We start from the raw sequence: 143,353 nt of genomic DNA on the forward strand, positions 1-143,353 counted from the left end.
GAAAGTCACTGCGACATGTTGCTTCCCCTTCACTCAGTACTCATAGATGGCCTCCCTCCTCTCTTCTAGAGCGACCTTTTCAGTTGAGAAAACCACTACGACATGTTGCGTCCCTTTCACTCTGCATTTCTAGATGGCCCCCCTTCTCTCTTCTAGAGAGCTCTGTTTGTGGAGAAAGCCATCGCAACATGTTGCTTACCCTTCACTCAGTATTCATAGATGGCCTCCCTCCCCTCTTCTAGAGTGGCCTGTTCAGATGAGAAAGCCACGGTGACATGGTGCTTCTCCTTCACTCTGCATTTCTAGATGGTCTCCCTTCCCTTTTCTAGAGAGGCTTGTTCATTTGAGAAAGCCACTGCGACATGTTGAGTCCCCTTCCCTCTGCATTTCTAGATGGCCTCCCTCCCCTCTTCTAGAGCGACATGTTCAGTTGAGAAAACCACTGTGACATGTTTCTTCCCCTTCACTGTGCATATCTAGATGGCCTCCCTCACCTCTTCTAGAGTGACCTGTTGAGTTGAGAAAGCCACTGTGACATCTTGCATCCCCTTCACTCTGCATTTCTAGACGCCCCCCTTCCCTCTTCTAGAGAGCTCTCTTTGTAGAGAAAGCCATCGCAACATGTTGCTTCCCCTTCACTCTGCATTTCTAGATGGCCGCCCCCCTCTTCTAGAGAGGCCTGTTCAGTTGAGAAAGCCCCTGTGACATACTGCTTCGCCTTCACTCTGCATTTCTAGGTGGCCTCTCTCCTCTCCTCTAGAGCGACCTGTTCAGTTGAGAAACCACTGTGACATGTTGCTCCTCCTTCAATCTTCTTTTTTAGATGGCCTCCCTCCCCTCTTCTAGAGGGGCCTGTTCAGTTGAGAAAGCCACTGCGACATGTTGCGTCCCCTTCACTCTGCATTACTAGATGGCCTCCCTCCCGTCTTCTAGAGCGACCTTTTCAATTGAGAAAACCACTACGACATGTTGAGTCCCCTTCACTCTGCATTTCTAGATGGCCTCCCTCCCCACTTCTAGCGCGACCTGTTCCATTGAGAAAGCCACTCTGACATGTTTTTTCCCCTTCACTCTGCATTTCTAGATGGCGGCCCCCCCCTCTTCTAGAGATGCCTGTTCAGTTGAGAAAGCCCCTGTGACATACTGCTTCCCCTTCACTCTGCATTTCTAGGTGGCCTCTCTCCTCTCCTCTAGAGCGACCTGTTCAGTTGAGAAACCACTGTGACATGTTGCTCCTCCTTCACTCTTCATTTTTAGATTGCCTCCCTCCCCTCTTCTAGAGGGGCCTGTTCAGTTGAGAAAGCCACTGCGACATGTTGCGTCCCCTTCACTCTGCATTACTAGATGGCCTCCCTCCCGTCTTCTAGAGCGACCTGTTCCATTGAGAAAGCCACTCTGACATGTTTCTTCCCCTTCACTCTGCATTTCTAGACGGCCTCCCTCACCTCTTCTAGAGTGACCTGTTCAGTTGAAAATCCCACCGCGACATGTTGCTTCACCTTCACTCTGCATTTCTAGATGGCCTCAGATACCTGTTCATTTGAGAAAGCCACTGCGATATGTTGCTCTCCCTTCACTCTGCATTTCTAGATGGCCTCCCTCCCCACTTCTAGTGTGACCTGTTCCATTGAGAAAGCCACTCTGACATGTTTCTTCCCCTTCACTTTGCATTTCTAGATGGCCTCCCTCACCTCTTCTAGAGCGACCTGTTCAGTTGAGAAAGCCACTGCGACATGTTGCGTCCCCTTCACTCTGCATTTTAGATGGCCTCCCTCCCCTCTTTTAGAGTGATCTGTTCCATTGAGAAAGCCACTGTGACATGCTGCTTGCCTTTCACTCTTCATTTCTAGATGGCCTCCCTCAAACCTTCTTGAGCAACCTGTTCAGTTCAGAAAGCCACTGTGACATGTTTCTTCCCCTTCACTGTGCATATCTAGATGGCCTCCCTCACCTCTTCTAGAGTGACCTGTTGAGTTGAGAAAGCCACTGTGACATCTTGCATCCCCTTCACTCTGCATTTCTAGACGCCCCCCTTCCCTCTTCTAGAGAGCTCTCTTTGTAGAGAAAGCCATCGCAACATGTTGCTTCCCCTTCACTCTGCATTTCTAGATGGCCGCCCCCCTCTTCTAGAGAGGCCTGTTCAGTTGAGAAAGCCCCTGTGACATACTGCTTCGCCTTCACTCTGCATTTCTAGGTGGCCTCTCTCCTCTCCTCTAGAGCGACCTGTTCAGTTGAGAAACCACTGTGACATGTTGCTCCTCCTTCAATCTTCTTTTTTAGATGGCCTCCCTCCCCTCTTCTAGAGGGGCCTGTTCAGTTGAGAAAGCCACTGCGACATGTTGCGTCCCCTTCACTCTGCATTACTAGATGGCCTCCCTCCCGTCTTCTAGAGCGACCTTTTCAATTGAGAAAACCACTACGACATGTTGAGTCCCCTTCACTCTGCATTTCTAGATGGCCTCCCTCCCCACTTCTAGCGCGACCTGTTCCATTGAGAAAGCCACTCTGACATGTTTTTTCCCCTTCACTCTGCATTTCTAGATGGCCTCAGATACCTGTTCATTTGAGAAAGCCACTGCGATATGTTGCTCTCCCTTCACTCTGCATTTCTAGATGGCCTCCCTCCCCACTTCTAGCGTGACCTGTTCCATTGAGAAAGCCACTCTGACATGTTTCTTCCCCTTCACTTTGCATTTCTAGATGGCCTCCCTCACCTCTTCTAGAGCGACCTGTTCAGTTGAGAAAGCCACTGCGACATGTTACGTCCCCTTCACTCTGCATTTTAGATGGCCTCCCTCCCCTCTTTTAGAGTGATCTGTTCCATTGAGAAAGCCACTGTGACATGCTGCTTGCCTTTCACTCTTCATTTCTAGATGGCCTCCCTCAAACCTTCTTGAGCAACCTGTTCAGTTCAGAAAGCCACTGTGACAAGTTGCTACTCCTTTAATCTACATTTCTAGATGGCCTCCTTCCCCTCTTCTAGAGAGGCCTTTTCAGTTGAGAAAGCCACGGTGACATGTTGCTTCTCCTTTATTCTGCATTTCTAGATGGCCTCCCCCCCTCTTCTAGAGAGGCTTGTTCATTTGAGAAAGCCACTGCGACATGTTACGTCCCCTTCACTATGCATTTATATACGGCCTCCCTCCCCTCTTCTAGAGCGGCCTGTTTAGATGAGAAAGCCACTGCAATGTTGCATCCCCTACACTCTGCATTTCTAGACGCCCTCCCTTCCCTCTTCTAGAGAGCTCTGTTCATTTGAGAAAGCCACTGCGACATGTTGCGTCCAGTTCACTCTGCATGTCTAGATGGACCTCCCTCCACTCTCCTAGAGAGGTCTGTTCAGTTGAGAAAGCCACTGCGACATGTTGCGTCCCCTTCACTCTGCATTTCTAGATGGCCTCCCTCCCCTCTTCTAGAGCGAGTTGTTGAGTTGAGAAAGCCACTGCGACATCTTGCATCCCCTTCACTCTGCATTTCTAGATGCCCCCCTTCCCTCTTCTAGAGAGCTCTCTTTGTAGAGAAAGCCATCGCAACATGTTGCTTCCCCTTCACTCTGCATTTCTAGATGGCCGCCCCCCCCTCTTCTAGAGAGGCCTGTTCAGTTGAGAAAGCCACTGTGAAATTTCTCTTCTCCTTCACTCTGCATTTCTAGATGGCCTCCCTCACCTCTTCTAGAGTGACCTGTTGAGTTGAGAAAGCCACTGCGACATCTTGCTTCCCCTTCACTCTGCATTTCTAGACGCCCCCTCACCTCTTCTAGAGAGCTCTCTTTGTAGAGAAAGCCATCGCAACATGTTGCTTCCCCTTCACTCTGCATTTCTAGATGGCCGCCCCCCTCTTCTAGAGAGGCCTGTTCAGTTGAGAAAGCCCCTGTGACATACTGCTTCCCCTTCACTCTGCATTTCTAGGTGGCCTCTCTCCTCTCCTCTAGAGCGACCTGTTCAGTTGAGAAAGCCACTGTGACATGTTGTTCCTCCTTCACTCTTCATTTTTAGATTGCCTCCCTCCCCTCTTCTAGAGGGGCCTGTTCAGTTGAGAAAGCCACTGCGACATGTTGCGTCCCCTTCACTCTGCATTACTAGATGGCCTCCCTCGCCTGTCCTAGACAGCCTGTTCAGTTGGTAAAGTAACTGCGACATGTTGCTTCCCCTTCACTCAGCATTCATAGATGGCCTCCCTCCCGTCTTCTAGAGCGACCTTTTCAGTTGAGAAAACCACTACGACATGGTGCGTCCCCTTCACTCTGCATTTCTAGATGGCCTCGCTCCCCACTTCTAGCGCGACCTGTTCCATTGAGAAAGCCACTCTGACATGTTTCTTCCCCTTCACTCTGCATTTCTAGATGGCCTCCCTCACCTCTTCTAGAGTGACCTGTTCAGTTGAGAAAGCCACTGCAACATGTTGCACCCCCTTCACTCTGCATATCTAGACGGCCTCCCTCCCCTCTTCTAGAACGGCCTGTTCAGTTGAGAAAGCCACTCTGACATGTTGCTTCTCCTTCACTCTGCATTTCTAGATGGTCTCCCTCCCCTCTTCTAGAGGTCTGTTCAGTTGAGAAAGTCACTGGGACATGTTGCATCCCCTTCGCTCTGCATTTATAGATGGCCTCCCTCACCTCTTCTAGAGCAACCTGTTCAGTTGATAAAGCCACTGCGACATGTTGCGTCCCCTTCACTCTGCATTTTAGATGGCCTCCCTCCCCTCTTCTAGAGGTCCGTTCAGTTGAGAAAGCCACTGCGACAAGTTGCTACTCCTTTACTCTACATTTCTAGATGGCCTCCCTCCCCTCTTTTAGAGTGATCTGTTCCATTGAGAAAGCCACTGTGACATGCTGCTTGCCTTTCACTCTTCATTTCTAGATGGCCTCCCTCACACCTTCTTGAGCAACCTGTTCAGTTCAGAAAGCCACTGTGACAAGTTACTACTCCTTTAATCTGCATTTCTAGATGGCCTCCTTCCCCTCTTCTAGAGAAGCCTTTTCAGTTGAGAAAGCCACGGTGACATGTTGCTTCTCCTTTTCTCTGCATTTCTAGATGGCCTCCCTCACCTCTTCTAGAGTGACCTGTTGAGTTGAGAAAGCCACTGCGACATCTTGCATCCCCTTCACTCTGCATTTCTAGACGGCCCCCCTTCTCTCTTCTAGAGAGCTCTGTTTGTGGAGAAAGCCATCGCAACATGTTGCTTCCCCTTCACTCTGCATTTCTAGATGGCCTCTCTCCTCTCCTCTAGAGCAACCTGTTCAGTTGAGAAAGCCACTGTGACATGTTGCTCCTCCTTCACTCTTCATTTTTAGATTGCCTCCCTCCCCTCTTCTAGAGGGGCCTGTTCAGTTGAGAAAGCCACTGCGACATGTTGCGTCCCCTTCACTCTGCATTACTAGATGGCCTCCCTCGCCTGTCTTAGAGCAGCCTGTTCAGTTGGGAAAGTCACTGCGACATGTTGCTTCCCCTTCACTCAGTACTCATAGATGGCCTCCCTCCTCTCTTCTAGAGCGACCTTTTCAGTTGAGAAAACCACTACGACATGTTGCGTCCCTTTCACTCTGCATTTCTAGATGGCCCCCCTTCTCTCTTCTAGAGAGCTCTGTTTGTGGAGAAAGCCATCGCAACATGTTGCTTACCCTTCACTCAGTATTAATAGATGGCCTCCCTCCCCTCTTCTAGAGTGGCCTGTTCAGATGAGAAAGCCACGGTGACATGGTGCTTCTCCTTCACTCTGCATTTCTAGATGGTCTCCCTTCCCTTTTCTAGAGAGGCTTGTTCATTTGAGAAAGCCACTGCGACATGTTGAGTCCCCTTCCCTCTGCATTTCTAGATGGCCTCCCTCCCCTCTTCTAGAGCGACATGTTCAGTTGAGAAAACCACTGTGACATGTTTCTTCCCCTTCACTGTGCATATCTAGATGGCCTCCCTCACCTCTTCTAGAGTGACCTGTTGAGTTGAGAAAGCCACTGTGACATCTTGCATCCCCTTCACTCTGCATTTCTAGACGCCCCCTTCCCTCTTCTAGAGAGCTCTCTTTGTAGAGAAAGCCATCGCAACATGTTGCTTCCCCTTCACTCTGCATTTCTAGATGGCCGCCCCCCTCTTCTAGAGAGGCCTGTTCAGTTGAGAAAGCCCCTGTGACATACTGCTTCCCCTTCACTCTGCATTTCTAGGTGGCCTCTCTCCTCTCCTCTAGAGCGACCTGTTCAGTTGAGAAAGCCACTGTGACATGTTGCTCCTCCTTCACTCTTCTTCATTTTTAGATTGCCTCCCTCCTCTCTTCTAGAGGGGCCTGTTCAGTTGAGAAAGCCACTGCGACATGTTGCGTCCCCTTCACTCTGCATTACTAGATGGCCTCCCTCGCCTGTCCTAGACAGCCTGTTCAGTTGGTAAAGTAACTGCGACATGTTGCTTCCCCTTCACTCACCATTCATAGATGGCCTCCCTCCCCTCTTCTAGAGTGGCCTGTTCAGATGAGAAAGCCACGGTGACATGGTGCTTCTCCTTCACTCTGCATTTCTAGATGGTCTCCCTTCCCTTTTCTAGAGAGGCTTGTTCATTTGAGAAAGCCACTGCGACATGTTGCGTCCCCTTCACTCTGCATTTCTAGATGGCCTCCCTCCCTCTTCTAGAGCGACCTGTTCAGTTGAGAAAACCACTGTGACATGTTTCTTCCCCTTCACTCTGCATATCTAGATGGCCTCCCTCACCTCTTCTAGAGTGACCTGTTGAGTTGAGAAAGCCACTGCGACATCTTGCATCCCCTTCACTCTGCATTTCTAGACGCCCCCCTTCCCTCTTCTAGAGAGCTCTCTTTGTAGAGAAAGCCATCGCAATATGTTGCTTCCCCTTCACTCTGCATTTCTAGATGGCTGCCCCCCTCTTCTAGAGAGGCCTGTTCTGTTGAGAAAGCCCCTGTGACATACTGCTTCCCCTTCACTCTGCATTTCTAGGTGGCCTCTCTCCTCTCCTCTAGAGCGACCTGTTCAGTTGAGAAAGCCACTGTGACATGTTGCTCCTCCTTCACTCTTCATTTTTAGATTGCTTCCCTCCCCTCTTCTAGAGGGGCCTGTTCAGTTGAGAAAGCCACTGCGACATGTTGCGTCCCCTTCACTCTGCATTACTAGATGGCCTCCCTCCCGTCTTCTAGAGCGACCTTTTCAATTGAGAAAACCACTACGACATGTTGAGTCCCCTTCACTCTGCATTTCTAGATGGCCTCCCTCCCCACTTCTAGCGCGACCTGTTCCATTGAAAAGCCACTCTGACATGTTTTTTCCCCTTCACTCTGCATTTCTAGATGGCGGCCCCCCCCTCTTCTAGAGATGCCTGTTCAGTTGAGAAAGCCCCTGTGACATACTGCTTCCCCTTCACTCTGCATTTCTAGGTGGCCTCTCTCCTCTCCTCTAGAGCGACCTGTTCAGTTGAGAAACCACTGTGACATGTTGCTCCTCCTTCACTCTTCATTTTTAGATTGCCTCCCTCCCCTCTTCTATTCAGTTGAGAAAGCCACTGCGACATGTTGCGTCCCCTTCACTCTGCATTACTAGATGGCCTCCCTCCCGTCTTCTAGAGCGACCTGTTCCATTGAGAAAGCCACTCTGACATGTTTCTTCCCCTTCACTCTGCATTTCTAGATGGCCTCCCTCACCTCTTCTAGAGTGACCTGTTCAGTTGAAATTCCCACTGCGACATGTTGCTTCACCTTCACTCTGCATTTCTAGATGGCCTCCCTCCCCACTTCTAGCGTGACCTGTTCCATTGAGAAAGCCACTCTGACATATTTCTTCCCCTTCACTTTGCATTTCTAGATGGCCTCCCTCACCTCTTCTAGAGCGACCTGTTCAGTTGAGAAAGCCACTGCGACATGTTGCGTCCCCTTCACTCTGCATTTTAGATAGCCTCCCTCCCCTCTTTTAGAGTGATCTGTTCCATTGAGAAAGCCACTGTGACATGCTGCTTGCCTTTCACTCTTCATTTCTAGATGGCCTCCCTCAAACCTTCTTGAGCAACCTGTTCAGTTCAGAAAGCCACTGTGACAAGTTGCTACTCCTTTAATCTACATTTCTAGATGGCCTCCTTCCCCTCTTCTAGAGAGGCCTTTTCAGTTGAGAAAGCCACGGTGACATGTTGCTTCTCCTTTATTCTGCATTTCTAGATGGCCTCCCTCCCCTCTTCTAGAGAGGCTTGTTCATTTGAGAAAGCCACTGCGACATGTTGCGTCCCCTTCACTATGCATTTATATACGGCCTCCCTCCCCTCTTCTAGAGCGGCCTGTTTAGATGAGAAAGCCACTGCAATGTTGCATCCCCTACACTCTGCATTTCTAGACGCCCTCCCTTCCCTCTTCTAGAGAGCTCTGTTCATTTGAGAAAGCCACTGCGACATGTTGCGTCCAGTTCACTCTGCATGTCTAGATGGACCTCCCTCCACTCTCCTAGAGAGGTCTGTTCAGTTGAGAAAGCCACTGCGACATGTTGCGCCCCCTTCACTCTGCATTACTAGATGGCCTCCCTTCCCTCTTCTAGAGAGCTCTCTTTGTAGAGAAAGCCATCGCAATATGTTGCTTCCCCTTCACTCTGCATTTCTAGATGGCCGCCCCCCTCTTCTAGAGAGGCCTGTTCTGTTGAGAAAGCCACTGCGACATGTTGCGTCCCCTTCACTCTGCATTACTAGATGGCCTCCCTCGCCTGTCTTAGAGCAGCCTGTTCAGTTGGGAAAGTCACTGCGACATGTTGCTTCCCCTTCACTCAGTACTCATAGATGGCCTCCCTCCGCTCTTCTAGAGCGACCTTTTCAGTTGAGAAAACCACTACGACATGTTGCGTCCCTTTCACTCTGCATTTCTAGATGGCCCCCCTTCTCTCTTCTAGAGAGCTCTGTTTGTGGAGAAAGCCATCGCAACATGTTGCTTACCCTTCACTCAGTATTAATAGATGGCCTCCCTCCCCTCTTCTAGAGTGGCCTGTTCAGATGAGAAAGCCACGGTGACATGGTGCTTCTCCTTCCCTCTGCATTTCTAGATGGCCTCCCTCCCCTCTTCTAGAGCGACATGTTCAGTTGAGAAAACCACTGTGACATGTTTCTTCCCCTTCACTGTGCATATCTAGATGGCCTCCCTCACCTCTTCTAGAGTGACCTGTTGAGTTGAGAAAGCCACTGTGACATCTTGCATCCCCTTCACTCTGCATTTCTAGACGCCCCCCTTCCCTCTTCTAGAGAGCTCTCTTTGTAGAGAAAGCCATCGCAACATGTTGCTTCCCCTTCACTCTGCATTTCTAGATGGCCGCCCCCCTCTTCTAGAGAGGCCTGTTCAGTTGAGAAAGCCCCTGTGACATACTGCTTCCCCTTCACTCTGCATTTCTAGGTGGCCTCTCTCCTCTCCTCTAGAGCGACCTGTTCAGTTGAGAAAGCCACTGTGACATGTTGCTCCTCCTTCACTCTTCTTCATTTTTAGATTGCCTCCCTCCTCTCTTCTAGAGGGGCCTGTTCAGTTGAGAAAGCCACTGCGACATGTTGCGTCCCCTTCACTCTGCATTACTAGATGGCCTCCCTCGCCTGTCCTAGACAGCCTGTTCAGTTGGTAAAGTAACTGCGACATGTTGCTTCCCCTTCACTCACCATTCATAGATGGCCTCCCTCCCCTCTTCTAGAGTGGCCTGTTCAGATGAGAAAGCCACGGTGACATGGTGCTTCTCCTTCACTCTGCATTTCTAGATGGTCTCCCTTCCCTTTTCTAGAGAGGCTTGTTCATTTGAGAAAGCCACTGCGACATGTTGCGTCCCCTTCACTCTGCATTTCTAGATGGCCTCCCTCCCCTCTTCTAGAGCGACCTGTTCAGTTGAGAAAACCACTGTGACATGTTTCTTCCCCTTCACTCTGCATATCTAGATGGCCTCCCTCACCTCTTCTAGAGTGACCTGTTGAGTTGAGAAAGCCACTGCGACATCTTGCATCCCCTTCACTCTGCATTTCTAGACGCCCCCCTTCCCTCTTCTAGAGAGCTCTCTTTGTAGAGAAAGCCATCGCAATATGTTGCTTCCCCTTCACTCTGCATTTCTAGATGGCTGCCCCCCTCTTCTAGAGAGGCCTGTTCTGTTGAGAAAGCCCCTGTGACATACTGCTTCCCCTTCACTCTGCATTTCTAGGTGGCCTCTCTCCTCTCCTCTAGAGCGACCTGTTCAGTTGAGAAAGCCACTGTGACATGTTGCTCCTCCTTCACTCTTCATTTTTAGATTGCTTCCCTCCCCTCTTCTAGAGGGGCCTGTTCAGTTGAGAAAGCCACTGCGACATGTTGCGTCCCCTTCACTCTGCATTACTAGATGGCCTCCCTCCCGTCTTCTAGAGCGACCTTTTCAATTGAGAAAACCACTACGACATGTTGAGTCCCCTTCACTCTGCATTTCTAGATGGCCTCCCTCCCCACTTCTAGCGCAACCTGTTCCATTGAAAAGCCACTCTGACATGTTTTTCCCCTTCACTCTGCATTTCTAGATGGCGGCCCCCCCCTCTTCTAGAGATGCCTGTTCAGTTGAGAAAGCCCCTGTGACATACTGCTTCCCCTTCACTCTGCATTTCTAGGTGGCCTCTCTCCTCTCCTCTAGAGCGACCTGTTCAGTTGAGAAACCACTGTGACATGTTGCTCCTCCTTCACTCTTCATTTTTAGATTGCCTCCCTCCCCTCTTCTATTCAGTTGAGAAAGCCACTGCGACATGTTGCGTCCCCTTCACTCTGCATTACTAGATGGCCTCCCTCCCGTCTTCTAGAGCGACCTGTTCCATTGAGAAAGCCACTCTGACATGTTTCTTCCCCTTCACTCTGCATTTCTAGATGGCCTCCCTCACCTCTTCTAGAGTGACCTGTTCAGTTGAAATTCCCACTGCGACATGTTGCTTCACCTTCACTCTGCATTTATAGATGGCCTCAGATACCTGTTCATTTGAGAAAGCCACTGCGATATGTTGCTCTCCCTTCACTCTGCATTTCTAGATGGCCTCCCTCCCCACTTCTAGCGTGACCTGTTCCATTGAGAAAGCCACTCTGACATATTTCTTCCCCTTCACTTTGCATTTCTAGATGGCCTCCCTCACCTCTTCTAGAGCGACCTGTTCAGTTGAGAAAGCCACTGCGACATGTTGCGTCCCCTTCACTCTGCATTTTAGATAGCCTCCCTCCCCTCTTTTAGAGTGATCTGTTCCATTGAGAAAGCCACTGTGACATGCTGCTTGCCTTTCACTCTTCATTTCTAGATGGCCTCCCTCAAACCTTCTTGAGCAACCTGTTCAGTTCAGAAAGCCACTGTGACAAGTTGCTACTCCTTTAATCTACATTTCTAGATGGCCTCCTTCCCCTCTTCTAGAGAGGCCTTTTCAGTTGAGAAAGCCACGGTGACATGTTGCTTCTCCTTTATTCTGCATTTCTAGATGGCCTCCCTCCCCTCTTCTAGAGAGGCTTGTTCATTTGAGAAAGCCACTGCGACATGTTGCGTCCCCTTCACTATGCATTTATATACGGCCTCCCTCCCCTCTTCTAGAGCGGCCTGTTTAGATGAGAAAGCCACTGCAATGTTGCATCCCCTACACTCTGCATTTCTAGACGCCCTCCCTTCCCTCTTCTAGAGAGCTCTGTTCATTTGAGAAAGCCACTGCGACATGTTGCGTCCAGTTCACTCTGCATGTCTAGATGGACCTCCCTCCACTCTCCTAGAGAGGTCTGTTCAGTTGAGAAAGCCACTGCGACATGTTGCGCCCCCTTCACTCTGCATTACTAGATGGCCTCCCTTCCCTCTTCTAGAGAGCTCTCTTTGTAGAGAAAGCCATCGCAATATGTTGCTTCCCCTTCACTCTGCATTTCTAGATGGCCGCCCCCCTCTTCTAGAGAGGCCTGTTCTGTTGAGAAAGCCCCTGTGACATACTGCTTCCCCTTCACTCTGCATTTCTAGGTGGCCTCTCTCCTCTCCTCTAGAGCGACCTGTTCAGTTGAGAAAGCCACTGTGACATGTTGCTCCTCCTTCACTCTTCATTTTTAGATTGCTTCCCTCCCCTCTTCTAGAGGGGCCTGTTCAGTTGAGAAAGCCACTGCGACATGTTGCGTCCCCTTCACTCTGCATTACTAGATGGCCTCCCTCCCGTCTTCTAGAGCGACCTTTTCAATTGAGAAAACCACTACGACATGTTGAGTCCCCTTCATTCTGCATTTCTAGATGGCCTCCCTCCCCACTTCTAGCGCGACCTGTTCCATTGAAAAGCCACTCTGACATGTTTTTTCCCCTTCACTCTGCATTTCTAGATGGCGGCCCCCCCTCTTCTAGAGATGCCTGTTCAGTTGAGAAAGCCCCTGTGACATACTGCTTCCCCTTCACTCTGCATTTCTAGATGGCCTCCTTCCCCTCTTCTAGAGAGGCCTTTTCAGTTGAGAAAGCCACGGTGACATGTTGCTTCTCCTTTATTCTGCATTTCTAGATGGCCTCCCTCCCCTCTTCTAGAGAGGCTTGTTCATTTGAGAAAGCCACTGCGACATGTTGCGTCCCCTTCACTATGCATTTATATACGGCCTCCCTCCCCTCTTCTAGAGCGGCCTGTTTAGATGAGAAAGCCACTGCAATGTTGCATCCCCTACACTCTGCATTTCTAGACGCCCTCCCTTCCCTCTTCTAGAGAGCTCTGTTCATTTGAGAAAGCCACTGCGACATGTTGCGTCCAGTTCACTCTGCATGTCTAGATGGACCTCCCTCCACTCTCCTAGAGAGGTCTGTTCAGTTGAGAAAGCCACTGCGACATGTTGCGTCCCCTTCACTCTGCATTTCTAGATGGCCTCCCTCCCCTCTTCTAGAGCGACTTGTTGAGTTGAGAAAGCCACTGCGACATCTTGCATCCCCTTCACTCTGCATTTCTAGACGCCCCCCTTCCCTCTTCTAGAGAGCTCTCTTTGTAGAGAAAGCCATCGCAACATGTTGCTTCCCCTTCACTCTGCATTTCTAGATGGCCGCCCCCCCCCTCTTCTAGAGAGGCCTGTTCAGTTGAGAAAGCCACTGTGAAATTTCTCTTCTCCTTCACTCTGCATTTCTAGATGGCCTCCCTCACCTCTTCTAGAGTGACCTGTTCAGTTGAGAAAGCCCCTGTGACATACTGCTTCCCCTTCACTCTGCATTTCTAGGTGGCCTCTCTCCTCTCCTCTAGAGCGACCTGTTCAGTTGAGAAACCACTGTGACATGTTGCTCCTCCTTCACTCTTCATTTTTAGATTGCCTCCCTCCCCTCTTCTATTCAGTTGAGAAAGCCACTGCGACATGTTGCGTCCCCTTCACTCTGCATTACTAGATGGCCTCCCTCCCGTCTTCTAGAGCAACCTGTTCCATTGAGAAAGCCACTCTGACATGTTTCCTCCCCTTCACTCTGCATTTCTAGATGGCCTCCCTCACCTCTTCTAGAGTGACCTGTTCAGTTGAAATTCCCACTGCGACATGTTGCTTCACCTTCACTCTGCATTTCTAGATGGCCTCAGATACCTGTTAATTTGAGAAAGCCACTGCGATATGTTGCTCTCCCTTCACTCTGCATTTCTAGATGGCCTCCCTCCCCACTTCTAGCGTGACCTGTTCCATTGAGAAAGCCACTCTGACATGTTTCTTCCCCTTCACTTTGCATTTCTAGATGGCCTCCCTCACCTCTTCTAGAGCGACCTGTTCAGTTGAGAAAGCCACTGCGACATGTTGCGTCCCCTTCACTCTGCATTTTAGATGGCCTCCCTCCCCTCTTTTAGAGTGATCTGTTCCATTGAGAAAGCCACTGTGACATGCTGCTTGCCTTTCACTCTTCATTTCTAGATGGCCTCCCTCAAACCTTCTTGAGCAACCTGTTCAGTTCAGAAAGCCACTGTGACAAGTTGCTACTCCTTTAATCTACATTTCTAGATGGCCTCCTTCCCCTCTTCTAGAGAGGCCTTTTCAGTTGAGAAAGCCACGGTGACATGTTGCTTCTCCTTTATTCTGCATTTCTAGATGGCCTCCCTCCCCTCTTCTAGAGAGGCTTGTTCATTTGAGAAAGCCACTGCGACATGTTGCGTCCCCTTCACTATGCATTTATATACGGCCTCCCTCCCCTCTTCTAGAGCGGCCTGTTTAGCTGAGAAAGCCACTGCAATGTTGCATCCCCTACACTCTGCATTTCTAGACGCCCTCCCTACCCTCTTCCAGAGAGCTCTGTTCATTTGAGAAAGCCACTGCGACATGTTGCGTCCAGTTCACTCTGCATGTCTAGATGGACCTCCCTCCACTCTCCTAGAGAGGTCTGTTCAGTTGAGAAAGCCACTGCGACATGTTGCGTCCCCTTCACTCTGCATTTCTAGATGGCCTCCCTCCCCTCTTCTAGAGCGACTTGTTGAGTTGAGAAAGCCACTGCGACATCTTGCATCCCCTTCACTCTGCATTTCTAGACGCCCCCCTTCCCTCTTCTAGAGAGCTCTCTTTGTAGAGAAAGCCATCGCAACATGTTGCTTCCCCTTCACTCTGCATTTCTAGATGGCCGCCCCCCCTCTTCTAGAGAGGCCTGTTCAGTTGAGAAAGCCACTGTGAAATTTCTCTTCTCCTTCACTCTGCATTTCTAGATGGCCTCCCTCACCTCTTCTAGAGTGACCTGTTCAGTTGAGAAAGCCCCTGTGACATACTGCTTCCCCTTCACTCTGCATTTCTAGGTGGCCTCTCTCCTCTCCTCTAGAGCGACCTGTTCAGTTGAGAGACCACTGTGACATGTTGCTCCTCCTTCACTCTTCATTTTTAGATTGCCTCCCTCCCCTCTTCTATTCAGTTGAGAAAGCCACTGCGACATGTTGCGTCCCCTTCACTCTGCATTACTAGATGGCCTCCCTCCCGTCTTCTAGAGCAACCTGTTCCATTGAGAAAGCCACTCTGACATGTTTCCTCCCCTTCACTCTGCATTTCTAGATGGCCTCCCTCACCTCTTCTAGAGTGACCTGTTCAGTTGAAATTCCCACTGCGACATGTTGCTTCACCTTCACTCTGCATTTCTAGATGGCCTCAGATACCTGTTCATTTGAGAAAGCCACTGCGATATGTTGCTCTCCCTTCACTCTGCATTTCTAGATGGCCTCCCTCCCCACTTCTAGCGTGACCTGTTCCATTGAGAAAGCCACTCTGACATGTTTCTTCCGCTTCACTTTGCATTTCTAGATGGCCTCCCTCACCTCTTCTAGAGCGACCTGTTCAGTTGAGAAAGCCACTGCGACATGTTGCGTCCCCTTCACTCTGCATTTTAGATGGCCTCCCTCCCCTCTTTTAGAGTGATCTGTTCCATTGAGAAAGCCACTGTGACATGCTGCTTGCCTTTCACTCTTCATTTCTAGATGGCCTCCCTCAAACCTTCTTGAGCAACCTGTTCAGTTCAGAAAGCCACTGTGACAAGTTGCTACTCCTTTAATCTACATTTCTAGATGGCCTCCTTCCCCTCTTCTAGAGAGGCCTTTTCAGTTGAGAAAGCCACGGTGACATGTTGCTTCTCCTTTATTCTGCATTTCTAGATGGCCTCCCTCCCCTCTTCTAGAGAGGCTTGTTCATTTGAGAAAGCCACTGCGACATGTTGCGTCCCCTTCACTATGCATTTATATACGGCCTCCCTCCCCTCTTCTAGAGCGGCCTGTTTAGCTGAGAAAGCCACTGCAATGTTGCATCCCCTACACTCTGCATTTCTAGACGCCCTCCCTAACCTCTTCTAGAGAGCTCTGTTCATTTGAGAAAGCCACTGCGACATGTTGCGTCCAGTTCACTCTGCATGTCTAGATGGACCTCCCTCCACTCTCCTAGAGAGGTCTGTTCAGTTGAGAAAGCCACTGCGACATGTTGCGTCCCCTTCACTCTGCATTTCTAGATGGCCTCCCTCCCCTCTTCTAGAGCGACTTGTTGAGTTGAGAAAGCCACTGCGACATCTTGCATCCCCTTCACTCTGCATTTCTAGACGCCCCCCTTCCCTCTTCTAGAGAGCTCTCTTTGTAGAGAAAGCCATCGCAACATGTTGCTTCCCCTTCACTCTGCATTTCTAGATGGCCGCCCCCCCCTCTTCTAGAGAGGCCTGTTCAGTTGAGAAAGCCACTGTGAAATTTCTCTTCTCCTTCACTCTGCATTTCTAGATGGCCTCCCTCACCTCTTCTAGAGTGACCTGTTGAGTTGAGAAAGCCACTGCGACATCTTGCTTCCCCTTCACTCTGCATTTCTAGACGCCCCCTCACCTCTTCTAGAGAGCTCTCTTTGTAGAGAAAGCCATCGCAACATGTTGCTTCCCCTTCACTCTGCATTTCTAGATGGCCGCCCCCACTCTTCTAGAGAGGCCTGTTCAGTTGAGAAAGCCCCTGTGACATACTGCTTCCCCTTCACTCTGCATTTCTAGGTGGCCTCTCTCACCTCCTCTAGAGTGACCTGTTCAGTTGAGAAAGCCACTGTGACATGTTGCTCCTCCTTCACTCTTCATTTTTAGATTGCCTCCCTCCCCTCTTCTAGAGGGGCCTGTTCAGTTGAGAAAGCCACTGCGACATGTTGCGTCCCCTTCACTCTGCATTACTAGATGGCCTCCCTCCCGTCTTCTAGAGCGACCTGTTCCATTGAGAAAGCCACTCTGACATGTTTCTTCCCCTTCACTCTGCATTTCTAGATGGCCTCCCTCACCTCTTCTAGAGTGACCTGTTCAGTTGAAAATCCCACTGCGACATGTTGCTTCACCTTCACTCTGCATTTCTAGATGGCCTCAGATACCTGTTCATTTGAGAAAGCCACTGCGATATGTTGCTCTCCCTTCACTCTGCATTTCTAGATGGCCTCCCTCCCCACTTCTAGCGTGACCTGTTCCATTGAGAAAGCCACTCTGACATGTTTCTTCCCCTTCACTTTGCATTTCTAGATGGCCTCCCTCACCTCTTCTAGAGCGACCTGTTCAGTTGAGAAAGCCACTGCGACATGTTGCGTCCCCTTCACTCTGCATTTTAGATGGCCTCCCTCCCCTCTTTTAGAGTGATCTGTTCCATTGAGAAAGCCACTGTGACATGCTGCTTGCCTTTCACTCTTCATTTCTAGATGGCCTCCCTCAAACCTTCTTGAGCAACCTGTTCAGTTCAGAAAGCCACTGTGACAAGTTGCTACTCCTTTAATCTACATTTCTAGATGGCCTCCTTCCCCTCTTCTAGAGAGGCCTTTTCAGTTGAGAAAGCCACGGTGACATGTTGCTTCTCCTTTATTCTGCATTTCTAGATGGCCTCCCTCCCCTCTTCTAGAGAGGCTTGTTCATTTGAGAAAGCCACTGCGACATGTTGCGTCCCCTTCACTATGCATTTATATACGGCCTCCCTCCCCTCTTCTAGAGCGGCCTGTTTAGATGAGAAAGCCACTGCAATGTTGCATCCCCTACACTCTGCATTTCTAGACGCCCTCCCTTCCCTCTTCTAGAGAGCTCTGTTCATTTGAGAAAGCCACTGCGACATGGTGCGTCCAGTTCACTCTGCATGTCTAGATGGACCTCCCTCCACTCTCCTAGAGAGGTCTGTTCAGTTGCGAAAGCCACTGCGACATGTTGCGTCCCCTTCACTCTGCATTTCTAGATGGCCTCCCTCCCCTCTTCTAGAGCGACTTGTTGAGTTGAGAAAGCCACTGCGACATCTTGCATCCCCTTCACTCTGCATTTCTAGACGCCCCCCTTCCCTCTTCTAGAGAGCTCTCTTTGTAGAGAAAGCCATCGCAACATGTTGCTTCCCCTTCACTCTGCATTTCTAGATGGCCGCCCCCCCCTCTTCTAGAGAGGCCTGTTCAGTTGAGAAAGCCACTGTGAAATTTCTCTTCTCCTTCACTCTGCATTTCTAGATGGCCTCCCTCACCTCTTCTAGAGTGACCTGTTGAGTTGAGAAAGCCACTGCGACATCTTGCTTCCCCTTCACTCTGCATTTCTAGACGCCCCCTCACCTCTTCTAGAGAGCTCTCTTTGTAGAGAAAGCCATCGCAACATGTTGCTTCCCCTTCACTCTGCATTTCTAGATGGCCGCCCCCCCTCTTCTAGAGAGGCCTGTTCAGTTGAGAAAGCCCCTGTGACATACTGCTTCCCCTTCACTCTGCATTTCTAGGTGGCCTCTCTCCTCTCCTCTAGAGCGACCTGTTCAGTTGAGAAAGCCACTGTGACATGTTGCTCCTCCTTCACTCTTCATTTTTAGATTGCCTCCCTCCCCTCTTCTAGAGGGGCCTGTTCAGTTGAGAAAGCCACTGCGACATGTTGCGCCCCCTTCACTCTGCATTACTAGATGGCCTCCCTCGCCTGTCCTAGACAGCCTGTTCAGTTGGTAAAGTAACTGCGACATGTTGCTTCCCCTTCACTCAGCATTCATAGATGGCCTCCCTCCCGTCTTCTAGAGCGACCTTTTCAGTTGAGAAAACCACTACGACATGGTGCGTCCCCTTCACTCTGCATTTCTAGATGGCCTCGCTCCCCACTTCTAGCGCGACCTGTTCCATTGAGAAAGCCACTCTGACATGTTTCTTCCCCTTCACTCTGCATTTCTAGATGGCCTCCCTCACCTCTTCTAGAGTGACCTGTTCAGTTGAGAAAGCCACTGCAACATGTTGCACCCCCTTCACTCTGCATATCTAGACGGCCTCCCTCCCCTCTTCTAGAATGGCCTGTTCAGTTGAGAAAGCCACTCTGACATGTTGCTTCTCCTTCACTCTGCATTTCTAGATGGTCTCCCTCCCCTCTTCTAGAGGTCTGTTCAGTTGAGAAAGTCACTGGGACATGTTGCATCCCCTTCGCTCTGCATTTATAGATGGCCTCCCTCACCTCTTCTAGAGCGACCTGTTCAGTTGATAAAGCCACTGTGACATGTTGCGTCCCCTTCACTCTGCATTTTAGATGGCCTCCCTCCCCTCTTCTAGAGGTCCGTTCAGTTGAGAAAGCCACTGCGACAAGTTGTTACTCCTTTACTCTACATTTCTAGATGGCCTCCCTCCCCTCTTTTAGAGTGATCTGTTCCATTGAGAAAGCCACTGTGACATGCTGCTTGCCTTTCACTCTTCATTTCTAGATGGCCTCCCTCACACCTTCTTGAGCAACCTGTTCAGTTCAGAAAGCCACTGTGACAAGTTACTACTCCTTTAATCTGCATTTCTAGATGGCCTCCTTCCCCTCTTCTAGAGAGGCCTTTTCAGTTGAGAAAGCCACGGTGACATGTTGCTTCTCCTTTACTCTGCATTTCTAGATGGCCTCCCTCCCCTCTTCTAGAGAGGCTTGTTCATTTGAGAAAGCCACTTCAATGTGGCATCCCCTACACTCTGCATTTCTAGACGCCCTCCCTTCCCTCTTCTAGAGAGCTCTATTAATTTGAGAAAGCCACTGCGACATGTTGCGTCCAGTTCACTCTGCATGTCTAGATGGACCTCCCTCCCCTCTTCTAGAGCGACCTGTTCCGTTGAGAAAGCCACTGTGAAATTTCTCTTCTCCTTCACTCTGCATTTCTAAATGGCCTCCCTCACCTCTTCTAGAGTGACCTGTTGAGTTGAGAAAGCCACTGCGACATCTTGCATCCCCTTCACTCTGCATTTCTAGACGGCCCCCCTTCTCTCTTCTAGAGAGCTCTGTTTGTGGAGAAAGCCATCGCAACATGTTGCTTCCCCTTCACTCTGCATTTCTAGATGGCCTCTCTCCTCTCCTCTAGAGCAACCTGTTCAGTTGAGAAAGCCACTGTGACATGTTGCTCCTCCTTCACTCTTCATTTTTAGATTGCCTCCCTCCCCTCTTCTAGAGGGGCCTGTTCAGTTGAGAAAGCCACTGCGACATGTTGCGTCCCCTTCACTCTGCATTACTAGATGGCCTCCCTCGCCTGTCTTAGAGCAGCCTGTTCAGTTGGGAAAGTCACTGCGACATGTTGCTTCCCCTTCACTCAGTACTCATAGATGGCCTCCCTCCCCTCTTCTAGAGCGACCTTTTCAGTTGAGAAAACCACTACGACATGTTGCTTCCCTTTCACTCTGCATTTCTAGATGGCCCCCCTTCTCTCTTCTAGAGAGCTCTGTTTGTGGAGAAAGCCATCGCAACATGTTGCTTACCCTTCACTCAGTATTCATAGATGGCCTCCCTCCCCTCTTCTAGAGTGGCCTGTTCAGATGAGAAAGCCACGGTGACATGGTGCTTCTCCTTCACTCTGCATTTCTAGATGGTCTCCCTTCCCTTTTCTAGAGAGGCTTGTTCATTTGAGAAAGCCACTGCGACATGTTGAGTCCCCTTCCCTCTGCATTTCTAGATGGCCTCCCTCCCCTCTTCTAGAGCGACATGTTCAGTTGAGAAAACCACTGTGACATGTTTCTTCCCCTTCACTGTGCATATCTAGATGGCCTCCCTCACCTCTTCTAGAGTGACCTGTTGAGTTGAGAAAGCCACTGTGACATCTTGCATCCCCTTCACTCTGCATTTCTAGACGCCCCCCTTCCCTCTTCTAGAGAGCTCTCTTTGTAGAGAAAGCCATCGCAACATGTTGCTTCCCCTTCACTCTGCATTTCTAGATGGCCGCCCCCCTCTTCTAGAGAGGCCTGTTCAGTTGAGAAAGCCCCTGTGACATACTGCTTCCCCTTCACTCTGCATTTCTAGGTGGCCTCTCTCCTCTCCTCTAGAGCGACCTGTTCAGTTGAGAAAGCCACTGTGACATGTTGTTCCTCCTTCACTCTTCATTTTTAAATTGCCTCCCTCCTCTCTTCTAGAGGGGCCTGTTCAGTTGAGAAAGCCACTACGACATGTTGCGTCCCCTTCACTCTGCATTACTAGATGGCCTCCCTCGCCTGTCCTAGACAGCCTGTTCAGTTGGTAAAGTAACTGCGACATGTTGCTTCCCCTTCACTCACCATTCATAGATGGCCTCCCTCCCCTCTTCTAGAGTGGCCTGTTCAGATGAGAAAGCCACGGTGACATGGTGCTTCTCCTTCACTCTGCATTTCTAGATGGTCTCCCTTCCCTTTTCTAGAGAGGCTTGTTCATTTGAGAAAGCCACTGCGACATGTTGCGTCCCCTTCACTCTGCATTTCTAGATGGCCTCCCTCCCCTCTTCTAGAGCGACCTGTTCAGTTGAGAAAACCACTGTGACATGTTTCTTCCCCTTCACTCTGCATATCTAGATGGCCTCCCTCACCTCTTCTAGAGTGACCTGTTGAGTTGAGAAAGCCACTGCGACATCTTGCATCCCCTTCACTCTGCATTTCTAGACGCCCCCTTCCCTCTTCTAGAGAGCTCTCTTTGTAGAGAAAGCCATCGCAATATGTTGCTTCCCCTTCACTCTGCATTTCTAGATGGCCGCCCCCCTCTTCTAGAGAGGCCTGTTCTGTTGAGAAAGCCCCTGTGACATACTGCTTCCCCTTCACTCTGCATTTCTAGGTGGCCTCTCTCCTCTCCTCTAGAGCGACCTGTTCAGTTGAGAAAGCCACTGTGACATGTTGCTCCTCCTTCACTCTTCATTTTTAGATTGCTTCCCTCCCCTCTTCTAGAGGGGCCTGTTCAGTTGAGAAAGCCACTGCGACATGTTGCGTCCCCTTCACTCTGCATTACTAGATGGCCTCCCTCCCGTCTTCTAGAGCGACCTTTTCAATTGAGAAAACCACTACGACATGTTGAGTTCCCTTCACTCTGCATTTCTAGATGGCCTCCCTCCCCACTTCTAGCGCGACCTGTTCCATTGAAAAGCCACTCTGACATGTTTTTTCCCCTTCACTCTGCATTTCTAGATGGCGGCCCCCCCCTCTTCTAGAGATGCCTGTTCAGTTGAGAAAGCCCCTGTGACATACTGCTTCCCCTTCACTCTGCATTTCTAGGTGGCCTCTCTCCTCTCCTCTAGAGCGACCTTTTCAGTTGAGAAACCACTGTGACATGTTGCTCCTCCTTCACTCTTCATTTTTAGATTGCCTCCCTCCCCTCTTCTATTCAGTTGAGAAAGCCACTGCGACATGTTGCGTCCCCTTCACTCTGCATTACTAGATGGCCTCCCTCCCGTCTTCTAGAGCGACCTGTTCCATTGAGAAAGCCACTCTGACATGTTTCTTCCCCTTCACTCTGCATTTCTAGATGGCCTCCCTCACCTCTTCTAGAGTGACCTGTTCAGTTGAAATTCCCACTGCGACATGTTGCTTCACCTTCACTCTGCATTTCTAGATGGCCTCAGATACCTATTAATTTGAGAAAGCCACTGCGATATGTTGCTCTCCCTTCACTCTGCATTTCTAGATGGCCTCCCTCCCCACTTCTAGCGTGACCTGTTCCATTGAGAAAGCCAATCTGACATATTTGTTCCCCTTCACTTTGCATTTCTAGATGGCCTCCCTCACCTCTTCTAGAGCGACCTGTTCAGTTGAGAAAGCCACTGCGACATGTTGCGTCCCCTTCACTCTGCATTTTAGATGGCCTCCCTCCCCTCTTTTAGAGTGATCTGTTCCATTGAGAAAGCCACTGTGACATGCTGCTTGCCTTTCAATCTTCATTTCTAGATGGCCTCCCTCAAACCTTCTTGAGCAACCTGTTCAGTTCAGAAAGCCCCTGTGACAAGTTGCTACTCCTTTAATCTACATTTCTAGATGGCCTCCTTCCCCTCTTCTAGAGAGGCCTTTTCAGTTGAGAAAGCCACGGTGACATGTTGCTTCTCCTTTATTCTGCATTTCTAGATGGCCTCCCTCCCCTCTTCTAGAGAGGCTTGTTCATTTGAGAAAGCCACTGCGACATGTTGCGTCCCCTTCACTATGCATTTATATACGGCCTCCCTCCCCTCTTCTAGAGCGGCCTGTTTAGATGAGAAAGCCACTGCAATGTTGCATCCCCTACACTCTGCATTTCTAGACGCCCTCCCTTCCCTCTTCTAGAGAGCTCTGTTCATTTGAGAAAGCCACTGCGACATGTTGCGTCCCCTTCACTCTGAATTTCTAGATGGCCTCCCTCCCCTCTTCTAGAGCGACTTGTTGAGTTGAGAAAGCCACTGCGACATCTTGCATCCCCTTCACTCTGCATTTCTAGACGCCCCCATCCCTCTTCTAGAGAGCTCTCTTTGTAGAGAAAGCCATCGCAACATGTTGCTTCCCCTTCAATCTGCATTTCTAGATGGCCGCCCCCCCCCTCTTCTAGAGAGGCCTGTTCAGTTGAGAAAGCCACTGTGAAATTTCTCTTCTCCTTCACTCTGCATTTCTAGATGGCCTCCCTCACCTCTTCTAGAGTGACCTGTTCAGTTGAGAAAGCCCCTGTGACATACTGCTTCCCCTTCACTCTGCATTTCTAGGTGGCCTCTCTCCTCTCCTCTAGAGCGACCTGTTCAGTTGAGAAACCACTGTGACATGTTGCTCCTCCTTCACTCTTCATTTTTAGATTGCCTCCCTCCCCTCTTCTATTCAGTTGAGAAAGCCACTGCGACATGTTGCGTCCCCTTCACTCTGCATTACTAGATGGCCTCCCTCCCGTCTTCTAGAGCGACCTGTTCCATTGAGAAAGCCACTCTGACATGTTTCTTCCCCTTCACTCTGCATTTCTAGATGGCCTCCCTCACCTCTTCTAGAGTGACCTGTTCAGTTGAAATTCCCACTGCGACATGTTGCTTCACCTTCACTCTGCATTTCTAGATGGCCTCAGATACCTGTTCATTTGAGAAAGCCACTGCGATGTGTTGCTCTCCCTTAACTCTGAATTTCTAGATGGCCTCCCTCCCCACTTCTAGCGTGACCTGTTCCATTGAGAAAGCCACTCTGACATGTTTCTTCCCCTTCACTTTGCATTTCTAGATGGCCTCCCTCACCTCTTCTAGAGCGACCTGTTCAGTTGAGAAAGCCACTGCGACATGTTGCGTCCCCTTCACTCTGCATTTTAGATGGCCTCCCTCCCCTCTTTTAGAGTGATCTGTTCCATTGAGAAAGCCACTGTGACATGCTGCTTGCCTTTCACTCTTCATTTCTAGATGGCCTCCCTCAAACCTTCTTGAGCAACCTGTTCAGTTCAGAAAGCCACTGTGACAAGTTGCTACTCCTTTAATCTACATTTCTAGATGGCCTCCTTCCCCTCTTCTAGAGAGGCCTTTTCAGTTGAGAAAGCCACGGTGACATGTTGCTTCTCCTTTATTCTGCATTTCTAGATGGCCTCCCTCCCCTCTTCTAGAGAGGCTTGTTCATTTGAGAAAGCCACTGCGACATGTTGCGTCCCCTTCACTATGCATTTATATACGGCCTCCCTCCCCTCTTCTAGAGCGGCCTGTTTAGCTGAGAAAGCCACTGCAATGTTGCATCCCCTACACTCTGCATTTCTAGACGCCCTCCCTTCCCTCTTCTAGAGAGCTCTGTTCATTTGAGAAAGCCACTGCGACATGTTGCGTCCAGTTCACTCTGCATGTCTAGATGGACCTCCCTCCACTCTCCTAGAGAGGTCTGTTCAGTTGAGAAAGCCACTGCGACATGTTGCGTCCCCTTCACTCTGCATTTCTAGATGGCCTCCCTCCCCTCTTCTAGAGCGACTTGTTGAGTTGAGAAAGCCACTGCGACATCTTGCATCCCCTTCACTCTGCATTTCTAGACGCCCCCTTCCCTCTTCTAGAGAGCTCTCTTTGTAGAGAAAGCCATCGCAACATGTTGCTTCCCCTTCACTCTGCATTTCTAGATGGCCGCCCCCCCCCTCTTCTAGAGAGGCCTGTTCAGTTGAGAAAGCCACTGTGAAATTTCTCTTCTCCTTCACTCTGCATTTCTAGATGGCCTCCCTCACCTCTTCTAGAGTGACCTGTTGAGTTGAGAAAGCCACTGCGACATCTTGCTTCCCCTTCACTCTGCATTTCTAGACGCCCCCTCACCTCTTCTAGAGAGCTCTCTTTGTAGAGAAAGCCATCGCAACATGTTGCTTCCCCTTCACTCTGCATTTCTAGATGGCCGCCCCCCCTCTTCTAGAGAGGCCTGTTCAGTTGAGAAAGCCCCTGTGACATACTGCTTCCCCTTCAGTCTGCATTTCTAGGTGGCCTCTCTCCTCTCCTCTAGAGTGACCTGTTCAGTTGAGAAAGCCACTGTGACATGTTGCTCCTCCTTCACTCTTCATTTTTAGATTGCCTCCCTCCCCTCTTCTAGAGGGGCCTGTTCAGTTGAGAAAGCCACTGCGACATGTTGTGTCCCCTTCACTCTGCATTACTAGATGGCCTCCCTCGCCTGTCCTAGACAGCCTGTTCAGTTGGTAAAGTAACTGCGACATGTTGCTTCCCCTTCACTCAGCATTCATAGATGGCCTCCCTCCCGTCTTCTAAAGCGACCTTTTCAGTTGAGAAAACCACTACGACATGGTGCGTCCCCTTCACTCTGCATTTCTAGATGGCCTCGCTCCCCACTTCTAGCGCGACCTGTTCCATTGAGAAAGCCACTCTGACATGTTTCTTCCCCTTCACTCTGCATTTCTAGATGGCCTCCCTCACCTCTTCTAGAGTGACCTGTTCAGTTGAGAAAGCCACTGCAACATGTTGCACCCCCTTCACTCTGCATATCTAGACGGCTTCCCTCCCCTCTTCTAGAACGGCCTGTTCAGTTGAGAAAGCCACTCTGACATGTTGCTTCTCCTTCACTCTGCATTTCTAGATGGTCTCCCTCCCCTCTTCTAGAGGTCTGTTCAGTTGAGAAAGTCACTGGGACATGTTGCATCCCCTTCGCTCTGCATTTATAGATGGCCTCCCTCACCTCTTCTAGAGCGACCTGTTCAGTTGATAAAGCCACTGCGACATGTTGCGTCCCCTTCACTCTGCATTTTAGATGGCCTCCCTCCCCTCTTCTAGAGGTCCGTTCAGTTGAGAAAGCCACTGCGACAAGTTGCTACTCCTTTACTCTACATTTCTAGATGGCCTCCCTCCCCTCTTTTAGAGTGATCTGTTCCATTGAGAAAGCCACTGTGACATGCTGCTTGCCTTTCACTCTTCATTTCTAGATGGCCTCCCTCACACCTTCTTGAGCAACCTGTTCAGTTCAGAAAGCCACTGTGACAAGTTACTACTCCTTTAATCTGCATTTCTAGATGGCCTCCTTCCCCTCTTCTAGAGAGGCCTTTTCAGTTGAGAAAGCCACGGTGACATGTTGCTTCTCCTTTACTCTGCATTTCTAGATGGCCTCCCTCCCCTCTTCTAGAGAGGCTTGTTCATTTGAGAAAGCCACTGCAATGTTGCATCCCCTACACTCTGCATTTCTAAACGCCCTCCCTTCCCTCTTCTAGAGAGCTCTATTAATTTGAGAAAGCCACTGCGACATGTTGCGTCCAGTTCACTCTGCATGTCTAGATGGACCTCCCTCTCCTCTTCTAGAGCGACCTGTTCCGTTGAGAAAGCCACTGTGAAATTTCTCTTCTCCTTCACTCTGCATTTCTAGATGGCCTCCCTCACCTCTTCTAGAGTGACCTGTTGAGTTGAGAAAGCCACTGCGACATCTTGCATCCCCTTCACTCTGCATTTCTAGACGGCCCCCCTTCTCTCTTCTAGAGAGCTCTGTTTGTGGAGAAAGCCATCGCAACATGTTGCTTCCCCTTCACTCTGCATTTCTAGATGGCCTCTCTCCTCTCCTCTAGAGCAACCTGTTCAGTTGAGAAAGCCACTGTGACATGTTGCTCCTCCTTCACTCTTCATTTTTAGATTGCCTCCCTCCCCTCTTCTAGAGGGGACTGTTCAGTTGAGAAAGCCACTGCGACATGTTGTGTCCCCTTCACTCTGCATTACTAAATGGCCTCCCTCGCCTGTCTTAGAGCAGCCTGTTCAGTTGGGAAAGTCACTGCGACATGTTGCTTCCCCTTCACTCAGTACTCATAGATGGCCTCCCTCCCCTCTTCTAGAGCGACCTTTTCAGTTGAGAAAACCACTACGACATGTTGCGTCCCTTTCACTCTGCATTTCTAGATGGCCCCCCTTCTCTCTTCTAGAGAGCTCTGTTTGTGGAGAAAGCCATCGCAACATGTTGCTTACCCTTCACTCGGTATTCATAGATGGCCTCCCTCCCCTCTTCTAGAGTGGCCTGTTCAGATGAGAAAGCCACGGTGACATGGTGCTTCTCCTTCACTCTGCATTTCTAGATGGTCTCCCTTCCCTTTTCTGGAGAGGCTTGTTCATTTGAGAAAGCCACTGCGACATGTTGAGTCCCCTTCCCTCTGCAATTCTAGATGGCCTCCCTCCCCTCTTCTAGAGCGACATGTTCAGTTGAGAAACCCACTGTGACATGTTTCTTCCCCTTCACTGTGCATATCTAGATGGCCTCCCTCACCTCTTCTAGAGTGACCTGTTGAGTTGAGAAAGCCACTGTGACATCTTGCATCCCCTTCACTCTGCATTTCTAGACGCCCCCCTTCCCTCTTCTAGAGAGCTCTCTTTGTAGAGAAAGCCATCGCAACATGTTGCTTCCCCTTCACTCTGCATTTCTAGATGGCCGCCCCCCTCTTCTAGAGAGGCCTGTTCAGTTGAGAAAGCCCCTGTGACATACTGCTTCCCCTTCACTCTGCATTTCTAGGTGGCCTCTCTCCTCTCCTCTAGAGCGACCTGTTCAGTTGAGAAAGCCACTGTGACATGTTGCTCCTCCTTCACTCTTCATTTTTAGATTGCCTCCCTCCTCTCTTCTAGAGGGGCCTGTTCAGTTGAGAAAGCCACTGCGACATGTTGCGTCCCCTTCACTCTGCATTACTAGATGGCCTCCCTCGCCTGTCCTAGACAGCCTGTTCAGTTGGTAAAGTAACTGCGGCATGTTGCTTCCCCTTCACTCACCATTCATAGATGGCCTCCCTCCCCTCTTCTAGAGTGGCCTGTTCAGATGAGAAAGCCACGGTGACATGGTGCTTCTCCTTCACTCTGCATTTCTAGATGGTCTCCCTTCCCTTTCTAGAGAGGCTTGTTCATTTGAGAAAGCCACTGCGACATGTTGCGTCCCCTTCACTCTGCATTTCTAGATGGCCTCCCTCCCCTCTTCTAGAGCTACCTGTTCAGTTGAGAAAACCACTGTGACATGTTTCTTCCCCTTCACTCTGCATATCTAGATGGCCTCCCTCACCTCTTCTAGAGTGAACTGTTGAGTTGAGAAAGCCACTGCGACATCTTGCATCCCCTTCACTCTGCATTTCTAGATGCCCCCCTTCCCTCTTCTAGAGAGCTCTCTTTGTAGAGAAAGCCATCGCAACATGTTGCTTCCCCTTCACTCTGCATTTCTAGATGGCCGCCCCCCCTCTTCTAGAGAGGCCTGTTCTGTTGAGAAAGCCCCTGTGACATACTGATTCCCCTTCACTCTGCATTTCTAGGTGGCCTCTCTCCGCTCCTCTAGAGCGACCTGTTCAGTTGAGAAAGCCACTGTGACATGTTGCTCCTCCTTCACTCTTCATTTTTAGATTGCTTCCCTCCCCTCTTCTAGAGGGGCCTGTTCAGTTGAGAAAGCCACTGCGACATGTTGCGTCCCCTTCACTCTGCATTACTAGATGGCCTCCCTCGCCTGTCCTAGACAACCTGTTCAGTTGGTAAAGTAACTGCGACATGTTGCTTCCCCTTCACTCAGCATTCATAGATGGCCTCCCTCCCGTCTTCAAGAGCGACCTGTTCCATTGAGAAAGCCACTCTGACATGTTTCTTCCCCTTCACTCTGCATTTCTAGATGGCCTCCCTCACCTCTTCTAGAGTGACCTGTTCAGTTGAAAATCCCACTGCGACATGTTGCTTCCCCTTCACTCTGCATTTCTAGATGGCCTCAGAGGCCTGTTCATTTGAGAAAGCCACTGCGAAATGTTGCGTCCAGATCACTCTGCATGTCTAGATGGACCTCCCTCCACTCTCCTAGAGGTCTGTTCAGTTGAGAAAGCCACTGTGGCATACTGCTTCCCCTTCACTCTGCATTTCTAGGTAGCCTCTCTCCTCTCCTCTAGAGCGACCTGTTCAGTTGAGAAAGCCACTGTGACATGTTGCTCCTCCTTCACTCTTCATTTTTAGATTGCCTCCCTCCCCTCTTCTAAAGGGGCCTGTTCAGTTGAGAAAGCCACTGCGACATGTTGCGTCCCCTTCACTCTGCATTACTAGATGGCCTCCCTCCCGTCTTCTAGAGCGACCTTTTCAGTTGAGAAATCCACTACGACATGTTGAGTCCCCTTCACTCTGCATTTCTAGATGGCCTCCCTCCCCACTTCTAGCGCGACCTGTTCCATTGAGAAAGCCACTCTGACATGTTTCTTCCCCTTCACTCTGCATTTCTAGATGGCCTCCCTCACCTCTTCTAGAGTGACCTGTTCAGTTGAAAATCCCACTGCGACATGTTGCTTCCCCTTCACTCTGCATTTCTAGATGGCCTCAGAGGCCTGTTCATTTGAGAAAGCCACTGCGATATGTTGCTCTCCCTTCACTCTGCATTTCTAGATGGCCTCCCTCCCCACTTCTAGCGTGACCTGTTCCATTGAGAAAGCCACTCTGACATGTTTCTTCCCCTTCACTCTGCATTTCTAGATGGCCTCCCTCACCTCTTCTAGAGCAACCTGTTCAGTTGATAAAGCCACTGCGACATGTTGCGTCCCCTTCACTCTGCATTTTAGATGGCCTCCCTCCCCTCTTCTAGTGGTCCGTTCAGTTGAGAAAGCCACTGCGACAAGTTGCTACTCCTTTACTCTACATTTCAGGATGGCCTCCCTCCCCTCTTTTAGAGTGATCTGTTCCATTGAGAAAGCCACTGTGACATGCTGCTTGCCTTTCACTCTTCATTTCTAGATGGCCTCCCTCACACCTTCTTGAGCAACCTGGTCAGTTCAGAAAGCCACTGTGACAAGTTGCTACTCCTTTAATCTACATTTCTAGATGGCCTCCCTCCCCTCTTCTATAGCGGCCTGTCCAGATGAGAAAGCCAATGTGACATGTTGATTCTCCTTCACTCTGTATTTCTAGATGGCCTCCTTCCCCTCTTCTAGAGAGGCCTTTTCAGTTGAGAAAGCCACAGTGACATGTTGCTTCTCCTTCACTCTGCATTACTAGATGGCCTCCCTCGCCTGTCCTAGACAGCCTGTTCAGTTGGTAAAGTAACTGCGACATGTTGCTTCCCATTCACTCAGCATTCATAGATGGCCTCCCTCCCCTCTTCTAGAGGGGCCTGTTAAATTGAGAAAGCCATTGCGACATGTTGCATCCCCTTCACTCTGCATTTCTAGATGGGCTCCCTCCACTCTTCTAGAGCGACCTGTTCAGTTGAGAAAACCACTGTGACATGTTTCTTCCCCTTCACTCTGCATTTCTAGATGGCCTCCCTCACCTCTTCTAGAGTGACCTGTTGAGTTGAGAAAGCCACTGTGACATCTTGCATCCCCTTCACTCTGCATTTCTAGACGCCCCCCTTCCCTCTTCTAGAGAGCTCTCTTTGTAGAGAAAGCCATCGCAACATGTTGCTTCCCCTTCACTCTGCATTTCTAGATGTCCGCCCCCCCCTCTTCTAGAGAGGCCTGTTCAGTTGAGAAAGCCCCTGTGACATACTGCTTCCCCTTCACTCTGCATTTCTAGGTGGCCTCTCTCCTCTCCTCTAGAGCGACCTGTTCAGTTGAGAAAGCCACTGTGACATGTAGCTCCTCCTTCACTCTTCATTTTTAGATTGCCTCCCTCCCCTCTTCTAGAGGGGCCTGTTCAGTTGAGAAAGCCACAGCGACATGTTGCGTCCCCTTCACTCTGCATTACTAGATGGCCTCCCTCGCCTGTCCTAGACAGCCTGTTCAGTTGGTAAAGTAACTGCGACATGTTGCTTCCCCTTCACTCAGCATTCATAGAAGGCCTCCCTCCCGTCTTCTAGAGCGACCTTTTCAGTTGAGAAAACCACTACGACATGGTGCGTCCCCTTCACTCTGCGTTTCTAGATGGCCTCGCTCCCCACTTCTAGCGCGACCTGTTCCATTGAGAAAGCCACTCTGACATGTTTCTTCCCCTTCACTCTGCATTTCTAGATGGCCTCCCTCACCTCTTCTAGAGTGACCTGTTCAGTTGAAAATCCCACCGCGACATGTTGCTTCCCCTTCACTCTGCATTTCTAGATGGCCTCAGAGGCCTGTTCATTTAAGAAAGCCACTGCGATATGTTGCTCTCCCTTCACTCTGCATTTCTAGATGGCCTCCCTCCCCACTTCTAGCGTGACCTGTTCCATTGAGAAAGCCACTCTGACATGTTTCTTCCCCTTCACTCTGCATTTCTAGATGGCCTCCCTCACCTCTTCTAGAGCAACCTGTTCAGTTGATAAAGCCACTGCGACATGTTGCGTCCCCTTCACTCTGCATTTTAGATGGCCTCCCTCCCCTCTTCTAGTGGTCCGTTCAGTTGAGAAAGCCACTGCGACAAGTTGCTACTCCTTTACTCTACATTTCAGGATGGCCTCCCTCCCCTCTTTTAGAGTGATCTGTTCCATTGAGAAAGCCACTGTGACATGCTGCTTGCCTTTCACTCTTCATTTCTAGATGGCCTCCCTCACACCTTCTTGAGCAACCTGGTCAGTTCAGAAAGCCACTGTGACAAGTTGCTACTCCTTTAATCTACATTTCTAGATGGCCTCCCTCCCCTCTTCTATAGCGGCCTGTCCAGATGAGAAAGCCAATGTGACATGTTGATTCTCCTTCACTCTGTATTTCTAGATGGCCTCCTTCCCCTCTTCTAGAGAGGCCTTTTCAGTTGAGAAAGCCACAGTGACATGTTGCTTCTCCTTCACTCTGCATTACTAGATGGCCTCCCTCGCCTGTCCTAGACAGCCTGTTCAGTTGGTAAAGTAACTGCGACATGTTGCTTCCCATTCACTCAGCATTCATAGATGGCCTCCCTCCCCTCTTCTAGAGGGGCCTGTTAAATTGAGTAAGCCATTGCGACATGTTGCATCCCCTTCACTCTGCATTTCTAGATGGGCTCCCTCCACTCTTCTAGAGCGACCTGTTCAGTTGAGAAAACCACTGTGACATGTTTCTTCCCCTTCACTCTGCATTTCTAGATGGCCTCCCTCACCTCTTCTAGAGTGACCTGTTGAGTTGAGAAAGCCACTGTGACATCTTGCATCCCCTTCACTCTGCATTTCTAGACGCCCCCCTTCCCTCTTCTAGAGAGCTCTCTTTGTAGAGAAAGCCATCGCAACATGTTGCTTCCCCTTCACTCTGCATTTCTAGATGTCCGCCCCCCCCTCTTCTAGAGAGGCCTGTTCAGTTGAGAAAGCCCCTGTGACATACTGCTTCCCCTTCACTCTGCATTTCTAGGTGGCCTCTCTCCTCTCCTCTAGAGCGACCTGTTCAGTTGAGAAAGCCACTGTGACATGTAGCTCCTCCTTCACTCTTCATTTTTAGATTGCCTCCCTCCCCTCTTCTAGAGGGGCCTGTTCAGTTGAGAAAGCCACAGCGACATGTTGCGTCCCCTTCACTCTGCATTACTAGATGGCCTCCCTCGCCTGTCCTAGACAGCCTGTTCAGTTGGTAAAGTAACTGCGACATGTTGCTTCCCCTTCACTCAGCATTCATAGAAGGCCTCCCTCCCGTCTTCTAGAGCGACCTTTTCAGTTGAGAAAACCACTACGACATGGTGCGTCCCCTTCACTCTGCGTTTCTAGATGGCCTCGCTCCCCACTTCTAGCGCGACCTGTTCCATTGAGAAAGCCACTCTGACATGTTTCTTCCCCTTCACTCTGCATTTCTAGATGGGCTCCCTCACCTCTTCTAGAGTGACCTGTTCAGTTGAAAATCCCACCGCGACATGTTGCTTCCCCTTCACTCTGCATTTCTAGATGGCCTCAGAGGCCTGTTCATTTAAGAAAGCCACTGCGATATGTTGCTCTCCCTTCATTCTGCATTTCCAGATGGCCTCCCTCCCCTTTTCTGGAGCGACCTGTTCAGTTGAGAAAGCCACTGCAACATGTTGCACCCCCTTCACTCTGCATATCTAGACGGCCTCCCTCCCCTCTTCTAGAACGGCCTGTTCAGTTGAGAAAGCCACTCTGACATGTTGCTTCTCCTTCACTCTGCATTTCTAGATGGTCTCCCTCCCCTCTTCTAGAGGTCTGTTCAGTTGAGAAAGTCACTGGGACATGTTGCATCCCCTTCGCTCTGCATTTATAGATGGCCTCCTTCACCTCTTCTAGAGCGACCTGTTCAGTTGATAAAGCCACTGCGACATGGTGCGTCCCCTTCACTCTGCATTTTAGATGGCCTCCCTCCCCTCTTCTAGAGGTCCGTTCAGTTGAGAAAGCCACTGCGACAAGTTGCTACTCCTTTACTCTACATTTCTAGATGGCCTCCCTCCCCTCTTTTAGAGTGATCTGTTCCATTGAGAAAGCCACTGTGACATGCTGCTTGCCTTTCACTCTTCATTTCTAGATGGCCTCCCTCACACCTTCTTGAGCAACCTGTTCAGTTCAGAAAGCCACTGTGACAAGTTGCTACTCCTTTAATCTGCATTTCTAGATGGCCTCCTTCCCCTCTTCTAGAGAGGCCTTTTCAGTTGAGAAAGCCACGGTGACATGTTGCTTCTCCTTTACTCTGCATTTCTAGATGGCCTCCCTCCCCTCTTCTAGAGAGGCGTGTTCATTTGAGAAAGCCACTGCGACATGTTGCGTCCCCTTCACTATGCATTTATATACGGCCTCCCTCCCCTCTTCTAGAGCGGCCTGTTTAGATGAGAAAGCCACTGCAATGTTGCATCCCCTACACTCTGCATTTCTAGACGCCCTCCCTTCCCTCTTCTAGAGAGCTCTGTTAATTTGAGAAAGCCACTGCGACATGTTGCGTCCAGTTCACTCTGCATGTCTAGATGGACCTCCCTCCCCTCTTCTAGAGCGACCTGTTCCGTTGAGAAAGCCACTGTGAAATTTCTCTTCTCCTTCATTCTGCATTTCTAGATGGCCTCCCTCACCTCTTCTAGAGTGACCTGTTGAGTTGAGAAAGCCACTGCGACATCTTGCATCCCCTTCACTCTGCATTTCTAGACGGCCACCCTTCTCTCTTCTAGAGAGCTCTGTTTGTGGAGAAAGCCATCGCAACATGTTGCTTACCCTTCACTCAGTATTCATAGATGGCCTCCCTCCCCTCTTCTAGAGTGGCCTGTTCAGATGAGAAAGCCACAGTGACATGGTGCTTCTCCTTCACTCTGCATTTCTAGATTGTCTCCCTTCCCTTTTCTAGAGAGGCTTGTTCATTTGAGAAAGCCATTGCGACATGTTGCGTCCCCTTCCCTCTGCATTTCTAGATGGCCTCCCTCCCCTCTTCTAGAGCGACATGTTCAGTTGAGAAAACTACTGTGACATGTTTCTTCCCCTTCACTGTGCATATCTAGATGGCCTCCCTCACCTCTTCTAGAGTGACCTGTTGAGTTGAGGAAGCCACTGTGACATCTTGCATCCCCTTCACTCTGCATTTCTAGACGCCCCCCTTCCCTCTTCTAGAGAGCTCTCTTTGTAGAGAAAGCCATCGCAACATGTTGCTTCCCCTTCACTCTGCATTTCTAGATGGCCGCCCCCCCTCTTCTAGAGAGGCCTGTTCAGTTGAGAAAGCCCCTGTGACATACTGCTTCCCCTTCACTCTGCATTTCTAGGTGGCCTCTCTCCTCTCCTCTAGAGCGACCTGTTCAGTTTAGAAAGCCACTGTGATATGTTGCTCCTCCTTCACTCTTCATTTTTAGATTGCCTCCCTCCCCACTTCTAGAGGGGCCTGTTCAGTTGAGAAAGCCACTGCGACATGTTGCGTCCCCTTCACTCTGCATTACTAGATGGCCTCCCTCGCCTGTCCTAGACAGCCTGTTCAGTTGGTAAAGTAACTGCGACATGTTGCTTCCCCTTCACTCAGCATTCATAGATGGCCTCCCTCCCCTCTTCTAGAGTGGCCTGTTCAGATGAGAAAGCCACAGTGACATGGTGCTTCTCCTTCACTCTGCATTTCTAGATGGTCTCCCTTCCCTTTTCTAGAGAGGCTGGTTCATTTGAGAAAGCCACTGCGACATGTTTTGTCCCCTTCACTCTGCATTTCTAGATGGCCTCCCTCCCCTCTTCTAGAGCGGCCTGTTCAGTTGAGAAAACCACTGTGACATGTTTCTTCCCCTTCACTCTGCATATCTAGATGGCCTCCCTCACCTCTTCTAGAGTGACCTGTTGAGTTGAGAAAGCCACTGCGACATCTTGCATCCCCTTCACTCTGCATTTCTAGACGCCCCTTCCCTCTTCTAGAGAGCTCTCTTTGTAGAGAAAGCCATCGCAACATGTTGCTTCCCCTTCACTCTGCATTTCTAGATGGCCGCCCCCCCTCTTCTAGAGAGGCCTGTTCTGTTGAGAAAGCCCCTGTGACATACTGCTTCCCCTTCACTCTTCATTTTTAGATTGCCTCCCTCCCCTCTTCTAGAGGGGCCTGTTCAGTTGAGAAAGCCACTGCGACATGTTGCGTCCCCTTCACTCTGCATTACTAGATGGCCTCCCTCGCCTGTCCTAGACAACCTGTTCAGTTGGTAAAGTAACTGCGACATGTTGCTTCCCCTTCACTCAGCATTCATAGATGGCCTCCCTCCCGTCTTCAAGAGCGACCTGTTCCATTGAGAAAGCCACTCTGACATGTTTCTTCCCCTTCACTCTGCATTTCTAGATGGCCTCCCTCACCTCTTCTAGAGTGACCTGTTCAGTTGAAAATCCCACTGTGACATGTTGCTTCCCCTTCACTCTGCATTTCTAGATGGCCTCAGAGGCCTGTTCATTTGAGAAAGCCACTGCGAAATGTTGCGTCCAGATCACTCTGCATGTCTAGATGGACCTCCCTCCACTCTCCTAAAGGTCTGTTCAGTTGAGAAAGCCACTGTGACATACTGCTTCCCCTTCACTCTGCATTTCTAGGTGGCCTCTCTCCTCTCCTCTAGAGCGACCTGTTCAGTTGAGAAAGCCACTGTGACATGTTGCGTCCCCTTCACTATGCATTACTAAATGGCCTCCCTCCCGTCTTCTAGAGCGACCTTTTCAGTTGAGAAAACCACTACGACATGTTGAGTCCCCTTCACTCTGCATTTCTAGATGGCCTCCCTCCCCCCTTCTAGCGCGACCTGTTCCATTGAGAAAGCCACTCTGACATGTTTCTTCCCCTTCACTCTGCATTTCTAGATGGCCTCCCTCACCTCTTCTAGAGTGACCTGTTCAGTTGAAAATCCCACTGCGACATGTTGCTTCCCCTTCACTCTGCATTTCTAGATGGCCTCAGAGGCCTGTTCATTTGAGAAAGCCACTGCGATATGTTGCTCTCCCTTCACTCTGCATTTCTAGATGGCCTCCCTCCCCACTTCTAGCGTGACCTGTTCCATTGAGAAAGCCACTCTGACATGTTTCTTCCCCTTCACTCTGCATTTCTAGATGGCCTCCCTCACCTCTTCTAGAGCGACCTGTTCAGTTGATAAAGCCACTGCGACATGTTGCGTCCCCTTCACTCTGCATTTTAGATGGCCTCCCTCCGCTCTTCTAGAGGTCCGTTCAGTTGTGAAAGCCACTGCGACAAGTTGCTACTCCTTTACTCTACATTTATATATGGCCTCCCTCCCCTCTTCTAGAGTGATCTGTTCTGTTGAGAAAGCCACTGTGACATGCTGCTTGCCTTTCACTCTGCATTTCTAGATGGCCTCCCTCACACATTCTTGAGCAACCTGTTCAGTTCAGAAAGTCACTGTGACAAGTTGCTACTCCTTTAATCTATATTTCTAGATGGCCTGCCTCCCCTCTTTTAGAGTGATCTGTTCCATTGAGAAAGCCACTGTGACATGCTGCTTGCCTTTCACTCTTCATTTCTAGATGGCCTCCCTCACACCTTCTTGAGCAACCTGTTCAGTTCAGAAAGCCACTGTGACAAGTTGCTACTCCTTTAATCTACATTTCTAGATGGCCTCCCTCCCCTCTTCTATAGCGGCCTGTCCAGATGAGAAAGCCAATGTGACATGTTGATTCTCCTTCACTCTGTATTTCTAGATGGCCTCCTTCCCCTCTTCTAGAGAGGCCTTTTCAGTTGAGAAAGCCACAGTGACATGTTGCTTCTCCATTACTCTGCATTTCTAGATGGCCTCCCTCCCCTCTTCTAGAGAGGCTTGTTCATTTGAGAAAGCCACTGCGACATGTTGCGTCCAATTCACTATGCATTTATATACGGCCTCCCTCCCCTCTTCTAGAGCGGCCTGTTCAGATGAGAAAGCCACTGCAATGTTGCATCCCCTACACTCTGCATTTCTAGATGCCCTCCCTTCCCTCTTCTAGAGAGCTCTGTTCATTTGAGAAAGCCACTGCGACATGTTGCGTCCAGTTCACTCTGCATGTCTAGATGGACCTCCCTCCACTCTCCTAGAGAGGTCTGTTCAGTTGAGAAAGCCACTGTGACATGCTGCTTCCCCTTCACTATGCATTTCTAGATTGCCGCTCTCCCCTTGTCTAGAGCGACCTGTTAATTTGAGAAAGCCACTTCGACATGTTGCTTCTCCTTCACTATGCATTTCTAGATGGCCCCCCTCCCATCTTCTAGAGAGGTCTGTTCAGTTCAGAAAGACACTGCGACATGTTGCTTCCCCTTCACTCTGCATTTCTAGATGGCCTGCCACCCCTCTTCTAGAGTGGCCTGTTCAGATGAGAAAGCCACGGTGACATGGTGCTTCTCCTTCACTCTGCATTTCTAGATGGCCTCCCTCCCCTCTTCTACAGAGGCTTGTTCATTTGAGAAAGCCACTGTGACATGTTGCGTCCCCTTCACTCTGTATTTCTAGATGGCTTCCCTCCACTATTCTAGGGCAACCCGTTCCATTGAGAAAGCTACTGTGACATGTTGCTTCCCCTTCACTCTGCATTTCTAGATGGCCTCCAACCCCTCTTCTAGAGTGGCCTGTTCAGATGAGAAAGCCACGGTGACATGGTGCTTCTCCTTCACTCTACATTTCTAGATGGCCTCCCTCCCCTCTTCTAGAGTGATCTGTTCCATTGAGAAAGCCACTGTGACATGCTGCTTGCCCTTCACTCTGCATTTCTAGATGGCCTCAGAGGCCTGTTCATTTGAGAAAGCCACTGCGATATGTTGCTCTCCCTTCACTCTGCATTTCTAGATGGCCTCCCTCCCCACTTCTACCGTGACCTGTTCCATTGAGAAAGCCACTCTGACATGTTTCTTCCCCTTCACTCTGCATTTCTAGATGGCCTCCCTCACCTCTTCTAGAGCGACCTGTTCAGTTGATAAAGCCACCTCGACATGTTGCGTCCCCTTCACTCTGCATTTTAGATGGCCTCCCTCCCCTCTTCTAGACGTCCGTTCAGTTGAGAAAGCCACTGCGACAAGTTGCTACTCCTTTACTCTACATTTCTAGTTGGCCTCCCTCCCCTCTTTTAGAGTGATCTGTTCCATTGAGAAAGCCACTGTGACATGCTGCTTGCCTTTCACTCTTCATTTCTAGATGGCCTCCCTCACACCTTCTTGAGCAACCTGTTCAGTTCAGAAAGCCACTGTGACAAGTTGCTACTCCTTTAATCTGCATTTCTAGATGGCCTCCTTCCCCTCTTCTAGAGAGGCCTTTTCAGTTGAGAAAGCCACGGTGACATGTTGCTCCTCCTTCACTCTTCATTTTTAGATTGCCTCCCTCCCCTCATCTAGAGGGGCCTGTTCAGTTGAGAAAGCCACTGCGACATGTTGCGTCCCCTTCACTCTGCATTACTAGATGGCCTCCCTCGCCTGTCCTAGACAGCCTGTTCAGTTGGTAAAGTAACTGCGACATGTTGCTTCCCCTTCCCTCAGCATTCATAGATGGCCTCCCTCCCGTCTTCTAGAGCGACCTTTTCAGTTGAGAAAACCACTATGACATGTTGCGTCCCCTTCACTCTGCATTTCTAGATGGCCACCCTCCCCTCGTCTAGAGCGACCTGTTCCGATGAGAAAGCCACGGTGACATGGTGCTTCTCCTTCACTCTTCATTTTTAGATAGCCTCCCTCCCCTCTTCTAGAGGGGCCTGTTAAATTGAGTAAGCCATTGCGACATGTTGCATCCCCTTCACTCTGCATTTCTTGGTGGCCTCCCTCCACTCTTCTAGAGCGAACTGTTCAGTTGATAAAGCCACTGCGACATGTTGCGTCCCCTTCACTCTGCATTTTAGATGGCCTCCCTCCCCTCTTCTAGAGGTCCGTTCAGTTGAGAAAGCCACTGCGACAAGTTGCTACTCCTTTACTCTACATTTCTAGATGGCCTCCCTCCCCTCTTTTAGAGTGATCTGTTCCATTGAGAAAGCCACTGCGACATGCTGCTTGCCTTTCACTCTTCATTTCTAGATGGCCTCCCTCACACCTTCTTGAGCAACCTGTTCAGTTCAGAAAGCCACTGTGACAAGTTGCTACTCCTTTAATCTACATTTCTAGATGGCCTCCCTCCCCTCTTCTATAGCGGCCTGTCCAGATGAGAAAGCCAATGTGACATGTTGATTCTCCTTCACTCTGTATTTCTAGATGGCCTCCTTCCCCTCTTCTAGAGAGGCCTTTTCAGTTGAGAAAGCCACAGTGACATGTTGCTTCTCCTTTACTCTGCATTTCTAGATGGCCTCCCTCCCCTCTTCTAGAGAGGCTTGTTCATTTGAGAAAGCCACTGCGACATGTTGCGTCCAATTCACTATGCATTTATATACGGCCTCCCTCCCCTCTTCTAGAGCGGCCTGTTCAGATGAGAAAGCCACTGCAATGTTGCATCCCCTACACTCTGCATTTCTAGATGCCCTCCCTTCCCTCTTCTAGAGAGCTCTGTTCATTTGAGAAAGCCACTGCGACATGTTGCGTCCAGTTCACTCTGCATGTCTAGATGGACCACCCTCCACTCTCCTAGAGAGGTCTGTTCAGTTGAGAAAGCCACTGTGACATGCTGCTTCCCCTTCACTATGCATTTCTAGATTGCCGCTCTCCCCTTGTCTAGAGCGACCTGTTAATTTGAGAAAGCCACTTCGACATGTTGCTTCTCCTTCACTATGCATTTCTAGATGGCCCCCCTCCCATCTTCTAGAGAGGTCTGTTCAGTTCAGAAAGACACTGCGACATGTTGCTTCCCCTTCACTCTGCATTTCTAGATGGCCTCCCACCCCTCTTCTAGAGTGGCCTGTTCAGATGAGAAAGCCACGGTGACATGGTGCTTCTCCTTCACTCTGCATTTCTAGATGGCCTCCCTCCTCTCTTCTACAGAGGCTTGTTCATTTGAGAAAGCCACTGTGACATGTTGCGTCCCCTTCACTCTGTATTTCTAGATGGCCTCCCTCCGCTATTCTATGGCAACCCGTTCCATTGAGAAAGCTACTGTGACATGTTGCTTCCCCTTCACTCTGCATTTCTAGATGGCCTCCCTCACCTCTTCTAGAGCGACCTGTTCAGTTGATAAAGCCACCTCGACATGTTGCGTCCCCTTCACTCTGCATTTTAGATGGCCTCCCTCCCCTCTTCTAGACGTCCGTTCAGTTGAGAAAGCCACTGCGACAAGTTGCTACTCCTTTACTCTACATTTCTAGTTGGCCTCCCTCCCCTCTTTTAGAGTGATCTGTTCCATTGAGAAAGCCACTGTGACATGCTGCTTGCCTTTCACTCTTCATTTCTAGATGGCCTCCCTCACACCTTCTTGAGCAACCTGTTCAGTTCAGAAAGCCACTGTGACAAGTTGCTACTCCTTTAATCTGCATTTCTAGATGGCCTCCTTCCCCTCTTCTAGAGAGGCCTTTTCAGTTGAGAAAGCCACGGTGACATGTTGCTCCTCCTTCACTCTTCATTTTTAGATTGCCTCCCTCCCCTCATCTAGAGGGGCCTGTTCAGTTGAGAAAGCCACTGCGACATGTTGCGTCCCCTTCACTCTGCATTACTAGATGGCCTCCCTCGCCTGTCCTAGACAGCCTGTTCAGTTGGTAAAGTAACTGCGACATGTTGCTTCCCCTTCCCTCAGCATTCATAGATGGCCTCCCTCCCGTCTTCTAGAGCGACCTTTTCAGTTGAGAAAACCACTATGACATGTTGCGTCCCCTTCACTCTGCATTTCTAGATGGCCACCCTCCCCTCGTCTAGAGCGACCTGTTCAGATGAGAAAGCCACGGTGACATGGTGCTTCTCCTTCACTCTTCATTTTTAGATAGCCTCCCTCCCCTCTTCTAGAGGGGCCTGTTAAATTGAGTAAGCCATTGCGACATGTTGCATCCCCTTCACTCTGCATTTCTTGGTGGCCTCCCTCCACTCTTCTAGAGCGAACTGTTCAGTTGATAAAGCCACTGCGACATGTTGCGTCCCCTTCACTCTGCATTTTAGATGGCCTCCCTCCCCTCTTCTAGAGGTCCGTTCAGTTGAGAAAGCCACTGCGACAAGTTGCTACTCCTTTACTCTACATTTCTAGATGGCCTCCCTCCCCTCTTTTAGAGTGATCTGTTCCATTGAGAAAGCCACTGCGACATGCTGCTTGCCTTTCACTCTTCATTTCTAGATGGCCTCCCTCACACCTTCTTGAGCAACCTGTTCAGTTCAGAAAGCCACTGTGACAAGTTGCTACTCCTTTAATCTACATTTCTAGATGGCCTCCCTCCCCTCTTCTATAGCGGCCTGTCCAGATGAGAAAGCCAATGTGACATGTTGATTCTCCTTCACTCTGTATTTCTAGATGGCCTCCTTCCCCTCTTCTAGAGAGGCCTTTTCAGTTGAGAAAGCCACAGTGACATGTTGCTTCTCCTTTACTCTGCATTTCTAGATGGCCTCCCTCCCCTCTTCTAGAGAGGCTTGTTCATTTGAGAAAGCCACTGCGACATGTTGCGTCCAATTCACTATGCATTTATATACGGCCTCCCTCCCCTCTTCTAGAGCGGCCTGTTCAGATGAGAAAGCCACTGCAATGTTGCATCCCCTACACTCTGCATTTCTAGATGCCCTCCCTTCCCTCTTCTAGAGAGCTCTGTTCATTTGAGAAAGCCACTGCGACATGTTGCGTCCAGTTCACTCTGCATGTCTAGATGGACCACCCTCCACTCTCCTAGAGAGGTCTGTTCAGTTGAGAAAGCCACTGTGACATGCTGCTTCCCCTTCACTATGCATTTCTAGATTGCCGCTCTCCCCTTGTCTAGAGCGACCTGTTAATTTGAGAAAGCCACTTCGACATGTTGCTTCTCCTTCACTATGCATTTCTAGATGGCCCCCCTCCCATCTTCTAGAGAGGTCTGTTCAGTTCAGAAAGACACTGCGACATGTTGCTTCCCCTTCACTCTGCATTTCTAGATGGCCTCCCACCCCTCTTCTAGAGTGGCCTGTTCAGATGAGAAAGCCACGGTGACATGGTGCTTCTCCTTCACTCTGCATTTCTAGATGGCCTCCCTCCTCTCTTCTACAGAGGCTTGTTCATTTGAGAAAGCCACTGTGACATATTGCGTCCCCTTCACTCTGTATTTCTAGATGGCCTCCCTCCGCTATTCTATGGCAACCCGTTCCATTGAGAAAGCTACTGTGACATGTTGCTTCCCCTTCACTCTGCATTTCTAGATGGCCTCCAACCCCTCTTCTAGAGTGGCCTGTTCAGATGAGAAAGCCACGGTGACATGGTGCTTCTCCTTCACTCTACATTTCTAGATGGCCTCCCTCCCCTCTTCTAGAGTGATCTGTTCCATTGAGAAAGCCACTGTGACATGCTGCTTGCCCTTCACTCTGCATTTCTAGATGGCCTCAGAGGCCTGTTCATTTGAGAAAGCCACTGCGATATGTTGCTCTCCCTTCACTCTGCATTTCTAGATGGCCTCCCTCCCCACTTCTAGCGTGACCTGTTCCATTGAGAAAGCCACTCTGACATGTTTCTTCCCCTTCACTCTGCATTTCTAGATGGCCTCCCTCACCTCTTCTAGAGCGACCTGTTCAGTTGATAAAGCCACCTCGACATGTTGCGTCCCCTTCACTCTGCATTTTAGATGGCCTCCCTCCCCTCTTCTAGAGGTCCGTTCAGTTGAGAAAGCCACTGCGACAAGTTGCTACTCCTTTACTCTACATTTCTAGATGGCCTCCCTCCCCTCTTTTAGAGTGATCTGTTCCATTGAGAAAGCCACTGTGACATGCTGCTTGCCTTTCACTCTTCATTTCTAGATGGCCTCCCTCACACCTTCTTGAGCAACCTGTTCAGTTCAGAAAGCCACTGTGACAAGTTGCTACTCCTTTAATCTGCATTTCTAGATGGCCTCCTTCCCCTCTTCTAGAGAGGCCTTTTCAGTTGAGAAAGCCACGGTGACATGTTGCTCCTCCTTCACTCTTCATTTTTAGATTGCCTCCCTCCCCTCTTCTAGAGGGGCCTGTTCAGTTGAGAAAGCCACTGCGACATGTTGCGTCCCCTTCACTCTGCATTACTGGATGGCCTCCCTCGCCTGTCCTAGACAGCCTGTTCAGTGAGTAAAGTAACTGCGACATGTTGCTTCCCCTTCACTCAGCATTCATAGATGGCCTCCCTCCCGTCTTCTAGAGCGACCTTTTCATTTGAGAAAACCACTATGACATGTTGCGTCCCCTTCACTCTGCATTTCTAGATGGCCGCCCTCCCCTCGTCTAGAGCGACCTGTTCAGATGAGAAAGCCACGGTGACATGGTGCTTCTCCTTCACTCTTCATTTTTAGATAGCCTCCCTCCCCTCTTCTAGAGGGGCCTGTTAAATTGAGTAAGCCATTGCGACATGTTGCATCCCCTTCACTCTGCATTTCTAGATGGCCTCCCTCCCCTCTTCTATAGCGGCCTGTCCAGATGAGAAAGCCAATGTGACATGTTGATTCTCCTTCACTCTGTATTTCTAGATGGCCTCCTTCCCCTCTTCTAGAGAGGCCTTTTCAGTTGAGAAAGCCACAGTGACATGTTGCTTCTCCTTTACTCTGCATTTCTAGATGGCCTCCCTCCCCTCTTCTAGAGAGGCTTGTTCATTTGAGAAAGCCACTGCGACATGTTGCGTCCAATTCACTATGCATTTATATACGGCCTCCCTCCCCTCTTCTAGAGCGGCCTGTTCAGATGAGAAAGCCACTGCAATGTTGCATCCCCTACACTCTGCATTTCTAGATGCCCTCCCTTCCCTCTTCTAGAGAGCTCTGTTCATTTGAGAAAGCCACTGCGACATGTTGCGTCCAGTTCACTCTGCATGTCTAGATGGACCACCCTCCACTCTCCTAGAGAGGTCTGTTCAGTTGAGAAAGCCACTGTGACATGCTGCTTCCCCTTCACTATGCATTTCTAGATTGCCGCTCTCCCCTTTTCTAGAGCGACCTGTTAATTTGAGAAAGCCACTTCGACATGTTGCTTCTCCTTCACTATGCATTTCTAGATGGCCCCCCTCCCATCTTCTAGAGAGGTCTGTTCAGTTCAGAAAGACACTGCGACATGTTGCTTCCCCTTCACTCTGCATTTCTAGATGGCCTCCCACCACTCTTCTAGAGTGGCCTGTTCAGATGAGAAAGCCACGGTGACATGGTGCTTCTCCTTCACTCTGCATTTCTAGATGGCCTCCCTCCTCTCTTCTACAGAGGCTTGTTCATTTGAGAAAGCCACTGTGACATGTTGCGTCCCCTTCACTCTGTATTTCTAGATGGCCTCCCTCCGCTATTCTATGGCAACCCGTTCCATTGAGAAAGCTACTGTGACATGTTGCTTCCCCTTCACTCTGCATTTCTAGATGGCCTCCAACCCCTCTTCTAGAGTGGCCTGTTCAGATGAGAAAGCCACGGTGACATGGTGCTTCTCCTTCACTCTACATTTCTAGATGGCCTCCCTCCCCTCTTCTAGAGTGATCTGTTCCATTGAGAAAGCCACTGTGACATGCTGCTTGCCCTTCACTCTGCATTTCTAGATGGCCTCAGAGGCCTGTTCATTTGAGAAAGCCACTGCGATATGTTGCTCTCCCTTCACTCTGCATTTCTAGATGGCCTCCCTCCCCACTTCTAGCGTGACCTGTTCCATTGAGAAAGCCACTCTGACATGTTTCTTCCCCTTCACTCTGCATTTCTAGATGGCCTCCCTCACCTCTTCTAGAGCGACCTGTTCAGTTGATAAAGCCACCTCGACATGTTGCGTCCCCTTCACTCTGCATTTTAGATGGCCTCCCTCCCCTCTTCTAGAGGTCCGTTCAGTTGAGAAAGCCACTGCGACAAGTTGCTACTCATTTACTCTACATTTCTAGATGGCCTCCCTCCCCTCTTTTAGAGTGATCTGTTCCATTGAGAAAGCCACTGTGACATGCTGCTTGCCTTTCACTCTTCATTTCTAGATGGCCTCCCTCACACCTTCTTGAGCAACCTGTTCAGTTCAGAAAGCCACTGTGACAAGTTGCTACTCCTTTAATCTGCATTTCTAGATGGCCTCCTTCCCCTCTTCTAGAGAGGCCTTTTCAGTTGAGAAAGCCACGGTGACATGTTGCTCCTCCTTCACTCTTCATTTTTAGATTGCCTCCCTCCCCTCTTCTAGAGGGGCCTGTTCAGTTGAGAAAGCCACTGCGACATGTTGCGTCCCCTTCACTCTGCATTACTGGATGGCCTCCCTCGCCTGTCCTAGACAGCCTGTTCAGTGAGTAAAGTAACTGCGACATGTTGCTTCCCCTTCACTCAGCATTCATAGATGGCCTCCCTCCCGTCTTCTAGAGCGACCTTTTCAGTTGAGAAAACCACTATGACATGTTGCGTCCCCTTCACTCTGCATTTCTAGATGGCCGCCCTCCCCTCGTCTAGAGCGACCTGTTCAGATGAGAAAGCCACGGTGACATGGTGCTTCTCCTTCACTCTTCATTTTTAGATAGCCTCCCTCCCCTCTTCTAGAGGGGCCTGTTAAATTGAGTAAGCCATTGCGACATGTTGCATCCCCTTCACTCTGCATTTCTAGATGGCCTCCCTCCACTCTTCTAGAGCGACCTGTTCAGTTGAGAAAACCACTGTGACATGTTTCTTCCCCTTCACTCTGCATTTCTAGATGGCCTCCCTCACCTCTTCTAGAGTGACCTGTTGAGTTGAGAAAGACACTGCAACATCTTGCATCCCCTTCACTCTGCATTTCTAGATGGCCTCCCTTCCCTCTTCTAGAGATCTCTGTTCAGTAGAGAAAGTCACTGCAACATATTGCTTCCCCTTCACTCTGCATTTCTAGATGTCCTCCCTCCCCTCTTCTAGAGCGACCTGTTCCATTCAGAAAGCCACTGTGATATGTTTCTTCCCGTTCATTCTGTGTTTCTAGATGGCCTCCCTCACCTCTTCAAGAGTGACCTGTTCAGTTTAGAAAGCCACTGCGACATGTTGTATCCCCTTCACTCTGCATTTCTAGATGGCCTCCCTCCTCTCTTCTAGAGCGACCTGTTCAGTTGAGAAAACCACTGTGACATGTTTCTTCCCCTTCACTCTGCATTTCTAGATGGCCTCCTTCAGCTCTTCTAGAGTGGCCTGTTCATTTGAGAAAGCCACTGCGACATGTTGCATCCTGTTCCTTCTGCATTTCTAGTTGGCCTCCTTCCACTCTCGTAGAGAGGTCTGTTTAGTTGAGAAAGCCACTGTGACATGCTGCTTCACCTTCACTCTGCATTTCTAGATGACCTCCCTCCCCTCGTCTAGAGCGACCTGCTCAGTTGAGAAAGCCACTGTGACATGTTGCTTCTCCTTCACTCTACATTTCTAGATGGCCTCCCTCCCATCTTCTAGAGAGGTCTGTTCAGTTGAGAAAACCACTGTGACATGTTGCTTCCCCTTCACTCTGCATTTCTAGATCCCTCCCTCCCCTCTTCTAGAGCGGCCTGTTCAGATGAGAAAGCCAATGGAACATATTGCTACTCCTTCACTCTACATTTCTAGATGACCTCCTTCCACTCTTCTAGAGAGGCCTGTTCAGTTGAGAAAGCCATGATGACATGGTGCTTCTCCTTTAATCTGCATTTCTAGATGGCCTCCCTCCCCTCTTCTAGAGAGGCTTGTTCATTTGAGAAAGGCACTGCAACATGTTGCATCCCCTTCACTCGTCATTTCTAGACGGCGTCCCTTCCCTCTTCTAGAGAGCTCTGTTTGTAGAGAAAGCCAATGCAACATGTTGCTTCCCCTTCACTCTGCATTTCTAGATGGCCGCCCTCCCCTCTTCTAGAGAGGCCTGTTCATTTGAGAAATCCACTGCGATATGTTGGTTTCCCTTCACTCTGCATTTCTACACGGCCTCCCTCCCCTCTCCTAGAGAGTTCTGTTCAGTTGAGAAAGCCCCTGTGACATGCTGCTTCCCCTTCACTCTGCATTTCTAGATGGCCTCTCTCCTCTCCTGTAGAGCGACCTGTTCAGTTGAGAAAGCCACTGTGACATGTTGCTTCTCCTTCACTCTTCTTTTTTAGATTGCCTCTCTCCCCTCTTCTAGAGGGGCCTGTTCAGTTGAGAAAGCCACTGCGACATGTTGCATCCCCTTCACTCTGCATTACTAGATGGCCTCCCTCCCCTGTCCTAGAGCAGCCTGTTCAGTTGGGAAAGTCACTGCGACATGTTGCATCCCCTTCACTCAGCATTCATAGATGGCCTCCCTCCCCTCTTCTAGAGCGACCTGTTCAGTTGATAAAACCACTGCGACATGTTGCGTCCCCTTCACTCTGCATTTCTAGATGGCCTCCCTCCACACTTCTAGCGCAACCTGTTCCGTTGAGAAAGCCACTCTGACATGTTTCTTCCCCTTCACTCTGCATTTCTAGATAGCCTCCCTCACCTCTTCTAGGGTGATATGTTCAGTTGAAAATCCCACCGCGACATGTTGCTTCCACTTCACTCTGCAGTTCTAGATGGCCTCTGAGGCCTGTTCATTTGAGAAAGCCACTGCGATATGTTGCTTTCCCTTCATTCTGCATTTCTAGATGGCCTCCCTCCCCTTTTCTAGAGCGACCTGTTCAGTTGAGAAAGGCACTGTGACATGTTGCATCCCCTTCACTCCGCATATCTGGAAGGCCTCCCTTACCTCTTCTAGGGAGCTCTGTTCAGTAGAGAAAGCCACTGCGATATGTTGCTTTCCCTTCATTCTGCATTTCTAGATGGCCTCCCTCCCCTTTTCTAGAGCGACCTGTTCAGTCGAGAAAGGCACTGTGACATGTTGCATCCCCTTCACTCGGCATATCTGGAAGGCCTCCCTTACCTCTTCTAGGGAGCTCTGTTCAGTAGAGAAAGCCACTGTGATATGTTGCTTCTCCTTCACTCTGCATTTCTGGATGGTCTCCCTGCCCTCTTCTAGAGGTCTGTTCAGTTGAGAAAGTCACTGTGACATGTTGCGTCCCCTTCACTCTGTATTTCTAGATGGCCTCCCTCCCCTCTTCTAGAGCGTCCTGTTCAGTTGAGAAAGCCACTATGACATGTTGCATCCTGTTCACTCTGCATTTATAGATTGCCTCCCTCACCTCTTCTAGAGCGACCTGTTCAGTTGATAAAGCCACTGTGACATGTTGCGACCCCTTCACTTTGCATTTTAGATGGCCTCCCTCCCCTCTTCTAGAGGTCAGTTCATTTGAGAAAGCCACTGCGACAAGTTGCTGCTCCTTTACTTTACATTTCTAGATGGCCTCCCTCCCCTTTTCTAGAGTGATCTGTTCCATTGAGAAAGCCACTGTGACATGTTGCTTGCCTTTCACTATGCATTTCTAGATGGCCTCCCTCACACCTTCTTGAGCAACCTGTTCAGTTCAGAAAGCCACTGTGACAAGTTGCTACTCCTTTAAAATACATTTCTAGTTGGCCTCCCTCCCCTCTTCAATAGCGGCCTGTCCAGATGAGAAAGCCAATGTGACATGTTGATTCTCCTTCACTCTGTATTTCTAGATGGCGTCCTTCCCCTCTTTAGAGAGGCCTTTTCAGTTGGGAAAGCCACTGCGACATGTTGAATCCCCTTCACTCTGCATTTCTAGACGCCCTCCTTTCCTGCTTCTAGAGAGCTCTGTTCATTTGAGAAAGCCACTGCGACATGTTGCGTCCAGTTCACACTGCATGTCTAGATGGAACTCCCTCCACTCTCCTAGAGAGGTCTGTTCAGTTGAGAAAGCCACTGTGACATGCTGCTTCCCCTTCACTATGCATTTCTAGATTGCCGCCCTCCCCTCGTCTAGAGCGACCTGTTAATTTGAGAAAGCCACTTCGACATGTTGCTTCTCCTTCACTCTACATTTCTAGAATTACTCCCTCCCCTCTTCTAGAGTGACCTGTTCTGTTGAGAATGCCACTGTGACATGTTGCATCTCCGTCACTCTTCATTTTTAGATTGCCTCCCTTCCCTCTTCTAGAGGGGCCTGTTAAATTGAGAAAGCCACTGCGAGATGTTGCGTCCGCTTCACTCTGCATTTCTAGATGGCCTCCCTCCCCTGTCTTAGAGCAGCCTGTTCAGTTGGGAAAGTTACTGCGACATGTTGCTTCCCCTTCACTCAGCATTCATAGATGGCCTCCCTTCCCTCTTCTAGAGCGACCTGTTCAGTTGAGAAAACCACTGTGACATGATGTGTCTCCTTCACTCTGCATTTCTAGATGGCCTCCCTCTCCTTTCCTAGAGCAGCCTGTTCAATTGGGAAAGTCACTGCAACATGTTGCATCCCCTTTACTCTGCATTTCTAGATGGCCTTCCATCCCTCTTCTAGAGCGACCTCGTCCATTTAGAAAGCCACTGTGACATGTTTATTCCCCTTCACTCTGCATTTCTAGATGGCCTCCCTTACCTCTTCTAGAGTGACCTGTTGAGTTGAGAAAGCCACTGCGACATCTTGCATCCCCTTCACTCTGCATTTCTAGACGGCCTCCCTTCCCTCTTCTAGAGAGGCCTGTTCATTTGAGAAAGCCACTGAGATATGTTGCTTTCCCCTTCACCCTGCATTTCTAGATGACCTCCATCCTCTCTCCTAGAGAGGTCTGTTCATTTGAGAAAGCCCTTGCGACATGCTGCTTCCCCTTCACTCTGCATTTCTAGATGGCCTCCCTCCCCTTTTCTAGAGTGACATGTTCAGTTGAGAAAGCCACTGTGACATGTTGCGTCCCCTTCACACTGCATTTCTAGATGGCCTCCATCCCCTGTCTTAGAGCAGCCTGTTCAGTTGGGAAAGTCACTGCAACATGTTGCTTCCCCTTCACTCAGGATTCATAGAAAGCCTCCCTCCCCTCTCCTAGAGCGACCTGTTCAGTTGAGAAAACCATTGCGACATGTTGTGTCCCCTTCACTCTGCATTACTAGATGGCCTCCCTCCCGTCTTCTAGAGTGACCTTTTCAGTTGAGAAAACCACTACGACATGTTGAGTCCCCTTCACTCTGCATTTCTAGATGGCCTCCCTCCCCACTTCTAGCGCGACCTGTTCCATTGAGAAAGCCACTCTGACATGTTTCTTCCCCTTCACTCTGCATTTCTAGATGGCCTCCCTCACCTCTTCTAGAGTGACCTGTTCAGTTGAAAATCCCACTGCGACATGTTGCTTCCCCTTCACTCTGCATTTCTAGATGGCCTCAGAGGCCTGTTCATTTGAGAAAGCCACTGCGATATGTTGCTCTCCCTTCACTCTGCATTTCTAGATGGCCTCCCTCCCCACTTCTAGCGTGACCTGTTCCATTGAGAAAGCCACTCTGACATGTTTCTTCCCCTTCACTCTGCATTTCTAGATGGCCTCCCTCACCTCTTCTAGAGCGACCTGTTGAGTTGATAAAGCCACTGTGACATGTTGCGTCCCCTTCACTCTGCATTTTAGATGGCCTCCCTCCCCCCTTCTAGAGGTCTGTTCAGTTGAGAAAGCCACTGCGACAAGTTTCTACTCCTTTACTCTACATTTCTAGATGGCCTCCCTCCCCTCTTTTAGAGTGATCTGTTCCATTGAGAAAGCCACTGTGACATGCTGCTTGCCTTTCACTCTTCATTTCTAGATGGCCTCCCTCACACCTTCTTGAGCAACCTGTTCAGTTCAGAAACTCACTGTGACAAGTTACTACTCCTTTAATCTACATTTCTAGATGGCCTCCCTCCCCTCTTCTATAGCGGCCTGTCCAGATGAGAAAGCCAATGTGACATGTTGATTCTCCTTCACTCTGTATTTCTAGATGGCCTCCTTCACCTCTTCTAGAGAGGCCTTTTCAGTTGAGAAAGCCACGGTGACATGTTGCTTCTCCTTTACTCTGCATTTCTAGATGGCCTCCCTCCCCTCTTCTAGAGAGGCTTGTTCATTTGAGAAAGCCACTGCGACATGTTGCGTCCCCTTCACTATGCATTTATATACGGCCTCCCTCCCCTCTTCTAGAGCGGCCTGTTCAGATGAGAAAGCCACTTCAAAGTTGCATCCCCTACACTCTGCATTTCTAGATGTCCTCCCTTCCCTCTTCTAGAGAGCTCTGTTCATTTGAGAAAGCCACTGCGAGATGTTGCGTCCAGTTCACTCTGCATGTCTAGATGGACCTCCCTCCATTCTCCTAGAGAGGTCTGTTCAGTTGAGAAAGCCACTGTGACATGCTGCTTCCCCTTCACTATGCATTTCTAGATGGCCGCTCTCCCCTTGTCTAGAGCGACCTGTTAATTTGAGAAAGCCACTTTGACATGTTGCTTCTCCTTCACTATGCATTTCTAGATGGCCCCCCTCCCATCTTCTAGAGAGGTCTGTTCAGGTCAGAAAGACACTGCGACATGTTGCTTCCCCTTCACTCTGCATTTCTAGATGGCCTCCCACCACTCTTCTAGAGTGGCCTGTTCAGATGAGAAAGCCACGGTGACATGGTGCTTCTCCTTCACTCTGCATTTCTAGATGGCCTCCCTCCCCTCTTCTACAGAGGCTTGTTCATTTGAGAAAGCCACTGTGACATGTTGCGTCCCCTTCACTCTGTATTTCTAGATGGCCTCCCTCCGCTATTCTAGGGCAACCCGTTCCATTGAGAAAGCTACTGTGACATGTTTCTTCCGCTTCACTCTGCATTTCTAGATGGCCTCCCTCCCCTCTTCTAGAGCGACCTGTTCCGTTGAGAAAGCCACTGCGACATGTTGCTACTCCTTTACTCTACATTTCTAGATGGCCTCCCTCCCCTCTTCTAGAGTGATCTGTTCCATTGAGAAAGCCACTGTGACATGCTGCTTGCCCTTCACTCTGCATTTCTAGATGGCCTCAGAGGCCTGTTCATTTGAGAAAGCCACTGCGATATGTTGCTCTCCCTTCACTCTGCATTTCTAGATGGCCTCCCTCCCCACTTCTAGCGTGACCTGTTCCATTGAGAAAGCCACTCTGACATGTTTCTTCCCCTTCACTCTGCATTTCTAGATGGCCTCCCTCACCTCTTCTAGAGCGACCTGTTCATTTGATAAAGCCACCTCGACATGTTTCATCCCCTTCACTCTGCATTTTAGATGGCCTCCCTCCCCTCTTCTAGAGGTCCGTTCAGTTGAGAAAGCCACTGCGACAAGTTGCTACTCCTTTACTCTACATTTCTAGATGGCCTCCCTCCCCTCTTTTAGAGTGATCTGTTCCATTGAGAAAGCCACTGTGACATGCTGCTTGCCTTTCACTCTTCATTTCTAGATGGCCTCCCTCACACCTTCTTGAGCAACCTGTTCAGTTCAGAAAGCCACTGTGACATGTTGCTACTCCTTTAATCTGCATTTCTAGATGGCCTCCTTCCCCTCTTCTAGAGAGGCCTTTTCAGTTGAGAAAGCCACGGTGACATGTTGCTTCTCCTTTACTCTGCATTTCTAGATGGCCTCCCTCCCCTCTTCTAGAGAGGCTTGTTCATTTGAGAAAGCCACTGCGACATGTTGCGTCCCCTTCACTATGCATTTATATACGGCCTCCCTCCCCTCTTCTAGAGCGGCCTGTTTAGATGAGAAAGCCACTGCAATGTTGCATCCCCTACACTCTGCATTTCTAGATGCCCTCCCTTCCCTCTTCTAGAGAGCTCTGTTCATTTGAGAAAGCCACTGCGACACGTTGCGTCCAGTTCACTCTGCATGTCTAGATGGACCTCCCTCCACTCTCCTAGAGAGGTCTGTTCATTTGAGAAAGCCACTGCGAGATGTTGCGTCCAGTTCACTCTGCATGTCTAGATGGACCTCCCTCCATTCTCCTAGAAAGGTCTGTTCAGTTGAGAAAGCCACTGTGACATGCTGCTTCCCCTTCACTATGCATTTCTAGATGGCCGCTCTCCCCTTGTCTAGAGCGACCTGTTAATTTGAGAAAGCCACTTCGACATGTTGCTTCTCCTTCACTATGCATTTCTAGATGGCCCCCCTCCCATCTTCTAGAGAGGTCTGTTCAGGTCAGAAAGACACTGCGACATGTTGCTTCCCCTTCACTCTGCATTTCTAGATGGCCTCCCACCACTCTTCTAGAGTGGCCTGTTCAGATGAGAAAGCCACGGTGACATGGTGCTTCTCCTTCACTCTGCATTTCTAGATGGCCTCCCTCCCCTCTTCTACAGAGGCTTGTTCATTTGAGAAAGCCACTGTGACATGTTGCGTCCCCTTCACTCTGTATTTCTAGATGGCCTCCCTCCGCTATTCTAGGGCAACCCGTTCCATTGAGAAAGCTACTGTGACATGTTTCTTCCGCTTCACTCTGCATTTCTAGATGGCCTCCCTCCCCTCTTCTAGAGCGACCTGTTCCGTTGAGAAAGCCACTGCGACATGTTGCTACTCCTTTACTCTACATTTCTAGATGGCCTCCCTCCCCTCTTCTAGAGTGATCTGTTCCATTGAGAAAGCCACTGTGACATGCTGCTTGCCCTTCACTCTGCATTTCTAGATGGCCTCAGAGGCCTGTTCATTTGAGAAAGCCACTGCGATATGTTGCTCTCCCTTCACTCTGCATTTCTAGATGGCCTCCCTCCCCACTTCTAGCGTGACCTGTTCCATTGAGAAAGCCACTCTGACATGTTTCTTCCCCTTCACTCTGCATTTCTAGATGGCCTCCCTCACCTCTTCTAGAGCGACCTGTTCAGTTGATAAAGCCACCTCGACATGTTGCGTCCCCTTCACTCTGCATTTTAGATGGCCTCCCTCCCCTCTTCTAGAGGTCCGTTCAGTTGAGAAAGCCACTGCGACAAGTTGCTACTCCTTTACTCTACATTTCTAGATGGCCTCCCTCCCCTCTTTTAGAGTGATCTGTTCCATTGAGAAAGCCACTGTGACATGCTGCTTGCCTTTCACTCTTCATTTCTAGATGGCCTCCCTCACACCTTCTTGAGCAACCTGTTCAGTTCAGAAAGCCACTGTGACAAGTTGCTACTCCTTTAATCTGCATTTCTAGATGGCCTCCTTCCCCTCTTCTAGAGAGGCCTTTTCAGTTGAGAAAGCCACGTTGACATGTTGCTTCTCCTTTACTCTGCATTTCTAGATGGCCTCCCTCCCCTCTTCTAGAGAGGCTTGTTCATTTGAGAAAGCCACTGCGACATGTTGCGTCCCCTTCACTATGCATTTATATACGGCCTCCCTCCCCTCTTCTAGAGCGGCCTGTTTAGATGAGAAAGCCACTGCAATGTTGCATCCCCTACACTCTGCATTTCTAGATGCCCTCCCTTCCCTCTTCTAGAGAGCTCTGTTCATTTGAGAAAGCCACTGCGACACGTTGCGTCCAGTTCACTCTGCATGTCTAGATGGACCTCCCTCCACTCTCCTAGAGAGGTCTGTTCAGTTGAGAAAGCCACTGCGACATGTTGCGTCCCCTTCACTCTGCATTTCTAGATGGCCTCCCTCCCCTCTTCTAGAGCGACCTGTTCTGTTGAGAAAGCCACTGTGAAATTTCTCTTCCCCTTCACTCTGCATTTCTAGATGGCCTCCCTCACCTCTTCTAGAGTGACCTGTTGAGTTGAGAAAGCCACTGCGACATCTTGCATTCCCTTCACTCTGCATTTCTAGACGGCCCCCCTTCTCTCTTCTAGAGAGCTCTGTTTGTGGAGAAAGCCATCGCAACATGTTGCTTCCCCTTCACTCTGCATTTTTAGATGGCCTCTCTCCTCTCCTCTAGAGCAACCTGTTCAGTTGAGAAAGCCACTGTGACATGTTGCTCCTCCTTCACTCTTCATTTCTAGATTGCCTCCCTCCCCTCTTTTAGATGGGCCTGTTCAGTTGAGAAAGTCACTGCGACATGTTGCGTCCCCTTCACTCTGCATTACTAGATGGCCTCCCTCGCCTGTCCTAGAGCAGCCTGTTCAGTTGGGAAAGTCACTGCGACATGTTGCTTCCCCTTCACTCAGTATTCATAGATGGCCTCCCTCCCCTCTTCTAGAGCGACCTTTTCAGTTGAGAAAACCACTACGACATGTTGCATCCCCTTCACTCTGCATTTCTAGATGGCCTCCCTCCCCACTTCTAGCGCAACCTGTTCCGTTGAGAAAGCCACTCTGACATGTTTCTTCCCCTTCACTCTGCATTTCTAGATGATGGCCCTCCCCTCGCCTAGAGCGACCTGTTAATTTGAGAAAGCCACTTCGACATGTTGCTTCCCCTTCACTCTGCATTTCTAGATGGCCTCTCTCCTCTCCTCTAGAGCAACCTGTTCAGTTGAGAAAGCCACTGTGACATGTTGCTCCTCCTTCACTTTTCATTTTTAGATTGCCTCCCTCCCCTCTTCTAGAGGGGCCTGTTCAGTTGAGAAAGCCACTGCGACATGTTGCGTCCCCTTCACTCTGCATTACTAGATGGCCTCCCTCGCCTGTCCTAGACAGCCTGTTCAGTTGAGAAAGCCACTGCGACATGTTGCGTCCCCTTCACTCTGCATTTCTAGATGGCCTCCCTCCCCTCTTCTACAGCGACCTGTTCTGTTGAGAAAGCCACTGTGAAATTTCTCTTCCCCTTCACTCTGCATTTCTAGATGGCCTCCCTCACCTCTTCTAGAGTGACCTGTTGAGTGAGAAAGCCACTGCGACATCTTGCATCCCCTTCACTCTGCATTTCTAGACGGCCCCCCTTCTTTCTTCTAGAGAGCTCTGTTTGTGGAGAAAGCCATCGCAACATGTTGCTTCCCCTTCACTCTGCATTTTTAGATGGCCTCTCTCCTCTCCTCTAGAGCAACCTGTTCAGTTGAGAAAGCCACTGTGACATGTTGCTCCTCCTTCACTCTTCATTTCTAGATTGCCTCCCTCCCCTCTTTTAGATGGGCCTGTTCAGTTGAGAAAGTCACTGCGACATGTTGCGTCCCCTTCACTCTGCATTACTAGATGGCCTCCCTCGCCTGTCCTAGAGCAGCCTGTTCAGTTGGGAAAGTCACTGCGACATGTTGCTTCCCCTTCACTCAGTATTCATAGATGGCCTCCCTCCCCTCTTCTAGAGCGACCTTTTCAGTTGAGAAAACCACTACGACATGTTGCGTCCCCTTCACTCTGCATTTCTAGATGGCCTCCCTCCCCACTTCTAGCGCAACCTGTTCCGTTGAGAAAGCCACTCTGACATGTTTCTTCCCCTTCACTCTGCATTTCTAGATGGCCGCCCTCCCCTCGTCTAGAGGACCTGTTAATTTGAGAAAGCCACTTCGACATGTTGCTTCCCCTTCACTCTGCATTTCTAGATGGCCTCTCTCCTCTCCTCTAGAGCAACCTGTTCAGTTGAGAAAGCCACTGTGACATGTTGCTCCTCCTTCACTTTTCATTTTTAGATTGCCTCCCTCCCCTCTTCTAGAGGGGCCTGTTCAGTTGAGAAAGCCACTGCGACATGTTGCGTCCCCTTCACTCTGCATTACTAGATGGCCTCCCTCGCCTGTCCTAGACAGCCTGTTCAGTTGGTAAAGTAACTGCGACATGTTGCTTCCCCTTCACTCAGCATTCATAGATGGCCTCCCTCCCGTCTTCTAGAGCGACCTTTTCAGATGAGAAAGCCACGGTGACATGGTGCTTCTCCTTCACTCTTCATTTTTAGATAGCCTTCCTCCCCTCTTCTAGAGGGGCCTGTTAAATTGAGTAAGCCATTGCGACATGTTGCATCCCCTTCACTCTGCATTTCTAGATGGCCTCCCTCCACTCTTCTAGAGTGACCTGTTCAGTTGAGAAAACCACTGTGACATGTTTCTTCCCCTTCACTCTGCATTTCTAGATGGCCTCCCTCACCTCTTCTAGAGTGACCTGTTGAGTTGAGAAAGACACTGCAACATCTTGCATCCCCTTCACTCTGCATTTCTAGATGGCCTCCCTTCCCTCTTCTAGAGATCTCTGTTCAGTAGAGAAAGCCACTGCAACATGTTGCTTCCCCTTCACTCTGCATTTCTAGATGTCCTCCCTCCCCTCTTCTAGAGCGACCTGTTCCATTCAGAAAGCCACTGTGATATGTTTCTTCCCGTTCATTCTGTATTTCTAGATGGCCTCCCTCCCCTCTTCTAGAGAGACCTGTTCAGTTGAGAAAACCACTGTGACATGTTTCTTCCCCTTCACTCTGCATTTCTAGATGGCCTCCTTCCGCTCTTCTAGAGTGGCCTGTTCATTTGAGAAAGCCACTGCGACATGTTGCATCCTGTTCCTTCTGCATTTCTAGTTGGCCTCCTTCCACTCTCCTAGAGAGGTCTGTTCAGTTGAGAAAGCCACTGTGACATGCTGCTTCACCTTCACTCTGCAGTTCTAGATGACCTCCCTCCCCTCGTCTAGAGCGACCTGCTCAGTTGAGAAAGCCACTGTGACATGTTGCTTCTCCTTCACTCTACATTTCTAGATGGCCTCCCTCCCATCTTCTAGAGAGGTCTGTTCAGTTGAGAAAACCACTGTGACATGTTGCTTCCCCTTCACTCTGCATTTCTAGATCCCTCCCTCCCCTCTTCTAGAGCGACCTGTTCAGTTGAGAAAACCACTGTGACATGTTTCTTCCCCTTCACTCTGCATTTCTAGATGGCCTCCTTCCGCTCTTCTAGAGTGGCCTGTTCATTTGAGAAAGCCACTGCGACATGTTGCATCCTGTTCCTTCTGCATTTCTAGTTGGCCTCCTTCCACTCTCCTAGAGAGGTCTGTTCAGTTGAGAAAGCCACTGTGACATGCTGCTTCACCTTCACTCTGCAGTTCTAGATGACCTCCCTCCCCTCGTCTAGAGCGACCTGCTCAGTTGAGAAAGCCACTGTGACATGTTGCTTCTCCTTCACTCTACATTTCTAGATGCCCTCCCTCCCATCTTCTAGAGAGGTCTGTTCAGTTGAGAAAACCACTGTGACATGTTGCTTCCCCTTCACTCTGCATTTCTAGATCCCTCCCTCCCCTCTTCTAGAGCGGCCTGTTCAGATGAGAAAGCCAATGGAACATATTGCTACTCTTTCACTCTACATTTCTAGATGACCTCCTTCCACTCTTCTAGAGAGGCCTGTTCAGTTGAGAAAGCCATGGTGACATGGTGCTTCTCCTTTAATCTGCATTTCTAGATGGCCTCCCTCCCCTCTTCTAGAGAGGCTTGTTCATTTGAGAAAGGCACTGCAACATGTTGCATCCCCTTCACTCGTCATTTCTAGACGGCCTCCCTTCCCTCTTCTAGAGAGCTCTGTTTGTAGGGAAAGCCAATGCAACATGTTGCTTCCCCTTCACTCTGCATTTCTAGATGGCCGCCCTCCCCTCTTCTAGAGAGGCCTGTTCATTTGAGAAATCCACTGCGATATGTTGGTTTCCCTTCACTCTGCATTTCTACATGGCCTCCCTCCCCTCTCCTAGAGAGGTCTGTTCAGTTGAGAAAGCCCCTGTGACATGCTGCTTCCCCTTCACTCTGCATTTCTAGATGGCCTCTCTCCTCTCCTGTAGAGCGACCTGTTCAGTTGAGAAAGCCACTGTGACATGTTGCTTCTCCTTCACTCTTCTTTTTTAGATTGCCTCTCTCCCCTCTTCTAGAGCGGCCTGTTCAGTTGAGAAAGCCACTGCGACATGTTGCATCCCCTTCACTCTGCATTACTAGATGGCCTCCCTCCCCTGTCCTAGAGCAGCCTGTTCAGTTGGGAAAGTCACTGCGACATGTTGCTTCCCCTTCACTCAGCATTCATAGATGGCCTCCCTCCCCTCTTCTAGAGCGACCTGTTCAGTTGATAAAACCACTGCGACATGTTGCGTCCCCTTCACTCTGCATTTCTAGATGGCCTCCCTCCACACTTCTAGCGCAACCTGTTCCGTTGAGAAAGCCACTCTGACATGTTTCTTCCCCTTCACTCTGCATTTCTAGATGGCCTCCCTCACCTCTTCTAGGGTGATATGTTCAGTTGAAAATCCCACTGCGACATGTTGCTTCCACTTCACTCTGCATTTCTAGATGGCCTCTGAGGCCTGTTCATTTGAGAAAGCCACTGCGATATGTTGCTTTCCCTTCATTCTGCATTTCTAGATGGCCTCCCTCCCCTTTTCTAGAGCGACCTGTTCAGTTGAGAAAGGCACTGTGACATGTTGCATCCCCTTCACTCTGCATATCTGGAAGGCCTCCCTTACCTCTTCTAGGGAGCTCTGTTCAGTAGAGAAAGCCACTGTGATATGTTGCTTCTCCTTCACTCTGCATTTCTGGATGGTCTCCCTGCCCTCTTCTAGAGGTCTGTTCAGTTGAGAAAGTCACTGTGACATGTTGCGTCCCCTTCACTCTGTATTTCTAGATGGCCTCCCTCCCCTCTTCTAGAGCGGCCTGTTCAGTTGAGAAAACCACTGTGACATGTTTCTTCCCCTTCACTCTGCATATCTAGATGGCCTCCCTCACCTCTTCTAGAGTGACCTGTTGAGTTGAGAAAGCCACTGCGACATCTTGCATCCCCTTCACTCTGCATTTCTAGACGCCCCTTCCCTCTTCTAGAGAGCTCTCTTTGTAGAGAAAGCCATCGCAACATGTTGCTTCCCCTTCACTCTGCATTTCTAGATGGCCGCCCCCCCTCTTCTAGAGAGGCCTGTTCTGTTGAGAAAGCCCCTGTGACATACTGCTTCCCCTTCACTCTTCATTTTTAGATTGCCTCCCTCCCCTCTTCTAGAGGGGCCTGTTCAGTTGAGAAAGCCACTGCGACATGTTGCGTCCCCTTCACTCTGCATTACTAGATGGCCTCCCTCGCCTGTCCTAGACAACCTGTTCAGTTGGTAAAGTAACTGCGACATGTTGCTTCCCCTTCACTCAGCATTCATAGATGGCCTCCCTCCCGTCTTCAAGAGCGACCTGTTCCATTGAGAAAGCCACTCTGACATGTTTCTTCCCCTTCACTCTGCATTTCTAGATGGCCTCCCTCACCTCTTCTAGAGTGACCTGTTCAGTTGAAAATCCCACTGTGACATGTTGCTTCCCCTTCACTCTGCATTTCTAGATGGCCTCAGAGGCCTGTTCATTTGAGAAAGCCACTGCGAAATGTTGCGTCCAGATCACTCTGCATGTCTAGATGGACCTCCCTCCACTCTCCTAAAGGTCTGTTCAGTTGAGAAAGCCACTGTGACATACTGCTTCCCCTTCACTCTGCATTTCTAGGTGGCCTCTCTCCTCTCCTCTAGAGCGACCTGTTCAGTTGAGAAAGCCACTGTGACATGTTGCGTCCCCTTCACTATGCATTACTAAATGGCCTCCCTCCCGTCTTCTAGAGCGACCTTTTCAGTTGAGAAAACCACTACGACATGTTGAGTCCCCTTCACTCTGCATTTCTAGATGGCCTCCCTCCCCCCTTCTAGCGCGACCTGTTCCATTGAGAAAGCCACTCTGACATGTTTCTTCCCCTTCACTCTGCATTTCTAGATGGCCTCCCTCACCTCTTCTAGAGTGACCTGTTCAGTTGAAAATCCCACTGCGACATGTTGCTTCCCCTTCACTCTGCATTTCTAGATGGCCTCAGAGGCCTGTTCATTTGAGAAAGCCACTGCGATATGTTGCTCTCCCTTCACTCTGCATTTCTAGATGGCCTCCCTCCCCACTTCTAGCGTGACCTGTTCCATTGAGAAAGCCACTCTGACATGTTTCTTCCCCTTCACTCTGCATTTCTAGATGGCCTCCCTCACCTCTTCTAGAGCGACCTGTTCAGTTGATAAAGCCACTGCGACATGTTGCGTCCCCTTCACTCTGCATTTTAGATGGCCTCCCTCCGCTCTTCTAGAGGTCCGTTCAGTTGTGAAAGCCACTGCGACAAGTTGCTACTCCTTTACTCTACATTTATATATGGCCTCCCTCCCCTCTTCTAGAGTGATCTGTTCTGTTGAGAAAGCCACTGTGACATGCTGCTTGCCTTTCACTCTGCATTTCTAGATGGCCTCCCTCACACATTCTTGAGCAACCTGTTCAGTTCAGAAAGTCACTGTGACAAGTTGCTACTCCTTTAATCTATATTTCTAGATGGCCTGCCTCCCCTCTTTTAGAGTGATCTGTTCCATTGAGAAAGCCACTGTGACATGCTGCTTGCCTTTCACTCTTCATTTCTAGATGGCCTCCCTCACACCTTCTTGAGCAACCTGTTCAGTTCAGAAAGCCACTGTGACAAGTTGCTACTCCTTTAATCTACATTTCTAGATGGCCTCCCTCCCCTCTTCTATAGCGGCCTGTCCAGATGAGAAAGCCAATGTGACATGTTGATTCTCCTTCACTCTGTATTTCTAGATGGCCTCCTTCCCCTCTTCTAGAGAGGCCTTTTCAGTTGAGAAAGCCACAGTGACATGTTGCTTCTCCATTACTCTGCATTTCTAGATGGCCTCCCTCCCCTCTTCTAGAGAGGCTTGTTCATTTGAGAAAGCCACTGCGACATGTTGCGTCCAATTCACTATGCATTTATATACGGCCTCCCTCCCCTCTTCTAGAGCGGCCTGTTCAGATGAGAAAGCCACTGCAATGTTGCATCCCCTACACTCTGCATTTCTAGATGCCCTCCCTTCCCTCTTCTAGAGAGCTCTGTTCATTTGAGAAAGCCACTGCGACATGTTGCGTCCAGTTCACTCTGCATGTCTAGATGGACCTCCCTCCACTCTCCTAGAGAGGTCTGTTCAGTTGAGAAAGCCACTGTGACATGCTGCTTCCCCTTCACTATGCATTTCTAGATTGCCGCTCTCCCCTTGTCTAGAGCGACCTGTTAATTTGAGAAAGCCACTTCGACATGTTGCTTCTCCTTCACTATGCATTTCTAGATGGCCCCCCTCCCATCTTCTAGAGAGGTCTGTTCAGTTCAGAAAGACACTGCGACATGTTGCTTCCCCTTCACTCTGCATTTCTAGATGGCCTGCCACCCCTCTTCTAGAGTGGCCTGTTCAGATGAGAAAGCCACGGTGACATGGTGCTTCTCCTTCACTCTGCATTTCTAGATGGCCTCCCTCCCCTCTTCTACAGAGGCTTGTTCATTTGAGAAAGCCACTGTGACATGTTGCGTCCCCTTCACTCTGTATTTCTAGATGGCTTCCCTCCACTATTCTAGGGCAACCCGTTCCATTGAGAAAGCTACTGTGACATGTTGCTTCCCCTTCACTCTGCATTTCTAGATGGCCTCCAACCCCTCTTCTAGAGTGGCCTGTTCAGATGAGAAAGCCACGGTGACATGGTGCTTCTCCTTCACTCTACATTTCTAGATGGCCTCCCTCCCCTCTTCTAGAGTGATCTGTTCCATTGAGAAAGCCACTGTGACATGCTGCTTGCCCTTCACTCTGCATTTCTAGATGGCCTCAGAGGCCTGTTCATTTGAGAAAGCCACTGCGATATGTTGCTCTCCCTTCACTCTGCATTTCTAGATGGCCTCCCTCCCCACTTCTACCGTGACCTGTTCCATTGAGAAAGCCACTCTGACATGTTTCTTCCCCTTCACTCTGCATTTCTAGATGGCCTCCCTCACCTCTTCTAGAGCGACCTGTTCAGTTGATAAAGCCACCTCGACATGTTGCGTCCCCTTCACTCTGCATTTTAGATGGCCTCCCTCCCCTCTTCTAGACGTCCGTTCAGTTGAGAAAGCCACTGCGACAAGTTGCTACTCCTTTACTCTACATTTCTAGTTGGCCTCCCTCCCCTCTTTTAGAGTGATCTGTTCCATTGAGAAAGCCACTGTGACATGCTGCTTGCCTTTCACTCTTCATTTCTAGATGGCCTCCCTCACACCTTCTTGAGCAACCTGTTCAGTTCAGAAAGCCACTGTGACAAGTTGCTACTCCTTTAATCTGCATTTCTAGATGGCCTCCTTCCCATCTTCTAGAGAGGCCTTTTCAGTTGAGAAAGCCACGGTGACATGTTGCTCCTCCTTCACTCTTCATTTTTAGATTGCCTCCCTCACATCTTCTAGAGCGACCTGTTCAGTTGATAAAGCCACTGGGACATGTTGCGACCCCTTCACTTTGCATTTTAGATGGCCTCCCTCCCCTCTTCTAGAGGTCCGTTCATTTGAGAAAGCCACTGCGACAAGTTGCTACTCCTTTACTTTACATTTCTAGATGGCCTCCCTCCCCTTTTCTAGAGTGATCTGTTCCATTGAGAAAGCCACTGTGACATGTTGCTTGCCTTTCACTCTGCATTTCAGGATGGCCTCCCTCACATCTTCTTGAGCAACCTGTTCAGTTCAGAAAGCCACTGTGACAAGTTGCTACTCCTTTAAAATACATTTCTAGTTGGCCTCCCTCCCCTCTTCAATAGCGGCCTGTCCAGATGAGAAAGCCAATGTGACATGTTGATTCTCCTTCACTCTGTATTTCTAGATGGCGTCCTTCCCCTCTTCTAGAGAGGCCTTTTCAGTTGGGAAAGCCACTGCGACATGTTGAATCCCCTTCACTCTGCATTTCTAGACGCCCTCCTTTCCTGCTTCTAGAGAGCTCTGTTCATTTGAGAAAGCCACTGCGACATGTTGCATCCAGTTCACACTGCATGTCTAGATGGAACTCCCTCCACTCTCCTAGAGAGGTCTGTTCAGTTGAGAAAGCCACTGTGACATGCTGCTTCCCCTTCACTATGCATTTCTAGATTGCCGCCCTCCCCTCGTCTAGAGCGATCTGTTAATTTGAGAAAGCCACTTCGACATGTTGCTTCTCCTTCACTCTACATTTCTAGAATTACTCCCTCCCCTCTTCTAGAGCGACCTGTTCTGTTGAGAATGCCACTGTGACATGTTGCATCTCCGTCACTCTTCATTTTTAGATTGCCTCCCTTCCCTCTTCTAGAGGGGCCTGTTAAATTGAGAAAGCCACTGCGACATGTTGCTCCGCTTCACTCTGCATTTCTAGATGGCCTCCCTCCCCTGTCTTAGAGCAGCCTGTTCAGTTGGGAAAGTTACTGCGACATGTTGCTTCCCCTTCACTCAGCATTTATAGATGGCCTCCCTTCCCTCTTCTAGAGCGACCTGTTCAGTTGAGAAAACCACTGTGACATGTTGTGTCTCCTTCGCTCTGCATTTCTAGATGGCCTCCCTCTCCTGTCCTAGAGCAGCCTGTTCAATTGGGAAAGTCACTGCAACATGTTGCATCCCCTTTACTCTGCATTTCTAGATGGCCTTCCATCCCTCTTCTAGAACGACCTCGTCCATTTAGAAAGCCACTGTGACATGTTTATTCCCCTTCACTCTGCATTTCTAGATGGCCTCCCTCACCTCTTCTAGAGTGACCTGTTGAGTTGAGAAAGCCACTGCGACATCTTGCATCCCCTTCACTCTGCATTTCTAGACGGCCTCCCTTCCCTCTTCTAGAGAGGCCTGTTCATTTGAGAAAGCCACTGAGATATGTTGCTTTCCCCTTCACCCTGCATTTCTAGATGACCTCCATCCTCTCTCCTAGAGAGGTCTGTTCATTTGAGAAAGCCCTTGCGACATGCTGCTTCCCCTTCACTCTGCATTTCTAGATGGCCTCCCTCCCCTTTTCTAGAGTGACATGTTCAGTTGAGAAAGCCACTGTGACATGTTGCGTCCCCTTCAGACTGCATTTCTAGATGGCCTCCCTCCCCTGTCTTAGAGCAGCCTGTTCAGTTGGGAAAACCATTGCGACATGTTGCGTCCCCTTCACTCTGCATTACTAGATGGCCTCCCTCCCGTCTTCTAGAGCGACCTTTTCAGTTGAGAAAACCACTACGACATGTTGAGTCCCCTTCACTCTGCATTTCTAGATGGCCTCCCTCCCCACTTCTAGTGCGACCTGTTACATTGAGAAAGCCACTCTGACATGTTTCTTCCCCTTCACTCTGCATTTCTAGATGGCCTCCCTCACCTCTTCTAGAGTGACCTGTTCAGTTGAAAATCCCACTGCGACATGTTGCTTCCCCTTCACTCTGCATTTCTAGATGGCCTCAGAGGCCTGTTCATTTGAGAAAGCCACTGCGATATGTTGCTCTCCCTTCACTCTGCATTTCTAGATGGCCTCCCTCCCCACTTCTAGCGTGACCTGTTCCATTGAGAAAGCCACTCTGACATGTTTCTTCCCCTTCACTCTGCATTTCTAGATGGCCTCCCTCACCTCTTCTAGAGCGACCTGTTGAGTTGATAAAGCCACTGTGACATGTTGCGTCCCCTTCACCCTGCATTTTAGATGGCCTCCCTCCCCTCTTCTAGAGGTCTGTTCAGTTGAAAAAGCCACTGCGACAAGTTGCTACTCCTTTACTCTACATTTCTAGATGGCCTCCCTCCCCTCTTTTAGAGTGATCTGTTCCATTGAGAAAGCCACTGTGACATGCTGCTTGCCTTTCACTCTTCATTTCTAGATGGCCTCCCTCACACCTTCTTGTGCAACCTGCTCAGTTCAGAAAGCCACTGTGACAAGTTACTACTCCTTTAATCTACATTTCTAGATGGCCTCCCTCCCCTCTTCTATAGCGGCCTGTCCAGATGAGAAAGCCAATGTGACATGTTGATTCTCCTTCACTCTGTATTTCTAGATGGCCTCCTTCACCTCTTCTAGAGAGGCCTTTTCAGTTGAGAAAGCCACGGTGACATGTTGCTTCTCCTTTACTCTGCATTTCTAGATAGCCTCCCTCCCCTCTTCTAGAGAGGCTTGTTCATTTGAGAAAGCCACTGCGACATGTTGCGTCCCCTTCACTATGCATTTATATACGGCCTCCCTCCCCTCTTCTAGAGCGGCCTGTTCAGATGAGAAAGCCACTGCGATGTTGCATCCCCTACACTCTGCATTTCTAGATGTCCTCCCTTCCCTCTTCTAGAGAGCTCTGTTCATTTGAGAAAGCCACTGCGACATGTTGCGTCCAGTTCACTCTGCATGTCTAGATGGACCTCCCTCCATTCTCCTAGAGAGGTCTGTTCAGTTGAGAAAGCCACTGTGACATGCTGCTTCCCCTTCACTATGCATTTCTAGATGGCCGCTCTCCCCTTGACTAGAGCGACCTGTTAATTTGAGAAAGCCACTTCGACATGTTGCTTCTCCTTCACTATGCATTTCTAGATGGCCCCCCTCCCATCTTCTAGAGAGGTCTTTTCAGTTCAGAAAGTTCAGTTCAGAAAGACACTGCGACATGTTGCTTCCCCTTCACTCTGCATTTCTAGATGTCCTCCCACCCCTCTTCTAGAGTGGCCTGTTCAGATGAGAAAGCCACGGTGACATGGTGCTTATCCTTCACTCTGCATTTCTAGATGGCCTCCCTCCCCTCTTCTACAGAGGCTTGTTCATTTGAGAAAGCCACTGTGACATGTTGCGTCCCCTTCACTCTGTATTTCTAGATGGCCTCCCTCCGCTATTCTAGGGCAACCCGTTCCATTGAGAAAGCTACTGTGACATGTTTCTTCCGCTTCACTCTGCATTTCTAGATGGCCTCCCTCCCCTCTTCTAGAGCGACCTGTTCCATTGAGAAAGCCACTGCGACATGTTGCTACTCCTTTACTCTACATTTCTAGATGGCCTCCCTCCCCTCTTCTAGAGTGATCTGTTCCATTGAGAAAGCCACTGTGACATGCTGCTTGCCCTTCACTCTGCATTTCTAGATGGCCTCAGAGGCCTGTTCATTTGAGAAAGCCACTGCGATATGTTGCTCTCCCTTCACTCTGCATTTCTAGATGGCCTCCCTCCCCACTTCTAGCGTGACCTGTTCCATTGAGAAAGCGACTCTGACATGTTTCTTCCCCTTCACTCTGCATTTCTAGATGGCCTCCCTCACCTCTTCTAGAGCGACCTGTTCAGTTGATAAAGCCACCTCGACATGTTGTGTCCCCTTCACTCTGCATTTTAGATGGCCTCCCTCCCCTGTTCTAGAGGTCCGTTCAGTTGAGAAAGCCACTGCGACAAGTTGCTACTCCTTTACTCTACATTTCTAGATGGCCTCCCTCCCCTCTTTTAGAGTGATCTGTTCCATTGAGAAAGCCACTGTGACATGCTGCTTGCCTTTCACTCTTCATTTCTAGATGGCCTCCCTCACACCTTCTTGAGCAACCTGTTCAGTTCAGAAAGCCACTGTGACAAGTTGCTACTCCTTTAATCTGCATTTCTAGATGGCCTCCTTCCCCTCTTCTAGAGAGGCCTTTTCAGTTGAGAAAGCCACGGTGACATGTTGCTTCTCCTTTACTCTGCATTTCTAGATGGCCTCCCTCCCCTCTTCTAGAGAGGCTTGTTCATTTGAGAAAGCCACTGCGACATGTTTCGTCCCCTTAACTATGCATTTATATACGGCCTCCCTCCCCTCTTCTAGAGCGGCCTGTTTAGATGAGAAAGCCACTGCAATGTTGCATCCCCTACACTCTGCATTTCTAGATGCCCTCCCTTCCCTCTTCTAGAGAGCTCTGTTCATTTGAGAAATCCACTGCGACACGTTGCGTCCAGTTCACTCTGCATGTCTAGATGGACCTCCCTCCACTCTCCTAGAGAGGTCTGTTCAGTTGAGAAAGCCACTGCGACATGTTGCGTCCCCTTCACTCTGCATTTCTAGATGGCCTCCCTCCCCTCTTCTAGAGCGACCTGTTCCGTTGAGAAAGCCACTGTGAAATTTCTCTTCCCCTTCACTCTGCATTTCTAGATGGCCTCCCTCACCTCTTCTAGAGTGACCTGTTGAGTTGAGAAAGCCACTGCGACATCTTGCATCCCCTTCACTCTGCATTTCTAGACGGCCCCCCTTCTCTCTTCTAGAGAGCTCTGTTTGTGGAGAAAGCCATCGCAACATGTTGCTTCCCCTTCACTCTGCATTTCTAGATGGCCTCTCTCCTCTCCTCTAGAGCAACCTGTTCAGTTGAGAAAGCCACTGTGACATGTTGCTCCTCCTTCACTCTTCATTTTTAGATTGCCTCCCTCCCCTCTTTTAGATGGGCCTGTTCAGTTGAGAAAGTCACTGCGACATGTTGCGTCCCCTTCACTCTGCATTACTAGATGGCCTCCCTCCCCTGTCCTAGAGCAGCCTGTTCAGTTGGGAAAGTCACTGCGACATGTTGCTTCCCCTTCACTCAGTATTCATAGATGGCCTCCCTCCCCTCTTCTAGAGCGACCTTTTCAGTTGAGAAAACCACTACGACATGTTGCGTCCCCTTCACTCTGCATTTCTAGATGGCCTCCCTCCCCACTTCTAGCGCAACCTGTTCCGTTGAGAAAGCCACTCTGACATGTTTCTTCCCCTTCACTCTGCATTTCTAGATGGCCGCCCTCCCCTCGTCTAGAGCGACCTGTTAATTTGAGAAAGCCACTTCGACATATTGCTTCCCCTTCACTCTGCATTTCTAGATGGCCTCTCTCCTCTCCTCTAGAGCAACCTGTTCAGTTGAGAAAGCCACTGTGACATGTTGCTCCTCCTTCACTTTTCATTTTTAGATTGCCTCCGTCCCCTCTTCTAGAGGGGCCTGTTCAGTTGAGAAAGCAACTGGGACATGTTGCGTCCCCTCCACTCTGCATTACTAGATGGCCTCCCTCGCCTGTCCTAGACAGCCTGTTCAGTTGGTAAAGTAACTGCGACATGTTGCTTCCCCTTCACTCAGCATTCATAGATGGCCTCCCTCCCGTCTTCTAGAGCGACCTTTTCAGTTGAGAAAACCACTGACATGTTGCGTCCCCTTCACTCTGCATTTCTAGATGGCCGCCCTCCCCTCGTCTAGAGCGACCTGTTCAGATGAGAAAGCCACGGTGACATGGTGCTTCTCCTTCACTCTTCATTTTTAGATAGCCTCCCTCCCCTCTTCTAGAGGGGCCTGTTAAATTGAGTAAGCCATTGCGACATGTTGCATCCCCTTCACTCTGCATTTCTAGATGGCCTCCCTCCACTCTTCTAGAGTGACCTGTTCAGTTGAGAAAACCACTGTGACATGTTTCTTCCCCTTCACTCTGCATTTCTAGATGGCCTCCCTCACCTCTTCTAGAGTGACCTGTTGAGTTGAGAAAGACACTGCAACATCTTGCATCCCCTTCACTCTGCATTTCTAGATGGCCTGCCTTCCCTCTTCTAGAGATCTCTGTTCAGTAGAGAAAGCCACTGCAACATGCTGCTTCGACTTCACTCTGCATTTCTAGATGTCCTCCCTCCCCTCTTCTAGAGCGACCTGTTCCATTCAGAAAGCCACTGTGATATGTTTCTTCCCGTTCATTCTGTATTTCTAGATGGCCTCCCTCACCTCTTCAAGAGTGACCTGTTCAGTTTAGAAAGCCACTGCGACATGTTGTATCCCCTTCACTCTGCATTTCTAGATGGCCTCCCTCCCCTCTTCTAGAGCGACCTGTTCAGTTGAGAAAACCAATGTGACATGTTTCTTCCCCTTCACTCTGCATTTCTAGGTGGCCTCCTTCCGCTCTCCTAGAGAGGTCTGTTCAGTTGAGAAAGCCACTGTGACATGCTGCTTCACCTTCACTCTGCATTTCTAGATGACCTCCCTCCCCTCGTCTAGAACGACCTGCTCAGTTGAGAAAGCCACTGCGACATGTTGTATCCCCTTCACTCTGCATTTCTAGATGGCCTCCCTCCCCTCTTCTAGAGCGACCTGTTCAGTTGAGAAAGCCACTGCGACATGTTGCATCCTGTTCCTTCTGCATTTCTAGTTGGCCTCCTTCCACTCTCCTAGAGAGGTCTGTTCAGTTGAGAAAGCCACTGTGAAATGCTGCTTCACCTTCACTCTGCATTTCTAGATGACCTCCCTCCCCTCGTCTAGAACGACCTGCTCAGTTGAGAAAGCCACTGTGACATGTTGCTTCTCCTTCACTCTACATTTCTAGATGGCCTCCCTCCCATCTTCTAGAGAGGTCTGTTCAGTTGAGAAAACCACTGTGACATGTTGCTTCCCCTTCACTCTGAATTTCTAGATCCCTCCCTCCCCTCTTCTAGAGCGGCCTGTTCAGATGAGAAAGCCAATGGAACATATTGCTACTCCTTCACTCTACATTTCTAGATGACCTCCTTCCACTCTTCTAGAGAGGCCTGTTCAGTTGAGAAAGCCATGGTGACATGGTGCTTCTCCTTTAATCTGCATTTCTAGATGGCCTCCCTCCCCTCTTCTAGAGAGGCTTGTTCATTTGAGAAAGGCACTGCAACATGTTGCATCCCCTTCACTCGTCATTTCTAGACGGCCTCCCTTCCCTCTTCTAGAGAGCTCTGTTTGTAGAGAAAGCCAATGCAACATGTTGCTTCCCCTTCACTCTGCATTTCTAGATGGCCGCCCTCCCCTCTTCTAGAGAGGCCTGTTCATTTGAGAAATCCACTGCATTATGTTGGTTTCCCTTCACTCTGCATTTCTACATGGCCTCCCTCCCCTCTCCTAGAGAGGTCTATTCAGTTGAGAAAGCCCCTGTGACATGCTGCTTCCCCTTCACTCTGCATTTCTAGATGGCCTCTCTCCTCTCCTGTAGAGCGACCTGTTCAGTTGAGAAAGACACTGTGACATGTTGCTTCTCCTTCACTCTTCTTTTTTAGATTGCCTCTCTCCCCTCTTCTAGAGGGGCCTGTTCAGTTGAGAAAGCCACTGCGACATGTTGCATCCCCTTCACTCTGCATTACTAGATGGCCTCCCTCCCCTGTCCTAGAGCAGCCTGTTCAGTTGGGAAAGTCACTGCGACATGTTGCTTCCCCTTCACTCAGCATTCATAGATGGCCTCCCTCCCCTCTTCTAGAGCGACCTGTTCAGTTGATAAAGCCACCTCGACATGTTGCGTCCCCTTCACTCTGCATTTTAGATGGCCTCCCTCCCCTCTTCTAGAGGTCCGTTCAGTTGAGAAAGCCACTGCGACAAGTTGCTACTCCTTTACTCTACATTTCTAGATGGCCTCCCTCCCCTCTTTTAGAGTGATCTGTTCCATTGAGAAAGCCACTGTGACATGCTGCTTGCCTTTCACTCTTCATTTCTAGATGGCCTCCCTCACACCTTCTTGAGCAACCTGTTCAGTTCAGAAAGCCACTGTGACAAGTTGCTACTCCTTTAATCTGCATTTCTAGATGGCCTCCTTCCCCTCTTCTAGAGAGGCCTTTTCAGTTGAGAAAGCCACGGTGACATGTTGCTTCTCCTTTACTCTGCATTTCTAGATGGCCTCCCTCCCCTCTTCTAGAGAGGCTTGTTCATTTGAGAAAGCCACTGCGACATGTTGCGTCCCCTTCACTATGCATTTATATACGGCCTCCCTCCCCTCTTCTAGAGCGGCCTGTTTAGATGAGAAAGCCACTGCAATGTTGCATCCCCTACACTCTGCATTTCTAGATGCCCTCCCTTCCCTCTTCTAGAGAGCTCTGTTCATTTGAGAAAGCCACTGCGACACGTTGCGTCCAGTTCACTCTGCATGTCTAGATGGACCTCCCTCCACTCTCCTAGAGAGGTCTGTTCAGTTGAGAAAGCCACTGCGACATGTTGCGTCCCCTTCACTCTGCATTTCTAGATGGCCTCCCTCCCCTCTTCTAGAGCGACCTGTTCTGTTGAGAAAGCCACTGTGAAATTTCTCTTCCCCTTCACTCTGCATTTCTAGATGGCCTCCCTCACCTCTTCTAGAGTGACCTGTTGAGTTGAGAAAGCCACTGCGACATCTTGCATTCCCTTCACTCTGCATTTCTAGACGGCCCCCCTTCTCTCTTCTAGAGAGCTCTGTTTGTGGAGAAAGCCATCGCAACATGTTGCTTCCCCTTCACTCTGCATTTTTAGATGGCCTCTCTCCTCTCCTCTAGAGCAACCTGTTCAGTTGAGAAAGCCACTGTGACATGTTGCTCCTCCTTCACTCTTCATTTCTAGATTGCCTCCCTCCCCTCTTTTAGATGGGCCTGTTCAGTTGAGAAAGTCACTGCGACATGTTGCGTCCCCTTCACTCTGCATTACTAGATGGCCTCCCTCGCCTGTCCTAGAGCAGCCTGTTCAGTTGGGAAAGTCACTGCGACATGTTGCTTCCCCTTCACTCAGTATTCATAGATGGCCTCCCTCCCCTCTTCTAGAGCGACCTTTCAGTTGAGAAAACCACTACGACATGTTGCATCCCCTTCACTCTGCATTTCTAGATGGCCTCCCTCCCCACTTCTAGCGCAACCTGTTCCGTTGAGAAAGCCACTCTGACATGTTTCTTCCCCTTCACTCTGCATTTCTAGATGATGGCCCTCCCCTCGTCTAGAGCGACCTGTTAATTTGAGAAAGCCACTTCGACATGTTGCTTCCCCTTCACTCTGCATTTCTAGATGGCCTCTCTCCTCTCCTCTAGAGCAACCTGTTCAGTTGAGAAAGCCACTGTGACATGTTGCTCCTCCTTCACTTTTCATTTTTAGATTGCCTCCCTCCCCTCTTCTAGAGGGGCCTGTTCAGTTGAGAAAGCCACTGCGACATGTTGCGTCCCCTTCACTCTGCATTACTAGATGGCCTCCCTCGCCTGTCCTAGACAGCCTGTTCAGTTGAGAAAGCCACTGCGACATGTTGCGTCCCCTTCACTCTGCATTTCTAGATGGCCTCCCTCCCCTCTTCTAGAGTGACCTGTTCTGTTGAGAAAGCCACTGTGAAATTTCTCTTCCCCTTCACTCTGCATTTCTAGATGGCCTCCCTCACCTCTTCTAGAGTGACCTGTTGAGTGAGAAAGCCACTGCGACATCTTGCATCCCCTTCACTCTGCATTTCTAGACGGCCCCCCTTCTTTCTTCTAGAGAGCTCTGTTTGTGGAGAAAGCCATCGCAACATGTTGCTTCCCCTTCACTCTGCATTTTTAGATGGCCTCTCTCCTCTCCTCTAGAGCAACCTGTTCAGTTGAGAAAGCCACTGTGACATGTTGCTCCTCCTTCACTCTTCATTTCTAGATTGCCTCCCTCCCCTCTTTTAGATGGGCCTGTTCAGTTGAGAAAGTCACTGCGACATGTTGCGTCCCCTTCACTCTGCATTACTAGATGGCCTCCCTCGCCTGTCCTAGAGCAGCCTGTTCAGTTGGGAAAGTCACTGCGACATGTTGCTTCCCCTTCACTCAGTATTCATAGATGGCCTCCCTCCCCTCTTCTAGAGCGACCTTTTCAGTTGAGAAAACCACTACGACATGTTGCGTCCCCTTCACTCTGCATTTCTAGATGGCCTCCCTCCCCACTTCTAGCGCAACCTGTTCCGTTGAGAAAGCCACTCTGACATGTTTCTTCCCCTTCACTCTGCATTTCTAGATGGCCGCCCTCCCCTCGTCTAGAGGACCTGTTAATTTGAGAAAGCCACTTCGACATGTTGCTTCCCCTTCACTCTGCATTTCTAGATGGCCGCCCTCCCCTCTTCTAGAGAGGCCTGTTCATTTGAGAAATCCACTGCATTATGTTGGTTTCCCTTCACTCTGCATTTCTACATGGCCTCCCTCCCCTCTCCTAGAGAGGTCTATTCAGTTGAGAAAGCCCCTGTGACATGCTGCTTCCCCTTCACTCTGCATTTCTAGATGGCCTCTCTCCTCTCCTGTAGAGCGACCTGTTCAGTTGAGAAAGACACTGTGACATGTTGCTTCTCCTTCACTCTTCTTTTTTAGATTGCCTCTCTCCCCTCTTCTAGAGGGGCCTGTTCAGTTGAGAAAGCCACTGCGACATGTTGCATCCCCTTCACTCTGCATTACTAGATGGCCTCCCTCCCCTGTCCTAGAGCAGCCTGTTCAGTTGGGAAAGTCACTGCGACATGTTGCTTCCCCTTCACTCAGCATTCATAGATGGCCTCCCTCCCCTCTTCTAGAGCGACCTGTTCAGTTGATAAAACCACTGCGACATGTTGCGTCCCCTTCACTCTGCATTTCTAGATGGCCTCCCTCCACACTTCTAGCGCAACCTGTTCCATTGAGAAAGCCACTCTGACATGTTTCTTCCCCTTCACTCTGCATTTCTAGATAGCCTCCCTCACCTCTTCTAGGGTGATATGTTCAGTTGAAAATCCCACTGCGACATGTTGCTTCCACTTCACTCTGCATTTCTAGATGGCCTCTGAGGCCTGTTCATTTGAGAAAGCCACTGCGATATGTTGCTTTCCCTTCATTCTGCATTTCTAGATGGCCTCCCTCCCCTTTTCTAGAGCGACCTGTTCAGTTGAGAAAGGCACTGTGACATGTTGCATCCCCTTCACTCCGCATATCTGGAAGGCCTCCCTTACCTCTTCTAGGGAGCTCTGTTCAGTAGAGAAAGCCACTGTGATATGTTGCTTCTCCTTCACTCTGCATTTCTGGATGGTCTCCGTGCCCTCTTCTAGAGGTCTGTTCAGTTGAGAAAGTCACTGTGACATGTTGCGTCCCCTTCACTCTGTATTTCTAGATGGCCTCCCTCCCCTCTTCTAGAGCGGCCTGTTCAGTTGAGAAAGCCACTGTGACATGTTGCATCCCCTTCACTCTGCATTTATAGATTGCCTCCCTCACCTCTTCTAGAGCGACCTGTTCAGTTGATAAAGCCACTGTGACATGTTGCGACCCCTTCACTTTGCATTTTAGATGGCCTCCCTCCCCTCTTCTAGAGGTCCGTTCAGTTGAGAAAGCCACTGCGACAAGTTGCTACTCCTTTACTTTACATTTCTAGATGGCCTCCCTCCCCTTTTCTAGAGTGATCTGTTCCATTGAGAAAGCCACTGTGACATGTTGCTTGCCTTTCACTCTGCATTTCTAGATGGCTTCCCTCACACCTTCTTGAGCAACCTGTTCAGTTCAGAAAGCCACTGTTACAAGTTCCTACTCCTTTAAAATACATTTCTAGTTGGCCTCCCTCCCCTCTTCAATAGCGGCCTGTCCAGATGAGAAAGCCAATGTGACATGTTGATTCTCCTTCACTCTGTATTTCTAGATGGCGTCCTTCCCCTCTTCTAGAGAGGCCTTTTCAGTTGGGAAAGCCACTGCGACATGTTGAATCCCCTTCACTCTGCATTTCTAGACGCCCTCCTTTCCTGCTTCTAGAGAGCTCTGTTCATTTGAGAAAGCCACTGCGACATGTTGCATCCAGTTCACACTGCATGTCTAGATGGAACTCCCTCCACTCTCCTAGAGAGGTCTGTTCAGTTGAGAAAGCCACTGTGACATGCTGCTTCCCCTTCACTATGCATTTCTAGATTGCCGCCCTCCCCTCGTCTAGAGCGATCTGTTAATTTGAGAAAGCCACTTCGACATGTTGCTTCTCCTTCACTCTACATTTCTAGAATTACTCCCTCCCCTCTTCTAGAGCGACCTGTTCTGTTGAGAATGCCACTGTGACATGTTGCATCTCCGTCACTCTTCATTTTTAGATTGCCTCCCTTCCCTCTTCTAGAGGGGCCTGTTAAATTGAGAAAGCCACTGCGACATGTTGCTCCGCTTCACTCTGCATTTCTAGATGGCCTCCCTCCCCTGTCTTAGAGCAGCCTGTTCAGTTGGGAAAGTTACTGCGACATGTTGCTTCCCCTTCACTCAGCATTCATAGATGGCCTCCCTTCCCTCTTCTAGAGCGACCTGTTCAGTTGAGAAAACCACTGTGACATGTTGTGTCTCCTTCGCTCTGCATTTCTAGATGGCCTCCCTCTCCTGTCCTAGAGCAGCCTGTTCAATTGGGAAAGTCACTGCAACATGTTGCATCCCCTTTACTCTGCATTTCTAGATGGCCTTCCATCCCTCTTCTAGAACGACCTCGTCCATTTAGAAAGCCACTGTGACATGTTTATTCCCCTTCACTCTGCATTTCTAGATGGCCTCCCTCACCTCTTCTAGAGTGACCTGTTGAGTTGAGAAAGCCACTGCGACATCTTGCATCCCCTTCACTCTGCATTTCTAGACGGCCTCCCTTCCCTCTTCTAGAGAGGCCTGTTCATTTGAGAAAGCCACTGAGATATGTTGCTTTCCCCTTCACCCTGCATTTCTAGATGACCTCCATCCTCTCTCCTAGAGAGGTCTGTTCATTTGAGAAAGCCCTTGCGACATGCTGCTTCCCCTTCACTCTGCATTTCTAGATGGCCTCCCTCCCCTTTTCTAGAGTGACATGTTCAGTTGAGAAAGCCACTGTGACATGTTGCGTCCCCTTCAGACTGCATTTCTAGATGGCCTCCCTCCCCTGTCTTAGAGCAGCCTGTTCAGTTGGGAAAACCATTGCGACATGTTGCGTCCCCTTCACTCTGCATTACTAGATGGCCTCCCTCCCGTCTTCTAGAGCGACCTTTTCAGTTGAGAAAACCACTACGACATGTTGAGTCCCCTTCACTCTGCATTTCTAGATGGCCTCCCTCCCCACTTCTAGTGCGACCTGTTACATTGAGAAAGCCACTCTGACATGTTTCTTCCCCTTCACTCTGCATTTCTAGATGGCCTCCCTCACCTCTTCTAGAGTGACCTGTTCAGTTGAAAATCCCACTGCGACATGTTGCTTCCCCTTCACTCTGCATTTCTAGATGGCCTCAGAGGCCTGTTCATTTGAGAAAGCCACTGCGATATGTTGCTCTCCCTTCACTCTGCATTTCTAGATGGCCTCCCTCCCCACTTCTAGCGTGACCTGTTCCATTGAGAAAGCCACTCTGACATGTTTCTTCCCCTTCACTCTGCATTTCTAGATGGCCTCCCTCACCTCTTCTAGAGCGACCTGTTGAGTTGATAAAGCCACTGTGACATGTTGCGTCCCCTTCACCCTGCATTTTAGATGGCCTCCCTCCCCTCTTCTAGAGGTCTGTTCAGTTGAAAAAGCCACTGCGACAAGTTGCTACTCCTTTACTCTACATTTCTAGATGGCCACCCTCCCCTCTTTTAGAGTGATCTGTTCCATTGAGAAAGCCACTGTGACATGCTGCTTGCCTTTCACTCTTCATTTCTAGATGGCCTCCCTCACACCTTCTTGTGCAACCTGCTCAGTTCAGAAAGCCACTGTGACAAGTTACTACTCCTTTAATCTACATTTCTAGATGGCCTCCCTCCCCTCTTCTATAGCGGCCTGTCCAGATGAGAAAGCCAATGTGACATGTTGATTCTCCTTCACTCTGTATTTCTAGATGGCCTCCTTCACCTCTTCTAGAGAGGCCTTTTCAGTTGAGAAAGCCACGGTGACATGTTGCTTCTCCTTTACTCTGCATTTCTAGATAGCCTCCCTCCCCTCTTCTAGAGAGGCTTGTTCATTTGAGAAAGCCACTGCGACATGTTGCGTCCCCTTCACTATGCATTTATATACGGCCTCCCTCCCCTCTTCTAGAGCGGCCTGTTCAGATGAGAAAGCCACTGCGATGTTGCATCCCCTACACTCTGCATTTCTAGATGTCCTCCCTTCCCTCTTCTAGAGAGCTCTGTTCATTTGAGAAAGCCACTGCGACATGTTGCGTCCAGTTCACTCTGCATGTCTAGATGGACCTCCCTCCATTCTCCTAGAGAGGTCTGTTCAGTTGAGAAAGCCACTGTGACATGCTGCTTCCCCTTCACTATGCATTTCTAGATGGCCGCTCTCCCCTTGTCTAGAGCGACCTGTTAATTTGAGAAAGCCACTTCGACATGTTGCTTCTCCTTCACTATGCATTTCTAGATGGCCCCCCTCCCATCTTCTAGAGAGGTCTTTTCAGTTCAGAAAGTTCAGTTCAGAAAGACACTGCGAAATGTTGCTTCCCCTTCACTCTGCATTTCTAGATGTCCTCCCACCCCTCTTCTAGAGTGGCCTGTTCAGATGAGAAAGCCACGGTGACATGGTGCTTATCCTTCACTCTGCATTTCTAGATGGCCTCCCTCCCCTCTTCTACAGAGGCTTGTTCATTTGAGAAAGCCACTGTGACATGTTGCGTCCCCTTCACTCTGTATTTCTAGATGGCCTCCCTCCGCTATTCTAGGGCAACCCGTTCCATTGAGAAAGCTACTGTGACATGTTTCTTCCGCTTCACTCTGCATTTCTAGATGGCCTCCCTCCCCTCTTCTAGAGCGACCTGTTCCGTTGAGAAAGCCACTGCGACATGTTGCTACTCCTTTACTCTACATTTCTAGATGGCCTCCCTCCCCTCTTCTAGAGTGATCTGTTCCATTGAGAAAGCCACTGTGACATGCTGCTTGCCCTTCACTCTGCATTTCTAGATGGCCTCAGAGGCCTGTTCATTTGAGAAAGCCACTGCGATATGTTGCTCTCCCTTCACTCTGCATTTCTAGATGGCCTCCCTCCCCACTTCTAGCGTGACCTGTTCCATTGAGAAAGCCACTCTGACATGTTTCTTCCCCTTCACTCTGCATTTCTAGATGGCCTCCCTCACCTCTTCTAGAGCGACCTGTTCAGTTGATAAAGCCACCTCGACATGTTGTGTCCCCTTCACTCTGCATTTTAGATGGCCTCCCTCCCCTGTTCTAGAGGTCCGTTCAGTTGAGAAAGCCACTGCGACAAGTTGCTACTCCTTTACTCTACATTTCTAGATGGCCTCCCTCCCCTCTTTTAGAGTGATCTGTTCCATTGAGAAAGCCACTGTGACATGCTGCTTGCCTTTCACTCTTCATTTCTAGATGGCCTCCCTCACACCTTCTTGAGCAACCTGTTCAGTTCAGAAAGCCACTGTGACAAGTTGCTACTCCTTTAATCTGCATTTCTAGATGGCCTCCTTCCCCTCTTCTAGAGAGGCCTTTTCAGTTGAGAAAGCCACGGTGACATGTTGCTTCTCCTTTACTCTGCATTTCTAGATGGCCTCCCTCCCCTCTTCTAGAGAGGCTTGTTCATTTGAGAAAGCCACTGCGACATGTTTCGTCCCCTTCACTATGCATTTATATACGGCCTCCCTCCCCTCTTCTAGAGCGGCCTGTTTAGATGAGAAAGCCACTGCAATGTTGCATCCCCTACACTCTGCATTTCTAGATGCCCTCCCTTCCCTCTTCTAGAGAGCTCTGTTCATTTGAGAAATCCACTGCGACACGTTGCGTCCAGTTCACTCTGCATGTCTAGATGGACCTCCCTCCACTCTCCTAGAGAGGTCTGTTCAGTTGAGAAAGCCACTGCGACATGTTGCGTCCCCTTCACTCTGCATTTCTAGATGGCCTCCCTCCCCTCTTCTAGAGCGACCTGTTCCGTTGAGAAGCCACTGTGAAATTTCTCTTCCCCTTCACTCTGCATTTCTAGATGGCCTCCCTCACCTCTTCTAGAGTGACCTGTTGAGTTGAGAAAGCCACTGCGACATCTTGCATCCCCTTCACTCTGCATTTCTAGACGGCCCCCCTTCTCTCTTCTAGAGAGCTCTGTTTGTGGAGAAAGCCATCGCAACATGTTGCTTCCCCTTCACTCTGCATTTCTAGATGGCCTCTCTCCTCTCCTCTAGAGCAACCTGTTCAGTTGAGAAAGCCACTGTGACATGTTGCTCCTCCTTCACTCTTCATTTTTAGATTGCCTCCCTCCCCTCTTTTAGATGGGCCTGTTCAGTTGAGAAAGTCACTGCGACATGTTGCGTCCCCTTCACTCTGCATTACTAGATGGCCTCCCTCCCCTGTCCTAGAGCAGCCTGTTCAGTTGGGAAAGTCACTGCGACATGTTGCTTCCCCTTCACTCAGTATTCATAGATGGCCTCCCTCCCCTCTTCTAGAGCGACCTTTTCAGTTGAGAAAACCACTACGACATGTTGCGTCCCCTTCACTCTGCATTTCTAGATGGCCTCCCTCCCCACTTCTAGCACAACCTGTTCCGTTGAGAAAGCCACTCTGACATGTTTCTTCCCCTTCACTCTGCATTTCTAGATGGCCGCCCTCCCCTCGTCTAGAGCGACCTGTTAATTTGAGAAAGCCACTTCGACATATTGCTTCCCCTTCACTCTGCATTTCTAGATGGCCTCTCTCCTCTCCTCTAGAGCAACCTGTTCAGTTGAGAAAGCCACTGTGACATGTTGCTCCTCCTTCACTTTTCATTTTTAGATTGCCTCCCTCCCCTCTTCTAGAGGGGCCTGTCCAGATGAGAAAGCCAATGTGACATGTTGATTCTCCTTCACTCTGTATTTCTAGATGGCGTCCTTCCCCTCTTCTAGAGAGGCCTTTTCAGTTGAGAAAGCCACTGCGACATGTTGCGTCCCCTTCACTCTGCATTACTAGATGGCCTCCCTCGCCTGTCCTAGACAGCCTGTTCAGTTGAGAAAGCCACTGCGACATGTTGCGTCCCCTTCACTCTGCATTTCTAGATGGCCTCCCTCCCCTCTTCTAGAGTGACCTGTTCTGTTGAGAAAGCCACTGTGAAATTTCTCTTCCCCTTCACTCTGCATTTCTAGATGGCCTCCCTCACCTCTTCTAGAGTGACCTGTTGAGTGAGAAAGCCACTGCGACATCTTGCATCCCCTTCACTCTGCATTTCTAGACGGCCCCCCTTCTTTCTTCTAGAGAGCTCTGTTTGTGGAGAAAGCCATCGCAACATGTTGCTTCCCCTTCACTCTGCATTTTTAGATGGCCTCTCTCCTCTCCTCTAGAGCAACCTGTTCAGTTGAGAAAGCCACTGTGACATGTTGCTCCTCCTTCACTCTTCATTTCTAGATTGCCTCCCTCCCCTCTTTTAGATGGGCCTGTTCAGTTGAGAAAGTCACTGCGACATGTTGCGTCCCCTTCACTCTGCATTACTAGATGGCCTCCCTCGCCTGTCCTAGAGCAGCCTGTTCAGTTGGGAAAGTCACTGCGACATGTTGCTTCCCCTTCACTCAGTATTCATAGATGGCCTCCCTCCCCTCTTCTAGAGCGACCTTTTCAGTTGAGAAAACCACTACGACATGTTGCGTCCCCTTCACTCTGCATTTCTAGATGGCCTCCCTCCCCACTTCTAGCGCAACCTGTTCCGTTGAGAAAGCCACTCTGACATGTTTCTTCCCCTTCACTCTGCATTTCTAGATGGCCGCCCTCCCCTCGTCTAGAGGACCTGTTAATTTGAGAAAGCCACTTCGACATGTTGCTTCCCCTTCACTCTGCATTTCTAGATGGCCTCTCTCCTCTCCTCTAGAGCAACCTGTTCAGTTGAGAAAGCCACTGTGACATGTTGCTCCTCCTTCACTTTTCATTTTTAGATTGCCTCCCTCCCCTCTTCTAGAGGGGCCTGTTCAGTTGAGAAAGCCACTGCGACATGTTGCGTCCCCTTCACTCTGCATTACTAGATGGCCTCCCTCGCCTGTCCTAGACAGCCTGTTCAGTTGGTAAAGTAACTGCGACATGTTGCTTCCCCTTCACTCAGCATTCATAGATGGCCTCCCTCCCGTCTTCTAGAGCGACCTGTTCAGATGAGAAAGCCACGGTGACATGGTGCTTCTCCTTCACTCTTCATTTTTAGATAGCCTTCCTCCCCTCTTCTAGAGGGGCCTGTTAAATTGAGTAAGCCATTGCGACATGTTGCATCCCCTTCACTCTGCATTTCTAGATGGCCTCCCTCCACTCTTCTAGAGTGACCTGTTCAGTTGAGAAAACCACTGTGACATGTTTCTTCCCCTTCACTCTGCATTTCTAGATGGCCTCCCTCACCTCTTCTAGAGTGACCTGTTGAGTTGAGAAAGACACTGCAACATCTTGCATCCCCTTCACTCTGCATTTCTAGATGGCCTCCCTTCCCTCTTCTAGAGATCTCTGTTCAGTAGAGAAAGCCACTGCAACATGTTGCTTCCCCTTCACTCTGCATTTCTAGATGTCCTCCCTCCCCTCTTCTAGAGCGACCTGTTCCATTCAGAAAGCCACTGTGATATGTTTCTTCCCGTTCATTCTGTATTTCTAGATGGCCTCCCTCCCCTCTTCTAGAGAGACCTGTTCAGTTGAGAAAACCACTGTGACATGTTTCTTCCCCTTCACTCTGCATTTCTAGATGGCCTCCTTCCGCTCTTCTAGAGTGGCCTGTTCATTTGAGAAAGCCACTGCAACATGTTGCATCCTGTTCCTTCTGCATTTCTAGTTGGCCTCCTTCCACTCTCCTAGAGAGGTCTGTTCAGTTGAGAAAGCCACTGTGACATGCTGCTTCACCTTCACTCTGCAGTTCTAGATGACCTCCCTCCCCTCGTCTAGAGCGACCTGCTCAGTTGAGAAAGCCACTGTGACATGTTGCTTCTCCTTCACTCTACATTTCTAGATGGCCTCCCTCCCATCTTCTAGAGAGGTCTGTTCAGTTGAGAAAACCACTGTGACATGTTGCTTCCCCTTCACTCTGCATTTCTAGATCCCTCCCTCCCCTCTTCTAGAGCGACCTGTTCAGTTGAGAAAACCACTGTGACATGTTTCTTCCCCTTCACTCTGCATTTCTAGATGGCCTCCTTCCGCTCTTCTAGAGTGGCCTGTTCATTTGAGAAAGCCACTGCGACATGTTGCATCCTGTTCCTTCTGCATTTCTAGTTGGCCTCCTTCCACTCTCCTAGAGAGGTCTGTTCAGTTGAGAAAGCCACTGTGACATGCTGCTTCACCTTCACTCTGCAGTTCTAGATGACCTCCCTCCCCTCGTCTAGAGCGACCTGCTCAGTTGAGAAAGCCACTGTGACATGTTGCTTCTCCTTCACTCTACATTTCTAGATGCCCTCCCTCCCATCTTCTAGAGAGGTCTGTTCAGTTGAGAAAACCACTGTGACATGTTGCTTCCCCTTCACTCTGCATTTCTAGATCCCTCCCTCCCCTCTTCTAGAGCGGCCTGTTCAGATGAGAAAGCCAATGGAACATATTGCTACTCTTTCACTCTACATTTCTAGATGACCTCCTTCCACTCTTCTAGAGAGGCCTGTTCAGTTGAGAAAGCCATGGTGACATGGTGCTTCTCCTTTAATCTGCATTTCTAGATGGCCTCCCTCCCCTCTTCTAGAGAGGCTTGTTCATTTGAGAAAGGCACTGCAACATGTTGCATCCCCTTCACTCGTCATTTCTAGACGGCCTCCCTTCCCTCTTCTAGAGAGCTCTGTTTGTAGGGAAAGCCAATGCAACATGTTGCTTCCCCTTCACTCTGCATTTCTAGATGGCCGCCCTCCCCTCTTCTAGAGAGGCCTGTTCATTTGAGAAATCCACTGCGATATGTTGGTTTCCCTTCACTCTGCATTTCTACATGGCCTCCCTCCCCTCTCCTAGAGAGGTCTGTTCAGTTGAGAAAGCCCCTGTGACATGCTGCTTCCCCTTCACTCTGCATTTCTAGATGGCCTCTCTCCTCTCCTGTAGAGCGACCTGTTCAGTTGAGAAAGCCACTGTGACATGTTGCTTCTCCTTCACTCTTCTTTTTTAGATTGCCTCTCTCCCCTCTTCTAGAGCGGCCTGTTCAGTTGAGAAAGCCACTGCGACATGTTGCATCCCCTTCACTCTGCATTACTAGATGGCCTCCCTCCCCTGTCCTAGAGCAGCCTGTTCAGTTGGGAAAGTCACTGCGACATGTTGCTTCCCCTTCACTCAGCATTCATAGATGGCCTCCCTCCCCTCTTCTAGAGCGACCTGTTCAGTTGATAAAACCACTGCGACATGTTGCGTCCCCTTCACTCTGCATTTCTAGATGGCCTCCCTCCACACTTCTAGCGCAACCTGTTCCGTTGAGAAAGCCACTCTGACATGTTTCTTCCCCTTCACTCTGCATTTCTAGATGGCCTTCCTCACCTCTTCTAGGGTGATATGTTCAGTTGAAAATCCCACTGCGACATGTTGCTTCCACTTCACTCTGCATTTCTAGATGGCCTCTGAGGCCTGTTCATTTGAGAAAGCCACTGCGATATGTTGCTTTCCCTTCATTCTGCATTTCTAGATGGCCTCCCTCCCCTTTTCTAGAGCGACCTGTTCAGTTGAGAAAGGCACTGTGACATGTTGCATCCCCTTCACTCTGCATATCTGGAAGGCCTCCCTTACCTCTTCTAGGGAGCTCTGTTCAGTAGAGAAAGCCACTGTGATATGTTGCTTCTCCTTCACTCTGCATTTCTGGATGGTCTCCCTGCCCTCTTCTAGAGGTCTGTTCAGTTGAGAAAGTCACTGTGACATGTTGCGTCCCCTTCACTCTGTATTTCTAGATGGCCTCCCTCCCCTCTTCTAGAGCGGCCTGTTCAGTTGAGAAAGCCACTGTGACATGTTGCATCCCCTTCACTCTGCATTTATAGATTGCCTCCCTCACATCTTCTAGAGCGACCTGTTCAGTTGATAAAGCCACTGGGACATGTTGCGACCCCTTCACTTTGCATTTTAGATGGCCTCCCTCCCCTCTTCTAGAGGTCCGTTCATTTGAGAAAGCCACTGCGACAAGTTGCTACTCCTTTACTTTACATTTCTAGATGGCCTCCCTCCCCTTTTCTAGAGTGATCTGTTCCATTGAGAAAGCCACTGTGACATGTTGCTTGCCTTTCACTCTGCATTTCAGGATGGCCTCCCTCACATCTTCTTGAGCAACCTGTTCAGTTCAGAAAGCCACTGTGACAAGTTGCTACTCCTTTAAAATACATTTCTAGTTGGCCTCCCTCCCCTCTTCAATAGCGGCCTGTCCAGATGAGAAAGCCAATGTGACATGTTGATTCTCCTTCACTCTGTATTTCTAGATGGCGTCCTTCCCCTCTTCTAGAGAGGCCTTTTCAGTTGGGAAAGCCACTGCGACATGTTGAATCCCCTTCACTCTGCATTTCTAGACGCCCTCCTTTCCTGCTTCTAGAGAGCTCTGTTCATTTGAGAAAGCCACTGCGACATGTTGCATCCAGTTCACACTGCATGTCTAGATGGAACTCCCTCCACTCTCCTAGAGAGGTCTGTTCAGTTGAGAAAGCCACTGTGACATGCTGCTTCCCCTTCACTATGCATTTCTAGATTGCCGCCCTCCCCTCGTCTAGAGCGATCTGTTAATTTGAGAAAGCCACTTCGACATGTTGCTTCTCCTTCACTCTACATTTCTAGAATTACTCCCTCCCCTCTTCTAGAGCGACCTGTTCTGTTGAGAATGCCACTGTGACATGTTGCATCTCCGTCACTCTTCATTTTTAGATTGCCTCCCTTCCCTCTTCTAGAGGGGCCTGTTAAATTGAGAAAGCCACTGCGACATGTTGCTCCGCTTCACTCTGCATTTCTAGATGGCCTCCCTCCCCTGTCTTAGAGCAGCCTGTTCAGTTGGGAAAGTTACTGCGACATGTTGCTTCCCCTTCACTCAGCATTCATAGATGGCCTCCCTTCCCTCTTCTAGAGCGACCTGTTCAGTTGAGAAAACCACTGTGACATGTTGTGTCTCCTTCGCTCTGCATTTCTAGATGGCCTCCCTCTCCTGTCCTAGAGCAGCCTGTTCAATTGGGAAAGTCACTGCAACATGTTGCATCCCCTTTACTCTGCATTTCTAGATGGCCTTCCATCCCTCTTCTAGAACGACCTCGTCCATTTAGAAAGCCACTGTGACATGTTTATTCCCCTTCACTCTGCATTTCTAGATGGCCTCCCTCACCTCTTCTAGAGTGACCTGTTGAGTTGAGAAAGCCACTGCGACATCTTGCATCCCCTTCACTCTGCATTTCTAGACGGCCTCCCTTCCCTCTTCTAGAGAGGCCTGTTCATTTGAGAAAGCCACTGAGATATGTTGCTTTCCCCTTCACCCTGCATTTCTAGATGACCTCCATCCTCTCTCCTAGAGAGGTCTGTTCATTTGAGAAAGCCCTTGCGACATGCTGCTTCCCCTTCACTCTGCATTTCTAGATGGCCTCCCTCCCCTTTTCTAGAGTGACATGTTCAGTTGAGAAAGCCACTGTGACATGTTGCGTCCCCTTCAGACTGCATTTCTAGATGGCCTCCCTCCCCTGTCTTAGAGCAGCCTGTTCAGTTGGGAAAACCATTGCGACATGTTGCGTCCCCTTCACTCTGCATTACTAGATGGCCTCCCTCCCGTCTTCTAGAGCGACCTTTTCAGTTGAGAAAACCACTACGACATGTTGAGTCCCCTTCACTCTGCATTTCTAGATGGCCTCCCTCCCCACTTCTAGTGCGACCTGTTACATTGAGAAAGCCACTCTGACATGTTTCTTCCCCTTCACTCTGCATTTCTAGATGGCCTCCCTCACCTCTTCTAGAGTGACCTGTTCAGTTGAAAATCCCACTGCGACATGTTGCTTCCCCTTCACTCTGCATTTCTAGATGGCCTCAGAGGCCTGTTCATTTGAGAAAGCCACTGCGATATGTTGCTCTCCCTTCACTCTGCATTTCTAGATGGCCTCCCTCCCCACTTCTAGCGTGACCTGTTCCATTGAGAAAGCCACTCTGACATGTTTCTTCCCCTTCACTCTGCATTTCTAGATGGCCTCCCTCACCTCTTCTAGAGCGACCTGTTGAGTTGATAAAGCCACTGTGACATGTTGCGTCCCCTTCACCCTGCATTTTAGATGGCCTCCCTCCCCTCTTCTAGAGGTCTGTTCAGTTGAAAAAGCCACTGCGACAAGTTGCTACTCCTTTACTCTACATTTCTAGATGGCCACCCTCCCCTCTTTTAGAGTGATCTGTTCCATTGAGAAAGCCACTGTGACATGCTGCTTGCCTTTCACTCTTCATTTCTAGATGGCCTCCCTCACACCTTCTTGTGCAACCTGCTCAGTTCAGAAAGCCACTGTGACAAGTTACTACTCCTTTAATCTACATTTCTAGATGGCCTCCCTCCCCTCTTCTATAGCGGCCTGTCCAGATGAGAAAGCCAATGTGACATGTTGATTCTCCTTCACTCTGTATTTCTAGATGGCCTCCTTCACCTCTTCTAGAGAGGCCTTTTCAGTTGAGAAAGCCACGGTGACATGTTGCTTCTCCTTTACTCTGCATTTCTAGATAGCCTCCCTCCCCTCTTCTAGAGAGGCTTGTTCATTTGAGAAAGCCACTGCGACATGTTGCGTCCCCTTCACTATGCATTTATATACGGCCTCCCTCCCCTCTTCTAGAGCGGCCTGTTCAGATGAGAAAGCCACTGCGATGTTGCATCCCCTACACTCTGCATTTCTAGATGTCCTCCCTTCCCTCTTCTAGAGAGCTCTGTTCATTTGAGAAAGCCACTGCGACATGTTGCGTCCAGTTCACTCTGCATGTCTAGATGGACCTCCCTCCATTCTCCTAGAGAGGTCTGTTCAGTTGAGAAAGCCACTGTGACATGCTGCTTCCCCTTCACTATGCATTTCTAGATGGCCGCTCTCCCCTTGTCTAGAGCGACCTGTTAATTTGAGAAAGCCACTTCGACATGTTGCTTCTCCTTCACTATGCATTTCTAGATGGCCCCCCTCCCATCTTCTAGAGAGGTCTTTTCAGTTCAGAAAGTTCAGTTCAGAAAGACACTGCGACATGTTGCTTCCCCTTCACTCTGCATTTCTAGATGTCCTCCCACCCCTCTTCTAGAGTGGCCTGTTCAGATGAGAAAGCCACGGTGACATGGTGCTTATCCTTCACTCTGCATTTCTAGATGGCCTCCCTCCCCTCTTCTACAGAGGCTTGTTCATTTGAGAAAGCCACTGTGACATGTTGCGTCCCCTTCACTCTGTATTTCTAGATGGCCTCCCTCCGCTATTCTAGGGCAACCCGTTCCATTGAGAAAGCTACTGTGACATGTTTCTTCCGCTTCACTCTGCATTTCTAGATGGCCTCCCTCCCCTCTTCTAGAGCGACCTGTTCCGTTGAGAAAGCCACTGCGACATGTTGCTACTCCTTTACTCTACATTTCTAGATGGCCTCCCTCCCCTCTTCTAGAGTGATCTGTTCCATTGAGAAAGCCACTGTGACATGCTGCTTGCCCTTCACTCTGCATTTCTAGATGGCCTCAGAGGCCTGTTCATTTGAGAAAGCCACTGCGATATGTTGCTCTCCCTTCACTCTGCATTTCTAGATGGCCTCCCTCCCCACTTCTAGCGTGACCTGTTCCATTGAGAAAGCCACTCTGACATGTTTCTTCCCCTTCACTCTGCATTTCTAGATGGCCTCCCTCACCTCTTCTAGAGCGACCTGTTCAGTTGATAAAGCCACCTCGACATGTTGTGTCCCCTTCACTCTGCATTTTAGATGGCCTCCCTCCCCTGTTCTAGAGGTCCGTTCAGTTGAGAAAGCCACTGCGACAAGTTGCTACTCCTTTACTCTACATTTCTAGATGGCCTCCCTCCCCTCTTTTAGAGTGATCTGTTCCATTGAGAAAGCCACTGTGACATGCTGCTTGCCTTTCACTCTTCATTTCTAGATGGCCTCCCTCACACCTTCTTGAGCAACCTGTTCAGTTCAGAAAGCCACTGTGACAAGTTGCTACTCCTTTAATCTGCATTTCTAGATGGCCTCCTTCCCCTCTTCTAGAGAGGCCTTTTCAGTTGAGAAAGCCACGGTGACATGTTGCTTCTCCTTTACTCTGCATTTCTAGATGGCCTCCCTCCCCTCTTCTAGAGAGGCTTGTTCATTTGAGAAAGCCACTGCGACATGTTTCGTCCCCTTCACTATGCATTTATATACGGCCTCCCTCCCCTCTTCTAGAGCGGCCTGTTTAGATGAGAAAGCCACTGCAATGTTGCATCCCCTACACTCTGCATTTCTAGATGCCCTCCCTTCCCTCTTCTAGAGAGCTCTGTTCATTTGAGAAATCCACTGCGACACGTTGCGTCCAGTTCACTCTGCATGTCTAGATGGACCTCCCTCCACTCTCCTAGAGAGGTCTGTTCAGTTGAGAAAGCCACTGCGACATGTTGCGTCCCCTTCACTCTGCATTTCTAGATGGCCTCCCTCCCCTCTTCTAGAGCGACCTGTTCCGTTGAGAAGCCACTGTGAAATTTCTCTTCCCCTTCACTCTGCATTTCTAGATGGCCTCCCTCACCTCTTCTAGAGTGACCTGTTGAGTTGAGAAAGCCACTGCGACATCTTGCATCCCCTTCACTCTGCATTTCTAGACGGCCCCCCTTCTCTCTTCTAGAGAGCTCTGTTTGTGGAGAAAGCCATCGCAACATGTTGCTTCCCCTTCACTCTGCATTTCTAGATGGCCTCTCTCCTCTCCTCTAGAGCAACCTGTTCAGTTGAGAAAGCCACTGTGACATGTTGCTCCTCCTTCACTCTTCATTTTTAGATTGCCTCCCTCCCCTCTTTTAGATGGGCCTGTTCAGTTGAGAAAGTCACTGCGACATGTTGCGTCCCCTTCACTCTGCATTACTAGATGGCCTCCCTCCCCTGTCCTAGAGCAGCCTGTTCAGTTGGGAAAGTCACTGCGACATGTTGCTTCCCCTTCACTCAGTATTCATAGATGGCCTCCCTCCCCTCTTCTAGAGCGACCTTTTCAGTTGAGAAAACCACTACGACATGTTGCGTCCCCTTCACTCTGCATTTCTAGATGGCCTCCCTCCCCACTTCTAGCACAACCTGTTCCGTTGAGAAAGCCACTCTGACATGTTTCTTCCCCTTCACTCTGCATTTCTAGATGGCCGCCCTCCCCTCGTCTAGAGCGACCTGTTAATTTGAGAAAGCCACTTCGACATATTGCTTCCCCTTCACTCTGCATTTCTAGATGGCCTCTCTCCTCTCCTCTAGAGCAACCTGTTCAGTTGAGAAAGCCACTGTGACATGTTGCTCCTCCTTCACTTTTCATTTTTAGATTGCCTCCGTCCCCTCTTCTAGAGGGGCCTGTTCAGTTGAGAAAGCAACTGGGACATGTTGCGTCCCCTCCACTCTGCATTACTAGATGGCCTCCCTCGCCTGTCCTAGACAGCCTGTTCAGTTGGTAAAGTAACTGCGACATGTTGCTTCCCCTTCACTCAGCATTCATAGATGGCCTCCCTCCCGTCTTCTAGAGCGACCTTTTCAGTTGAGAAAACCACTGACATGTTGCGTCCCCTTCACTCTGCATTTCTAGATGGCCGCCCTCCCCTCGTCTAGAGCGACCTGTTCAGATGAGAAAGCCACGGTGACATGGTGCTTCTCCTTCACTCTTCATTTTTAGATAGCCTCCCTCCCCTCTTCTAGAGGGGCCTGTTAAATTGAGTAAGCCATTGCGACATGTTGCATCCCCTTCACTCTGCATTTCTAGATGGCCTCCCTCCACTCTTCTAGAGTGACCTGTTCAGTTGAGAAAACCACTGTGACATGTTTCTTCCCCTTCACTCTGCATTTCTAGATGGCCTCCCTCACCTCTTCTAGAGTGACCTGTTGAGTTGAGAAAGACACTGCAACATCTTGCATCCCCTTCACTCTGCATTTCTAGATGGCCTGCCTTCCCTCTTCTAGAGATCTCTGTTCAGTAGAGAAAGCCACTGCAACATGCTGCTTCGACTTCACTCTGCATTTCTAGATGTCCTCCCTCCCCTCTTCTAGAGCGACCTGTTCCATTCAGAAAGCCACTGTGATATGTTTCTTCCCGTTCATTCTGTATTTCTAGATGGCCTCCCTCACCTCTTCAAGAGTGACCTGTTCAGTTTAGAAAGCCACTGCGACATGTTGTATCCCCTTCACTCTGCATTTCTAGATGGCCTCCCTCCCCTCTTCTAGAGCGACCTGTTCAGTTGAGAAAACCACTGTGACATGTTTCTTCCCCTTCACTCTGCATTTCTAGATGGCCTCCTTCCGCTCTCCTAGAGAGGTCTGTTCAGTTGAGAAAGCCACTGTGACATGCTGCTTCACCTTCACTCTGCATTTCTAGATGACCTCCCTCCCCTCGTCTAGAACGACCTGCTCAGTTGAGAAAGCCACTGCGACATGTTGTATCCCCTTCACTCTGCATTTCTAGATGGCCTCCCTCCCCTCTTCTAGAGCGACCTGTTCAGTTGAGAAAGCCACTGCGACATGTTGCATCCTGTTCCTTCTGCATTTCTAGTTGGCCTCCTTCCACTCTCCTAGAGAGGTCTGTTCAGTTGAGAAAGCCACTGTGACATGCTGCTTCACCTTCACTCTGCATTTCTAGATGACCTCCCTCCCCTCGTCTAGAACGACCTGCTCAGTTGAGAAAGCCACTGTGACATGTTGCTTCTCCTTCACTCTACATTTCTAGATGGCCTCCCTCCCATCTTCTAGAGAGGTCTGTTCAGTTGAGAAAACCACTGTGACATGTTGCTTCCCCTTCACTCTGAATTTCTAGATCCCTCCCTCCCCTCTTCTAGAGCGGCCTGTTCAGATGAGAAAGCCAATGGAACATATTGCTACTCCTTCACTCTACATTTCTAGATGACCTCCTTCCACTCTTCTAGAGAGGCCTGTTCAGTTGAGAAAGCCATGGTGACATGGTGCTTCTCCTTTAATCTGCATTTCTAGATGGCCTCCCTCCCCTCTTCTAGAGAGGCTTGTTCATTTGAGAAAGGCACTGCAACATGTTGCATCCCCTTCACTCGTCATTTCTAGACGGCCTCCCTTCCCTCTTCTAGAGAGCTCTGTTTGTAGAGAAAGCCAATGCAACATGTTGCTTCCCCTTCACTCTGCATTTCTAGATGGCCGCCCTCCCCTCTTCTAGAGAGGCCTGTTCATTTGAGAAATCCACTGCATTATGTTGGTTTCCCTTCACTCTGCATTTCTACATGGCCTCCCTCCCCTCTCCTAGAGAGGTCTATTCAGTTGAGAAAGCCCCTGTGACATGCTGCTTCCCCTTCACTCTGCATTTCTAGATGGCCTCTCTCCTCTCCTGTAGAGCGACCTGTTCAGTTGAGAAAGACACTGTGACATGTTGCTTCTCCTTCACTCTTCTTTTTTAGATTGCCTCTCTCCCCTCTTCTAGAGGGGCCTGTTCAGTTGAGAAAGCCACTGCGACATGTTGCATCCCCTTCACTCTGCATTACTAGATGGCCTCCCTCCCCTGTCCTAGAGCAGCCTGTTCAGTTGGGAAAGTCACTGCGACATGTTGCTTCCCCTTCACTCAGCATTCATAGATGGCCTCCCTCCCCTCTTCTAGAGCGACCTGTTCAGTTGATAAAACCACTGCGACATGTTGCGTCCCCTTCACTCTGCATTTCTAGATGGCCTCCCTCCACACTTCTAGCGCAACCTGTTCCATTGAGAAAGCCACTCTGACATGTTTCTTCCCCTTCACTCTGCATTTCTAGATAGCCTCCCTCACCTCTTCTAGGGTGATATGTTCAGTTGAAAATCCCACTGCGACATGTTGCTTCCACTTCACTCTGCATTTCTAGATGGCCTCTGAGGCCTGTTCATTTGAGAAAGCCACTGCGATATGTTGCTTTCCCTTCATTCTGCATTTCTAGATGGCCTCCCTCCCCTTTTCTAGAGCGACCTGTTCAGTTGAGAAAGGCACTGTGACATGTTGCATCCCCTTCACTCCGCATATCTGGAAGGCCTCCCTTACCTCTTCTAGGGAGCTCTGTTCAGTAGAGAAAGCCACTGTGATATGTTGCTTCTCCTTCACTCTGCATTTCTGGATGGTCTCCGTGCCCTCTTCTAGAGGTCTGTTCAGTTGAGAAAGTCACTGTGACATGTTGCGTCCCCTTCACTCTGTATTTCTAGATGGCCTCCCTCCCCTCTTCTAGAGCGGCCTGTTCAGTTGAGAAAGCCACTGTGACATGTTGCATCCCCTTCACTCTGCATTTATAGATTGCCTCCCTCACCTCTTCTAGAGCGACCTGTTCAGTTGATAAAGCCACTGTGACATGTTGCGACCCCTTCACTTTGCATTTTAGATGGCCTCCCTCCCCTCTTCTAGAGGTCCGTTCAGTTGAGAAAGCCACTGCGACAAGTTGCTACTCCTTTACTTTACATTTCTAGATGGCCTCCCTCCCCTTTTCTAGAGTGATCTGTTCCATTGAGAAAGCCACTGTGACATGTTGCTTGCCTTTCACTCTGCATTTCTAGATGGCTTCCCTCACACCTTCTTGAGCAACCTGTTCAGTTCAGAAAGCCACTGTTACAAGTTCCTACTCCTTTAAAATACATTTCTAGTTGGCCTCCCTCCCCTCTTCAATAGCGGCCTGTCCAGATGAGAAAGCCAATGTGACATGTTGATTCTCCTTCACTCTGTATTTCTAGATGGCGTCCTTCCCCTCTTCTAGAGAGGCCTTTTCAGTTGGGAAAGCCACTGCGACATGTTGAATCCCCTTCACTCTGCATTTCTAGACGCCCTCTTTTCCTGCTTCTAGAGAGCTCTGTTCATTTGAGAAAGCCACTGCGACATGTTGCGTCCAGTTCACACTGCATGTCTAGATGGAACTCCCTCCACTCTCCTAGAGAGGTCTGTTCAGTTGAGAAAGCCACTGTGACATGCTGCTTCCCCTTCACTATGCATTTCTAGATGGCCGCCCTCCCCTCGTCTAGAGCGACCTGTTAATTTGAGAAAGCTACTTCGACATGTTGCTTCTCCTTCACTCTTCATTTTTAGATTGCCTCCCTTCCCTCTTCTAGAGGGGCCTGTTAAATTGAGAAAGCCACTGCGACATGTTGCGCCCGCTTCACTCTGCATTTCTAGATGGCCTCCCTCCCCTGTCTTAGAGCAGCCTGTTCAGTTGGGAAAGTTACTGCGACATGTTGCTTCCCCTTCACTCAGCATTCATAGATGGCCTCCCTTCCCTCTTCTAGAGCGACCTGTTCAGTTGAGAAAACCACTGTGACATGTTGTGTCTCCTTCACTCTGCATTTCTAGATGGCCTCCCTCACCTCTTCTAGAGTGACCTGTTGAGTTGAGAAAGCCACTGCGACATCTTGCATCCCCTTCACTCTGCATTTCTAGACGGCCTCCCTTCCCTCTTCTAGAGAGGCCTGTTCATTTGAGAAAGCCACTGAGATATGTTGCTTTCCCCTTCACCCTGCATTTCTAGATGACCTCCATCCTCTCTCCTAGAGAGGTCTGTTCATTTGAGAAAGCCCTTGCGACATGCTGCTTCCCCTTCACTCTGCATTTCTAGATGGCCTCCCTCCCCTTTTCTAGAGTGACATGTTCAGTTGAGAAAGCCACTGTGACATGTTGCGTCCCCTTCACACTGCATTTCTAGATGGCCTCCCTCCGCTGTCTTAGAGCAGCCTGTTCAGTTGGGAAAGTCACTGCGACATGTTGCTTCCCCTTCACTCAGGATTCATAGAAAGCCTCCCTCCCCTCTCCTAGAGCGACCTGTTCAGTTGAGAAAACCATTGCGACATGTTGCGTCCCCTTCACTCTGCATTTCTAGATGGCCTCCCTCCCCTGTCTTAGAGCAGCCTGTTCAGTTGGGAAAGTTACTGCGACATGTTGCTTCCCCTTCACTCAGCATTCATAGATGGCCTCCCTTCCCTCTTCTAGAGCGACCTGTTCAGTTGAGAAAACCACTGTGACATGTTACGTCTCCTTCACTCTGCATTTGTAGATGGCCTCCCTCTCCTGTCCTTGAGCAGCCTGTTCAATTGTGAAAGTCACTGTAACATGTTGCATCCCCTTCACTCTGCATTTCTAGATGGCCTCCCTCCCCTCTTTTAGTGCGACCTGGTCCGTTTAGAAAGCCACTGTGACATGTTTATTCCCCTTCACTGTGCATTCCTAGGCGGCCTCCCTTCCCTCTTCTAGAGAGCTCTGTTCAGTAGAGAAACGACCGGGAGATGTTGCTTCCCCTTCACTGTGCATTTCTAGATGGCCTCCCTCCCCTCTTCTAGAGAGGCCTGTTCATTTGAGAAAGCCACTGCAATATTTTACTTTCCTTCATTATGCATTTCTATATGGCCGCCCTCCCCTCTTTTAGTGTGACCTGGTCCGTTTAGAAAGCCACTGTGACATGTTTATTCCCCTTCACTCTGCATTTCTAGGCGGCCTCCCTTCCCTCTTCTAGAGAGCTCTGTTCAGTAGAGAAACGACCGGGAGATGTTGCTTCCCCTTCACTGTGCATTTCTAGATGGCCTCCCTCTCCTCTCCTAGAGAAGTCTGTTCAGTTGAGAAAGCCACTCTGGCATGCTGCTTCCCCTTCACTCTGTATTCATAGATGGCCTCCCTGACCTCTTCTAGAGTGACCTGTTGAATTTAGAAAGCCACTGTGACATTTTGCATCCCCTTCACTCTGCATTTCTATATGGCCTCCCTTCCCTCTTCTAGAGAGATCTGCTCAGTAGAGAAACCACTGCAAGATGTTGCTTCCCTTCACTGTGCATTTCTAGATGGCCTTCCTCCCCTCTTCTAGAGATGCCTGTTCATTTGAAAAAGCCACTGTGATATGTTGTTTTCCCTTCACTATGCATTTCTAGATGGCCTCCCTCTCCTCTCCTAGAGAAGCCTGTTCAGTTGAGATAGCCACTCTGACATGCTGCTTCCCCTTCACTCTGCATTCATAGATGGCCTCCCTTCCCTCTTCAAGAGCGGCCTGTTCAGTTGAGAAAACCACTGTGACATGTTGCGTCCCCTCACGCTGCATTTTTAAATGGCCTCCCTCCCCTCTTCTAGAGCGACCTGTTCAGTTGAGAAAGCCACTGTGACATGTTTCTTCCCCTTCACTCTGCATTTCTAGATGGCCCCCCTCACCTCTTCTAGAGTGACCTGTTGAGTTGAGAAAGCCACTGTGACATTTTGCATCCCCTTCACTCTGCATTTCTAGACGGCCTCCCTTCCCTCTTCTAGAGAGCTCTTTTCAGTAGAGAAAGCCACTGCGATATGTTGCTTTCCCTTCACTCTCCATTTCTAGATGGCTTCCCTCCCCTCTTCTAGAGCGGCCTGTTTAGTTGAGAATACCACTGTGACATGTTGCGTCCCCTTCACTCTGCATGTCTAGATGGCGTCCCTCTCTTGTCCTAGAGCAGCTTGTTCAATTGGGAAATCCACTGCGACATCTTGCATCCCCTTCACTCAGCATTCATAGATGGCCTCCCTCCCCTCTTCTAGAGCGGCCTGTTCAGTTGAGAAAACCACTGCGATGTTGCATCCCCTACACTCTGCATTTCTAGATGTCCTCCCTTCCCTCTTCTAGAGAGCTCTGTTCATTTGAGAAAGCCACTGCGACATGTTGCGTCCAGTTCACTCTGCATGTCTAGATGGACCTCCCTCCATTCTCCTAGAGAGGTCTGTTCAGTTGAGAAAGCCACTGTGACATGCTGCTTCCCCTTCACTATGCATTTCTAGATGGCCGCTCTCCCCTTGTCTAGAGCGACCTGTTAATTTGAGAAAGCCACTTCGACATGTTGCTTCTCCTTCACTATGCATTTCTAGATGGCCCCCCTCCCATCTTCTAGAGAGGTCTGTTCAGTTCAGAAAGTTCAGTTCAGAAAGACACTGCGACATGTTGCTTCCCCTTCACTCTGCATTTCTAGATGGCCTCCCACCCCTCTTCTAGAGTGGCCTGTTCAGATGAGAAAGCCACGGTGACATGGTGCTTCTCCTTCACTCTGCATTTCTAGATGGCCTCCCTCCCCTCTTCTACAGAGGCTTGTTCATTTGAGAAAGCCACTGTGACATGTTGCGTCCCCTTCACTCTGTATTTCTAGATGGCCTCCCTCCGCTATTCTAGGGCAACCCGTTCCATTGAGAAAGCTACTGTGACATGTTTCTTCCGCTTCACTCTGCATTTCTAGATGGCCTCCCTCCCCTCTTCTAGAGCGACCTGTTCCGTTGAGAAAGCCACTGCGACATGTTGCTACTCCTTTACTCTACATTTCTAGATGGCCTCCCTCCCCTCTTCTAGAGTGATCTGTTCCATTGAGAAAGCTACTGTGACATGCTGCTTGCCCTTCACTCTGCATTTCTAGATGGCCTCAGAGGCCTGTTCATTTGAGAAAGCCACTGCGATATTTTGCTCTCCCTTCACTCTGCATTTCTAGATGGCCTCCCTCCCCACTTCTAGCGTGACCTGTTCCATTGAGAAAACCACTCTGACATGTTTCTTCCCCTTCACTCTGCATTTCTACATGGCCTCCCTCCCCTCTTCTAGAGGTCCGTTCAGTTGAGAAAGCCACTGCGACAAGTTGCTACTCCTTTACTCTACATTTCTAGATGGCCTCCCTCCCCTCTTTTAGAGTGATCTCTTCCATTGAGAAAGCCACTGTGACATGCTGCTTGCCTTTCACTCTTCATTTCTAGATGGCCTCCCTCACACCTTCTTGAGCAACCTGTTCAGTTCAGAAAGCCACTGTGACAAGTTGCTACTCCTTTAATCTGCATTTCTAGATGGCCTCCTTCCCCTCTTGTAGAGAGGCCTTTTCAGTTGAGAAAGCCACGGTGACATGTTGCTTCTCCTTTACTCTGCATTTCTAGATGGCCTCCCTCCCCTCTTCTAGAGAGGCTTGTTCATTTGAGAAAGCCACTGCGACATGTTTCGTCCCCTTCACTATGCATTTATATACGGCCTCCCTCCCCTCTTCTAGAGCGGCCTGTTTAGATGAGAAAGCCACTGCAATGTTGCATCCCCTACACTCTGCATTTCTAGATGCCCTCCCTTCCCTCTTCTAGAGAGCTCTGTTCATTTGAGAAATCCACTGCGACACGTTGCGTCCAGTTCACTCTGCATGTCTAGATGGACCTCCCTCCACTCTCCTAGAGAGGTCTGTTCAGTTGAGAAAGCCACTGCGACATGTTGCGTCCCCTTCACTCTGCATTTCTAGATGGCTTCCCTCCCCTCTTCTAGAGCGACCTGTTCCGTTGAGAAAGCCACTGTGAAATGTCTCTTCCCCTTCACTCTGCATTTCTAGATGGCCTCCCTCACCTCTTCTAGAGTGACCTGTTGAGTTGAGAAAGCCACTGCGACATCTTGCATCCCCTTCACTCTGCATTTCTAGACGGCCCCCCTTCTCTCTTCTAGAGAGCTCTGTTTGTGGAGAAAGCCATCGCAACATGTTGCTTCCCCTTCACTCTGCATTTCTAGATGGCCTCTCTCCTCTCCTCTAGAGCAACCTGTTCAGTTGAGAAAGCCACTGTGACATGTTGCTCCTCCTTCACTCTTCATTTTTAGATTGCCTCCCTCCCCTCTTTTAGATGGGCCTGTTCAGTTGAGAAAGTCACTGCGACATGTTGCGTCCCCTTCACTCTGCATTACTAGATGGCCTCCCTCGCCTGTCCTAGAGCAGCCTGTTCAGTTGGGAAAGTCACTGCGACATGTTGCTTCCCCTTCACTCAGTATTCATAGATGGCCTCCCTCCCCTCTTCTAGAGCGACCTTTTCAGTTGAGAAAACCACTACGACATGTTGCGTCCCCTTCACTCTGCATTTCTAGATGGCCTCCCTCCCCACTTCTAGCGCAACCTGTTCCGTTGAGAAAGCCACTCTGACATGTTTCTTCCCCTTCACTCTGCATTTCTAGATGGCCGCCCTCCCCTCGTCTAGAGCGACCTGTTAATTTGAGAAAGCCACTTTGACATATTGCTTCCCCTTCACTCTGCATTTCTAGATGGCCTCTCTCCTCTCCTCTAGAGCAACCTGTTCAGTTGAGAAAGCCACTGTGACATGTTGCTCCTCCTTCACTTTTCATTTTTAGATTGCCTCCCTCCCCTCTTCTAGAGGGGCCTGTTCAGTTGAGAAAGCAACTGGGACATGTTGCGTCCCCTTCACTCTGCATTACTAGATGGCCTCCCTCGCCTGTCCTAGACAGCCTGTTCAGTTGGTAAAGTAACTGCGACATGTTGCTTCCCCTTCACTCAGCATTCATAGATGGCCTCCCTCCCGTCTTCTAGAGCGACCTTTTCAGTTGAGAAAACCACTGACATGTTGCGTCCCCTTCACTCTGCATTTCTAGATGGCCGCCCTCCCCTCGTCTAGAGCGACCTGTTCAGATGAGAAAGCCACGGTGACATGGTGCTTCTCCTTCACTCTTCATTTTTAGATAGCCTCCCTCCCCTCTTCTAGAGGGGCCTGTTAAATTGAGTAAGCCATTGCGACATGTTGCATCCCCTTCACTCTGCATTTCTAGATGGCCTCCCTCCACTCTTCTAGAGTGACCTGTTCAGTTGAGAAAACCACTGTGACATGTTTCTTCCCCTTCACTCTGCATTTCTAGATGGCCTCCCTCACCTCTTCTAGAGTGACCTGTTGAGTTGAGAAAGACACTGCAACATCTTGCATCCCCTTCACTCTGCATTTCTAGATGGCCTCCCTTCCCTCTTCTAGAGATCTCTGTTCAGTAGAGAAAGCCACTGCAACATGTTGCTTCGACTTCACTCTGCATTTCTAGATGTCCTCCCTACCCTCTTCTAGAGCGACCTGTTCCATTCAGAAAGCCACTGTGATATGTTTCTTCCCGTTCATTCTGTATTTCTAGATGGCCTCCCTCACCTCTTCAAGAGTGACCTGTTCAGTTTAGAAAGCCACTGCGACATGTTGTATCCCCTTCACTCTGCATTTCTAGATGGCCTCCCTCCCCTCTTCTAGAGCGACCTGTTCAGTTGAGAAAACCACTGTGACATGTTTCTTCCCCTTCACTCTGCATTTCTAGATGGCCTCCTTCCGCTCTTCTAGAGTGGCCTGTTCATTTGAGAAAGCCACTGCGACATGTTGCATCCTGTTCCTTCTGCATTTCTAGTTGGCCTCCTTCCACTCTCCTAGAGAGGTCTGTTCAGTTGAGAAAGCCACTGTGACATGCTGCTTCACCTTCACTCTGCATTTCTAGATGACCTCCCTCCCCTCGTCTAGAGCGACCTGCTCAGTTGAGAAAGCCACTGTGACATGTTGCTTCTCCTTCACTCTACATTTCTAGATGGCCTCCCTCCCATCTTCCAGAGAGGTCTGTTCAGTTGAGAAAACCACTGTGACATGTTGCTTCCCCTTCACTCTGCATTTCTAGATCCCTCCCTCCCCTCTTCTAGAGCGGCCTGTTCAGATGAGAAAGCCAATGGAACATATTGCTACTCCTTCACTCTACATTTCTAGATGACCTCCTTCCACTCTTCTAGAGATGCCTGTTCAGTTGAGAAAGCCATGGTGACATGGTGCTTCTCCTTTAATCTGCATTTCTAGATGGCCTCCCTCCCCTCTTCTAGAGAGGCTTGTTCATTTGAGAAAGGCACTGCAACATGTTGCATCCCCTTCACTCGTCATTTCTAGACGGCCTCCCTTCCCTCTTCTAGAGAGCTCTGTTTGTAGAGAAAGCCAATGCAACATGTTGCTTCCCCTTCACTCTGCATTTCTAGATGGCCGCCCTCCCCTCTTCTAGAGAGGCCTGTTCATTTGAGAAATCCACTGCGATATGTTGGTTTCCCTTCACTCTGCATTTCTACATGGCCTCCCTCGCCTCTCCTAGAGAGGTCTATTCAGTTGAGAAAGCCCCTGTGACATGCTGCTTCCCCTTCACTCTGCATTTCTAGATGGCCTCTCTCCTCTCATGTAGAGCGACCTGTTCAGTTGAGAAAGCCACTGTGACATGTTGCTTCTCCTTCACTCTTCTTTTTTAGATTGCCTCTCTCCCCTCTTCTAGAGGGGCCTGTTCAGTTGAGAAAGCCACTGCGACATGTTGCATCCCCTTCACTCTGCATTACTAGATGGCCTCCCTCCCCTGTCCTAGAGCAGCCTGTTCAGTTGGGAAAGTCACTGCGACATGTTGCTTCCCCTTCACTCAGCATTCATAGATGGCCTCCCTCCCCTCTTCTAGAGCGACCTGTTCAGTTGATAAAACCACTGCGACATGTTGCGTCCCCTTCACTCTGCATTTCTAGATGGCCTCCCTCCACACTTCTAGCGCAACCTGTTCCGTTGAGAAAGCCACTCTGACATGTTTCTTCCCCTTCACTCTGAATTTCTAGATAGCCTCCCTCACCTCTTCTAGGGTGATATGTTCAGTTGAAAATCCCACCGCGACATGTTGCTTCCACTTCACTCTGCAGTTCTAGATGGCCTCTGAGGCCTGTTCATTTGAGAAAGCCACTGCGATATGTTGCTTTCCCTTCATTCTGCATTTCTAGATGGCCTCCCTCCCCTTTTCTAGAGCGACCTGTTCAGTTGAGAAAGGCACTGTGACATGTTGCATCCCCTTCACTCCGCATATCTGGAAGGCCTCCCTTACCTCTTCTAGGGAGCTCTGTTCAGTAGAGAAAGCCACTGTGATATGTTGCTTCTCCTTCACTCTGCATTTCTGGATGGTCTCCGTGCCCTCTTCTAGAGGTCTGTTCAGTTGAGAAAGTCACTGTGACATGTTGCGTCCCCTTCACTCTGTATTTCTAGATGGCCTCCCTCCCCTCTTCTAGAGCGGCCTGTTCAGTTGAGAAAGCCACTGTGACATGTTGCATCCCCTTCACTCTGCATTTATAGATTGCCTCCCTCACCTCTTCTAGAGCGACCTGTTCAGTTGATAAAGCCACTGTGACATGTTGCGACCCCTTCACTTTGCATTTTAGATGGCCTCCCTCCCCTCTTCTAGAGGTCCGTTCAGTTGAGAAAGCCACTGCGACAAGTTGCTACTCCTTTACTTTACATTTCTAGATGGCCTCCCTCCCCTTTTCTAGAGTGATCTGTTCCATTGAGAAAGCCACTGTGACATGTTGCTTGCCTTTCACTCTGCATTTCTAGATGGCTTCCCTCACACCTTCTTGAGCAACCTGTTCAGTTCAGAAAGCCACTGTTACAAGTTGCTACTCCTTTAAAATACATTTCTAGTTGGCCTCCCTCCCCTCTTCAATAGCGGCCTGTCCAGATGAGAAAGCCAATGTGACATGTTGATTCTCCTTCACTCTGTATTTCTAGATGGCGTCCTTCCCCTCTTCTAGAGAGGCCTTTTCAGTTGGGAAAGCCACTGCGACATGTTGAATCCCCTTCACTCTGCATTTCTAGACGCCCTCCTTTCCTGCTTCTAGAGAGCTCTGTTCATTTGAGAAAGCCACTGCGACATGTTGCGTCCAGTTCACACTGCATGTCTAGATGGAACTCCCTCCACTCTCCTAGAGAGGTCTGTTCAGTTGAGAAAGCCACTGTGACATGCTGCTTCCCCTTCACTATGCATTTCTAGATGGCCGCCCTCCCCTCGTCTAGAGCGACCTGTTAATTTGAGAAAGCTACTTCGACATGTTGCTTCTCCTTCACTCTACATTTCTAGAATTACTCCCTCCCCTCTTCTAGAGCGACCTGTTCTGTTGAGAATGCCACTGTGACATGTTGCATCTCCGTCACTCTTCATTTTTAGATTGCCTCCCTTCCCTCTTCTAGAGGGGCCTGTTAAATTGAGAAAGCCACTGCGACATGTTGCGTCCTCTTCACTCTGCATTTGTAGATGGCCTCCCTCCCCTGTCTTAGAGCAGCCTGTTCAGTTGGGAAAGTTACTGCGACATGTTGCTTCCCCTTTACTCAGCATTCATAGATGGCCTCCCTTCCCTCTTCTAGAGCGACCTGTTCAGTTGAGAAAACCACTGTGACATGTTGTGTCTCCTTCACTCTGCATTTCTAGATGGCCTCCCTCACCTCTTCTAGAGTGACCTGTTGAGTTGAGAAAGCCACTGCGACATCTTGCATCCCCTTCACTCTGCATTTCTAGACGGCCTCCCTTCCCTCTTCTAGAGAGGCCTGTTCATTTGAGAAAGCCACTGAGATATGTTGCTTTCCCCTTCACCCTGCATTTCTAGATGACCTCCATCCTCTCTCCTAGAGAGGTCTGTTCATTTGAGAAAGCCATGGCGACATGCTGCTTCCCCTTCACTCTGCATTTCTAGATGGCCTCCCTCCCCTTTTCTAGAGTGACATGTTCAGTTGAGAAAGCCACTGTGACATGTTGCGTCCCCTTCACACTGCATTTCTAGATGGCCTCCCTCCCCTGTCTTAGAGCAGCCTGTTCAGTTGGGAAAGTCACTGCGACATGTTGCTTCCCCTTCACTCAGGATTCATAGAAAGCCTCCCTCCCCTCTCCTAGAGCGACCTGTTCAGTTGAGAAAACCATTGCGACATGTTGCGTCCCCTTCACTCTGCATTTCTAGATGGCCTCCCTCCCCTGTCTTAGAGCAGCCTGTTCAGTTGGGAAAGTTACTGCGACATGTTGCTTCCCCTTCACTCAGCATTCATAAATGGCCTTCCTTCCCTCTTCTAGAGCGACCTGTTCAGTTGAGAAAACCACTGTGACATGTTACGTCTCCTTCACTCTGCATTTGTAGATGGCCTCCCTCTCCTGTCCTTGAGCAGCCTGTTCAATTGTGAAAGTCACTGTACCATGTTGCATCCCCTTCACTATGCATTTCTAGATGGCCTCCCTCCCCTCTTTTAGTGCGACCTGGTCCGTTTAGAAAGCCACTGTGACATGTTTATTCCCCTTCACTGTGCATTTCTAGGCGGCCTCCCTTCCCTCTTCTAGAGAGCTCTGTTCAGTAGAGAAACGACCGGGAGATGTTGCTTCCCTTTCACTGTGCATTTCTAGATGGCCTCCCTCCCCTCTTCTAGAGAGGCCTGTTCATTTGAGAAAGCCACTGCAATATTTTACTTTCCTTCATTATGCATTTCTATATGGCCGCCCTCTCCTCTCCTAGAGAAGTCTGTTCAGTTGAGAAAGCCACTCTGGCATGCTGCTTCCCCTTCACTCTGTATTCATAGATGTCCTCCCTGACCTCTTCTAGAGTGACCTGTTGAATTTAGAAAGCCACTGTGACATTTTGCATCCCCTTCACTCTGCATTTCTATATGGCCTCCCTTCCCTCTTCTAGAGAGATCTGTTCAGTAGAGAAACCACTGCAAGATGTTGCTTCCCTTCACTGTGCATTTCTAGATGGCCTTCCTCCCCTCTTCTAGAGATGCCTGTTCATTTGAAAAAGCCACTGTGATATGTTGTTTTCCCTTCACTATGCATTTCTAGATGGCCTCCCTCTCCTCTCCTAGAGAAGCCTGTTCAGTTGAGATAGCCACTCTGACATGCTGCTTCCCCTTCACTCTGCATTCATAGATGGCCTCCCTTCCCTCTTCAAGAGCGCCCTGTTCAGTTGAGAAAACCACTGTGACATGTTGCGTCCCCTCACGCTGCATTTTTAAATGGCCTCCCTCCCCTCTTCTAGAGCGACCTGTTGAGTTGAGAAAGCCACTGTGACATTTTGCATCCCCTTCACTCTGCATTTCTAGACGGCCTCCCTTCCCTCTTCTAGAGAGCTCTGTTCATTAGAGAAAGCCACTGCGACATGTTGCTTCCCCTTCACTCCGCATTTCTAGATGGCCTCCCTCCCCTCTTCTAGAGAAGTCTGTTCATTTGAGAAAGCCACTGCGATATGTTGCTTTCCCTTCACTCTCCATTTCTAGATGGCTTCCCTCCCCTCTTCTAGAGCGGCCTGTTTAGTTGAGAATACCACTGTGACATGTTGCGTCCCCTTCACTCTGCATGTCTAGATTGCGTCCCTCTCTTGTCCTAGAGCAGCTTGTTCAATTGGGAAATCCACTGCGACATCTTGCATCCCCTTCACTCAGCATTCATAGATGGCCTCCCTCCCCTCTTATAGAGCGGCCTGTTCAGTTGAGAAAACCACTGCAACATGTTGTGTCCCTTCACTCTGCATTTCTAGATGGCCTCCCTCCCCTCTTCTAGTGCGACCTGGTCCGTTTAGAAAGCCACTGTGACATGTTTATTCCCCTTCACTCTGCATTTCTAGACGGCCTCCCTTCCCTCTCTTCTAGAGAGCTCTGTTCATTAGAGAAACCACCGGGAGATGTTGCTTCCTCTTCACTGTGCATTTCTAGATGGCCTCCCTCCCCTCTTCTAGAGAGGCCTGTTCATTTGAGAAAGCCACTGCAATATTTTGCTTTCCCTTTACTATGCATTTCTAGATGGTCTACCTCTCCTCTCCTAGAGGAATCTGTTCAGTTGAGAAAGTCACTCTGACATGCTGCTTCCCCTTCACTCTGCATTCATAGATGGCCTCCCTGACCTCTTCTAGCGTGACCTGTTGAGTTTAGAAAGCCACTGCGACATCTTGCATCCCCTTCACTCTTCATTTCTATATGGCCTCCCTTCCCTCTTCTAGAGAGCTCTGTTCAGTAGAGAAACCACTGCGAGATGTTGCTTCCCTTCACTTTGCATTTCTAGATGGCCTCCCTTCCCTCTTCTTGAGAGGCCTGTTCATTTGAGAAAGCCGCTGCAATATGTTGCATTCCCTTCACTATCCATTTCTAGATGGCCTCTCTCTCCTCTCCTAGACAAGCCTGTTCAGTTGAGAAACCCACTCTGACATGCTGCTTCCCCTTCACTCTGCATTCATAGATGACCTCCCTCCCCTCTTCTATAGCGGCCTGTTCAGTTGAGAAAACCACTGTGACATGTTGCGTCCCCTTCACTCTGCATTTCTAGATGGCCTCCCACCCCTGTCCTAGAGCTGCCTGTTCAGTTGGGAAAGTCACTGCGACATGTTGTGTCCCCTCACTCTGCATTTTTAGATGGCCTCCCTCCCCTCTTCTAGAGTGACCTGTTCAGTTGAGAAAGCCACTGTGACATGTTTCTTCCCCTTCACTCTGAATTTCTAGATGGCCTCCCTGACCTCTTCTAGAGTGATCTGTTGAGTTGAGAAAGCTACTGTGACATTTTGCATCCCCTTCACTCTGCATTTCTAGACGGCCTCCCTTCCCCCTTCTAGAGTGCTCTGTTCAGTAGAGAAAGCCACTACGACATGTTGCTTGCCCTTCACTCCGCATTTCTAGATGGCCTCCCTCCCCTCTTCTAGAGAGGTCTGTTCATTTGAGAAAGCCACTGCGATATGTTTCTTTCCCTTCACTCTGCATTTCTAGATGGCTTCCCTCCCCTCTTCTAGAGCGGCCTGTTCAGTTGAGAAAACCACTGTGACATGTTGCGTCCCCTTCACTCTGCATGTCTAGATTGCGTCCCTCTCTTGTCCTAGAGCAGCCTGTTCAATTGGGAAAACCACTACGACATCTTGCATCCCCTTCACTCAGCATTCATAGATGGCCTCCCTCCCCTCTTCTAGAGCGGCCTGTTCAGTTGAGAAAACCACTGTGACATGTTGCGTCCCCTTCACTCTGCATGTCTAGATGGCGTCCCTCTCCTGTCCTAGAGCAGCCTGTTCAATTGGGAAAGCCACTGCGACATCTTGCATCCCCTTCACTCTGAATTTCTAGACGGCCTCCCTTCCCTCTTCTAGAGAGGCCTGTTCATTTGAGAAAGCCACTACGATATGTTGCTTTCCCTTCACCCTGCATTTCTAGATGACCTCCCTCCCCTCTCCTAGAGAGGTCTGTTCATTTGAGAAAGCCCCAGCGACATGCTGCTTCCCCTTCACTCTGCATTTCTAGATGGCCTCCCTCCCCTTTCCTAGAGCGACCTGTTCAGTTGAGAAAGCCACTGTGACATGTTGCGTCCCCTTCACACAGCATTTCTAGATGGCCTCCCTCCCCTGTCTTAGAGCAGCCTGTTCAGTTGGGAAAGTCACTGCGACATGATGCTTCCCCTTCACTCAGCATTCATAGATGGCCTCCCTCCCCTCTTCTAGAGCAACCTGTTCAGTTGAAAAAACCACTATCACATGCTTCTTCCCCTTCACTCTGCATTTCTAGATGGCCTCCCTCTCCTGTCCTAGAGCAGCCTGTTCAATTGGGAAAGTCACTGCAACATGTTGCGTCCCCTTCACTCTGCATTTCTAGATGGCCTCCCTCCCCTCTTTTAGTGTGACCTGGTCCGTTTAGAAAGCCACTGTGACATGTTTATTCCCCTTCACTCTGCATTTCTAGAGGGCCTCCCTTCCCTCTCTTCTAGAGAGCTCTGTTCAGTAGAGAAACCACCGGGAGATGTCGCTTCCTCTTCACTGTGCATTTCTAGATGGCCTCCCTCCTCTCTTCTAGAGAGGCCTGTTCAGTTGAGAAAACCACTGTGACATGTTGCGTCCCCTTCACTCTGCATTTCTAGACGGCCTCCCTTCCCTCTTCTAGAGAGGCCTGTTCATTTGAGAAAGCCACTGCCATATGTTGCTTTCCCTTCACCCTGCATTTCTAGATGACATCCCTCCCCTCTCCTAGAGAGGTCTGTTCATTTGAGAAAGCCCCAGCGACATGCTGCTTCCCCTTCACTCTTCATTTCTAGATGGCCTCCCTCCCCTTTTCTAGAGCGACCTGTTCAGTTGAGAAAGCCACTGTGACATGTTGCGTCCCCTTCACTCTGCATATCTAGATGGCCTCCCTCCCCTGTCTTAGAGCAGCCTGTTCAGTTGGGAAAGTCACTGCGACATGTTGCTTCCCCTTCACTCAGCATTCATAGATGGCCTCCCTTCCCTCTTCTAGTGCGACCTGGTCCGTTTAGAAAGCCACTGTGACATGTTTATTCCCCATCACTCTGCATTTCTAGACAGCCTCCCTTCCCTCTCTTCTAGAGAGCTCTGTTCAGTAGATAAACCACCGGGAGATGTTGCTTCCTCTTCACTGTGCATTTCTAGATGGCCTCCCTCCCCTCTTCTAGAGAGGCCTGTTCATTTGAGAAAGCGACTGCAATATTTTGCTTTCCCTTCACTATGCATTTCTAGATGGTCTACCTCTCCTCTCCTAGAGAAGTCTGTTCAGTTGAGAAAGCCACTCTGACATGCTGCTTCCCCTTCACTCTGCATTCATAGATGGCCTCCCTGACCTCTTCTAGAGTGACCTGTGGAGTTTAGAAAGCCACTGCGACATCTTGTATCCCCTTCACTCTGCATTTCTATATGGCCTCCCTTCCCTCTTCTAGAGAGCTCTGTTCAGTAGAGAAACCACTGCAAGATGTTGCTTCCCTTCACTTTGCATTTCTAGATGGCATCCCTTCCCTCTTCTCGAGAGGCCTGTTCATTTGAGAAAGCCACTGCGATATGTTGCTTTCCCTTCACTATGCATTTCTAGATGGCCTCCCTCTCCTCTCCTGGAGAAGCCTGTTCAGTTGAGAAAGCCACTCTGACATGCTGCTTCCCCTTCACTCTGCATTCATAGATGGCCTCCCTCCCCTCTTCTATAGCGGCCTGTTCAGTTGAGAAAACCACTGTGACATGTTGTGTCCCCTTCACTCTGCATTTCTAGATGGCCTCCCACCCCTGTCGTAGAGCTGCCTGTTCAGTTGGGAAAGTCACTGCGACATGTTGCGTCCCCTCACTCTGCATTTTCAAATGGCCTCCCTCCCCTCTTCTAGAGCGACCTGTTCAGTTGAGAAAGCCACTGTGACATGTTTCTTCCCTTCACTCTGCATTTCTAGATGGCCTCCCTCACCTCTTCTAGAGTGACCTGTTGAGTTAAGAAAGCCACTGTGACATTTTGCATCCCCTTCACTCTGAATTTCTAGACGGCCTCCCTTCCCTCTTCTAGAGAGCTCTGTTCAGTAGAGAAAGCCACTGCGACATGTTGCTTCCCCTTCACTCCGCATTTCTAGATGGCCTCCCTCCCCTCTTCTAGAGAGGTCTGTTCATTTGAGAAAGCCACTGCGATATGTTGCTTTCCCTTCACTCTGCATTTCTAGATGGCTTCCCTCCCCTCTTCTAGAGCGGCCTGTTCAGTTGAGAAAACCACTGTGACATGTTGCGTCCCCTTCACTCTGCATGTCTAGATGGCGTCCCTCTCTTGTCCTAGAGCAGCCTGTTCAATTGCGAAAGCCACTGCGACATCTTGCATCCACTTCACTCAGCATTCATAGATGGCCTCCCTCCCCTGTTCTAGAGCGGCCTGTTCAGTTGAGAAAACCACTGCGACATGTTGTGTCCCCTTCACTCTGCATTTCTAGATGCGCTCCCTCTCCTGTCCTAGAGCAGCCTGTTCAATTGGGAAAGTCACTGCAGCATGTTGCGTCCCCTTCACTCTGCATTTCTAGATGGCCTCCCTCCCCTCTTCTAGTGCGTCCTGGTCCGTTTAGAAAGCCACTGTGACATGTTTATTCCCCTTCACTCTGCATTTCTAGACGGCCTCCCTTCCCTCTCTTCTAGAGAGCTCTGTTCAGTAGAGAAACCACCGGGAGATGTTGCTTCCTCTTCACTGTGCATTTCTAGATGGCCTCCCTCCCCTCTTCTAGAGAGGTCTGTTCATTTGAGAAAGCCACTGCAATATTTTGCTTTCCCTTCACTATGCATTTCTAGATGGTCTACCTCTCCTCTCCTAGAGAAATCTGTTCAGTTGAGAAAGTCACTCTGACATGCTGCTTCCCCTTCACTCTGCCTTCATAGATTGCCTCCCTGACCTCTTCTAGCGTGACCTGTTGAGTTTAGAAATCCACTGCAACATCTTGCATCCCCTTCACTCTTCATTTCTATATGGCCTCCCTTCCCTCTCTTCTAGAGAGCTCTGTTCAGTACAGAAACCACTGCGAGATGTTGCTTCCCTTCACTTTGCATTTCTAGATTGGCTCCCTTCCCTCTTCTTAAGATGCCTGTTCATTTGAGAAAGCCACTCTGCAGAGTGGAGTTGGCTGCAGAGTTGCAGTCAGTGGCAGTCTACTCCATTCTGCTTCACTGAGACCTGAGTCTCTCTACAGTCTCTACAGTCTCCAGCTTCATGTTTTTGTGGGTGGACCCATAAAAGCTCATTCCAGTCGCAGAGCGGCCGCAGAGTTGGCTGCAGAGTTGCAGTCTGTGGCAGTCTGTGCATGGCTGCAATGGCGTCAATGCCACAGAATACACTTTCTTCGGAGCCTGAGCATGATCTCTTGGAAGCAGAGGAGGGCCGCCTGCTCAGAAGTGCGTGCCCTCGCTTCACTGCAAAACCCTCCAACAATGTGGCACCCAAACCCTATACCTGTCAGGTCTGCCGCACAAACAACTAAAGACTCCAGCAGCTTCAACAGCTATCGCCCCGCCAAAAACGGGCAGACATCAATGCAAAAGCATCAAACATCTCGAGGCGGAAAAGCCTCACAGAAGAGGAGGATACACGGCAAAACGTACCAGCTCCAGCGCTTCCAGCGCCCGAGCCAGAGCCTCCTTGTCTGTCACCAGCGCTTCTGCGATCGCGGCCTCCAACCCCACAGTTCCGGGACTCGGAAGCCTCCGGAGGGAGGACCGAGGCCCATGAGTGGGGGGGGGGAGCCCGCGCCCGTGAGGACCGAGGCGCAGCCATCGCGGGCCTCTTTGGGGGTGGAGCCAAGTCTCGTACTCCCCGCCTTTGGCCGAGGCCGTCCCGCGTATGGAGCAGAATGAGGCACCGCAGCCGCGGGTCATTCTGGGGGAGGAGCCTGGATCAACCCCTCCTCTCTCGGCAGTCACTGACACACGCACGGAGGTGCCAGTCATCCTTAAGGCCACGCCTGCCTACGAGGAAGCTACACATCGGCCGTCTCCACAGACAAACGTGGGCCAAGAGCCCTCCAGGAACGAGAGGGGGGCTCCAGCCGAAATCAACACACAAAACCCCACGGCCATCACTGGAAATAAGCACATGATTCTAACAGCAGCTCAAGTTCACTTTAATACGCTCCCCTCAGCACTTCCGAACTTAGAGGGGTCTCCTCGACCAGCTGATGACCGCAGGGGCCTGGCTACTCAGGGAGTTGAGGTCCTGGTCCCCTGCCTGGCAAAGTTACCAACCACCTCGCTTGTCCCCCTGGCGGGAGCACAAAACAACAAAAAACGAAGTAGGAAGGAGGCGGAATCTCCCAACACTAGAAACTCCAGAACCTCCAGAAAGAAAGTGCCCCTAAAAACGCTCAATAAAAAACAAAAACGCACAAACAGTTTGCAAGCTTCTAAAATCAAAATAAGTGGCCAAATAGCCAAGAAACCATGAATCCCAGAATCAATAAAGCCATCGGTCGCCAGCCTTGTAACTGACTTTTTCCACGCCTTTGCTCCAGACCCTCAATCTAGGCAAGTCGACCTAACTGACGAGGAAATCTTGGAAGCGATTAAAATTTGTCAACCTCCAGAAAAAGCAAGAAAGATAGGCTTGCCAGCAGATCAGAGTGCCCCTTCCGAAAACTCTACTAAAAACAAACAAGCCTCACCTTTGCCAGAACGTCCTTTGCAGGAGAAAGCAACAAAGCTATCTGATCCGGCTACCTATCCAGGTCCGGCGTACCCGACTGCTCTAGAAAAGGAGAACTCACTAAACCGAACAGACCCGGCCCCCCAATCTGGTCGGGGGACTCCAACTGCATCAGAAAAGGGCCCTGATACTCTAGCAACCCCCAAGTCAAACTGTGAGACGGCAAAAGCGGCACCTGCGAAAACCCCCGCACTTGTTAAACCAAAAGCTACGCAAATCCACATTGAAGGTCCTCCGATCTCTACCGTAACGCCAATCAAAGATCTCTCTACAACCTCAGGTCAGGCGGGGGTTCAGACCTCTCAGGCACCAGCCCTCGGAACTCAGAAGGGAGCTGTGCCGCCAAAAGGCCAGAAGCCCGAAACTTCAACCCATGACTCAGGCCCACCCCGGATAAACAAGGGTCAGCCAGTCGGCCCTCAGCTGGAAGGCGTGCAAATCGACCACTGCCTCAAATCACTGCCCCTGGGCCGGGCCAGCCTCGGCTCAGTAGACCTTCCATCCACGCCCGTCGTGAGATGGCTCCTGAATGAGAGCTATCCACCGTCTCCTGCACCTAACAGCACCCTCCTCCACAGGGTTCTCCAATGGACCCTTCAGCGCAACACAAGAGAGATCTCATCAATAATGTCAGCAGTTACAATCGCCATGAATCCATTCACCAAACTTTACGAAGACATCAATGAAAACCTGAAAGATCACACCTCGATACAAGCATCAATGCTTTCAAAACTGACTTTCCTTGAAGGATACATCACAGCCTTAGATGACAAATTCAAAGCCTTAAGGCTGGAAGTGGAACAAGGGCGCAAAGATGTCGCGTACACCCCCTCAACTCCTTCAACAGTGGTTAAATCAGGAGGTTTAAACCCGTCAGTGCAAACTCAAGCTTCTCCTTCCAGCAACGCCGTCCAATTACCACCGCGCACTGGTCTGGGAATCCAGAAATCCATGAGGTCATCGACATTACAGACGACATCCCGAAAGCCTCTTCAACCCTGAAACCATCAGCGAGGGTGGAAGATAGCTCCTACCCCCTGTTCTCAGGTCAGAGACCTGAAAAGCCAGTTCAAGGGGGCGAATCCAAAACTCAGAATCCTAAACTAGTTAAGCCACTAACCACTTGTTCATCCAAAAGAAAAGAGAAAGCGGGAAACTCAGCTGTACCCCCAGTCCACCACCTACCTAAGCAAAAGGGAACAATCGCTTCTCCCCGAACATCAGAAGATCTTCTGGTAGATGAGGTTTTGATGAACATTTCTCAACATCTTGATGACACCCAAGACTCATCGCCGATCAAGGGTGGAAAAGAGCAACAGGTATCAAATTCACAGGTCCCTCGAACTCATCGAGCCGACAAAGAACCCGCCGACGACTCGTCTGAAGAGGTCCCAGGATACAATTTCATTACTCTGGAAGAGCGTAGGAATTCCCTCCATTGTCGGCAACCCAGCATCACTCGCAGCCCTCCCAGTTCTCGAGTGGTGTCGTTTGCATCTCCAAGTGCCCGCGAACTGCCAACCCATAAAAGGTCGTCCCCCAACGCTCAACACACCCGCCAAGAGTCGGAGAGGCGAAAGCAGGATCGCTCCTCAAAATTCCGAGGAGGTCCAACCCCAGAGTCAAAGCCAACAGATAAAAGGGGGTCGTATTTACCGCCCCATCTTACTTCAAGAACAGAGCAATACCGTAAAGGGAAATACCCCAAAAGTAAGTCACCCATCAAGCTGGAACAGCATCCAGACAACGAAGACGACATAATTCTGAATAGAAAAGGCATACTCATGCTATTCAGTTTGATTCCAGCCTTACGAGATATAAAGTCCTCGGATTTAAAGATAGTGGACCCATATCACTCAAATGACAGAGCCAAAGCATATATTCATGCAGCCTCAACGAGCACCAAAAAGGCAATCGCTCGAGCGACTACAGACCTGTCTGCGCTAGGATACATCGTCCAAAACCAAACCTACAAACCCCATCGACAGGAGTCGGGCCATTCGGAGAAAAACTCGGGCCGTAAGGACAAAATTCCCGAAAAGGAGAAGGGGGTCGAACCCAGAAGAACCTCCGAACTTTCCCGAACCACGGATTTCTCAAATTCGAAGTCACAAGTGACCCCAAGTTCCAAACCACAGGAAAAATCCAGGTGGCCCAAGTTGACAAAAACCTTCAAATGTAACTCCCCAAAGCCCCTGAGCTCACACCCGGAGTCGCCCAACTTGGGCACGACTATGCTTAGTCTGCAGAGTACCAGGGAAACCACTTGAGAAATCAAAGAGAGTGCTCGCTCGTCTACAAAACCAGCTGACAAACTACAGGGCTTGTGGGCATGGCTCCCTAAGGCTCTGTCTCAATCGAAAAAATAGCAACCCGCAGGTTGGCTTGCCGGGTCCATGGACCGCCGAAAGGTCGACCACTCTTCATCTTTGCTACACTTCTGTTCATGGAACACTAGAGGCCATTTACATCTCATGATGATGGGTGATGCAAACCTAGCTTCCTTCGATATTATTTGCCTTCAAGAGACTTGGCTGCGACAAACTCCGGCCATGGACGGCTATGACATCATCTTGGCCCCAGCCAACAAAGGGGTACTGGGCCGTCCGACATCGGGTCTCCTCTTGGCATGTCGACAGGGAATCTGTTTGACACTAAAGTCCACTCTCCAATCAAACCTTTCTATCCTGGCAGTACTACTTGACTGGGCCGAACAACCCTACTCTAGACCATCGCAAATAGCGCTAATCAACACCTACTGGAACCCAGCTGCCATTAACCATCAGACCTATTTATCCATGATGGAAAACATGGTGGACGAAATTCAAGCAACGCACCAGGTTTTCTCAATCATAATTTGTGGAGACTTGAATGCCAAATGCTCCAACGAACCTCTAAAGTCGGATGCAACCTCAACCGTGACACCAGCCGGGAAAAGAGGGCGTCTTTGGTCCTCCTTAATGTCCTCAAGAAAACTGGAAAACCTGAACACCGTCTTCCCAAACGACCAGCGACTGCCTACTTGGGAACAAGGATCACTACATGCGACCATAGATTACATCTACGCATCCCGCCCCCTTCTGGGAAAGGTAAAAGACTTTGAAGTCCGTAAAACCACAGCCAGCGATCACAACCAGCTCACGATGTCACTGACAAATCACTTTGAAGAGCCGGCACCGTATGCCATGGAAGTAAACTCCAACTCTTGTGGAAACCGCCTAAATATGACAACCCGAGCGGTCACAGCTCTGCTGGCAAAATACAATGACAACGGGAGTGCTGAGGGAAACAATCCCTTGGACTACGTACCTCTACTGGTCAAACAAATGGTGAAACCAAAACAATCGGCTTCCACTTTCATTCCTCCTAAGCACACCTACGACTCCGCCCTGGTGACTAAAAGACGTGAATTCCGCAGACTTAAGAGACAGCTGGGAAACCGGCCGCAAAACAAAGAAAAATTAAAGTCAGCTATTTCAACCTACAAAAATTGGGTGAAAGATCATCGATACCGACTTTACCAACAAGACGCGGAAATCATGTTGAAAGCAATCTGCGGAAACAAAGTTAAAGAGTTCTGGTCCCTGTTGAAATCCTCAGCGCCTTCTCATAACAACTCGACAATCAACGCTATGCCGGAGCATAAATGGAAAACCCATTTTTCCTCTGTCTTTCAAGCCCCTGCCTCAAAAGTGCCACGGGCAACGCCATCACAGAAGGTAGACTGGTTAAAAACTGGACGACCAACAAGAAATAAGTGATCACATCAAAAAGTTAAAGATCTCCAGAGCAGCGGGCCCGGATGGGATCTCTAATATAGGGCCTCATTACACGGACGGCGGTAAGGTTTAACGGTCACCGTTAATGGTAACGGTGACCGTTAACCCTTACCGCCGTACTACGAGGTCCCTTCGGGTTGGGGAATTTAACGCCTGCTTTTTGCAGGTGTTAAAACCCAACCCGCAAAGGGACCTTGGTGCTAATTACGGCACCGCAAATTTGCGGTACTGTAATTAGCACCTTCCCCATTCCCATTATGCCCTATGGGGCAAAAATGGGAATGGGGAAGGGCAATGGTGGAAGGGGGAATTACCGCCCCACCAACCTTGGGGTAGGGCGTTAATTCCCCTTTCCGCCAAGGCGGTGCAGGTAATTTACCGGCATGGACCAAGGTGCTAATAGCACCTTGGTCCACCGCCTACCGTGTAATGAGGCCCATAGACTTGAAAGCAGACCAACCAGAATGGGCTTCACTGATGGCGTCTATTTTCAAGAAATTCTCAGAGCAGAAATCTTTGCCGCCCTCATGGACAAAATCCATCATTTTCCCTATCTACAAAAAGGGGGACATCACCGACCCTTTAAACTATCGCCCCATAGCCCTCTTGGACTGCATTGGTAAACTCTTCGGGAGTCTGCTTCTGAATCGTTTCCAATCCTGGGCAGAGTCGGCCCCATGTAATGACAAGTTTCAATCGGGCTTCAAAAAAAACATGGGCACGGCGGCAAATATTTTAACCATCAGCACCCTGAAAAGCAAGGTCTGGGAGGGAAAATCTCGGATTTTCATCGCCTTCATCGACCTCTCCCAGGTCTTCGACCTAGTTGACAGGTCCCATTTGTGGCAAAAACTAGAGGGGTGGCATTGCCCACAGGAGATTCTGCAACCAATCATAGCCTTACATTCGGACACCTCTCTTAGGGTCCGTCTATCTCAAAGAGGCACTCTATCAGAAGAAATCCAGACCGGGCGGGGGGTAAAACAGGGATGCCCTCTAGCACCAGCGTTGTTCCTTGCATACATCGGGGATTACGGGGCCTCAGAAGACCTAGAGCGCACTTTTCCACCGTCAGTCGCATCTGTGAAAATAAGCCACCTGCTATACGCTGATGACCTAATCTTATTGGATCAGACCCAGATCGGCCTACAGAGACAGCTATCCAATCTACTGACCTACACTGCAGAAAACAACTTAAAAATAAACAAAGAGAAAACCAAGATCATGATATTGGAAGCCGGCCAGAAGAAGAACAAAAGTACAGAAAAATTCAAATGGTACCTTGAGAAAAACGTGATCGAGAGGGTTTCAGACTACAAATACTTGGGCGTTCTGATAGACTCCTCGAAAAATGAGTCCTCCATGCAGATTGCACTTCAAACCAAAATTAAGAAACTAGCCTCCCAAGGAAAGGCAATTGACCTAAAATTTGGAAAATGTTCATGTATCCCTGTAATTGAATTTTACAGAAAAAAAGTCGTCCCCTCCATCACCTACGGAGCAGAGGCCATGCCAACGATTCCAGCTAAAACCTGGCAAAAACTAGAAAGCACGTTTTGCAAGTCGTTCTTTGTCTCCCGAAATCCACATCTATAGCTGCAATTCGTCGGGAGCAAAGTTTAGTGTCATTAACGGCAACTGTTAACATCAACGCCCTCAGGCTATTCCGAAAATGCATCACGGACGACAGTGACCAAATTTATGGTCTGCTAAATAAAGAACTCCAATCCACCAAGGTGAAAATGTTAACAACCTGGAAGGAAATAAATATGGCCTTACTCGAGTCAGTTATGTGCTCGGAAGTTGACCTCAGCACAAATCCGTCGAGAGTCTACAAAAAGATAAAAGACTTAGACTGGATTAAAACACAAGACTTAGCAAACGACAACAAACTTCTTCACCTGCCACCATCGGTCTGTAAACTAAACGAGCCGATGAAGTACCTCCAAAAATTTCCAAGCAGGGTGGCGCGAAACCTCATGCTAAGGATCAGGCTGAACTTGCTCGAAACAAATGAAATCCGCAACATTAGAGGCTCATCAGACTCCAGCACATGCCGTCTGTGCAAAGGTAAGACGGAAACAATCCGACACCTACTGTTGTCATGTCTGAAAACTTTCGACCTGAGATTGGCTTACCTAAAGCACCTAATCTCAGACGAATACGGGTGGGACGAAGAAACTTGGTGGTCAAGACTGATCGGAGGAGACCGAACCACTTGGCTCCTAGCAACCACCAAAATACTTCAACACACCATGACGAGGATAACAGGATGAGGGGCCCACCCTTGCATAGCCACTGCGCTTTTTGATGTTCAACTTCTTTGTTAAGTTCTTTTGAACATACACAAAAAAAAAACCACTCTGACATGCTGCTTCCCCTTCACTCTGCATTCATAGATGGCCTCCCTCCCCTCTTCTAGAGAGCTCTGTTCATTTAAGAAAGCCACTACGATATGTTGCTTTCCCTTCACCCTGCATTTCTAGATGGCCTCCCTTCCATCTTCTTGAGAGGCCTGTTTGTAGAGAAATCCCCAGCGACATGCTGCTTCCCCTTCACTCTGCATTACTAGATGGCCTCCCTCCCCTTTTCTAGAGTGACCTGTTCAGTTGAGAAAGCCACTGTGACATGTTGTGTCCCCTTCACACTGCATTTCTAGATGGCCTCCCTCTCCTGTCTTAGAGCAGCCTGTTCAGTTGGGAAAGTCACTGCGACATGTTACTTCCCCTTCACTCAGGATTCATAGAAGGCCTCCCTCCTCTCTTCTAGAGTGACCTGTTCAGTTGAGAAAACCACTGCAACTTGTTGCATCCCCTTCAGTCTGCATTTCTAGATGGCCTCCCTCCCCTGTCTTAGAGCAGCCTGTTCAGTTGGGAAAGTCACTGTGAGATGTTGCTTCCCCTTCACTCAGCATTCATAGATGGCCTCCCTCCCCTCTTCTAGAGCGACCTGTTCAGTTGAAAAAACCACTACGACATGTTGCGTCCCCTTCACTCTGCATTTCTAGATGGCCTCCCTCTCCTGTCCTTGAGCAGCCTGTTCAATTGGGAAAGTCACTGCAATATGTTGTGTCCCCTTCACTCTGCATTTCTAGATGACCTCCCTCCCCTCTTCTAGTGCGACCTGGTCCGTTTAGAAAGCCACTGTGACATGTTTATTCCACTTCACTCTACATTTCTAGACGGCCTCCCTTCCCTCTCTTCTAGAGAGCTCTGTTCAGTAGAGAAACCACCAGGAGATGTTGCTTCCTCTTCACCCTGCATTTCTAGATGGCCTCCCTCCCCTCTTCTAGAGATGCCTGTTCATTTGAGAAAGCCACTGCGATATTTTGCTTTCCCTTCACTATGCATTTCTAGATGGTCTACCTCTCCTCTCCTAGAGAAGTCTGTTCAGTTGAGAAAGCCACTCTGACATGCTACTTCCCCTTCACTCTGCATTCATAGATGGCTTCCCTGACCTCTTCTAGAGTGACCTGTTGAGTTTAGAAAGCCACTGCGACATCTTGCATCCACTTCACTCTGCATTTCTATTTGGCCTCCCTTCCCGCTTCTAGAGAGCTCTGTTCAGTAGAGAAACCCCTGCGAGATGTTGCTTCCCTTCACTTTGCATTTCTAGATGGCCTCCCTCCCCTCTTCTAGAGAGGCCTGTCCATTTGAGAAAGCCACTGTGATATGTTGCTTTCCCTTCACTATGCATTTCTAGATGGCCTTCCTCTCCTAGAGAAGCCTGTTCAGTTGAGAACGCCACTCTGACATGCTGCTTCCCCTTCAATCTGCATTCATAGATGGCCTCCCTCCCCTCTTCTATAGCGGCCTGTTCAGTTGAGAAAACCACTGTGACATGTTGCGTCCCCTTCACTCTGCATTTCTAGATAGCCTCCCTCCCCTCTTCTAGTGCGACCTGGTCTGTTTAGAAAGCCACTGTGACATGTTTATTCCCCTTCACTCTGCATTTCTAGACGGCCTCCCTTCCCTCTTCTAGAGAGCTCTTTTCAGTAGAGAAACCACTGGGAGATGTTGCTTCCCCTTCACTCTGCATTCATAGATGGCCTCCCTGACCTCTTCGAGAGTGACCTGTTGAGGTTAGAAAGCCACTGCGACTTCTTGCAAACCAGGTGTGTATCCTTTGTTCACTGTCCTTTGGTGGGCATCTGCACAGAAGCCCTCCTTAGGCGCCTGAATGTCTGAGGGGGATAGGATGTGAGGGAGGGGTTTGAAGACCCATGTTGCACTCTGGTATGATTGGCTATGGTGACTGGGCCGCCCTGCTGTGTGATTGACAGCCAGTCTGAGTGAATGGGGGAAAACTGCATAAAAAGCAGGTCTCTGGGACTGAGAAAGCAGAGTCGCCACTGGATCGAGAGAACCGAAGAGAAGCTGACAGAAAAGGACCTCTACCACGACTGAACCTCTCGGTGAAGCTCTGCAGCGGGTCCGAATCTCCAAACTTCGACGACAGGGAAGATCTGCAAGGAATCTTCTCCCTTTGAGCTGGTGGGACCAACCAGTTTGCCAAACTGCAAGCCAGGCCTCCATCCTCTGGGCAAATTTGCTGTGCACAGCTACAGTGAACCAGATAGCCAGGAGAATCAGACCCTGCTTGGGTTTTAAGGAGTGCACCTTTTATTTGTCGTTTTGCTCAGATGCTGGTTCTTCCCTGAGCAGTGCAGGACGCTCTAGTCTTCCTTCTTCTTGTCTGTCCGACAGTCGCTACAGGAACCGTGAGCCTGCGGGATCTGCCAGGAACGTCTGCCTCAGCTACAGCAATCTTCTCCTCTAAAGGTACTGTGCTAACCCGGTTGTTTGTTTCGTCCAACCGCAGTGAAAGTGTTTTAAATCTTTCGCCAATCCGAGGGCTTGTCCTTCTCTACTCTTTTAAATAACTTTTCTTCCGACCAACTTCGTCTCAAACTCTTGGCAAAGCCTTAACCGCAAACTACTCTGAACTGTGTGATCCTCTGCAAAGACTCTGGTCCATTGACTTTGGCGCCAGCCCCCCTTGATTTGATTGCCTCACCGTAGTTGCCTTTTCTAGATTGCCCTGCTTACTTACTTGTTGGTGCTGCTTAATTTTTGTCTAACCTTGTCTTTCCCTCCCTTTTAAATTACTGGAGTGCCATTTTGCTCACACTTCATTTTGAGCTCAACTTGTTGTCCAGAATCTATTGGTTGGTTTGTCAGAATAGAAAGTATATCGTGCCTCCTATTGTAATAAATATATTAATATTGGCCTACGCCAAGCTGCTCGAAAGTCGCTTGCGAAAGAAATCTGTGTTGCAAGGTCCTGACCTTAAATCTATCTAAGCCTCCATTTTAGGTCAAACTGCCATTTTAGGATTCGTTGCACAAAAGTCACCCTGTGAGCTAAAATGGTGGACGATGTCATTGCAGAATACAACATGGCCGTCTTAACCTCTGTACATAGCTAATGTGTAATTTGCCTGCAGGCCACTTGTTGAGGTCATGAACCGAGGCCTTGTCCTTCGTTGACCTATGTGTAAAGGGATTACTTGTGCAATGAAACTAATCCACGAGCATATGATGAGACAATGAATTTACATACTGAACAAAGAACGTCTGTCTTACTACATTGTATTAATGTTTAAGAAGGCCTGCATGGAAAACTTTAGAATACACAGTTAATGCATATGCTTGTTGTTACATGTATTAAAAACAAACCAGTTATATGCGGTTATTTGAGACTCGGCACAAACCCTAGAATTGGTGATGTATAAAGTAGAACATTAACCCGAAGTGGGGCTGAACATAGTGCCCACAATGTGTATAAAAAGCAAATGCATTCTAATGTACAGCGTCTCTCACTGAACACACTGAACCACACTGGAGTACGTTGTGTTGTACTGAGCGCTGATAGCTATCTGATTAAGCTCTGCTTTTGTAACTGGATTCAGTATAAAATAAAGTACTTTGTATGTTCCTTTGTAACCCGTGTTCAGTGTATTACCTTTTGGGGTTCTCAGCCTCGATATTTTATTTCTGTTTTCACAGTTGGTGCCCGAATAGGGACCCTCAAGATTGATGCCAGATTGGTGAAGGTTGACACACGCTATCGGACCGGGATTGGATGGTGTGAAGAAAAAAAGAACGGGGCCCCTGGATGAGACGCGACACCTCAGCAGCGCTGCACGACCCGATCCCTGGACAATTAGCTTGTTGTCCGAGATGGCATCTTGACGAGGGTCCACTTATCGAGGTGGGCAGATTTGCCGAAATCACCATACACAAGGTAAAATTAGTTAGGTAAGGTTCTTAGAAGTACCGATCGGTCCTCCTTAGGTTTGGTCAGGTGAGTCGTGACCCGATTCTTAATTTAACCCTGACAATTTGAATTTTGGCGCATTGTATCTGCAGACACAATTATTGACCAGGTAACACCAAGAATTTGAGATATGCCTGGGAAATTGTCTAGCTGCTTTAGGGCATTATTCCGCAGTGATAGACAATGTTTGGAATTTGGCCATCCGGCACCACAGGAGGGGTCGCCGTCATGTACTATGTACTGTAAGCATGGCATTGGAAGTATAGTATTTAATGATATTTGGCACAGACAAACCAGACATGCCTCCGAACTTCAGTGGCCAATCAATGGTAGTTTCGAGATCCCTCGTATTGAATATTTGGAGTCAGTCTTGTTAAAGTAAAAGGCTAGACCTGCAGCATTTGATGTTTTGCAGAATTGGAAAAAAGAAGCGTTACAACAGCTTACGAGTAGAGAGAAACATGCGCGCCGTTATAAAACGAATGCTGAAAAAGCATTGTTATGCGACCAGGATAAACAGTCTGAGTCAGTTAGAAATATGGATAGGGCTTTCTCACTTGGTATTCAGAAAATCTATCCTTCCAAAGATCGTCATGTTTCTGATGAGTTTATTGATAAATTGCTAAATGAACAAAGGCCTGGTGCCTCTGCCCCACCTCTGTATGTTCCTCTTCCCGCTGCTGTACCTCTTACTGCTGTTATTCCTGTTCTTCCTGCTCAACCTGTTGCTCCAGTATTTGTCCCGCCACCTGCTCCTCTGCCTCTTTTTATTGCACCAGTTATAGTACCTCCATCGAATTTGCCTGCTCCCTCTCTTCCAAGTGGTCCTGAGCCGCTTGTAATTGATCGAGGTGCAGGGTCAAAGGTTGTCACTCGCAGTACTGTACCACCGGAGAAGAAACGTGAGTTGATTGCATGGGCTAAGCATTGTATGGAGAAGGATGATCAAGCTAGTGTTTTTTCCACACTTTTTAATACGGTTAATTTTCCTGAGAAAAATGTTTTTATTGAAGGTTTAGGGATTCAGTTATGTATAATGTGGGGAAGATTAAATAATGCGGATGTTCCGCAAGGGTTAAGGGATCTAAATACTCTAGCGCCTTCTAGAGACACTGTGGAGAAGGTAAATGAGCATGTCGAGAGGTTATTTGGGTATAGAAAGGAGTTAGAAAAGTTACAGAATGAGGATGATGAAGAGGAAAATATGTATGTACAGAAACGGTTCCTTCCGTGTTGCAAACCGATATCGGAGGAAATGCAAATTTGTAAGAAAGACGCGATTAGATGGATTTCTGACATATCGATAACTCCAGTTGAGGTATATGACACATACAGTCAATTTACGTTAGAAATGCAGAGGAAAGTGATACAGGTGATGGTAGAGTACCTGCAGGATGAATGTGTAAAGAGAAACATTACTTGTCCCACAGAGTTACTGGATATTTATAAGAGGGCTTTTTCACTTGACACTTCTTCGACTGCTTTAGCGCTCGATTTAACTCTGTTGCTTAGTAAGCATTCAGAGTTGCCTACTTCTCAGTTGCCTATGAGAGAGGTACCTCTGACATTTGTCCCGAAGGTTGAGATTCCCGCTAATGTTGCAGCAGGTACACCTGCTGTAGACATTCCCGCACATTACATATCGCAGTTTGTTCACGTCCCGTTTTCACGACAGGAAGTGAACACCATTAGACAGTTTATTCCTGATATTAGAAAAAATCCAACAGGGTTCTATAAAGAAATAGAGTCCGTCTTGCAGTCCTCAGTATTCACCCTAGGCGATATTGATTTATTATTTCCTGTACTCCTGCCCGTAGATTTATGGAAACAAGTTAGAACTATAGTCGACGTACCCGGGTTGGGGGATACATGGGCAAATATAATTAGACTTGATGGGGAAAGGTCAGCTGGCAAAAGACCGCCTCAGGTGACATTAACTTTGCATGATAGAATTGTTGCTAAATTAAAAACCATAATTCCCGAAAAAATAATTATTTGGGACAAGCTTACGGCCTGTGTCCAAGGAAAGTCTGAGGGTGCTACCAAGTTCTTTAATCGGTTCGAGCAGGTATTCTCGGATTTCAGTGGACAGGATTTAGGCACAGAGTCTGGAAAAAGATTATTTGTGGACAAATTTGTGCGTGGATTGCTGCCTGACATCTAGTCACAAATTATGTCTTCCGAGAGCGCTTGGCAGTCGAAATCGCAATCAGAAGTACTGCATATGGCTCAGTACTACGAGAACCGTGTCAATAATGAACAAGAGTTGAGAAGAGAAAAGCTGATTTAAAGACTAAAGTATTGTTACAACAAATTGTTAGAGGCCCCAGAGGGGGTAGTTCTCAGGTTAGAGGACAGTATGTCCCACAGGGGAATGTGCCCTTGGGTCCTGTGAACATTAACCAGTGTGCTTATTGTCGCCAGGAGGGTCATTGCCATGCACAATGCCCCGCCCTTCGACAGAGGTCGAATAATACATTTGGTAATATGGGTAGGCGATCCAGAGATCACCCGGGCGTAGGGGGCCCTGGAAGAAGTCAGTTTACACAGGACCCTCAGCAACCTTTTTCGCAGGACAATCAGACTTCGAGTGTGGACACTAGGAACATATTTGATCATCCTTCCGCTGCATATTTATCTGAGGAGCTTCCTTTTGATGATATTTTGTTTCGTTAAGATTGCCCGAAGCAGGGTTTGGAACCTACACCTATTCTCGTTAATCAGAAAGGTCCCTACTTTGAACTGGTAGTGGGAAATAGGAAACATCCGTTTCTGATAGACACTGGAGCACAGAAGTGTTCCATTGATCATTCTAGGGTTCCAAACATTCCACTGTCAGGGCAAAACAATGTTTCCGTAGGGTTTTCTGGCACACCAGTTGTTTGTTCGGTTTCTTCGCCAGTACCTATCTCTTTGGGTCCCTTTACGGACCACGGTCCATTTCTTTTGACTTTGAATTGTGGAGAGAATGTGTTGGGGTTGAATCTGTTGAAGGAATTAAATGCGGTAATTCATTGTTCTTCTGATGGAGTACGTTTGACGATTTCACCACAGCAATTTTCTGTCTCTCAATTCTTGACTAGACCTTTGCCGCCAGAATTCATTGATGTACCAGAGTGTTTATGGGCAATTGACGATAATGATGTCAGTGTTCTACAGATTGAGCCTGTTAAAATAGTCTTGAAACATGGAATTAAGCTGCCACGCTTTCCACAATATAAGATCTCAGTTGAGGGCGAGCGAGCTTTGAAATGCATTGTTTCCGATTTTGTGCATCGCGGGTGATTGAGGAAATTGCAGGTAGTGTGTGCAATAGTCCAATTTTACCTGTGTACAAGGAAGGCGATAATGCAATTCCATTCCGTTTCATAATTGATTTACGTGCCATTAATAAAGTTGTGGCACCGCAATTTCCCATTGTGCCTGATGTAACGGCAATATTGACTATGATTCCAGCTACAGTTACTTACTTTAGTGTTGTGAGTATTCCTATACACAAGGATAGTAGATATTTTTTTGCGTTCACCTTAGGGGGACGCTCATTCACGTTCACCCGTGCACCTCAAGGTTACACCGAGAGTCCTAGCATTTATAGTAGGGCTCTGACAGAACAGCTTGATACTCTTGAATTACCCTCTACTTGTACGCTGCTCCAGTACGTTGACGGCTTGCTTTTAGCTGCAGACTCTGAGAGCTCTTGTAAAGAGGGCACTGTATTGTTGCTTATCCATCTAGCTAAGAATGGATGTGCTTTGGCTGTATTAACGCAGGAACATGGAGGGAAGAATAGGCCGTGCGGTTACTATTCTTCCACCCTCGATCCTGTAGCATGCGCTTTGCCAAGATGTTTGCGCGCTGTCGCTGCTGCTGCTGCGTCTGTTAAACAGAGTGAGGGAATGGTCCTAGGCGATGATCTAACCCTGATGGTGCCTCACTCTGTAGATGTTCTATTGAACCGAACTCAAACGCAACACCTCACTTCCGCACGGTTGACGAGATATGAATTGATCTTGTTTGCCCCTCACATTCAAATCAAGAGGTGTTGTGTTCTTAATCCGGCTGAACTCCTACCTTTCCTGCAAAATACTGTTTGCAGTGACGAAGGGTCACATGACTGTTTGTATGCTACCGAACAAGAAACAAAAGGTAGAATTGATCTAAAGGACACTCCTTTGGTTAATGCACAAGGGGAGCTGTTTTTTGATGGCTCCTGTTTCAAACTTCCGGATGGTACATCCACAGCTGCTTATGCAATCACCACATTGAGCACGATTGTGGAAACCAAGAGAATCACGCATAACTCTGCACAGGCCGCAGAGATTATAGCATTGACCCGAGCTTGTGAACTTTCCAAAGGGCTTACAGTAAATATATATACTGATAGTCAGTATGCCTTTGGGTTGGCTCAAAACTTTGGGAGACTTTGGTCAGAAAGAGGGTTTTTAACCTCGCATGGCACCAAGATTCAACATGGCTCCCTGATAGTACACCAACTCTCAGCACTTGCTCTCCCTACTCAGTTAGCAGTTGTAAAATGTGCAGCACATCGAAAGATTGTAGATAATATTGGAAAAGGGAATGCTTTCGCTAATCAAATAGCTAGACAAACTGCAACTGATCTCTTTACAGAGATATATTTTTCGAGGGAGACTGTAGATGCCTATGTAATGGATGAGGGTGTTGGGTCTGTACGGGATATCCAAGCCGATGCCACATTAGAAGAATCCAAGAGGTGGGCTGAGGGCTTGGGGAAACTCGATGACAATGGGTGTTGGGTGGACACGGTTGATGGAAAATGGCTACTTCCTGATGCTTATGTGATGATGATGGTTATCATGGCACACGGTCCTACGCATGTGTGTGCCCAGCAGATAACGAAAATGTTAGAGAAAATTTGGATAAACGACAACATTTTGAAAATTGCTCAGCATTACGTCCAGAACTGTATGATTTGCCTACAACATAATGTGGGAAAGGGGACAGCAACTCCAAGGGGAGGTTTTGGGCCACCCTCTGTCCCATTCGAAGTAATCCACTTTGATTTTATTGAAATGGAACGATGCAAAAATCTAAAATATGTGCTTGTGGTCATTTGTGCTTTTAGTAAGTGGGTCGAGGCTTTCCCTGTCAAAGATGATACGGCCATGACCACTGCAAAAACCATGTTAAAGGAATTCTTTCCACGGTTCGGTTTGCCGAGAGTTATCTGGCCGGATAATGGTCCACATTTTATCGCTGCTGTAATCCTACAGATACGGACGGTATTGCAAATTGACAAACGATTCCATTCGGCCAGACATGCTCAGAGCGCCGGACTAGTGGAAAGACACAATGGTATTATCAAGAACAAGCTCGCTAAGACGTGTGGCGGCACTAAACTAAAATGTCCGGACGCCTTACAGATCGTGTTACTAGCCATGCGTACGAACCCTCAAACTAAGACTGGGCTCACTCCCTTTGAGGTGGTAATGGGGAGACCTGCTAATATCTGGAACCTTCCAAAATGTCGAAGTTTAAAAAACATTGAAAATGTATTACTTTCAGACTATTGTAGTCAGTTGACTAAAAACCTATATTGGATTTATCACCAGGTACGAGAGGCTTTACCTGTACGATACGAGGGCCCAGGTCACAGCATACGGCCTGGGGAGTGGGTACTCATGAAGTCCTTCGAGCGCTCCACTTGCCTTGCACCTCGGTGGCGGGGCCCATTCCAGGTCCTGCTGGTCACCCAGACAGCGGTGCGCGTCGCAGGCCGGAAGCATTGGATCCACGCATCGCATGCCAAGAAACTTCCTCTCCCAGTGCCACACGTTACAGAAGAAACAGAACCCCTCGCTAATGCTGCAACCAATGATCCCAAAGCAGCGAGTAGCACTGAGAGTGTGTCAGAGAATATCTCTGAGCCCGTGAGGCTTGGGGAAGCTGCCATTTTGTCTCCGCACTCTCCAAAAAGTTTGCTCCCGGAAATTGCTGTTCCAACTTCACTTACCTCTGATACGTTGCTTCCAACGGGAAGTGATGACACATTGTTTCCGGATCAATCAGTACCAGGAACAGCCAGGTACCGTTTGCGTTCGAGAAAATAGACATACGGCACGGTTCTGCTGTGCATCTGATAGACATACGTCACGGTTCTGCTGTGCATCTGATAGACATACGGCACGGTTCGGCTGTGCATTCAAGGAAGGAAAGGATCATCGAGAGCTTGCTTTTGCCCGAATTTGAGGAGGGGGATTCTGTTGGCTGGGGTTGTGGAAGGACTAAAGAAGTTGCGCGACCGGGGGGTCGCCAGCAACTAACATTGGGGTTTCCATCCAAAGACTGCAATGCCTGCTACCGCCACCGCTTGTTTTGGTCTTGTAAATGATCGGGTGACCAGCCAGGACAATGGACAGAAAATCTGCGCCTCGAAAACGTATTGCTGTGTTTTTATGATAATATTTGTTTTTATAATAGTCACTTTTTTAGGCCTTTGGTATTTTGAAGAAACTCATCCTTTAGAGTTTTTGCTACCGACTGAAAATGTACCCACTGTCCCCACACCTTTTGTACATTCGCATACTTTGTCTCCTAGAGATTTCCAGCATAAGAAGAGATATCATAATAATACCTTGCTACTTATCATGAATGCTACACATGCCATTTTTAATAAATCCAACTGCTGGGTCTGTTCACATTTACCGCAGCACGGGGATAAAGGGCTAGGTTGGTATATTCATCCTTTATCATTGACAACTGCCTGCTATGCTTCTCTTAGAGCACTGTTCTTTGGCCGATGGAATGATAGCGTCTCAGGGAACTTTGATGGCACCAATGTGAATAGTTTTGAGAAACGTGTTTTGACTCCCCTGGGATGCTCGCTTTTTGCAAATAGGAGTAAACCGAATGTTGCTTCTATTAGGCCTTCTGATAAACTGTCTCGTCCTTTCCAATCTTTGATTTCCTTTAAAATGGCTCCGATAGGCAATAAGGATGCCATGCCTCCTTCCTACACTGTTAACCATAGCCCTGATTCAGTTTCTTTCTGCATACAGAGGAATGGCACTTGGTTAATGGAAGATTTTAAAGGTTGTGCCAACGTTGCAAATTTGACTGGGGAAGACAGACCTTTGTATGTAGGCGAACCTGTCTATTTCGTTTGCGGTAATGTAGCATTTCCATGGTTGCCCAGAGATTGGCAGGGAACTTGTTATTTAGGGATCCTGTTACCCGGGGTGTTCATAGCAAGTACTATAGCAATTTCAAAGGCTCGTCCACGGAGGGACGAGAATGGTGACACCCCAGCACAAGTCTTGGGAGATATAGCAAAATCAGTCGTGCCATTTTGGGGGCAGATAGTGAATTCAGAAGATATCAGGAGACTAGCGAGAGTACTGGAGAGAACCATCAACCGGACCACGGATATACTCTACACCATGACATTAGAGCAGAAAGCAATAAGATTAGTAGCACTCCAGAACCAGATGGCATTAGATGTCATTCTGGCTGAACGTAGTGGAGTATGTAAATTAGTGGGGTCCGCTTGCAGCGTTTTCCTACCAGATTCCTCCCCAACTATCTTCAAGGCAATACAGAATCTGCACGTCCTTAGTTTCAAAGTGCATGTTCCCGAGGGAAATTGGGATCTTAGCGATTGGTTCTGGGACTTCTTGCGATCTTGGGGTTGGAAGGTACTTTCGGTCTTATTAATTATTTTGGGAATACTGTTGTTTCTTTGTTGCTGTATTCAGTGTCTGCCTGGTATGTGTTCGATGCTAGGGGGATGTTGCGCACAAGCGATAGATTCGATAGGACATAAAGTGTATGCCCCAGATAAGACTTCCAAAGAATATGTGTTAAAGGATATTTTAACAAAAGACCTAATGGCAATAGTTATTTCGGATAGTGATTCAGGGTGCATGGATAGTGATGCATGGAGTTATTTGCAAGGAGACCCAAAGTAGTTTTTAGCACTTGGCATAGGCCAAAAGGAGGGTTTGTCAGAATAGAAAGTATATTGTGACTCCTATTGTAATAAATATATTAATATTGGTTTACGCCAATCTGCTCGAAAGTCGCTTGCAAAAGAAATCTGTGTTGCAAGGTCCTGACCTTAAATCTATGTAAGCTGCCATTTTAGGTCAAACTACCATTTTAGGATTCGTTGGACAAAAGTCACCCTGTGAGCTAAAATGGTGGACGATGTTATTGCAGAATACAAAATGGCTGTCTTGACCTCTATACATAGCTAATGTGTAATTTGCCTGCAGGCCACTTGTTGAGGTCATGAACTGGGACCTTGTCCTTCGTTGACCTATGTGTAAAGGGATTACTCGTGCAATGAAACTAATGCACGAGCATATGATGAGACAATGAATTTACATACTGAACAAAGAACGTCTGTCTTACTACATTGTATTAATGTTTAAGAAGGCCTGCATGGAAAACTTTAGAATACACAGTTAATGCATACGCTTGTTGTTACATGTATTAAAAACAAACCAGTTATATGCAGATATTTGAGACTCGGCACGAACCCTAGAATTGGTGATGTATAAAGTAGAACATTAACCCGAAGTGGGGCTGAACATAGTGCCCACAATGTGTATAAAAAGTGAATGCATTCTAATGTACAGCGTCTCTCACTGAACACACTGAACCACACTGGAGTTTGTTGTGTTGTACTGAGGGCCGATAGCTATCTGATTTTGCTCTGCTTTTGTAACTGGATTCAGTATAAAATAAAGTACTTTGTATGTTCCTTTGTAGCCCGTATCGGTGTATTTCCTTTTGGTGTTCTCAGCCTCGATATTTTATTTCTGTTTTCACAGGTGTGTAGTATATTAAGAGTGTGATTTTTCTGATATTTTACTTAGTGAATTGTTTTATGAATGATGTGTAAATAAATGTATACTATTTTACTCAGAAACCTTGAATCAGTGTTTGTTTGAACCATAGCAATTGCTGTCCTTTGTGTAACTTCTGATACTGCTCACTTTACTCTTGAGATAAGTCTGGCTGCTCAGCCATCGCTACCATTTTACTGTGTAGTACAGGCTTGGACCAAAGGTGAATTTGTACTGTCACTTGTAGTCTTAATTATGGGCCTCATCACGACTTGGGCGGTAAATGTGGCGGATTATCCGCCGGACCTAAATAGCGCTAACGCCAAGGCACCCGGCAGATAATCCGCCAGATCACGACTAATCGTGCACGCGCCCCGGCCCAAGGCGTTAGCGAGATTAGCGCGAACCCTTAAATCCGGCGCACCGTGAGCTACCGCCACGTCGCGCTAATAGCGCGTGCTCTGAGCACACGCTTATAGCGCGCGGGAAACGCGTCACCGCCCGAACGGGAAATGAAGCGGCAGCCATTTTGGAAATCACAATCCGTCGGATATCTCAGGCACTTGAACCCATCCACTTGATTCGAAGGCAGAAAATGAGTCAGGAGCGCACCAGGGGCAAGTCTGCCATGGACAGGGTCAGAAAACCCAAGTTTAGCGACCAAGAACTTGAGGTCCTTGTGGATGAGGCACTGACTCACCATCACGAGCTGCAGCAGCGTAAAACAAGCGCACTGCACAGAGGCCAAATCTGGAAAAGTGTTGCACAAAGGGTCAGTGCAGTTGGCCGCGTGCCCCGGGATGGGGAAGACTGCCGCAAGCGGCTGAATGACCTGCGGGTTCGAGTTAGAGGCATCCTGTCCCAGCACAGGAGTGCAAGCAGGGCCACAGGAGGAGACCCACCACCCCCCCCAACCTCACTGCATGGGAGGAGAAACTGATGGGCCTCATTGATGTCGGGACCATTGAGGGCATCGGTGGAGCGGAAGCAGGGACTGGCATTGATCCAATGGCAGGTGAGTCCCATTCCCGAATACATGCATCTGAATGAGAGTGAAGACATGTATCTGAGGCACTGCATACACCCGTAAGTGAGGGCCACATCCCTAGAACGTCAGTGCTGCCTAGACGACCCTGTACGTGCAGTGCATGAATGACAGGGGCAGGGGATAGACTCCCATAGCCATAGGACAGCTACGTAGAGTGGTACTGTGCATCAACACAACCACAAAAGCCTGAGCGCAGTCCACCCCAACCACGCTTTCCCATGTGGTGTCCCTCCATGCACATCCACAACAAGCACCACATGTTGACTGAACAGAATGCAAGTTGAATGCGTCATTGTCACTGTCTTCATTCACACTTGTTGGCATGACCTGCATCACACAAATGTATGTAGCATTGTACTCAAACCACCCCCTATGTACCCCACAGGCACACGTCGATCCCAAGAGGCCGTTGATGATGACGATGAGGCCACACCGGCAATGTGCCCACGACACCATGCCTCCACCAGCACCCCCCCCCCCCCAAGAGGCCGCACCCACGGGAGAGAACACCGGGGAACACCCACCTCACCCCGACTCAGCCCCGCCAGACAGCAGCGGCAGCCACATGGCCGCAGGGAGGCTACCGGCAGCTCACCGGAAGTCAACATCCAGAGCCCCGACGCAGAGGGAGAGAGGCCGGAATCGCAGCCCGATGTGGGAGTAACACCTCCACGTGGGCATCATGCCACCGCAGTACACACCCACAGCAGCAGTGATGGGGAAGGGGCGTCAACACCCCATGGAAGTCCGAGCACAGGCAGACAGCAGGCAGGGAGTCGGCAGGTGGCTGTGCGTCGCTGCAGCACACCCCAGCCCAATGTGGACACCCCGTCGTATGGGATCCCAGAGGGCCATCGTTCAGAGCCAGGAAGCCCAGTCCAGTCTGGTGGCATGCCACCATGCAGCCCCCCCCCGACAGCGCCCAATTCGCGGTCCACCACCTGACGCGCCAGGAGAGGGCCTTGTCACTGGGGCAGCAGTCATGGGCGGCTGGACATAATAGAACCTAAACAGGCCCGGGTGGAAGCAATGGCCAAAGTCAGGAGCCGGCACATTAAGGCCGTGAGCAATTCGATTAGGCATGGTTGCAAGTACATTGCCCGGGACAATGCACGCACACGCCATGTCGTGCAACAATGCACTGCTGCCCTGACAGGCTTTGGCCAAAGGGTACGTGAATTCACGGAGGCTGTGCCTGCACTAGCAGAACAACAACGCGAGGCAAATGCCCTCATGCACCAGCACATGATGGCCAGCGCTTCCATGCCCTCAACTCAACCACACCAACAGAGGGTTCACTGGATCCATCTCCAAGGTGCCGGTCCTTGCGCCACCTGAGGGCACACACACCGGAGGGTCCTGGGAGAGGGAAGCGCCCGCGCCCATCATAGCGGTGCATGGCATCATTGGTGTGGGCCTGATCAGGCAACAGCACAGTTGGGGGCTGTACACTGGGGGGGGGGATTGTTGGGTGCTCACTGGGGGGAGGGAGGATTGTTGGATGCTCTCTGGGGGGAGGGGTGATTGTTGGGTGTTCACTGGGGGGAAGGGGGATTGTTGGGTGCTCACTGGGGGGAGGGGGGATTGTTGGATGCTCACTGGGGGAGGGGTGATTGTTGGGTGTTCACTGGGGGGAGGGGGGATTGTTTGAGGGAAAATAAATCACGTTACAAAAATCACAATGCATGGACAGTAGTGATTGTTACAAATGCAATTTAATGTAGAAGTCACCATTTACCTATTACCCATTTCGAAAAGAATCCGTCAATCAATCCCTGTCTGGCCAGCCTCCCCTCCCTCAGGCCCACCCTTTGTGCATGTGCTACACCTTCTGGCACTTCATCGCCCTCACTACCATCCTCAGGTGGCTGCACATGAGCATCAGGGGGCAGTGGCACATTTCTGCGACAACAGATGTTGTGCAGCATGGCACATGTCAGTAAGATTTCACAACTTCTTCTGGCGCATGCATCATAGCACCTCCCGTGCGGTCGAGGCACCGGGAGCATGCCTTCAAAAGTCCAAATGCCCTCTCCACGCAGATCAGTGTACGGGCATGGCCAAGGTTGTATGCCCGCTCCGAAAGCCGTGTGTGGGTGACGCACAGGGGTAATGAGCCACGTGTACTGGGGATATCCAGATTCATCTGTAGGGGAGAGAAAGCCGTTATGGGGACAAGGTAAGTCCAGTGGGTGTACAGAGCCCTGTCATCAGTGTGATTTTGCAATATTTGTCATTTGGACTATGACATTGTGGAGTGCGCTGTCCTATGGGCACGATTGAATCAATGGGGTACTCTCCACTTGGTACGGATATGTTTCGATATGTAACAGTACTCATTCACATGTCGCAGGATGAGGGGGCCCTTCCATCTACTTCTGCTTGACAGAAGTGGCTGCCTCATGTGTCATTGCTAATCCATTTGGCTGCAGTTGCATTTGCTGCTCTTCTCTATTCTGTACTGTTCTCCATGCATTCCCATGGCCATTTTGGGGACAGTGTTGTGGGATGTGCATTGTCATCACTTGGCCTACTTATGTGTGGAGCATTCGTGGATGTGCCAGCTGATGGTTTGGTATTTCATTGCTGTCGGATGGCCAGGCTGGGATATCTGTACTGTGTCAGTGTTGGGAGCCATGGTGCTACTCACACAGGATGCCTTGTTGTGGTGGGGCTTCCATATGTCACTGTGCCGCCACATGTCTTACATCCTGCATGGGTGTGTTCTGCTGTGTAGGACATGTCCAAGGTTCATCGTGCAAGGTGCTTGAATGTGTATGCTGACTATTGGGAATGATGGATTCTGTGACAGGCACCATCAGTTGTGGATTGACATGCTTTGTGGTATACATTTGTACTCACCCAGTAGCCATGTGTTTTGCCCTCGGTGCCTTTCCATGTATGCTGGCAGGGTACTGTTGCGTAGGACCATGGAGTCGTGGGTGGATAACTGAGTAGCGGGCACAGCAGTGGCTGAAGGTGAGGTCAGGGCCACATGTCATCTGCACATTGAGGGAATGGTACTGTTTCCGGTTTCTGTAGGCAGCCTCATGTGCCTGGGGTGGTACAAGTGCCACATGTGTGCAGTCCAGGGCTGCTATTACATTCGGGACTTGGCCGATGGCATAGGATTGACCCTTTAGCTGGTGCACCTGTGCCTGTGTGGCTGACAATGCAATGTTTTCGTTCACATGATTCAACAGTGCATCAAGCACCTGTGCCAGCATGGCACTGAATGTGGACTGGGCCATTCCATGCATCATGGCAATGGTATGTTGGTAGCTGCCAGTCCCAAGTAAGAGAAGCACAGACACGAGCTTCACTAGGGGAGGTACTGCCGTGCTGGTGGCTATGCGGCTGCATATTTCACCCTGGATTGTGTCCAGCAACTGGGCGATGGTTGCCCTGTCCAGCCGATATTCTGTCACCAACTGACCATCAGTTAGGGCCCAGGGTGTTGGCCTGACCCTGGGGATGACTGGCCGCCTTGCTGGTGCTGCTCTCCTCCTCCTTCTCCTCATCCCCACTGCCCCCTGCACTCCCAGGGCCCTGGCCTGGTTGACTGGCCTCTGTAGCTCAAGGCGCAGCAGGTAGATGTCCACATCAAGGATCCTGGCTCCAAATGGCAGCATGGTGTTGGGGAGGGTGTGTTGTGCATGGGTGGGTCCTTTGTAGGCCTCTAGATTGCATTGCTTACACCTGGGCCCTCATTGCTGTCTCCTCCCTGCTCCTGCTGGTGTAATGGGGTTGGGGAGGGGGTGTTGTGCATGGGTCGGTCCTTTGTAGGCCTCTAGATTGCATTGCTTACACCTGGGCCCTCATTGCTGTCTCCTCCCTGCTCCTGCTGGTGTAATGGGGTTGGGGAGGGGGTGTTGTGCATGGGTGGTTCCTTTGTAGGCCTCTGGATTGCATTGCTTACACCTGGGCCCTCATTGCTGTCTCCTCCCTGCTCCTGCTGGTGTAATGGGTTGGGGAGGGGGTGTTGTGCATGGGTGGGTCCTTTGTAGGCCTCTGGATTGCATTGCTTACACCTGGGCCCTCATTGCTGTCTCCTCCCTGCTCCTGCTGGTGTAATGGGGTTGGGGAGGGGGTGCTGTCTCCTCCCTGCTCCTGCTGGTGTAATGGGTTGGGGAGGGGGTGTTGTGCATGGGTGGGTCCTTTGTAGGCCTCTTGATTGCATTGCTTACACCTGGGCCCTCATTGCTGTCTCCTCCCTGCTCCTGCTGGTGTAATGGGGTTGGGGAGGGGGTGTTGTGCATGGGTGGGTCCTTTGTAGGCCTCTGGATTGCATTGCTTACACCTGGGCCCTCATTGCTGTGGCCTGTGTACTGTTACCTCCAGCTTTTTGCTGGAGGTATTTTCAGCGGATTTTCCGCCGCTTTTATGGCGCTAATAGCGCTTACGCCGGACTCCTGATCGATGATGTTTTAGCGCTAAAGGTTCCTGGCACTCTTGTGGCCGGCGCTTGTACAGCCGGCTGTCATTGCGCTGGCTGTTATTGCGCCAGCGGTATTTAGAGTCGTGATCCGACGGACCCTTAAAATCAGCGCTATGAGCGCTACCGCCGATTTTAAGGGTTACCGCCCTGGTCGTGATGAGGCCCTATGTGTGGTGATCCCAAAGGGTACTGCTTATGATTCTGCCTAACAGTTCTTACAACCTCACACCTCCTTTTGGTGAAGTGGTTGTCATTAGAACCTGGTGTTAGGGAGAATTCTCTTGAAAGGCTAAGTTCCCTTACCTATAGAGTCCCCCAGCAGCTTTGCTGGATTTCTAGGGTTTATTTTTTACTCCTGCTAAGGGTGAGACTCGTTTTCCCACTCTTAGCTGTATTTTGATGTGTGTTTCAGTCTGTTTTTGACCCTTCGGGCTATGGAGTTTTTCTCACTCCATAGGTATCGTCTGTTTACATGTGTGTTACACAGCACCCTCATTGTAGTCACAGAGGGGTGTCATAGTGTCCTCCAAACATAGACTCCATACCCTGGGACTGACTACTGTCTCCCAGGGCATGCAAAGTTACCATTGACTTTGCTAGTCAATAGTTAGAACAAAACCAATACAAACCATCTTACTATGGAGGTACTGGGAAGGGTTAATAGTTTTTCCCTGGAGTTCATTTTCGAGAGAGTACTGTCCAGTCCCTATCTCAAAAGTTTCTGGCTGGTGGCAGTGGTTACTACCATTAATATTCTACCACAAATATTTTCCTATGGGATTTTCCCATTGTTCGAGGCTACCACTTTTTATGATAGCCTTTAACATAACGCTGGGTCATTTTAATATTAACTTTACTCCGGTGTTTTTTTTTGCCAGATCTTTAATAATATTTCTTTCTCGTGTCGCTCTCTGTAATACAAACCGAGGTCAGGCCCTTTGTTCATCCTTTTGGCGGCCTTCTGGACAGAAGCCCTCCTTCAGGCGCCCATGAGTCTGGGATAGACAGGATGTGTGGGTGGGGGAATAGGCACCCTGGACAGGGTTGCCTAAGCAACCCAAGTCACACTCTGCCCTGATAGGTTGGGGTGTTATCCCGCCAGGATAACCACCCCGCTGTGTGAGTGACAGCTAGGCTGAATGAATGGGGTTTTTTCTGCATAAAAGCAGGGACCTGATAGACGTCGCCACTGGACCTGAGAAATCGAAGAGAAGAGAAGCCAAAGACACCTGCAATGACTGAAACACCGGTGAAGTCCTGCTGCAGATCCTCACCACTTTTCTCCAACGACAAGAGAAGATCTTCACCTGCAAGAGCCTTCTTCCCTTGAGCAGGTGGGATCAACCAGTTTGCCAAATGCCTTCCAGGACCTGCCTTGGTCGAATTACCAGTGCCACGCACTAGGAGACCTGATAGCCAGGCACCCATCCACCACGACCGCGATTTAAAGGAATGTACCTTTTTTTCCATTTTGGCAGCAACACGGCTGGTTTCATCCCTGGGCAGTGCAGTAACTCGAATCTTCCTCTCTTCCTCTGCTGGATCTCCCGAACTGCAGGAACTGCCTGGAACTACCGCCACTGCTGGAGCCTCTTCCACTTTTAAGGTACATTGTTCTGCCAGGCCTCCCATTTCGTTGGGTACTGCTAAAGGTGTTTAAAATCCTTTACTTACCTTCTGGGCTGGCCATCCCTATCGTCTACCATTATCTTGTTACCTTCTGCACCCTCCTTTTCAACTGTTAAACAAAGACCTGACTGCAGCTACTAGAGCCGTTTGAACCTGGGCACTTTGCCTCATACCACTGACACTGGCACATGCCTATTGACTCTGGCTAATCCTGTTACTCTAGATTGCTTTTCATCAAGAAATGTGTCGGTGCCTCTAAACTCTTATGACGACCTTTCCTTCCCCTTTATATATTGTTGAGGGGCCATTTTGCTCGGTTTTCACCTTAGTATTGCTGATGCTAAAGTACTGGGATCATTGTGTTGCGTATTTGTAAGTGACTCATTTCCTACGATATTTGAAGCAATAAAAAAGTTGCACGTTGTTAGGGAGAATTCTCTGTTTAGTATAAATTTCCTAACCTAGTGTGTCCCCCAGCAGCTTTGCTGGATTTTTGGGGTTTATTTTTTTCTCCTGCCAAGAGTGAGACTCTTTTACCCTCACTCTTGGGCATGATTTGAGTGTGTTTCTTTGAATCTAGATGTGTTTAATGGGCTATGGGGTCTTTTACTCCATAGGGCTTCATGTGTTTTTGTGATGTGTGTTACACAGCACACTCAGTGCAGTAACACAGGGGTGTCATAGTGACCCCCCAGTATAGACTCCATACCCTGGGACTGGCTACTGTCTCCCAGGGCATGTAAAGTCACCATTGACTTTACTAGTCTTAAATTCTGAACAGAACCAGTACAAACCATCATATTGTGGATGTACTGGCTGGGCAATTCAATTGCCCCGGGGTCTGTTAGTCGAGGGGGCACGTCTCCGTCCCCCCTGATCGAGTTTTGGCTGGTGGCAGTGGATACTACTTTTTATATTCAACCGCAAATATTTTCCTATGGGATTTCCAATTGTTTTAGGCTACTATCTTCATTTAATTATTTCCGGTAGCCTCGAACATACCGCCGGTTTTGTTAAATTAATATTAATTCTCCGGTTGGTATTTTTTGCCAAAACTTGATTCTAAAATGGCGTTTGTGTTCTCTTCTGTGACTCCAACCCAAGTCGAGCCCTTTGTTCCACTTTTTGGCGGGCTTCTCCACAGAAGCCCTCCAAAGTGGTGCCACTCTGTCTGGGGTACTTAGGAGGGGTGGAGGGGGATTTAGGCACCCTGGACTGACTTGCCTAGGCAACTCAAGTCGCACTCCATCCTGATTGGCCCAAGTGGTGAGCCGGCCGGCTCACCACTTAGCATGTTTGAGTGACAGCTAGGCTGAGTGAATGGGGGTTTTCTGCATAAAAGCAGGGCTTTGGGGACTGGAACGTCAGAAGTCGCCACAGGACCTAAGAATCCGACGAGGGAGAAGCTGAGCCGACCTGCCACGACGCCACCACCGGTGGAGCCCTGCTGGACCGTCTCACCACTTTTCCCAACGACAGAGGAGATCGCCCGCCGGAGAGTCTTCTTCCTTTGACTGGTGGGGATAACCAGTTTCGCCGTCTTTTCGCCTTCCCGACGTACCTCGTGGCCGCCTTGCCTGTGCCAAGCACCCCGGCAACCAGGATACCACATTCTACCACGACCGCGAACAAAGGTACCACCTTTAACCGGAAAACTCTGCGGCTGGTTTCTTCCCTGGTAGCGCAACGACCTTCATCTTTCCTCCAAGCCGAGATCTTCCCTTCCCCTGGACGACGACGCGACTTGCACCCACTGCCAGGAACAACTGCCACCACTGGAGGATCCGCCACACTTAAGGTACCGTGTCCCGCCTGGCTTCCCTTGCTACCGACCGTACGGGGTAGATTTAGCCCCCGGCTTTCGAACCTGGGTTAGCCTGCGACACCCTGGCTAAACTTTCCTAAAGCCTCTCTAAACTCTTTTTGAACCCTCTGCAAGACTTTCTAAGCCTAGTGTAACTGTGTGATCTTGGGCGCATTTGTGCTCTGCTCTCTCTAAGAGTGGGCCCAGCCTTTGGACTTTGGCTCACCAGTGACTTTTGCTCTTCTGCCTTGCTAACAGTGTTCCTGAATCTTAGATTGGTGTACCTTTTCATATTCTGTCTTTTTTCCCTCCCTTTCTCACAAACTTATTGGAGTGCCATCTAGTTAAGCGCTCACCTCTGTATGAAAATAAGTGGTGTTTTACTGTGACTTATCTGATAAGGAAAAAGGGGTGTATATATTACAATAATAACTGTGTTTAGAATATTTTACAATAAGAGTGCTGGAGTGTTTCAAACAGTGTGTTTTTAAATAAATAATTATATACTTTGATACCAAAGCTCTGGTCAGTGTTTGCTTGTATTGGTGTGTCTGAGTGCCTATTGTGTATACTTTGCATACTGCCTAACTCTTCTTGAGGGAAGTCTGACTGCTCAGCCACAGCTACCAGGTAAATCTGGGTGGTACAGACTGCTACCAAGTGGGTTTACTGCTCACACCTGTAGTCCTAAATCTTTTGCAGTGTTCCCTAAGGGAACTGCACAGGTTTCTGCCTAACACTGGTGTACAGCGATGGGATTTGTATTGAGTATACATTTTAGAGTGCTTTATGATACCTTAGTACAACTAACCACAAAGCTTAGCACTGAAAAAGTAATCTTTCTAACATGTCAACTATGGAAACTTATAGTCAAGAGTCCCTTGCTACAAAAACTGCTGATTGTTTAAGAGTTCTATGTAAGCATAAGAACCTCCTGACTAAAGGCAAGAAAATGGAATTGATAGAAAGGTTGTTAGCTAACCAAAGTCTGGATGATGGTTCAGAGGAACCTACCATGCCAGAAAATGTAGATAACAGTATAGAAATTGATATTGATCAAAATGTTGATAATCTTGAGGAAGAGTCAGAAGAGGAGGGTGAGGCTGCTGTGACTGTTCCCCCTAGGCCTCTGTCTGCCCTACCTGCTGTACCTACTGGACCTTTACCAGGTCCCACACTTAGTCCTCAATATCTTGAATTAGAGAAAATGAAACTTGAACTAGAGTTCAAGAGACTGAATACTCAGGCTGAACAGAGACATCAGGAACTGAATCAAGAACTAAGGCTAAGGGAAATGGAGCTCAAGCATGAGCTAGAAATGAAGAAATTATCTGTTGAAAATGCTTCTCTCTCTGGCTCCTCTAGAAGTTCCAGTCCTAAAAGACCCCGGATGCCTAAAGAATTGGTTGGTATGTATGAGCCTAAGTTGGATGTGTTGGATTGGTTGTCTCTGTTTGAGTATAATCATGGGCTCCAGAACATCACAGGAAATGACTAACTCACCTGGTTGTTCTCTAGGCTTCCCCCTGTTGCAACTGATGTGGTAATGGAGTTGGGGGAGGAGGATAGGAAAGAGTATGAATGTGTGAAACTAGCTTTGATAGCTAGGTTTGGGAAGACCCCTTCCCAGTATCTTAAGAGGTTTAGAACTCTCAAAAAGAATGATGGTACCCCTTGGGCTACCTGGGTGAGTGAATGTTTGAAAAACTTAGAGGGATGAATTAAGGGTTACAAGGTGAACACTTATGAAGGTATGAAAAATATTTTTATGTTGGAGTCAATTTATGATGCCTGTTCTCCTGAGCTCAGACAGCACTTGGCTGATTCAAAGGAATTAGATTCCAGAAAACTAGCTAAGGCTGCTGACTTGTGGGTTGCCAACAGGGCCACTCACAAGGATTCAGGGGTCACTTAGAAAAAGGATGAGGGAAAGCAGCCACCCAAAGTGAATCCAGAGAATTATAATACCTCCCATACCAAAGAGGGCCACAAACAACAAAATAACCAGGGTAAGCCCCAGGGTAAACCGAATCAGGCTAGTGTACCGTCTGGTCAACAACCAGAAGGAGGTCAGAACAAGCCACCCTTTCAGAGAGCATTTGGACAATGCTATATCTGTAAGGCTACTGACGATATCAAAGGGGATCCCAGATGCAAGGGTAAACTTGCAGGGATCAGCACAGTCTCCTTAGCCTTCACTCCTGAGGATGAAGTACAGATGGCTAGTGCCCACTTTGAACTCTTTGCTGAAGAACCCTTGGGTCTTCAAGCAACTGTAAACTTAGAGCCTATGGGTCTGGTTAGTCCCCAGAATAGGGTTGTGTATAACTCCCTCTCTGTTAACTCTAAGGTGTATTATGTGGACAGTGTTCTTGTCAATGGCCAGGATACTCCTGCCAGGAGAGACACTGGGGCCAGCAGAACAGTAGTGGATGAAAGCTTCTTTCAACCTGAGGTTGTGGCAAAAGCACCCAAAGGTCCCACTAAGATGTCTGGAGGCCCTGTCCAAATGGTTCCTATTCTACCAGCCCTCATTCAGTGTAACAACATGACAGTGAGAATCCCTGTCAGTGTGCAGACTGAGGTGCCTGGGAAAGTCCTGTTGGGGAATGACCTGAGAACTCTAGGAGTAGTGTCACATACCCCCAGGCCTTCCAGTATGGAGAACCAGAACCTAACCAAATTGGCTAGAGAGGCCACCTTAAGGGACCACTCTAAGCCTGTGGGAACCTCTACTAAGACCCCCACTACAAGCCCTGGTGTTAGTAAGTTGACCTCTAACCCAGGCACATTTCAGGCTAGTACAGTAGGGAAATGGGAGCCCCAACCAAGCTCCATCATTGTTCCCCCAGTTTCAGAGTCTGTGACTCCCCCTGCTTCTGAGGAAGAGGTGGATAGACCTACTGGGCCCCTACCTAGGCCTAAGAGAACTGGTAATTCTCAATGCTGGTGGAAAACCAGGAAAGAAAAGTCTAAGGCCAAAAACCTTCAGACTGTTGGACCTTCTACTGAAGACCCCAACTCAAATCCTAGTATTAGGGGGGAACTCCTAAAGTAGGTAAGGTTAGATCTAAGAGGAAGGGGAAGCAGGTACATTGCCTAACCCCAACCCCTCCAACCAAGAGGCCTAAGACCCAACCTGTTCCCACAAGAGAGGTGGTGAGGAACCTTGGAGGCCCCTCTAGATCTAAGGGAATCCTTTATAAGGACCCCTTGAAAAAGCCTAACACAGGTTCAGAAGTTGTACCAACTTCTGAGGGACTGGTCAACCAGATTCCCTACAGTTTCAAAAAGACTGATGTTCCCCCAAAGGATTTGTAGGTCCTTTAGCTTACAAAGGAAAACCTTTGAGTTGACCATAGAACCTAGGTCAAGGTGGCACCACCAAAATGCTGATGGACTCTCTAGGATGTATGCCATCGACTAGAGGTATAAGGTTCATCCAGGAGTGGATTAAATCCACCTGTCCCTTAGTCTGGGGGGGCGAGTGTTAGGGAGAATTCTCTGTTTAGGCTGAATTTCCTAACCTAGTGAGTCCCCCAGCAGCTTTGCTAGATTTTTGGGGTTTATTTTTTTCTCCTGCCAAGAGTGAGACTCTTTTACCCTCACTCTTAGGCATGATTTGAGTGTGTTTCTTTGAATCTAGATGTGTTTAATGGGCTATGGGGTCTTTTACTCCATAGGGCTTCATGTGTTTTTGTGATGTGTGTTACACAGCACCCTCAGTGCAGTAACACAGGGGTGTCATAGTGACCCCCCAGTATAGACTCCATACCCTGGGACTGACTACTGTCTCCCAGGGTATGTAAAGTCACCATTGACTTTACTAGTCTTAAATTCTGAACAGAACCAGTACAAACCATCATATTGTGGACGTACTGGCTAGGGCAATTCAATTGCCCCGGGGTCTGTTAGTCGAGGGGGCACGTCTCCGTCCCCCCTGGTCGAGTTTTGGCTGGTGGCAGTGGATACTACTTTTTGTATTCAACCGCGAATATTTTCCTATGGTATTTCCCATTGTTTTAGGCTACTATCTTTATTTAATTATTTACGGTAGCCTCGAACATACCGCCGGTTTATTTAATTAATATTAATTCTCTGGTTGGTATTTTTTGCCAAAACTTGATTCTAAAATGGCGTTTGTGTTCTCTTCTGTGACTCCAACCCAAGTCGAGCCCTTTGTTCCACTTTTTGGCGGGCTTCTCCACAGAAGCCCTCCAAAGTGGTGCCACTCTGTCTGGGGTACTTAGGAGGGGTGGAGGGGGATTTAGGCACCCTGGACTGAGTTGCCTAGGCAACTCAAGTCGCACTCCGTCCTGATTGGCCCAGGTGGTGAGCCGGCCGGCTCACCACTTAGCATGTTTGAGTGACAGCTAGGCTGAGTGAATGGGGTTTTCTGCATAAAAGCAGGGCTTTGGGGACTGGAACTTCAGAAGTCGCCACAGGACCTAAGAATCTGACGAGGGAGAAGCTGAGCCGACCTGCCACGACGCCACCACCGGTGGAGCCCTGCTGGACCGCCTCACCACTTTTCCCAATGACAGAGGAGATCTCCCGCCGGAGAGTCTTCTTCCTTTGACTGGTGGGGATAACCAGTTTCACCGTCTTTTCGCCTTCCCGATGTACCTCGTGGCCGCCTTGCCTGTGCCAAGCACCCCGGCAACCGGGATACCACGTTTTACCATGACCGCGAACAAAGGTACCACCTTGAACCGGAAAACTCTGCGGCTGGTTTCTTCCCTGGTAGTGCAACGACCTTCATCTTTCCTCCAAGTCGAGATCTTCCCTTCCCCTGGATGACGACGTGACTTGCACCCGCTGCCAGGAACAACTCCCACCGCTGGAGGATCCTTCCCACTTAAGGTACCGT

This window comes from Ambystoma mexicanum, chromosome 12, assembly GCF_040938575.1.
Source record: "Ambystoma mexicanum isolate Mex_15411 chromosome 12, UKY_AmexF1_1, whole genome shotgun sequence".
Lineage (NCBI taxonomy): Eukaryota > Metazoa > Chordata > Amphibia > Caudata > Ambystomatidae > Ambystoma > Ambystoma mexicanum.